General features: G+C 42.2%; 4 protein-coding genes across 8 annotated transcripts; 2 read left to right on the top strand and 2 right to left on the bottom strand.

Annotated features, from left to right (window-relative positions):
* Positions 1-7,885: 7,885 nt before the first annotated feature.
* adamts6 (ADAM metallopeptidase with thrombospondin type 1 motif, 6) lies at positions 7,886-65,306 on the bottom strand (the record flags this gene model as incomplete). Of its 4 annotated transcripts, none has more annotated exons than XM_083983099.1 (24): positions 7,886-7,995; positions 9,575-9,731; positions 12,220-12,396; positions 13,173-13,377; positions 15,831-15,960; positions 17,867-18,005; positions 20,036-20,199; positions 22,581-22,661; positions 23,462-23,585; positions 27,012-27,145; positions 29,471-29,573; positions 32,980-33,043; positions 35,231-35,376; positions 38,715-38,822; positions 43,672-43,813; positions 50,128-50,274; positions 53,730-53,835; positions 56,735-56,778; positions 60,061-60,206; positions 61,290-61,373; positions 61,923-62,154; positions 62,904-63,082; positions 64,718-65,088; positions 65,207-65,306. In XM_083983099.1, the coding sequence occupies 24 exons, from the start codon at positions 65,304-65,306 to the stop codon at positions 7,886-7,888; spliced, it is 3,393 nt and encodes a 1,130-aa protein (XP_083839225.1). The 4 variants fall into 4 exon arrangements, with proteins under 4 accessions (XP_083839225.1, XP_083839226.1, XP_083839227.1 ...); XM_083983100.1 differs by having other exon boundaries at positions 61,923-62,151; XM_083983101.1 differs by having other exon boundaries at positions 61,923-62,133.
* Positions 65,307-73,343: 8,037 nt separating this feature from the next.
* Positions 73,344-75,924, top strand: LOC310994368 (placenta-specific gene 8 protein-like). The gene is made up of 5 exons (XM_083983024.1): positions 73,344-73,385; positions 74,023-74,129; positions 74,248-74,372; positions 75,080-75,188; positions 75,664-75,924. Exons 2-4 carry the CDS (start codon positions 74,045-74,047, stop codon positions 75,182-75,184), a joined length of 315 nt encoding a protein of 104 aa, XP_083839150.1. The 5' UTR covers positions 73,344-73,385; positions 74,023-74,044; the 3' UTR covers positions 75,185-75,188; positions 75,664-75,924.
* A 3,527-nt stretch (positions 75,925-79,451) lies between these two features.
* cops4 (COP9 constitutive photomorphogenic homolog subunit 4 (Arabidopsis)) lies at positions 79,452-84,911 on the bottom strand. Of its 2 annotated transcripts, none has more exons than XM_083984239.1 (10): positions 84,782-84,911; positions 83,422-83,501; positions 83,159-83,310; positions 82,965-83,068; positions 82,719-82,872; positions 82,447-82,597; positions 82,139-82,333; positions 81,391-81,506; positions 81,176-81,260; positions 79,452-80,108 (listed from the first exon to the last, which is right to left on the bottom strand). In XM_083984239.1, the coding sequence occupies exons 1-10, from the start codon at positions 84,853-84,855 to the stop codon at positions 79,975-79,977; spliced, it is 1,245 nt and encodes a 414-aa protein (XP_083840365.1). In that variant the 5' UTR covers positions 84,856-84,911; the 3' UTR covers positions 79,452-79,974. The 2 variants fall into 2 exon arrangements, with proteins under 2 accessions (XP_083840365.1, XP_083840366.1); XM_083984240.1 differs by having other exon boundaries at positions 82,163-82,333.
* Positions 84,912-87,169: 2,258 nt separating this feature from the next.
* On the top strand, positions 87,170-98,852 carry lin54 (lin-54 DREAM MuvB core complex component). Its single transcript, XM_083982972.1, has 14 exons — positions 87,170-87,275; positions 90,169-90,929; positions 91,822-91,933; positions 92,113-92,243; positions 92,364-92,513; positions 93,688-93,889; positions 94,008-94,081; positions 95,259-95,456; positions 95,543-95,634; positions 95,946-96,017; positions 96,369-96,471; positions 96,558-96,695; positions 96,835-97,037; positions 97,593-98,852. The coding sequence occupies exons 2-14, from the start codon at positions 90,198-90,200 to the stop codon at positions 97,792-97,794; spliced, it is 2,409 nt and encodes an 802-aa protein (XP_083839098.1). The 5' UTR covers positions 87,170-87,275; positions 90,169-90,197; the 3' UTR covers positions 97,795-98,852.
* Positions 98,853-103,675: the final 4,823 nt, after the last annotated feature.

Here is a 103,675-nt window from a genome sequence, read left to right as displayed (position 1 = left end):
AGCTGGATGTCCTCCGCATGTCCATCTATTACACAAAGATTCACCTTTTCCTCGTCCACAGTGAAGGACATGTGGGCTATGAAACAGTGACAGAAGTGGCATTACAATGTTAGTGAACAGAGCCATGTACCTCTCTGTGCTGTGACTACGGCCCCCCATTATCATTTGTCCTCATTAGCTTCCTGTCATCTATCAGTTGTGGGCAGTTGGAGCAGAAGAGGCTAAATCACGACGTAATTCATTCTTGATGGATTTCATAATGTTCTCAAGTCCTTAAGTATGCAGCTCGTAGAATATGCCATTCGCCATCTATACCCAAATGATGACACACATACACACACAATATTATTCAGCCTCATCTACAACCAAGCGAAAGCTTTTGGCTTTACTCCATTGGCCTAAGTGATTGGCTATTGATTCTTCGTACATTTAATCCACTTACCTGACGTCTTTCCTGCTGACAGAGGACAGTAGCAGACACAAAGCAGCATCTTGTAAAGGTGACCCAGCTACCTGCTGAACCAAAGCACACATGGACCCTGCAGACCTCTTCTTACCTCCTTCTCCATTCTTCATGCAACTACATGCAACAGCATGAGGACCTTATTGGAGAGACTTTTCAAAAGACCGGACACTAGGATGTGCAGGTCTTTGGGATGCAGGTGCAACAGAATTGACTTCAACAAGACAGGAGTAAAAGAAAAGTAGGTTTTAAAAGTCACAACCTTTGACAAAAAGTTGAGTTGGGTGGTGAGTTCATGTGTCGAACAGGCAAAAAAACAGGTTACGATGCCAAACTTTTTTATGAGATTTGTAGTTTTTTTTTCTTTTGTTAGACTGATATAGTCAATAATATCTCTTCTAGTATTTTCTGTAGAGGATGCAGATAGAATAGAGGAATAGAGGAATCTATAACAAGGAAGTTTGTGTATTAGTGGCGTCCAGCAGCAAAAACACACAAATTGATATCTACATTCAGTTGAGGCCTAGTGTGTTTGGTTGACAGCAGAGAGGTGCAGATCTGAAGATCCAAGAACCGCTCAAGCACTTTTTTTTGGTCACATCTTTGAAGGTTTTTAAGAAAAAAAAACCATGTCGTGGTACATGGTATCTGTGGCTTTTGCCCTCTCCTCTGCCTGCCAGCGCCCTCCGGGGCTTTGATCTCGTCCACGGCAGTTCGATCTGGGCCTCAGCTGTGGGAAGAAGAAAAAAAAAAAAGCAGCAGTAGGGGCTTAACAGGACAGAGCCCAGTAGATAGCAGGTGCTGGAACCGTGACCTTCCCATCCCAGGCCGGCATTCCTGGCTGTCAGACCGGCCGAAGTCTGTGCATGCACTGTCTCCAGCCACACCATCTGGAGCTGTTTGTCCTGCTGCGCTGCGTTCAAATAGAAGAGCATCCGAAACGCTTCAAGCACTCATCGACGACACCGCAGTACCACAGCGGCTTTGATTAAGGGCGATAAAAGCCTTGAAGGGGCTGTGATGCTGGTTGCTATGCTCACACCTCCCAGCTGCAGAATAAATACACAGACAGACATCCCTCTGTCTTTGAGTTTAGAGCTACTGGACGTCCACAGGAGCTGCAGCCAAGGTGTTTGGAGACTCTGATTCTGGGCGGATGTGTACGATCAGCACCCAAGAGACTTTGAAGTTTGTATTTGAGCCATGACCACACTTTTGTGCATCGCTGGCAAATCTTGTGAGAGACATTTAATCGGCGATAAGCGACACCACAATGGCTTCTCTCACTGTCGTTTCCAGCTTGGAGTGCAGAATCCTGCAGAAGAGGAGAAATCTGTTCCCCATCCTCTCCACACCTCTTATCATAAGCAGCCCGGCCGTGAGCTTCACGTCTCAGCAGCCCCGACCGACGCACTGGGAAATCACCTTGTCACATATTCGGTCAAATGCACATGGTACATGTCAGGAAGACTGATGTTACCCAGTCGGCTAATAAAGTCAACATACGGGAATAAGAGAGTCAAACAGTACTTTTCCGTAGTCCTCGTTTAGCTGTAAACTGTCGTGCCGTAGACTGCATGGGCCCAGTTGTGCAGAACATCTAAAGTTCAGATTTTCCTGAATTATAAGATCCTCAGACTCCAGAACTTTGTTGACAGCTTGTCGATCCAACATGGCGGCGCTTTACCTTTTGATGTAGCGTTAGAAAGTGTTTGAAGTAGTTTAAACCGCAAGTTTATTTTGAAAAAAGAGCAACGTTTAGTGTTTTTCTCCTCATCGGATTTCTGCGCTTTACATACGTCATCAGGTATTGATTGATGCTATAAGCTACGTACAGATGCATTTGATAGACATTCGTAGCGCCCAATAAACAGCTCTGGGTCTTTATAAACCACGCCCCAAATACGAAAAATTAACGGGTGGTTCCCAGTTGTGTAGAACATCTAGAATTCAGATTTTCCTGAATCTTAAGATCCTCAGACTCCAGGGCGACGACGACGAGGGAACCGGAAGTGCACACATGCTAACAGATGTCATATGTTGTCATGAACTCGCTCTGACTTTTGCTTCATCATCTGGTCCACGTGTGCACACACATACACACACATACACACGCACACAGCATCCAGCTGCCAGTGTTGAGTTTCTGGAGAAAAGAGAAGAAAAAACTTGTGTTTGTGTGTTTAATAATGAGCTATCAACCACGTACGACATCCGCACATTATCGCGTGATGTGGGTCACCACCTCGGGGTGCAGATATGGGATCCCCTCGCTCGGCCTGAACTCCATCACCTTCCTCTTTTTTCCCTCCCTCTCTCGCTTTCCTTGTCGCCCTCAGCTCTGCAGGTTAGGACTAATGTAATCACAAACCCCCGCAGACGGGCCAGCGCGGGAGACAGAAGCCGGGCCAGACCTACAGGTATTCTAAACTGGTTACATTAGACCAAACAGGCCATCTGTCTCCCTCTGTAATTGGACACTGTGGATTAGAAGGAGACGGCAGCGTTTCCCAGCCAAGTGGGCTAGTTACTGTTTATTTGGAATTAATTACCAAGGAGAGTGGAAACCTCGCAGCTCCCTAAGAGTGAATCCAGACACTTGAGTTCCTGGGGATGAGAGAGAGAGAGAGAGAGAGAGAGAGAGAGGAAGGAAGGAGGAGAGTGCCATATCGGCGCTGACTGTGGCAACAAAGCCGGGGACAGTTGGGGGAGTGGAGGTGGAGAAGGTGTTTGACGCCACTCTGTCATATAAGAGCAGCTGATGTTTATTATGTTTGAATCTCAGATGATGATGGTGATGGTGATGATGATGTTGATGAGGAGGAGGTGGAGGTGGAGGATGCAGCTGGAAGAGGAAGGTGGAGGATGAGAACAAAAGCTTTTACAGGCCCTTCTCCGATTCGGCCACTGAGGCAGCGAATGAATGGATTTCTTCAGCGGCGGTAACGGGTATCCTGGTGTGATGCCATTAGCTGCTCTCATTGCCGTGGGTGCTTTCCAAGAGTTGAGTGAAAGGACAAGAGTATATATCTCTTAAGGCCTGTGAGAACGGAGCATCTAGCCTGGCACCAACACTTCTCATTTGATCCTTTTTGGCCCCCCCGACCCCCTATCCCTCCTCTCTCCCCCCCCCGTCTTTCACAGAAATCACTGTGTACACCACTGGAAATGCTGCACAGACTTGTTTTGATGTGTTTTGACAAGCAGGGAAATGAATGAATCCACAAAAAACACAGGCGTCTCTTTAAAAGCTGCTCTTTTTATTGTATCTACTTTAAAAAAAAAAAAAAAAAAAATGTTGGTGAAGGGGCTGTATCACTGCATTTTTTTCACTATGCTAAAAATTTCAGTTTGCATGCAGTGAAATAAATGTACAGGTGAGACAACGCAATAAATTAGCATATAATTTACATTTGAAAAAAAAAGAAAAAGAAATTAGTAACAGTGTACCAACATTAATACAAAGAATATAAAATATACGCAACTAATCACATGATGCTTTTTCATTTTCTCTTGCACTTTAGGTACAGGTAATAATAATAGCAATGTGACATTCAAACATCCAAGTTCACAGCAATGAGTACCAGTTTGATTGATTTCACTTCTCTTTTTTTTCTGGAGGCTCCACCTCTCCCGCAGCCAGTGGATGAGTAAGTCCAAGTGATCCCCTCCCCCTCCTCCTCCCCCCTCCCCTCCCCCTGACTGCCTCATTCAAGGTTTGGTAACCACTAAAATCTGCTTGACATTGTCATACTGAAGGTGGCTACAAAAAAGTAGCAGCAGCAAAATTAGAAATTAGTTGTTAACAGCTTCGATGAGATCCTTGCACACTCCTGCATTGTCTCTCAGATTTCTCCTCCTCCTCCTCCTCCTCCTCTCCCTCTTCCTCCTCCGTATAACGAGTGTGTGATGGAGATAGGTGTTCCCTTTCGTAAAACCCCATTACGCCAGCAGATATGTCACCTGGGTAAAAAGGGTTTCAGTTACAACTGGGCTGAGTGTCCATTGTGTTGGTAGCACAAAAAAAACAACAATAAATGAAAAAAAAAAAAAAAATTCCCAGTGTGAGGTATAAACAGATACACAAACAAAAACAATAACATGACCAGCATTTACCAACAGAGATATTGACAGGATATTATTTCATATTGTTTGGATCCAGCCTCACGTTTTTAAGCACTGAATGGAGAGAGGGCTGAATGGAAGCGACCACTTGATAGCACCAGAAGCCTGGGAAGGCTGTAACCCTCGGAGCAGAGCAGGAGAAAAGGAAGAGGTAAACACAGTACTCCATGGAAATAAAAAATAAAAATAAAAACAATAAAATAAAAAAGAAGGGAAAGCACCATTGAGTTGGCTGTTGTTGTTGTATTTTTTCTCCTTCTCTTTTTGCTGATGATGAGAAGGAAAGGAAACGAGGATGAGGGAGTAGAGTAACTTTATCTGAAGCCTGGATACGTGTTCTGGCAACTTATCCACAATCAGTGTGATGTGTGTGTATATTTAGCCCTGGCCCGTTATTTAAAGGAATAGTCAGACATTTATTCTTTGCAGAAGATTTAGATGAGAAGATCGATACCATTTTACACAGTGGTTGGCAGAATCTCTAGTCCTGGAGGTGTGTTGCATCTAATTTTAAAAAGTCTGATCTAATCTAATTTGATTCATGATGTTTTTCCACCACCAGAGACACCAAAAGGGCTGGCAGCTCTTTTCTGTACAGTAGGCTACCTTGTGTAGCTGGAAAAGATACGTTAACATCTCTTTGTTCCCACTTTTTGAATTACCTTGTTTCAACCATACAAAAAAAAAGTGTCAGATATTGAACGGAGGGTTTATTTGATGGACTATATCTTAGCTGGACCTCGCCGCCAGGAGAGAGCCAAAACGTTAAGGTAATAATAGCCACACAGGGTATTGAAACCTCTGTACTTCTTGCACATTGGGTCCAAAAAGCAGTTTTCCCATTGGAAATTGGACAGGGAGCAGCTGTGAGACGGTGAATTTATATTTATGCTTGGTCAAAGTTACATTTGGGAAATCCAGGAGAATCATGGTTGAACTATTTTTATCCCATTTACATGGCAGCGGGGAAGTCAGCTTCCTGAAAGACCATGAAATGATCATCATGTGATAGCCTAACAAAGAGCTATCACATTTACAGAAGGAGAAGGAGATGTAACGTGTTGAGCTGCTACATTAGCTGTTGTACGTTTTGCGAAGTAGCAAACATTAGGATTAAAGGGACAATGAGGAGTTTGTATTTGGTTATAAAAAAGTCTCATATTAATGTGGAAGAATCTACGTCAATTTTCGATAAATATATCATTTTGTCTAATCGTTATTTTGTTATTATTTGGTGGTTGGCTCACCCAGCATTTCCTACTTTCAGTTTTGCGGACGCTGCCCGGCGGGTCATGGGAATAACGCCGCCGAATCACCGTTTATGGTCGACGGTATCTGATCGTCTTCGAACCTCCAACTTTCATTCTTGATCAATGAAAACATTCTTGCCAAATGTTTTCGCTTTCGTCCGTCTTGCACCGGTCCAAGAATTTCACCGTGTGCACGGAGGCTCATGGGAAATGTAGTGTGAAAACACTTAGCTTTCCAAAACTCCTCGTTGTCCCTTTAACAGTTTAAATTCAGCATCCAACTTAATTCCTTTACTCACCAACAGGGTCTCCAGTGGTGTAAAACGAAAACAATTTTATTTTCAAGTTTCGTTCCTTTAACGTAATTTCTAGTCAGTTAGCAAGCAAAGTTAGCATGTTAACTAGCTAGCGGCGCCCTGTCTCCTCATTTTCCGATAGCTGTAGCGTCATAGCAACATAAATTTAAGAGCACTACAAACGTGCAAACCAGAGCTTAACTGTTTACATCTTGTTCCACTAAGTAACAAACTGCCACTAAGACGATAAAGGAGGCTAATTTAGGCTGTTTATGTTAGCATCGTAGCTAACCATTTTTTAAAAGTCGTTTCCCTCTGTTTCCAGTCTAAGCTAAGTTAACCGTCTCCTGGTTCTTGCATCACACAAATATAAGAGTGGTATCGATCTTCTCATCCAACTCGTGGCAAAAAAGCACCAATTTCTCCAAAATATTCCTTTTTTACTCGTACACACACACTTAAAACCTCTCTGCTCGCTGCTGCTAAGACACAAACAAACCGAAGAATATGAAATAGCGACTGCACTGTGGTTCCAGTGGACAAGCTGCTTTATGCTCCTTCAAAATGAATCCTTCAATAGTGAACTGAAAGCTCCTCAAGAGGATGTTTAGTTAAAAAAAAAGAAAAAAAAAAGGCCAGTTTGGTAACAGTGTTTTCATGTGGCCACGATATCTCCATAAACTCTGGACTGACACTGGGTGAACTATCATTGGAGTATCAGGAACTAAGGCACCCGTCTGGGGGAAAAGGAAAAGAAAATGACCTAAAACAAAAAACAAAAACAAAAAAAAACTCCTATAACCACGTGATATTTTCTGGTCCGGGATTAACACTATATATAATATACAAATCCTTACAGTATATAAGGGTTTAACGTATGTTACAGTATGTAATATTTTCATTCCAGCACAGAGACATTGAAGTTCAATCACATTACATTCCCTTCCATGACAGTAGACTACTATCTTGACAAAAACATGATGAGAGGACAATATCTCAGCTCTGTTTGGAATTGTACAATAAATATACAGTACACTGATGGGGTTTCTCTGTCGTATTTGAGCGGTAAATTGTAAATAATAGTATTTACATGAGGGGGGGAAAAAAGTGCACCGAAGCCAAGAGTCTTCCTGCCAATAGCACCATCACAGTTGTCCATAAGACAGGAGTCCGACACGTTCAACTCCCACCCCCCCCCCAACCGTATACCCACCCACCCACCCTCCTCTGGTGAGGAGTCCTCCCCTCCGTCTGTCCGTCTCCGGGGTGTACATCCTCTGTGAGTGATGTGTCCAGCACTTTGGATTCATAAAAACAACAAACACGGAGGAAGACTAACAATGATATCAATAATTATTATTATAATAAAAATAACATCACCAACAAATAATCTTCCAAGTTCCACTTCACAGAAGTGAAAATTAAAATAAAAAATAAACAGAAAAAAATAAAAGAGTTTGTGTCAGCGTTATGAGCTGAGCAGTGGTTTGGATGCCACCATGATGCAGGGCAGGAGGATCAACACATGTGACAAACAGGGAAATCCTTTCTTCTTCACCAGAAGATCTCTTTGTCCATCGTCCATTGGTCCAGAGTTTGGGGTTTCCAGACTGCCCTGTTTTCTTCTTTCAGTGCTGCTGTATCAGCCTCCCTCCATCTTTTCCTTGCCATTCTTTCATTTTCACTCTCTGTCTCTCTCTCTTCCCCTCTTTCTTTCTTTCTCACTGGGTCTCGCTCTTGTGCTCCAGAGGTCAGTGGCCCTGGCAGGTCTTGCAGCACATCTGTCTGAAGTACGCCCGGCTGCAGAACTTGAACTTCAGCACCAGCGGACAGTACGCCACTTTGTTTACATCTTTGCATTCTGGAGAAAGAAGAAAAGAGATTTAGGTTCATTTTAATATGTTTTAAATGAATTGTTTTTACGTTTTGTCACAAATGAGAGGGGGAAACTTTCTTTTCTTTTTCTAATTGTGCAGGCTGGAAACATCATAGGGAAAGTGAGTGTTTATTAATATAGTCAAGTAATATCTCTGTCTTTTATTTCTGGTCTTGTTTTGTTGTGTTACTGTATATGTGACTGTTGATGTGTGTTATTTATCAGGACACCGACGCTGCCATAGGCCCCAAACTCCCTGGTGTTTTAAATCTTCTTTATACCTGTTACCACGTTGAGTTTCACAGAATAAATTAAACATCCTCCATCCTCCTGCAGCACAATCCACATCAAAAACTACAGATTTAAGTTTATAGGTTTGTAATGACTCTTGACAGCCCGCAATCGGATACGAAAACATTTTATAACTAACTTTACTGCCAACAGTTTTTTTTTTTTTACTGAGGAAACTAAATTCAGTTTCTTAAATACTTTCCAAGACTGACAGACACTCTGCAGTATGTACAGATGTTTCGCTCTAATATAAAGTAATACCAAAAACATTTTTACTTGCATTTGACGAAAAAAGGAGCCAGAACATTTGTCTTTTCGCTTCCTTGATTAGGACGTACAGTTGGAACTTGGGAATATATTTTTTTTATTGTCCAATAAATGGAATATTTCTTCATCCTGTATGTATTTTTTTAGGGGGGGAAAATCGCGAGATGCTCAACACCGTGACGCAGATGTTTAATGATAATACCGCAGAGGCAAAAAAAACTAGAGGGTTAACCTGCTGCTTCGGGGCTGGTGCATCTCCCTCGGGCCTCTGACAGAGTAAAACACTGCAACTATACTTGGACACAGAGGCTAAGACTGAGACAGATCCTGGCCTCGTTCACTAACTGGGCTGTCTGCCATCCCTACGATGCAAACTCATACACTCACTCACACACACACACACACACACACACTCACACACTAACTTGCCTGCTGGATGCCGGACAGCCAGTGCTCTAAATGCCTTATCATGATCAGAGTGTCTTCCCTTATTAGGCTTTGGCCCCTGCCTCCACAGAGCCAAATGAAACGAGACATTGCCTCACTGCTGTCCGTAAAGGAACAATTAGCCTACAGCTAATCCCATTAGCCAGCCTGTAAACGCTGCTCACGTTTTCCATTCAGCCTAATCGAAAAGGCCCTTCTCTATGCATCTGAATAGCCATCCATCATGTGTAAGTGTATATGGAGGCTCGAGCTGTTTCGCTTTGACCAGGAGCCAACCTCACTGGAAAGATTAATGTAGCTGGCAAAGTGTAGAGGAGTGTGTCATCCAAGCGTGTTTAGGTCATAGTAGAACAGCGAAGATGAAGATAGAGACAGTTTATAACCTTTTCACTCGGGGCTTTGTGTGAAAGCAATGCACATGCAGCACAATAGGTTATTCACACAAAACCATCTGCCTCTGCGGGTTTGAACACATTTTCCCTCTGGAGCGTGATGACAACCGCGAGGAGACGACTCATCGAGCCAGAGAGCCGACGGCGGGGCGGCGGACTCGTCTTACCGTCGCCGTTGGAGATGGGGGTGGCGTCGCACTTGCTCTCGCACTGCTGCATGTTGGTGGGCCGGAGGGACTCTGCGCACTCGTTCGACGGCTGCCCGGTGTACGACAGACACTGGACCGTCCTCATCTGCTGACCCAGGCCGCACTGCGCCGAGCACTGTAACAGAAAACGTCAGGCGTCAGGCGTCTTCTCCAGTTGAACTGTGGCAAAGGTAAATGAGGACCATCTTTTTCTCTGACATCACATTCAGCCCACTTTTTGGAGTAATTCCTGCACATACATCACACGACTTGATCCAATCACGCAAAACCAATCAGCCAGAGTCACCGTCCCCTGACTGTGTTTCCCAGCTCGGAGGTAACCAAGGCAAGTTTCTCTCCCTGCACAAAGAGAGACTCACTTTTTTTGTGTATGTGTGAGAGAAAAAGAGAAACCTCTCGTTTCTCCTCAGGAATTCCTCTCTAATTCCTCGCAGACTAAGAGCTGAGCTGCAACCAGCTAGACATGACTGAAGGAGACGGGGGTAAATCATCTCAGATGAAGTAATAAGGCCACATCTATTAAGCGCTGCGAGCAGAAAAGGCCATTACTAGAAAGTGGCTAAAACCTGGAAACCCTTCAACTGATGATTGGATTGACATTATTTATAGCGTCTGTAGGATGGAAAGAATAACTGTCTTTGAAAATACGTCTCAGTCCGTCATCTGTTTAATGTGAATTTCTCGTTAAGGTTCACCCAAACTTTTTCAGTCGGTGTGCCAAGTTTTCTTTCCCTTCCTGTATTTTCATTTTATTTACTTATAATAAATAACACAAAAGCATTTTTAGCTTCAACTTGATTCGATTTGACCCACATAGCAAAAGTGAGAAAATGTTTTTTTTTTTTTTTTTTAACATGGAAAAGTTGTTGTGTGCCGAACTCAAAATGTGCACCTGCATATCTGATCTGTGTCTGACTTCTGTCCGCGTGCCAGTCGACATAAAAAGCTTAGGTTGGTTCTATGGGCGGCCGTTAAAACTCCCGCAGGAAGGTGCCAACACACCTCGGGCAAAACACAAGCCTCAAATAAATCTTCAAAATTAATCTACTTTGGAAGCACTGAGATATAACACACCTGCCAGCCGTCACACTGCCTATGTGTGTGTGTATTTGTGTGTGTGTGTGTGTGTGTGTGTGTGTGTGTGTGTGTGTGTGTGTGTGTGTGTGTGTGTGTGTGTGTGTGTGTGTGTGTGTGCCCATGTTCGAGTGTGTGATGTGAGTCCGAGAGAACTACCAGGCTTTCTGTCACCTCCACTGATCCTCTGTGGCCGCCTCAGATCAGTGAGCCCGCATGTCATCCCTTCCCAATTAGAGAGTCTTTATTAGGGCCCGCTGCCAGCCATGACAGATGGTGTACGTCAGTGGTGTGACTTAAGTGGGATTTGAACCGGTGACCTTTTGGCCCTGGAGACCAGGCGTTCGTTCTGTAGCTGGCTACAATCTCTCTCTCTCTCTCTCTCTCTCTCCTCTTCTTTTCTGACGCTCCGAGGGACGGAGTCGCTGTGAGGCCGAAGCTTATAATTACAGCCAAAAAAAGACAGAGGGAGAGGAGAGGACTGCACATGCACACACACACACACACACACACGCTGAAACACACTGAAACACACACACATACACCTCTGCAGTGCATGAGAAAGTGCTGCGTAAGAGCCGACTCCAGCTGTTGCTCTGCGAGGTATTAACCCCGACTCAGCGTGGCGAGGAGCCCGCTCTTTGATGGAGCGGAGCACCGAGGTTATCAGTCGGCTCTGCGTTGTTTACAACCCGTATTGGCTCCTCCGATTGATCTGTAAAAGCGTTACGTTTCTGATGTTCGTCGACAACGGCAACGAGGGACAGCTGTCTGACCCCAGACCTGCCTGCTGCTGACTGCTTGACCTTTCACCTCTGACCTCTGTGGACAACGCAGATGCTGTGACATCAGCGAGCGGTTGAGCGCCGTGTTGAGCCGTTCCCTCTAAACATCAGAGCAAAGTGTTTAAAAATTCCACTTTTACACCAAATTATTAACAAACGCCACGAAAATAACAAGCCGTACTTTTTTTTTTTTTTGTGGATACAGCTTTTCTTTCTGTGACGCACGTTTCTCTGGCGTCCGCTCACTAACATGAGTCAGCTGTGTTGTAGAGAGTGTTGCTGAGCGCACTAAGTCATGTCAGGGTGAACCCGGCGAGTGCCCCTCCTCCTCCTCCTCCTCCTCCTCGGCCTTCCTCTAAATCGTGTTCCTGGAAGTGATAGAGAGGCCTGGGCCGAGGCAGAGATAAACTTCAAACAGCCAGGAGGATATTACTGCCACTGATCACACACTCCAGGCCTGCTGGAGCACTTGGACCCACACACACACACACACACACACACACACACACACTGACATCACAGGCCTGAATGTCATGCAGGTGTAAATTATATTAACCATTCACCAACACATGGAACCTATCTGTGCATCTTTTGTCTTTTAAACATCGTGGCTGTCCTTTTAAAGGATTAACCGGCGCTCTCTGTTGTTTGGGGAGAAGAGAGACAGAGAGATCACTGAGATCAAGTGGTGCCGTTGTCATGCTGTCGTGTCGTCGTGTCGTCGTGCCGTGCGCCTGTTCCTACCTGTCCCCATTCGCCAGGGATCCAGCGTGGAGGAGGACAGCGCCCGAGGCTGCAGCGGATTCGGACCGGAGGTTTGTTGAGGCTCGGGCAGTGGGCGGGCGGGAAGGTCTTGGTCAGGTCGCTGCTCTTACACAAGGCGATACGGTGCTTGTAGCCGGGGCCACATTTAGGTGTGCACTGCAATAGAAAGAGGAGGTGTAAGAAGAAGGTAGGTAGGTAGGAAGGTAGGAAGGTAGGAAGATAGATAGATAGATAGATAGATAGATGGATGGATGGATGGATGGATGGATGGATGGATGGATGGATGGATGGATGGATGGATGGATGGATGGATGGATGGATGGATGGATGGATGGATGGATGGATGGATGGATGGATGGATGGATGGATGGATGGATGGATGGATGGATGGATGGATGGATGGATGGATGGATGGATGGATGGATGGATGGATGGATGGATGGATGGATGGATGGATGGATGGATGGATGGATGGATGGATAGATAGATAGATAGATAGATAGATAGATAGATAGATAGATAGATAGATAGATAGATAGATAGATAGATAGATAGATAGATAGATAGATAGATAGATAGATAGATAGATAGATAGATAGATAGATAGATAGATAGATACTTTATCTATCCCGAAAGAAATTCAATTTCTTAGCCACACAATAAACAATAAACATCATCATTCAACAGCAACCGGTCAGTTCATAAAATGAGTGCATAGAGAATAAATAATAAAAAGTGACAATAAATAGCCCATGGTAATAGTAAAAATGCAGGATTGCAGTGGAAAGTGCAAGTGCATACAGTACGTATGTGGGACATCATTCCCCTCGTTCTACAACTCCTCTCCCTCCCCCTCCCCAGTAAGAAGAAGATCTTCAAAAGAAAACAGCTTCAGGATATCATCATCATCGTCATCATCGTTGTCATCGTACCTCGGACCAGTCCAGGGTGACCCACTTGGGCGGGCAGGACTGGTTGTTGCAGGACTCGCGTTCGATGGGTCGGTGGGTCAGACAGTGCGTGTCCTCCAGCGTCTCCTCCTCAGCCGGGCCGATCTTCCTGATGCACAGGACCGTCCTCGTCCTCATCCCGCCGTCGCACGTCTTCCCACACTCCGACCAGTCGCCGATAAACCACCTGGAAGGAAAATCCAATAAGTCACCTTATTATTATATATGAAGGCAGTTTTTTTTCAGTCCAGACTGAAACATGTTCACACGACTGAGAATCAGATTTATAAACTTTACTTCTTTGATCCGACAGTTCATGATTTAAATTCAATTTGTTTTGAGTAATTTAATTGTGCGAAGTTCTTACATGGCTCAACTTATGAGAACTTTGATTAATTCTCTCAAAGAAAAAAACATTTTTCTTGAAGTAAAAAGAAAAATTTGAGCCTGAACGTTTGGTAAACGGCGCTAACAGGAGTCATTACTGACACAACCTGGCACCACAAAGGGCCCCAAATCCTCAGATGACCCCGAAAAAAAGCCCCAGGTCCACTTTATGTCAACAACACCTACCACTACAGCACGGCACATTATAAAATGGAAAAAAAGGCGCCAATGGTGTTTTTAGTTTTTCCCTCCCGGAGGTCTCCGACTGGTTTAATTTCCATATTTCTGGAAAGCCGTTTGCTGTCTTGACAAAAATTAGATGAGAAGTCTAACACCGCTTTCATGTCTGTACACAGTGTGAGTGTTTTCACGAAATGTCACGCCATCGTTTTATTAGCAGAGAAAAAGAGGAACCTCATTTACTGGTTGCTTTAATTGTTTAGTCTATGAAATGACAAACAGCAGAGAGGATGAGTGCAACGTGACGTCTTTAAATGTTGCGTCGACCAAAGATATTCAGATTATAGGGCAACTAGAGTGTTTGACTTTCTTCGCTTAAATAGTGACAGAGATAATTAATCAAAATCAAAAAAGAATAAAAGTTTTCCTGTTGATCGTTTCGGACCTAAACGCTTGGACGTGACCTGGCAGACAGGTGACCACCACGTTGTTGAGTGTCCACTGCTGGACCGGACCAAATCCAGAAGAATTAGACCCAGTGTTGTTCGACCCCCCTCCCCCTTGAATCATCTGGAAGAATGCATTCAGAATTAACAACGTGTTCAAACATCTGTGTTAGCTTTCATTACTCAAGCCCATAAAACTCTGGCTATTCTAAAACAATCGTGTTTACACGGTCTCTCCTTTAGTCGGCCTTTCCTCAGGGCTGCAGACTGAGGGGGTGTGTGTGTGTGGGGGGGGGGTGTTTGCCTCCCTCCCTCCCCCCACACACACACACACACTAATGCCATGTGTGCGCTGTAACTAAATACACACATACACACACACTCTGCCACAAGCCTTCAAGTATTAATCAAAACAAATGAGATACCACAGGTCTGCGTCCACTGAATACAGATGTGAAAACAAATAACCCAAGACTGAATGTATGAAAACAAATTACCACTTATACAGTAGATTTACGATACGATCGGGTTTTTCTGGCCGGGACGTCGCCGAAAGACACGGACGCTCGCTCTCATACGCAAATAATTGTCAAAGAGTCTGAAACTAATTAATGTGATGCATTTAATCCCTCTTTTTTTTCTTTTTTTTCTCTTTTTTTTTAACAGACATGATTGAAGTAGGTCTGGACACGCTTCCAGCTACGGCGCGGGGGGTTTACGGACATTTGGCCACCAAACACAAGTTCATATTCCACCTGTATACGTGTATATTACCCCTGGAGGATCGAGCGGAGAGGCCAAAACAATCAAACACAGGTGGTTATTTTCAGGGCTCTTATTTTTGGCACGAGGCAAACATTGAAAATAGTTAACATATGCCGTTATAAATCACTGCCGTTTTATTTCATTATTTTCTTCCAAACACATTTTTACAACCAGGGCTCATTGAAGGCAAATTAATATCACGAGTCAGCCTCGTTTTTATGGAGGCTTTTTCTTTTGAAGGCGTTAAACTTAAAGCTGCTACACTCAATATTTTTTTTATATGAACAATGGATCAGATGTCTGCGGGTAACGTGCAGGGTGTTGGTGTCGGTGTCGGTGGTGGTGACAAACCAAGCAGAGAGTTATCACCTGACACAGTTTCCCCTCACCTGCAGGTCTACGGAGCGTTTTAGCTTCTTAGAGCTCATTGTTTTGGTTTTACAGACTCCATATTCACTGGTTTGGTTTCGTTTTAATGCTTTAAATGGTAAATAAACTGCACTATTTTAGTCTTATTGACCATGCACAACTCATACACTAATGGAGCAGCCATCAGGGGCAATTTGAGCTTCAGTATTTTGCCCTAGGAGGAGCAGCACAGTCTGAACTAAAGTCTGATTAATGGATGGAATAACCGGTGGCAGTTAAAGTTTATTTATTCATCATTTAAGTCGTTTATCATCCTAAAAATCCTCCTTAAAATGAGACGAGCCGCTGTTTTTCTCGCTTCGGTATCATTGTGAATGAGGCGTTTGTGGACTTCGCACCGAAACGAGCTCTTTAGAGCTTGTTAGCGCGCTGATAAGTGACAGTTATAATAAAGGCCGACGGGGGAGTGGAGTGATACTAGTACTGTACGTACTCTGGGGGACACGGCTCAGTGTTGCAGTCCCTCTGGTTCTCCGGTGGTTTGCTGTCTGGGTCACAGTAGCTGTTCTGCACCACCGAGTTGTCGTCCAGCCTCTTACACACCACCTCCTGCTTCTGGGAACCTGCAGAGAGGGAGGGAGGGAAGGGGAGAGGAGAGGAGAGGAGAGGAGAGGGAGAGGAGGGTGGGAGCTGATCAATAAGGCTTCATAGAGCTCAGCTGATCTCGCACATTAAACCCCCGCAGAAACATGGAGGAAGCCCGGACGGCGTGTCGACGAGCGCTGTGTTTGAGCGGAGATGGTATCGCTTTCAGTCTGTAGTAAATCCAGACATGTAAATTCCTGATTCTTTGCAGGATATCTTGGCAAATCACTTTTACAGAGAGGAGAGCTCTTTACTTTGGCTTCTAATGGAGAGAGTGAGGGCTACCGTATCGGTGTCACACCTCCCACTGTGTGTGTGCGTGTGTTTTGTGTGCGTGCGTGCATGTGTGTGTGTGTGTGTGTGTGAATGTGTGTGCCATACAAACTCAGAAAGGGTCTGTTTGGACCCTCGTGGGACATATCCCACAGCAGACTTGTCTGGCAGCTGTAATGAGATATGGATGTGTGTGTGTGTGTGTGTGTGTGTGTGTGTGTGTGTGTGTGTAGTATAGAAAGCCTACCCATCTGTGCTTCAAGTAAAATACAGGGGTAAAAGAGTTTCAGTTGTAAGGCTGTCAAAAGGTGTTTTTCATGGATTTTATTAGCGTGGTGATATATTAAACAACGCTCCATGATTAGCTGAGCTAGCTGTATCGAATGGGTGAATGATTAAATAACATTTTTCTGATTTAAAGCTCCGTGCGGCTCCGAGACACACCGTGGACACAAATTAGATCATTTGGATCAACAATGCAAAGGCATGTTTATGACGCTGGAAAGGAACCGTGTGTGTGCTTCCCCCATCTAAAAAGGCAGAGCTTCAGAACTCCTGCTCCGGACTTGGAAATCCTTCCTCAGAAAAACCCACATGCTTATTCAGTCATGCTTTTACAAAATATTACAAACCCGTCCAGGCCACGCTTGACAACTGGGAAGAAACACTATTTATTGTTACATGAAACCCATTGCTTTTGGGCTAAAAGGTTTGGTTTAGTCATTCTTGAGGCCATGGTCAACATTTCGCTGCGGTTTCAAGATTTTGAATGTTTGACTTTGTAGGACAAGCGCTCTGGAAGAAGCGGCCGTATCTGTGTGCAGCCGCTCGGTAAACCAGAAGCTATGCAGAGCAGCTCATTCACAGAAATTACACCATATTCATTACTCTGGCTAAAATATGGAAAATATACATATTGAATTTATTAGAGGGCTGAATCTCCAGGCTATAAAGTAATGATTTTGGAAACCCAGCTCAAATTATGATACTGGGTTTCCACACACTGCTCTTCAGCATTTGTGGAATTATTGGTTGGGGAAGATTTACAGAATGACACACACACACACACACACACACACACACACACACACACACACACATGAAGATATGAAGTATTAAATATTTGAGAAGGTTAGAAATACTCAAGAAGAATTTAAACACCCACAGCGTGTTATGGTATTCAACACCAAAATGCTTCAGTGCTCTTTTTCAAAAGACAAAAAAAAAACTGGCCACCGGAGCTCAGCAGAAGGTCGAAGTTTCCTCTTCTCCCATAAGAAAATAAACATTGATAATGTGAACTTACACAACAGTTTTAGAAAATCATTGTTTATCAGGGGGGGGGGGGGACGTATTATATGTCACGTACCTGGCAGATTAAAGCTGCTCTGCTCAAAATAAAATCAGTATATTATGAGAACTGCTTGCAAAAAGATGATGAATGAGTGTTTTTGCATTTGGCACCTGACAGACACCTGACTGCAGGAGAGCAGGAATGATCCTGTGTTGACATGCAACTGCTTTTACGCGGAAAAAAATGTGTTTAAAAAAGTCAAACGAGGTGAAAAATGTGACACAACAGAAACTAGATCTCAGCGCCGACCGACTCACCTCCAGCGCAGGTAGCCGAGCATTCGGACCAAGGCAGGTGGTGCCAGGAGAAGCCCACCTCGTTGTCGCCGCTCCCTGTGCGCTGGATGGGCACGTTGAACTTGTAGCGTATTCCCATGTTCTGCTCCTGGAGGAGAACCTGTAGGGAGGAGCACAATGAAGAACAGGTGAGGATGGAGGGAGAGAGATACTGTAGGTAGTGTGGCTGCATAGGGATTATTTGCTATTCAAAAACACAAACCCATTCATAATTAGCCTATAAAATTGATATATCTAAGAGATATGTCCTTTATTCACTCTTATTAGCTCCATTTTTGTCTCCACCAGCTCCTTTAGAGAAATATCCGGCTCTTTCGCAGCTAAATTGTGTGTTTGAAAACACCCAAAAAACAATGAGTTATGCTAAACATCTCTGTGGAGCTGGAGTCTTTCACGTTACACATAGTAATGTGATCCATTGTTAACATGAACGCAGCGATCACAGGAACTTTAAATGCAGCCTGAGGAGTCCAGATCAGTGAAGCCCCGGGTGGGTTTATATCCGTCTGCTGGAGGCAGAGACTGAGGAAGTTCGGCAAAGCTTTGCAAGCCGCAGAGAAATGGCTAGTGGTCGAGTGGCCGGTCGCTGTTTTTTTTTTTGTTTTTTTTTATTCCAGTGGTGCTGTGTGGTCTGGTATGTTCAACATTCATGTCAAGGCAGAAACCACTGGATATTATGGCAAGGAACTGTACAGTTGCCTCACATAACAGACAATCATGTGCAGAACAGCATTAAAAAAAACAAAATAAAACAAAAAAGTGCATGACTGGTATTTAACGTGCACGCGCAGACTCCCCCATACAATGACATAAACACTCAATAAATCAAAGGACATTATGTTTCCACTCAGCCAAAACATTTTACTCTCAATATCTTCATAGAAATAGTTTTCAACCCCAAACCACTGGCTGAGGGTCATCTGAGGTCAGTGCCCAGATGTTTGGGTTTCAGTGGGACGGACACAGACCGACAACACGAACTCCCAGAAACACGTCAACACAGAGCTGCAGAGTGGGCGGGGCCAGTTCAGGTAAATCCTACTGACTTCCTGCATAGACAATGATACCGTTATTGTAGGTAAATGGTAAATTGACTTATGTAACGCTTTTCTACTCTCTACCACGCAAAGTGATTTACACTGTCATATTCACCCAATCACAGACATTCATTCAACGCTTCTGTAGCTACAGAGCTTGATAGCTCACCATTCACACATTCACACACAACAACGACACATCGGGGGGGCAAGTGTGAGCTCAGTATCTTGCTCAAGGACACTTGTGGACTGGAGAGACATCGAATCGCTGACCTTCTGGATAGTGAAAGACTCTTAACAGCTCAATAATTGATACAACAAATGAGCCTGAAGTTTAAAAATACAACTTTGATCAAAGTCCAAAATCAAATAAAAAATTGAAAGGTAGCGTGTGAAGGTATTGCTCATTGAACTGATCGACACTTTGTTTGTCTCTCACAGCAAATTGGAGCTGAAAGTTTCATTCTTTTCCTGTTCAAAAGGGATTTTTTTTAAATGTATGCTTGCCTTATGCAAATGCAACGATAAGAATAGAATATAGAATTATACATGAACCAAATATTATGACAAACCCTCAAAGGCTGCTCTGCAATATGCTCAGGCAAAAGCATGACGGCACCATGGTTACTGTTTGGTTTTGGACTGTGACCTGATTAACGGGTCAGGTCAGAGTCAAGCACATTAATTGAAAATTTTAAAAAGAACAGGTTGAGGTGTTTGCATTAACGTGCTGTTGTCATTATTATTGTGCCCTACTTTGTTTGCCTATCAGAAAGCACCACAACTGCAAACATCTAATCACCGATCCTAAAAATCTGCTGCACTGAGGAAGGAAAATGAAATATAAAAAGAATATATTTTGGAAAAAAACCTGATAAAAACATTCAGCGTCATAAATCAGATCACTGACAGAGACTCTGGGTCAGTTTGACCCTGTTTAGTTCCTGTTTTAGTGTTTCTGCCCAGCCGACGCCAAACTGATGTGATTTGTAAGAGGCAAAGTTGTGATAATTAATTTGTGTAAACATTAGATTATCCAGGAGACTCATGTTGTCTCTACTGTATGTTGATGGACACTGCGATGTTGTATTACCATGACCACCAGGTTTTCCGTGGTCGCTCCCAGCGCCTCTAACGACTCGGGTTCGTCAGCCGGTCTCTTGTAGTGGAAGGTCGTGCCCGCGATGTCGAACTTCCTGGGCCAGTCGATGGTCCACGCTCCGTTGATGTAGTAGTCGTCCTCTTCAGACTTCAGCGCTGCGACATCACAGAGACACAGAGAGAGAGAGAGAGAGAGATACTCTTAGAGAAAAACCGAAAACCAGAAGCAGACAACAGCAGGAAACGGTAGCTGACTGAGACAGCAGGTGGAGACAATCATTCGGCGTCATTCGTCTTCATCATCATCATCATCATCACCACCACCACCTGACCCCTGACAGACTTGAGCAGAAACACACCGTGAAGAGTGGAGACGAGTCACGTGCAGCAACACGTACATACGTCTAATTTGGGAAGAGAAAGAAAACACTCCTCAGGTGAAAGCCTGGACGAACCTCGTGAATACCACTCTGTCTGGTTGTCAAAACAAAAGCTGGTCTCCAAGCACAACAGATCTGAAAATATCCACTTTCTCTGCGTTGAAATGGGGCCAAATTGAGGAGAAATGATCCGAACCGCTGGCTATTCTGTCTCCCTGGCTCGCGCTTCTCCAGATTCCCCTCTGCTGTATTTACGCAGATTAGATGAACAACAGTTTACTCGACTATAACGCACCACAATCCTCTTCTCAATAAATTCATTCCCTGCACATCTGGCGCTCCCGCTGCGAGCACGGTGACTTTGTTATTACGAGCAGTGCAGTTTACACAAGTCTTCACAAGCACTATTTTTGAATTATCTCACTAAGTTTTTGCTTTAATAAGACTTTTTTTTTTTTTTTTAATGCAAACTTTGCTGACCTAAATAGGAAAGACCCAGACAATGCTACAAAAGCAAAATATTATCTTTATCACTGGGGTCACACATGAAATTCATAACAAAGTTACAAATTGCTTGGAAGGGAAAAATCTAGCCCCGACACAACAGCCAAAATTGCACTCTTTAAACTTTGATATATAGACATCATATCCTCCATAATCCTGGTGGACCAGGCAGCTGTCACCAAGGCCCTATAAATCTGATGCAGCTCTCCGGTTCAAAGTGTAACTTAAGCCCTCCATCAACACCATCCGCTATAAATTCAACACACTGTCACATGTCTTTCTCTAGTTAATGAAAAGACACAGAACTGGCTTAATTGAATCCGGTTGTTTGATTGTTATGGTTCTGACGCTGCCAGTGGTGCAAACAGTTTTTGTTTAGTCTGGAATAGAACGGATGAGTTCGGTGCCAAGACGACTATCACACACATGCACAGATCCACAGAGGGCTTTTTTTTTTTTTTTTTTTTTTAAACCCTCAAAAAACACAATGTTTCATAGCTTCACATTAGAGATTAAATGATGGCACCTTCTAATTTGCTCTTGACAAAGACACAAGGAAATCCCTGGATATGTGGTTGACAGAACAGAACACATAATATGAAACAGCCTCATGTCACAAATTGCCAATTCATAACACTGCACTGAATTACAGGGTCTGCTGAGACTGATGGATAGATAATGAAACAAGATAAACCGCCCGCAGACATGCAGCTCGCTGGAGCTCCGCGGAGCTGTGCTGTGCAGAGACACAGTGGTGTTCACTGGCGCTCGCTGCTAACTTCAGCTCATCAACCATAAAAACAAGTGAATGGGTATCGAAAGGAACAGTGTCATTAGGATTCATCCTCTGGGGAACATAAATGATGTTGCACCACTTAACTTCAATCCATCGAGTTGTTCGATTGGTGCAGACATCTAGATACTACCGGTAATATATTTGATCTGTTTGTGGTGCTAGAGGACACGTCAGGGAATCACTTAAACCATTAGGGTTCATCCTCTGGGAACCATGAATATTTGTATCAACATTTCATGATGATCCATTTTATAGTTGTTGAGATATTTACTTAAAAAAAAAAAACTATAAACACTATAAACTTACGACCAGTGTATGCCAAGGTGCAAAAAAAAGATCTGCACATTTGGATCTGATGCAAGTTTCAGTAAGGTGGCAATAGAAGAAATGTTAGAAAGTGAAGTCATTGTGGTTCATCCTGTGGGGACCATGAATGTCTCCAGCAATAATTATTGTACATGTGTTTTGTTCAAAAACTGTAATGTTATCATCATGGTGGTGCAAGAGGAAAAACTACAGGATCCCAAACGTTATTATTAGGGTTCATCCTCTGGGACAGTAGTCTGTGAACTAAGAACTCACCAAAAACAAAAATGTTAACCTGTTGGTGTTTCTAGATGAAAGGTCATGAGATTATCAAAGTCAGGAGACCATGCATGTGTGTACACAATAAATCCAACAGATATTTCAAGGGGCTGGACAGACAAACACTGACATCTTTGCAGCACCATCGTCAGTGCCGTGGTTAATAATAAGAAGCAAAAAAAAAGAAAAAGAAAGAAAGAAAAAAACCACAACAGTGCATTTTAGTCTAATTATCATGGTGACTCAGTCGTTCCAGGGCCGCCGTCACTCACCGATATAATTCTTGGACATGGCAACTTCTTTAATCTCGATGTGAACTGATCCTTTTGGGATCTGAACCACCTCCATGTAGCCTGGAAGACAGGGACACTCATCAGTAAAGGGGTATTTCTTCCCGTCAAACACCACCCCAACCCCCACCGTTACCCAACCCTCTCTCTCCAATCCGGACGTATTTCACATCACAGAGGAGACAGAAAGTTACACATCATGTAAGGTAGAAGGAGCACCTATAGAATAAACCCCAAATTGCCGAAAAAGGACAAAGCGGGAGGACAACACAATCCCCCTCCTTTTTTTTTTTTTTTTCCAGACACACATGCACACACTGTATTTTTAGATGGTTTACTTGCCATACCATAGAAGGAGAAATATGTTTTCTCTCTCCTTGTCTCTATAGACGACTTCAGGCTACAGCCAACGCCAAGCCCCCTATCTCTACGCCTGATTTCTTCCCTCCATGATGTAATTAATGGGAAAAATATTATGTTTTGATCCATATTCTGACAACATAATTCTAAACAGCCAAAAACATATGCTCTTGTCGGTGAGTGACAAAGGTGAAAGAGGCACATTTCCATGAAAGATTATCTTCCTGGCTTCAGGGATGTGTTGGATTTTGGACAAAAAGCTACTTTTGCCAAAAAGGACAGTGAGTTATGTTGTTTTCTTCACGGTCATCTCCGGTGACTCGAAGTTTGTCACATGTGGTCATCAAACCAAAACACACGCTCTGCTTCACACCAAGTGAATCAAAGAGGCCTGAAAGCTGCTGTAAAACACATCAGAGGAGATCTGATGGAAAGCCACCTAAGCCTCTCGTTCCCCTCCAAAAAAAAAAACAGCCGACGTGTTTTTTTTTTGTTTTTTTTACCTCCTCTGGGTAGAGACTCATTGAAGAGTCCCTCGGTGGCCTCGCAGGTGCTGCCGTCGCCTCCGCACACGCGGCATCGATCTTCTTTGGCGTCAGATCCCAGGATGTTGTCACAGCCCACGTGCTTGAGGGGGGAAAGAAAACAAGGAATGTTTTAATTGAAAACTGGAAACTGGATCAGTGTGTGTGCGTCTTAACGAAGCCCCATGAAAAGACGTCACGTCAGACAAATCCTTTAACACAACTCCACTGATACTAAAACTTAAAACTATAATTGCTCGCCATAAAAAATGATTGACTTGAGATGTTTTAACAAGCCAGTGCAACAGATATAAAAATCGCTGGCTGCAAATACGTTTAGATATGGAGGCCGTATGGAGATCATTAAATCTTTATCTGTGCTCAATTTGTAGTGATTGCTTCATCACTGCCTGATTGGTCATGTTTACACAGAGGTATTCGGTAGATTTTTTACTGAAGGCAAGATCGTCTTAATCATCACATCCCAGATCTGTGTTGTTGTTTTTTTGTTAAAGCATTTGCAACATGAACTCACTCGCCTGCAGCTTTCAATTTATGCTCACTTGGATGAATTAGTGCATTTTACATCAAAATTACAACATGTTTATCTATGTGCATTACTGAGTGCAGGAGTTAAACTTGTAATTGCCAGCTGGGAGTAGCAGTTAGCGCTGACTGATTGGCGACTAAATTGCCTTAAGTGTGTGAATGTGAGTGTGTGAATGTGAGTGTGTGCATTTGTTTCTATACTACGTCATATGTCGGCCCTGTGATTGACAGCCGACCTGTCTAGGTTTTACCCAACACTCTACTACAATGGATGGATGGTTTGGTTTGGTTTATTTAAGACCCCCATTAGCTTTTGTGAGGCAGCAGCTTTTCTTCCTGGGGTCTTTTCATTTTCATAAGTGACAAATGCAAACCATCTGCTAACGACACATATTTAATACATAAAAACAAAAATACATACAGAAGACACATACTTAATACATACACAAATAAAACACCCAAGACGAACACCAAACATAAACATTACCAGCTCCTACATTGAGTGAGGATGCCATGACCCAATTTACGTATTTACACTAATGGTCAAAATTATGATCCAAATAATAATCTCTTAGTTTCATTTTAAAACTAACCATGTTTCTTTGTTGTATAACATAATTTGGAAGGGCATTCCACTCCTTCATAGCTCTATATAATATAGATTAGATGGATTCACAAGTTCAACTATCTACATATCAGATGTAATAGTATTACATCTGATATTTAGACAGTTGAACTTTAATACATACTACATTTACACTTATGAGAGCTGCCACAATTAGTTTGATTGATCAATCAGTCTCCAAATATTATGATAAATCATTAATTATTGAAGCTATTTCCTGAGAAACAGGCCAAAATGTTTATGTGAGCTTCTCGTTGAACAAAATTAGACATTTGTAAAAAATCTGCAAAAGCTCCGATACTAGTAATTAATCAATTGATCCTCATTAGTTGCAGTTCTACACTGTGCAGAGCATTGAATCTGAGTGAAACGGCAACAGACGAGTGTCGTGTACAGTAGATATACAGACACAGCTCCGGCCTGAACTGTCCGATAACAACTTTATCACCTCAATAGTGTGTGACAATACAACTGTGTTACTGTTGTCACCCACACGTCCTCTCCTCCTCTGAACCTCCCCGCCTCTATCTCTCTCTCTCCCCGCCTCTCTCTCTCCCCGTCTTCGGCACATGTGCACAACATAGCAGTTTTGAGTGTTTCTGACGTCTTTCCAAGCAGACAGTGTTCCAGAGATTTATCATGGTGTGGCAGCGAACCCAGAGCGCCAGCCTCTGAAATAAAACAACGTGCTGCTCAGACTGGAAATAAACCTGTAATGCTCCTTTGGTGGAGAATATTCCACCTCTTAGCGCTCTCTTCCCATTAAAACACACACCATGTTGTGTTTTTATATTAGAATCAGAGTAATGTTGTGGGCACAGACACAACATTTTCATGCCAAACAGGAATCAAATTGTACGGTCAGGTGGAAGTCAAAGCAAATACTTAAAGCGAGGAACCAAAAAGTTATTTCAGCTGCATCTCACAATACACAAAAACCCTCATCTCCACACAAACACACACATATACACACACACACACACACACACACACACACACACACACACACACACACACACACACACACACACACACACTAACTATACAAAGTGATTTATGCTCAGAAAAATAGAGACGGCACCAACTGCCAACTCCTTTCAATAAAATGTTATTTTGCCTTGTTATTAAATCAGCCTTTTCAAATATATATAAATCATTATTCAATCAAAACAATGATTTTCGTGTTTTATTTATCACAAAACAATCCTGGTCGAGGCTGCGCCGCCCTGATAAGAGTCACAGACAGAGCGATGCCAGTCATTCGATCACAATCTGCCACAATCAGAGGCTCAAAGGTCCAATTGTTCTTCACTGGAGAATGGACGCGGTTCTGTGAGCGCTCGTGTTTACGGGGCACCGAGGCCGAGGAAACTCGTGTGGAGCTAAAATGTCACTGACAAAATATCTGTCACAAACAAGTTTCAAATTTCAGGGCAGGAGATGCATATTTTCTTATCTATTTTTATTGTATCTGACATGCAAATTGATCCTAATACTGGGTTCAGTTTGGCACGGTGCCAGTTACTGCATCAGTCTGTCGTTTCATAGGGATTTGCCTTCATTACACAGGACTGATCACTTAATTATGTCTGGAAAGAAGTCCTTACAGTATGATCTATGATGTGTTTTCACTGGCTTTTGTTCATGCATATTTAATATGTTGAGTATACGAATTAGTATATGAAGAGAGAATTAGCTTTCAATCATAATTAATACGATAAAAGTTATATCAGCTTCACCTGGTGAAGAAAAGTACAATTTGACTCAGCGGCTTTCAACCACATCTCAAAGGCTTCCTCATTGGACAGTTTGCTCTGTTGTCATCATGTGACCTGAATGTGAAAACGGCCTTATAATAACTTCCCACTCAGGAAGACCATGAGCAAGGCAATTGAAAGCGCCAGTGTTTATTACTAGATATCAGATATGATGATAACACTGAACAACAGACTAAAGGGCCAAGAAACACAAGCTTTCACACAGGTTGTAGACAAGCTAACGGTTTAGCCACATTATCTAAACACTATAGTAGGGAGCACAGCTAAGTTCTGTTTAGTCGTCGGCTCCTGTTACAATTTCTTAAAACCAAAAATCTTCAAAAATGTTGTTTTGTTCAAACTAGTTCAGTTTACCATCATAAAAAACAAAGAAAAGTGGAAATTATCCAAAATGAGAGGCTCAAACTAGGGAATAGTTACAGATAGCTGTTATAGATATATATTTATAGTTATATTAAACATAAATATATAAAAAAAAAAACTATAATCTTAGACTTTGGTATAAGAGAATCACACAGAAATATGTGAAAAACACAACTTTTCAGGCTTTTTAAAGGACCACATGTGACTGCCTTACCTTACACTCTCCATTGATGCAGATGTCCAGAGAGTCGGCCTGACACCGGGTGCCATCGATGACGGCAGGAGAGCGCTCTGTGTAGAAGTTGTAACCCTCTGCCAAGCAGTTCAGAGCGCAGGGCTTAACACCACCTGGTACACACACACACACACACACACACACACACACACATAGACAGACAGAGCTCACAGTTATCTGCAGTACAGCCAGCACACACACACAAAACAGACAACATGACCTAATAATACACCCCTATAACAATACATGGAGACCAGCAAACACTCCAGTGTTGTTCCAGGACTCGCAGCCAGCTCTGAAATCTCCTCTCGACTTGTTGACAATAATAATCATGTGGGGAGGTGGTGGTGTGGTGGTGGTGGTGGTGGTGGTGGGGGGAGTAAGTCAGCGCAGCTCAGATCTAAAAAACCCCGGAGCATGACGTCGCCGTTAAAAGCTGACAGCATCAGAGACAACGCTGGCAGGTTATCCGCTGTTTCTTTACATGACAGCTCCCAGCACCGCAGAGCGCCGTAAGAGTCAGGAGGTGATGGATTTGACAAAACAGGGCCGGTGTGATAAAGGAGGTGTAACTTAAGCTCTTCCATCTCCAAAAAGAAAATAAAAGCTGTGTTTACATGCTTCAAACTCTTATCACTTTTTTTTTTCTTTTTCTTTGAGCTATTTGTGTTTTTAGTTAAGTGGATATTTTCCATGATCTGCAGACACTAAGGGGAGAGCTCGGAGCAGGAGAAGAGGGAGGGGAGGGGAGGGGAGGGGAGGGGAGGGGAGAGGGGGGAGGACACAAGGCCCTCAGTCCTAAACTCCTGCCAATATCTGTGATAGTACAATAGCATTTCCACTCATTCTGGCTCGGTCAGATAAGTGCTGATCCAGAATAGACCAAAGAATGAGCTCCACTCCTTCTCCTGGGAGATTCTTGACATGAGCTGTGTCAGGACATCTGTCCAAAATGTAAAAATCTTCCAGGCCTGGACCAGAAGCAGCAGGTCGACCAGCCAGAAGCTGAGGGGTCTTCTTCTTCTTCTTCTTCGTCTTCGTCCTCGTCTTCGTCTTCTAACGCTAACACAAGTGCACAGGAATCTGAGGAATCCTTTACTCATCAAAGAGACCTTCCCACTGTCAGCGTTAACTACACCGAGGGGCGGCCGGCCTGCAGGCTGTCATTTGTGACGCAAAAAAAAAAGAAAAAACGATGACAGCAAAGTTTTTACAACTCGGCACTGAAAAACATAGCTAGATGAGAGTTTGGATGTTTGAAATATTTTGGAGCAAGAGCTTCAAACTTGTAGCAGTGGTGTTTCTTCGGTTTGTCTATTCATGCACACATCACCAGATTAAAGCTAGATGCACAACAGAAAGTAATAGAGGAAGAGGTTATAGCCGTAGCCTACACCCACTGACCTCCAATGATAGGATTGCTAACGGCGCTACTTTTTTTCAGTAACCAGTAATCAAAAAAGTTCCCCTGTTACAACGCCGTTACAGTTACAGATAAAATGCGCTGTTACTCGTCGTTACTTGACTCAAGAAGTCCCATCACAAATAATACACCCGTTTAAGTGTAAATACATTTTTTTCAGTCCATTAACTAGTCCGAAAAAAGCTGTTTATCTGAAATAGATCCATAAACGGGGTTAGGGATATGTAATTTGACACATTTGACCATTCTATAATGTGGTAACTCAGTTACTTTTTGGGGAAAGCCAACTAATTACTTTTTTTTTTAAGTGTAACATGCTCAACACTGCAGGTCAACTCCAGGTATTCAACAGTTGAGATGCTAAAGAAGCTAACTTTAGCTTTGTAGCATAGCTCTGTTAAAAGTAAAATACAGTAAATGAGAAATGTGGTGTAAATATCTGACCTGGCATAACCTAACTTAAGTTACTTAGGCTAAACTGTTATGCTAAATAAGGTCCGCGGTTACAATTAGCTAAATTAACTCTTATTAGATTAGCATAATTGGATAGTTCCCAGTCCTTTTAAATTACAATGAAGTAAAAAATTACAAACCACACCTCAAGTTACAAAATATAATGCTAATGCTATAATGCACACCGTACTTCAAGATGTTACGTATTTACAAGGTCAGACATGTTAGCTAAATAGCTTCTGTTAGGTTAGCATAATGAGGTATTCCCTTCCTTTAAAGTGCAATGGAGAAAAAATACAGCTAATAAGTTTAAGATACAGATTCACACCTACAGTACATGTAAATGATTTGATCATAGTTTCTGCTATAATTTAAATAATATGAACCTGATCTGGAACCAGCCAGATTAGTCACGGACCGGTGCTAGACTTTTTTTTCCTGGGAATCAATTTGCACATTACTGATGTCAATGTGCTGTTCAGATTTTAATGGTGCAAACTTGATTTAGTTCAGCTTCAAACAAATGCATTGGTTGATTTACAAGTTTCCATCTTGAACTCACCACCAGTGTACGGCTTCCAGTTGTAGTATTTCCCACGGAAAGGCATGCTGTCGAAATCGGCACACTGCTTCTCTCGAAAGTCTCGAGATCCTGCAGGGCAAGCCTGCAAAATGGGTAAAAGAAAAAGAGTTGAGAGTTATGTTTTTGTGCCACAGCAGCTAAAATGTTGTCTTCTTTAGCTGTTACTGTCATAAAAAAAATTTTCTTATCAAAAAAGTAAGGGGTCAAAAAGAAAAAACCAAGCTTCCTTTGCGTCATTGCTGCAGAGTAAAGAAATGCAGCAGCTTTTTGCTGACTGGATGTTGGGTGTGATGGATTACAAAGCTGAAAGAGCTAATTTATTTCTATTATCACACAGAAATCAGTGAAAGAATATGAAACAAATGGCTCGAAACACCAGGGAAATGTGATTTGTGTTAAAGCAGCTAAACCTTGCAAGTGCACTTATAGTCTTTTAAAATGCAGTGGTGATGCAGGCTAGCATGCTGTTACCATTTTGTATAAGTGAATTATCCGCTGAGACTTTTTCTTTATTCTGGGAAGTTTTTATTTGCACAGACAACATCATTATTAAGAACTGGACAAAGTCTGTCTGAAATGTCACATTTTATTTTCAGACACTAAAACAGACTTGTTTCTTGGAATTCCTAATTGAGACCAGTGTGTTTTGCATCTGGAGAGATTGCTTTGTTTTCATGTGTGGATTTATGATGGATAATGAAGCATTTCTTTGGCCGGGTAATTAGAAACATAAACTGAGCCAGAGAGGATCGGCAGGAGCCCATTGCAGCCAGCGCAGTGCAGCAGCAGCAGCAGCACAGGCTGGTGCGGACCTGAATCTGGCTCTGGTTCTGGACTTATCTGGGATGGGACTCGGCTGTGTGGATGTTGCTCCAGTACGAGGAGGTAAAAAGTGGAAAGAAGCACTTTATTGGTGTGAAAGGGTCCTTAGAAACCCCCAAAACACTCTCCCCCAGGACAAATAAAAGCTCTTAGGTCAAAGCTGTATTTCACATGCTGAAAGCGTTCCACGTTGGATCGGACCACAGGGAGGCCGAGCCACTTTCATTACCACTCGAGCGTTTTGCCAATATGGCAGCTTTAAAACCTGCACATCAAACATGCAGATTGAGTCAGAAGAGACAAAATAATATTATTACAAGTGTGTGTTGAAATGACAACAAAGGCTCAAATGAGATTTACATGTGCGAACACGTGTTTAACGGCAGAAAGAAAAACTCATAAGATCACATTAGAGGGGGGGCTGCAAGTGAGAAGTGTTTTCATTTTCAGTTAACCTATTGATTACTTTTTGATCAATAAAATGTAAAAATGTCTTTGAAACATTTGTCCAAGAAAAGAAAAAGAAAAAAGAAAAGCAGTAAGTTTTCACATTTGAACAGCTGGAACCAAAGCATAATGTGGTGTTTCTTCTCCATGAGTCATGACCGACTCAAGATTAATAGATTTTTAAAATTTTGATTTCTGATTATTTGATTGACTCATCAGCAATACAGATTATTATTGATATGGCGCATACTCCCTCTCTACTACTGCCTTAATCTTTTTCTTAATAATATGAACTTTACCTCACCCTCTGGTGCAGACTATTGGATGTATTGGCATGAAATTTGGTCAAGACGTTCATGGCACCCAGAGGATGAATCTCAATGAATCTGGTAATAGTTTGATTTTTCCTCTTGTGCAACCAGCAGGTCAATGCTTAGATGGTTTATTGATTATCTTTATTGTGTGAAGCCTTAACTAGCAACATGATCAGGGTGTGAATTATTCTAATTTGGAAACTACTTTGGTTTATCACCAAATATCAGAAGAACTACTGTAATCACAATGACGAACTAGTCTTTGTTAAACTTACAGAAGTAGAATACGTTATAATGGTCATAATAGTTATGAGTTCTGAGTTATGTGTCAAATGGGCTTACAGCCAATCAGAAGACGGCATCTTGACGTAAACCTTTATGATAATGGTAGCAGACTTTTCCTATAAAGAAACTTTCCACAGGGCAAAATGTAGTAGCAGTGAAGAGGAAGGGAGGGCGGCACCATTAGAAAATATCAGACCAATGATCAGTGTAAAAACAGCTGGGATATAAACATCAATCTATCTGTGTGTGTGTGTGTGTGTGCAAGACAGAATATGTGTCATTGTATCTACATCTGGTGCTCTCTCTCTCTCTCTCACACACACACACAAGCGCGCACACACACACAAGCACACACACACACACACACACACACACACACACACACACACACAAGCACACACACATTTCCCTGGACAAGGTGTGGTCAGTGTGATGAAATAGCGGTTAGGGGTGTTGTTTGTTTTCCAAAGAAAACACTCAGTGCTTGCTCTCAGCTGTTATTTTTAAGACTTGCGGTTAAATGTCCACCAGGGCCCTAACTATTTCAATTTTCACCTTGTGAAAAAACGGCCACCTAGAAATAGTTGAACAGAGATCTCGACTTGCAGCCATGTTAAATATTTGTTTAAAGCATTGCTCCAGACCTCAGAAGAAGAAAAAAAAAAAAAAGGTCTGCGAATTGCTTTTCATGAAATACACTCTGAAACGATCATCACCGTCGACTCGAGTGAAATGTCACAAACAATATATGAACTATAAAGTGAAGGCACAAAGACGAATCAACCCCCAGAGTCACCGGGGGGATATTGATTCGCAGCCTGTGCATTTTTATCATCGTCTGTCCCACGTTCCAGGAAGAAAGCACGTCGGACAGCTGAGAGGTGCCGCGACGCTGCTCGCACATTTCACTGTGAAGCCGTTTCTAACAGAACATGTTCTGCAGGGGGAAACATGGAGCTGTGAGGCCCAGTCCAGTCCCACGATACGATGTTACACTGAAGTCACAATGGGATAATTGTGATGTGATGTTAAACGTTTTGTTATATGCTGAGGTTAGCAATAACATTGTGAAACACTGTGATTTATTACATTATTGCCAGAAATTATGTCCCAGAAGTTAAACTTTGTCAACATCCATTTTATTTAATAAGATTAAAGTCTGTTTATCTGACTTCAATCATTTGTATTCTTGCAAAATGGGACAGACTGACCAACATAGACATAAAAAGTACCAGAAACTTAAATTCATATCTGCAAGTCACATGATAAAAGATCAATATCAGCCATCTGTTTATTGATATGATACAGCCAAACAATGGTTTTTCCTGCTACCTTTAGTTGCAGCAGTATGTTAGCTCTCTGTTTCTATGGTGAAAATAGCTCTGATGCTTAATTATCAGCATTATATTGCAGGTTGGTAAAGTAGGGTAGTCTGCATGTAGCCTGAGAGACAAGACCCAGGGCAAAGAAAGCAAAAAAAAGCACTTGAACAATGGTCAGAGAGGTTTAAGTGAGAAAAGTAAACATCCACAGAGGACACCAGGCTCATGTAGTTGCGTACGTTTCTTTAAATACCAAGCAGAGTAGGGCAAAAAGAAAAAAAGAAAAGAAAAAACTCACGTCGGTGTTACAGGATCTGTAGCGTTTCCTCTCTCCAAGACAGTACTTTCCTCCTCCAGACGGACTGAGAGACACAGGAGAATTGAATGAGCGGGGGGAAATTGTGAAAAGTGAGAGGACATGACATCTTCAGTGCATCACAGTGAACAGCATAAATTCACAGATCTCAGATTTTCCTCAAGGAAGTCATCATCTCTGGGATGTTAGTGAGTACTGTACATGAGGAAAGGTTTGGTGATTGCAGGTCGTGGAACAGGCCTTAAAAAAAGACGACTGCCAAAAGTCTGTCTGCGTTCGCTGCTTTGCTGAGCGTGCGCGCCAATGATTCATTCATGAAATCCAAGCTGAGCTGAGAGCTCTTGAGTGTGACATGACATTTAGATTTGGGAGGGAGACTAAAGTGTGTAAACCTCAGAGCGATTCTCCGCTCGCTGTGTAATTTTTTTTGTTTTTTTTCTCGTCTGCTCACACACACATACACACACATGTAGATTTGTTTTTCTGCTCTTATCATCTCTTGCCTTCTTCTCACCTTCATTAGCCTTCCCTTCCCTCCATCACTGTTTCCACTTCACTGCAAGAGACCCTCAGACAGGCTCTGTAATGAATGTGGTAAAGGCTGGTCTCACTGTTTTCTCTCCCTCCTCCTCCTCCTCCTCCTCCTCCTCCTCCTCCTCCTCCTCCTCCTCCTCCTCCTCCTCCTCCTCCTCTTTGCACTGATGCCTGAGCGGCAGCGATCACCTTACACAGGTGTTCCACATTATGCCGGTGCCTTCTCCCCCCCCACCCTCCACCCTCCTTCTTTTCTTTCCCCCCCTCTTCCCTCTGGTTCACCCTGGCTCTTTTCTCGTGTCTTCCCATGACGTGTTTCGCGTAATATCTAGCTTCCAAAACAAAGGAATGCAAAGACGAAGATGCACTGGACAGCGATCTGTCTGGTGCAGACACACGGGAGGCCTTAAAACAAAACTAGGCAGCTCTATAATCTGCAGTGGAGAGCGAGCTGTGTCGTCTTTAACTGACTGCACATGCTCCATCATGGAGTCCATCTCCAACTGCAGGAGGAAGAAGACTGAACCCATATTCATCCTAATATTGTTATAATGGCTCTAAATAACTTGTAGGTATATGATTTTATGGGGTGGTGCTTGCCTTGATTGACAGGTGCAACAGCGTATGACCACCTCAGGCTTCCTCCCCTTTGCTCAAATCTAGATTTCCCAGCTGTGGAAACTGATCCAGTCTTGTCTTGTCAGCTATAAATCCTTGCTTGACTCTGCAGATAATCACACTTTTACTTTAGATGATATGTACAATATGTACAATTTACACATCCAGACGTTGTAGAGTAACATTAATATCCATTAGGAGTCATATGTCAGCCCACCTGCCAAGGGAAAAGACCAATATTCCCGTCTCTTTTTGCTCTGTTTTTGGTCTCCACCTTCTTTCCTGAGGGAGATATCTGCCTCTTTCCTTTCCTGTCTGCTTGCTGTTTGCAGTGTTAGTGGACAGTAGGGTTTTTAGAGCTTTTTTCCTTAAAAAATAGTTCAACATTTTGGTAAATTGGCCCATTTCCATAGTCCCTATAGCCATAGCAGTAGGTTTGTTACCTTTAAATGTCGGTTTAAGATGTTTTTAGAACGGCGGAGCAGAGCCGTGAGCTGCTCAGAGCTACGCTATGGAGGCTAATGGGATTTCTCGGTTTCCCTCATCAAACTCATCAAATACACAATTCAACACCTCGAAAACGCTCTCGTGGACAAGTTGTGACCTGCAAATTCACCACGCTCACGTTCTAAAAATAGCTTACACCGACAAATAAAGGTAACAAACCTACTGCTATGACTATAGTGATTATGGCAATGGGCCAATTTGCCAAAAATGTTGAACTATCCCTTTAAAAACTGCAGCCGAAACTTGTGAACTGGATGAATAAACAATAAACATTCAAGTATTATGGAGTGTTAAGGCCATGAAAGAAAAAAAGTTAGAGAAGGAAGATCATTTTTCTGTATTTTTTCTATCATACACTTTGAGAAAAACATTGAAATTTCCACAAAAAAGGAAGATTTTTCCCCCACAGAAGGAGACGTCCACTGTCAACATGTCACTACTCTAATTATCTCTACTCCCACATCCACACAGCACAGCACACACATGTGCACACACACGCACACACAAACACACACCTGTAGGCAGGACCTGGATGTGTGTGTTCAGCTTGCTGTGGCTTACTTTGCCTACTTACGCTGGGCTGTCACAGTGCCTCATGGAGGAGGATACACCGCCCCCACAGGTCCTGCTGCACTCCCCCCACAGCGACCAGGGCCCCCAGCCTCCGTCCACACTCTGAGGCCAGGTACCAAACGCAACACACTCCCCCTGGTAGCACCACTGGCCGGGGAGAAGCACAGACAGACAGACAGACAGACATTTGGTTATTATATATATATATCATCGGCTCATTTCTTTACCTCAACACTGAGACATGCAGAAAACTTAGGTATCGGTTTTGCAGTCGTCCAGCAGTTATTATAAGCTCACTGTGAATTTATGTGCCTTTGTATATAATGAAATGAAGACTACGCACACACACACACAAAAAAAAAATCCTGCTGGACTGTTTTTCCCCTCAGTAACACGTTCCCTCTCCCTCCGTCTCTCTTTGGAAACACACACACACACAAGGAGTAAATTGTGATCACGCCGTTGTTACCCACCCTGTAATTTCATTTCCGCATTAGTCCTGTTATTTCTTCGCGCTCACCTGTCATTTTCCGTTTTCTTATTGCTGCCCTGGTTTCCTCCTCGTTGAGCTTTATTTTATTGTTGTGTGCAGTTTATATGACTCAATCCTGCTTATAGTTAAAGGAATAGGTTCATTTTGTAGCACTAGATGTAAGCATTAAGACAAATAACCTCTAAAAAATGAAAAGAAATAGAGTCGCAGGAGTTTTTCTGCCATTGCTTAAAAGGCCCTATAGTATAAAGTTATATATATCCATGTGTTTGATTATAGATCAGGTCTAAGTTCTGTATTAACACTGTAAAAGTATCAAATCCTTAGTCCTAGGAGATAAGCAGCACACAACCTGCATCAGAAACTGTGTCTTAAAACGAGCTGTCGGGACTTCTGTAACTTTGTGATGTCACAGCAAAGCAGTCACGGCTCTCACAGCCGACTTGACTCTGTCCTTTTGTTGGCAGTCAACTTCAATCTCTGGGTTTTGGACTTTTGGATAAGACCTCATCATCTTGGAGAGACTGAGATGAACAGTTTGATATGTTACATGATGCATTGCTCCTTTTATTCACTTAATTAAATAATGATGATTAAAAAAAAAAAAGCAAATAGGTTCATTTTAACAGAGCAACATTTCATCCTGATTTTGCATGTTTTTTTGTTCTCCTGTTTAATGTTTCCTGTGCTCTGTGGGGTGTTTTCAGAGGTAGGTGAGGGATGGAAAGCACTGTCCGGCACGGCATGTCAGGAATGTTTTAAGCCTCATGTTAAGCTGTCCAGAGATCCAGAGGGAAGAAGGGATCAGAGACAGCCCTTTGTCTCTCCAACTGTGTCAGTAGGTTAAGAACCCAGAGAGACTGGGACAGTCAAGGTGAGGGCTACGTTGGGCCACTGTCCTCTTTCGCTGAGTTACTCATTCACGTCCTGAGACGCTGTCTAAACAAGATTAACTGTGGGAGAGAGAGAGAGAGAGGAGAGAGGAGGCAGGAGAGATGGGAGAGAGGAGGGGAGGAGGAGGAGGGAGGAGGAAGACAACCTCTGCTCTCTGCAACAACCTCAGAGCACGAATCTTTTGAATCCATTTGAACACAGTGAAAACTTTAAGAAAACCGTCTCACTGTTGGTCAGTTTTCTGCCGCTCTCCCTCCTCCCTCTTTTCCCCCCTCCCTCCCTTTCTCCTCTCCTCTCCTCTCCTCTCTCTCCCTGCTCCTGTTGGAAGGGCCTCTCTCCATTACACGCTGGGTGAGAAATGGCTGACATTCATATTCCTTTGAAGCTGTCCCCGCCAGGGGCAGACAGGGTCCGCCACTGGCTCTCCTAAAGCTGTTCCAAAAGCTGGTCCAAAGCCCCCCAGGCTCAACCTGGGGCCCCCTGTGTTGTCCAGGACCCTGTCCGTGGGCCCCGGCCCTCAAAGGCTCCACTGAGCTAATGGTAATCACGGGTGACAGCTCGTGACACTCTCCTATTCTTCCCTTTTAGACCTCGGACCATCCAGTGACAATGGCTGCCATAATCCGTGTTAAAACTGTCTCTCCTAACCTGGCTGGCATCAACAGTGGGCCGATGACCTAAAGCCTGGCCTGCTTGCGTGTGTGTGTGTGTGTGTGTGTGTGTGTGTGTGTGTGTGTGTGTGTGTGTGTGTGTGTGTGTGTGTGTGTGTGTGTGTGTGTGTGTGGTAGCACCCACTGCATGAGTGCACACTCAGGGAACAGGATCCCCTTCCCAGAGTGGAACAGATGCGAGCTGAGGCAGTGAGGTATCACGACCGAAGAGACATCATTACACATCAACCAGGTGCTGCATCAGGTGTCTGAGCAACAGTTAAAGGCTCCTTCCACCCAAATCACACAATATCATAACTCTGGTTGGCATCAAGCCATTTAGATAAGGGTTTGTTTTATTTGCATTTATTGTAATTTAGCTTATTTGAATTTGAAGATTTCTACCTCCTTTCACTTTATACTTTCTGTTTTGATACAGTCTTGTATCTACTCTCTACTCTGAACTCCCTCTGGATGCCTGAGCTCCTAACCTTATCTATGAGGATGATCTCAACCACTCAGCTATGGAAACTGATCTCAGCTGCTCACTGTTTCGTTCACGACCCAAAAGGCAAAGATCAACCCCAAAACTCCCAGTGACCTACGAAGAATAAAGAGTTAGTTCACACTCAGGCTTTTCCTGCAGTTCAGCGATTGATCGTTACCATCTTTCCTGCAAGCAATAAGCCTTCCCAGGGCAGGTGAGCCACATGGTGAAAAAAATGTCCATAATCCAAGATGATGTCTTGTTTTGTCCAATTAAAACTCATAAACCTCAAAATATTCACTATATAATTGCACAGCTTCAATTCAAATGTGAAAAAATGTAATTTAACAGCAACAGAAACCACCCTATCTGCATTGTATATCTTAAAGGGATAGTTCAACATTTTTGGCAAATTGGCCCATTGCCACAATCCCTATAGTTTTAGCAGTAGGTTTGTTACCTTTAATTGTCAGTGCAAGCTATTTTTAGAACGGCGGAGCAGAGCCGCGAGCTGCTCAGAGCTACACTACGGAGGCTCATGGGATTTCTTGATTTCCCTCATCAAACTTGTCAAATACACAACACAACACCTCCAAAACGCTCTGGTGGACAAGTTGTGACCTGCACATTCACCACGCTATGAGATAATAACGGAACGTTTCGAGACAGAGTTGTTTTAGAGGTAAATGCAGAGACTGCTTGTTGAAAAACTGCATCCGATGGGAACGTAAATCAGCGGTTTTGCATGAATTTTGACGAAAACAACTCTGTCTCGTAACGTTCCATTATTATCTCATAGGGTCTTGCAAAATAGCTTGCACCGACAATTAAAGGTAACAAACCTACTCCTACAACTATAGGGATTTTAGCCAATGGGCCAATTTGCCAAAATGTTGAACTATCCATTCAAAACCATCACTTGAAGTAAGTTGGTAAGTTGTGTGAAGCTCCGGTGACTTACCCCCTTCTCGATGCTGCCGGTCTGACACAGCGTCCCCTCTGCAGCCGGGATACTGTTCGTTACACAGCGGTTGCTTTTGCTAAGGCACCAGAGCTCTCTACACACTTCCTAGGAAAGAAGGCAAAAGCAAGTTGGTCAGAATAAATCAATGATATATCAGTAACAGCGAAATGAAATTCAAATCAAATCAGAGGACGATGAAACCACATCAAGGTGGCGTCTGAATCTCAAGCGTCACCCATATGCTTTGGATCATAGAGCATCTTGAGCAATATGCAGAGGGTCAGTGGGCGCTATTAATGTTCTCTTATGAGAGATGAAGAGTCAGCTGGATCAACACCATGACTAACGTTTGCTCACGTTCACCTCGGGACCACACGGGACCGTGACATCAGTTCAAGAAATCCCATTCTTACTTCTTAGGGGAAATCAAGAGTGAGCAATCGGCCTCCCAAGTCTTAGATAAAGACGACCTGTAGGCCTTTTTACAAATATCTTTAGTATTACTGAGCGGTCTGAACAAACATCATATCTCTGTCTTCTTCTTCTCCTCCTCACCCCTCAGTCTGGGACATGAGGAGAATCCATTTAGATTAACTACAGGAATGGAGGGAGAGAGAGAGAGAGACGTAGGGGTAAAGACAGCACTAAGTTGCCCCCCAAATAAATAAAACCATAAAGTGAACACATGTTACAAGGACAGCTCTGCACAACCTTGCATTAGATTTCCCATTAAACCCGACTGGGTCGCCTTGTGTTTCGACTTCAAAGGCTTTTTTTTACAGGACAATTGTGTACGGCAGAAGAGCAGCCCCATGAAAAAGAGTTATGATCCCACGCATGGATTCTGACCCCGGGGGTCAGTAAATATGCCACGGCCCCGCAGCTCCCTGAGCCTATCCAGATTAAATAAAGCGGCAAACTGCCACTCTCTGGTTGCAGCGACTCCCCTCTTTACCAGCTGGTTTCAATAACCTGCCCCCCTCCGCCCCCCCCAACCCCAACCCCTCCTTCAACGCTGCGTTCACTATCTCAGCCCTGCTAAAAGGTCAGCAGTCAGCGGCCCGGGCCTTCTCCCAACATGGGACGTGGGGCTGCTTGATGGATTTACGCTAAGAGAGAACAAGCCGGCGATAAAATACTAAAAAAAAAAAAAAAAAAAAGACCAAGAAGGGCAGGGGCACTCAGCGAGGGAGCGCTGCTAATATACTCATCAAAGGTTGTTTGTTTTTCATACCTTCAGCTTCCAGTGTCGTTTCAGGTCTCAGAAAAAAAAAAAAAAAACACTCATAAAGTTCGCCAGGAAGCTTTGAGCGCAGGATTATCGTCTCACTGAGAAGAGGGAAGTCGTCACTAAAGAACAAATTATCGCTATAAATTACACTAATTTCCTCTTTTGATGTCCGTGTTACTTTTCCACCATCTCTCACACGGACTCACGCTGTGATTCACAGTTCTGCGATGCCGCCTGCGGTGAAAGGGAACTTTAAAGTCACTGGATTTATTTGAAGGGCCCTGAAGGCATCATGGGCCATATTCAGTGAAATGTTGCCCAGCAGTGCACGAGAGGTTCCCAGCCTCTTCTGTTTAATGACCCCTGATACAAAACAATGGATAATATAAATAATCTGGTTTGATTTGTGAGAGGTTCAATTGAGAAGTGGTTTATTTTTTTGATTATTCAGCTAGATTTGATCCCGTGTTTTGTGCCAGTTTTGAAAGAGATCAAACAGTTTTTTAAGTATTTGTTTTATTATAGGCTTTTATATTTGATAAGAAAAGTGGAACAGGGACAGGGAGCAGCAGGGCTAAAAGTAGTTTCAACTTATATTTAATAATTCAAAACGTTATTTTTATTTTGTTAGTCGACCTTTATCACTCCGCAGGCGCCGACTCATGAAAACTTAGTCTAACTTATCACTTGGGAAAACTCCCAGACGCTACAAAAGTTTTGTTTTATACAGATTTTTGATATTTAACTACTCAGCATTTTACAAGAATTACGCCATAATTAGAAAAAGATCCAGAGAAATCATTTAATAATGGGGAAAAAGAGAAAAAAAAAACCTGTTGCAGAGCAGAGAAACGCGGTAAATCTCCACCGCCGTCCTGAAGATGGATGAATACGATGGAGATTTGTGTCCAGAGCTTTCAGTTTGTTGTGGTCGAAACACAAAAAATGAGTGAACAAATCATGTTGTTATCTCACAGACTAAACCCGAGGAATGGGCGTCTTAAGCAACATGTTTGACCCGTGAAATATTAAAAACTACAATGTGACCGTTTGACATAATTTATAGATACATTAGAGATAAACTTTGATATATTCTGGCTCTGCCTTTCCCCCCCTCTTCGCTTTTTTTTTTTTTTTTTTGCTCTTTTACTGCAACTGAACGATTAGAAAACACAACCAAGTGCTCATGCGAATGTTGAAAAGTTCAATAGGTTACGGCTGCAGGAAACCAGACTCTTCCATTCATTAGACCTTTTATCCATTTCTGTGGTCACGCCTGTCCTGTGAGCCGTCGCAGAGGGCATCTCTTTCACAGATGGCTGCATGAAATAGATCTGATTGTCAGATGAAGAAACTCCGATCGAGCTCTGTTGAATCACTGCTGGAATCCAATCCGCTCATAAATCTCATAAATGTGTGTCTTTCATGCTGATCTGAAACCACAATTATGAGCTTAGGAGCCAAAATAACAGGGTTTGATTCTGGGTCTGTTATAATCTGCTGTCAGATATTTCTTTCAGTGAAATGAAATAACTATATGATCTCAGCTAATCTCTTTCTCCTTCTTTTCCCATCATGTGCCCAAATATTTATGCGACGCTAAACAATATCACGTTATTGTTCATTAAACCTCTCGAACCGCCCGCCCGCTCGTCCTCTTTTTTTAAGCACCAAAGGTTTTCTCATTACCGGCCTGGGCAAGAAGAGGGTGAATCATTATCATTATAGGTTAGAAAAAGGAAAAAACAAAAACAAAAAGACGACGAGTGTTGACTTCAATCCTTCATCTCTCTGTCTGGGACGTTTACAGACTAAAAAGAGGAATAAGTCGACGTGTGGAAAGACGCCCCCGAACCAGCTCTAATTGTCAGACAATAATAAAACAATTACCTTCCTCACATGTTTTACTTCCCCTTTAATCTCAGCGTGGAAATATAAACTCGAAGAAAGCTCTAATTATTACCTTATTACCCACCGAGGGGAGGGGCGGACGGGCTTTCATCACGGCTGATACCTCTAATCAGGATAAAGTCTATTAACGACCTGCGTTTCCTAAATGTGTTTAACCCACTGGGATCATTTGTATGTCACAGTGAAGTCAATTAACTGATTAGCAAACAGCTTTTTAGAATTGATGGTTAATCAGTGATGTCAAACATTTTTTCTTCCTGTTCCCAGATTCTCAAATGTGGGAATTAAGAAGAACCGTCTCTCGTTGTCCTCTGCGTCACACTGCATTTATAATCTTTAAGTGTCACTATGTTGTGTGCTCGTGTCACAGAAATATTTGTATTCAGATTTATACTGAATAAGCACACGCTGCCAGTAGCCTGCAATCATTTCTGTTTTCTAGCCTACTGCAAGATATACTCTATGCCTATAGACTCTTAGCTGTCCACAAGTTTACAAAGTAACGTTGTATTTTAACCATGAACAAATAACTTTTTCATATTTGAACCCTTAGAAAAAGTCTTAAGTTTGTGTAACGGCGCAGGTGGGAATAAATACTGGAGGCTGTTTTTATTCAAAAATTGAGGATTTCCATATAAAAGGAGGAAACTTGGATGAATAAATACAATTATGGAGGTCAGTGATACAAAAATAAGAAACCTGCTCAATATCTGACAAGCTCTGTAAGTGTTCTTTAGTCCACAGTTTAATTATGATCTGATTATCAGCTGAAATTTCCTTCATCAATGATTTTCTAGGCAGCAAATAACAACTTATTATCAGCTTATTTGACCAATATTTTCAAGATTAATCGTTAAAAATGAAGCAAACTGCTTGGTACCTCTACTTTGGTGCTTACTAAATGATTAATCACTTAATCAATCAGTCAACAAGTTGATTATCCAGGTAATCTGTTCTCACTCTAATGATTTACGAAACGTCTGATCTTGTTGGACACCACATCGCTCTGTGTGGGAGTTGGGCCGAGTCAGTTGTGTTTGTGTTTTTACTTTAAAGGGATAGTTCAACATTTTGGCAAATTGGCCCATTGCCATAATCCCTATAGTCATAGCAGTAGGTTCGTTACCTTTATTTGTCGGTGCAAGCTATTTTTAGAACGGCGGAGCTGCTCAGAGCTATGCTACGGAGGCTCATGGGATTTCTTGGTTTCCCTCATCAAACTCACCAAATACACAATCCAACAACTCCAAAACGCTCTGGTGGATAAGTTGTGACCTGCACATTCACCACACTATGAGATAATAAGGAAACGTTACGAGACGGAGTTGTTTTAGGGGTAAATTCATGCAAAACAGCTGATGCGCATTCCCATCGAGGGCAGTTTTTGGGCAAGCAGTCTCTGCATTTGCCTCTAAAACAACTCTGTCTCATAATGATCCGTTATTATTTCATAGTGTGGTGAATGTTCAGGTCACAGCTTGTCCACCAGAGCGTTTTGGAGTTGTTGGATTGTGTATTTGATGAGTTTGATGAGGGAAAGAAGAAATCCCATTACCCTCCGCAGCGTAGCTCTGAGCAGCTCACGGCTCTGCTCCGCCGTTCTAAAAATAGCTTGCACCGACAATTAAAGGTAATGAACCTACTGCTATGACTATAGGGATTATGGCAATGGGTCAATTTGCCAAAATGTTGAACTATCCCTTTAACAATAATAGACTGGTAGTTGCTTACACATGTGCGATCATGATCTGTGGTTGGTTTCTGTCGTTGTGAGGAGGAGAACAGGTGAAGTGAAAGATGCTGGTTTCTTACCCCATACTTGCACTGGCGCGAGGTGGCTCCGTACTGGAAGCGACACTGCTCGTCTGCATCGTACACCTGCCCCGGGGCCACTGTTGGGTACAGGAAGTCTCGTTTCAGAGGTTCATTGTCCAGACACGTCCCCCGACCTGAGCTGTCAAAAAAACAAACCTACAATAGGATTGTTTCTTACACAAAGGAGCCTTTCTGCACGATCACAGCCCCAGCAGCAGCAGAAGCAGCAGCAGCAGCAGCAGCAGCAGCCCCCCACTCCGCCCCTCTTCACTTTTAAACCTCAGCTGTGGTGTTGTTTGACTCATTTAATTTGACCAGACCCAAACTACCGCAGCAGGAAGCTTGTCAGAGATTCAAAATGACATGTAATTAATGTTGATATTACACATCAACACCTCCTCATCAAAGGGAGTGTTGAAGCACACGCAGAGACGTTTTTTTTTTTTACCAGAGGCGAAGAGGGCAGAGCTGTCGAGGCCGACCGACCCTGCCTGCCTGTCTGTCTGTCTGCCTGTCTTTAAAACACAAACCCTCTCTGATTATATGGCTCTGCGCTGCTGCTGCTCTGTATGTCACTGCTTATACTGAATCCCACAGAGGAGCCAATAAAATGACAGAGCAAGGAGGAGAAAAATCTGGAGTGAGCTATGGGTCATATGTCCAGGCCTACGATTATGTTTAGTCTGTTTTGTCAGATAGAAATATGTGCGCTCACAAAGGACTCACAGAGGAAAAACACACACACGCACACGCACACACACACACACACACACACACACACACACACAGCAGTTGTGTATTCCAGTAGCTCACAATCTTGTGTCTTTTGTTGGTTGCGTCTGTTTATCCTGGGCGATGCTGCCTGCAGCGTCTCAACAACACGTTCATGTTTTGGTGTTATTCCTTTGACCTTTCGACCTTTGTCATGTAAGAGGCTGAAATCATGCTAAAGACCAAGTGCCAATAATAAACAAACACAGATGTGTACTCCACTCTCTGCTCTCTCTCTCTCTCTCTCTGCTCCTGCCTCCTGAGTCAGAGGATTCACTCAAGGCAAAATATTACTACGAATATTTACTATAACACTGCGCTCTTTTCCAGCTGTGGCAGCTGCAACATGCAGTGGAATTCTTCCCATCCCTCGAAAGGAAAAGTGGGCCTGGTGACAACAATAACGTCGAGCGAGGCTTTTGTGTGATTGAGCAGAGTTAAACAAGGGAGGAGGAGATGGAAAACTGAAACTAAGAGTTAAAAACACTTATAAAACAAACATGTTTTTAGTCTTAAAGGCAGCGCTGACACTTCTCACCTCTGTATCTATACAATGTGAGTCAATGGAAATTAAGTAGTGGTGCTTACAGCTTTAAAAAAGCTACTACTGCTTTAAGAACAGGTCAGATGGTTAGAAAAAGTAGTTTTTTTAATATATTCTAATATATACATGCTTTAGCTATTATTTTTAATGTATTATTACAATGTAATTTGACTGAAATGATCCTTTTAGAGGACAAACGCCCACTCCCAGTCCAACTCAACAAGCCATAAATCTATTACTAAGACTATGTTCATCAAATTGTTTAAAACTACTGTTTTTTTTCTACATCCAGCAGCAGCAGCACAATTAAAGGAATAGTTACTTGGATAGATACGATGCGAAATGAAATGAAGACATTTTCACAGGTAGAAGAATAGAAAGTGTATTTGGATCAACTTGAATATGCAAAGTGTTCACTCCCCCCACCCTCTCTCTCTCTCTTCCTTCTTCCCTCCTCTCTCCGTTTTCTCATTTACAGAGTACAATAATCCCATTTCCTTGGCTCTCGTTCCTCGGAGGATCCTCTCATCACAGTGAGAGCCTCTGAGGCCGCCAAGACTCCCTGTGCAACCGAGGGCAAGCCTCACTATTTATTGGTTTGGAGAGAGACAAAATAGTCAAAGTTTAAACATAGAGGCTATTATTTGACATTGTCGCGGAGGCTTCCTGTCCAGCAGATTCAGCCAAATTCATTATGCTGAGCGGAAATATCCTTTAAAAAAAAAAACAGAGAGCATCGGAGACCCCTGAACTCTGACACCGACGACTCGTGTAGATGTTAACCATCGTGGTTAGATCAAAAACCAGCAGCAGCAGCAGCACGACTAAATCAGACTAAACCTAACAATTATCACAAGGCACAAGTCACACAAGTCTAATATCAAATTCAATAGAGCATGTGGTGCTGTGAGAGTTTAACAGACCCGAGCTGCCCGCCCTTTTATTATAACATTTATAGCAAACTGGCAGACTCTCTCGCAGGACTTGGGAGAATAAACTACGACTGAACTGTGAGTGCATTCATAAACCATTCCTAAAAAACCCAAACAAAGCGCCACATATTGCTCGAGCAAAGACAGTGAGTGAATCTAGGCCAACCACCACCACAGCCAAAGTTGTTTACTTGGCAGGGAGAAGCATGTGTGATATCCAAAACGCTTGATTGAGGGAGAGAAAGGGAGGATAATTGGAGTTTACAGACAGAACCGCTTTTGTAAGAAACATGAAAGCTAAATGCAATAAAACTAAAAATGAGAAGACTTAAACTCAACACACTGGTGCAGAATAGATGAAGCCGTGGTTTATGTTTTAGGGACAGAGTTTTGAACTTTTTTTTTTCAGCTTCAGTCTCTCTCTCTCTCTCTCTCTCTCTCTCTCCGGCCAGAAACAACGGACGACGGGAACCCGGCGGAGCAGCAGCAGCAGAGAAGCGGCTCTTTGTGTCCCAGTTGGACGCCGGCGTTATAATACTGTCATCTCTGTCACAAGTGCTGTTCACTAACCCTCCGCTCACAGCTTTCAGCCGGAAACATCATCTGACAACCACGGCCCCGCTATTATCCGCCTTCTTGGAGGGCCCTGCTAACTAAACATGAATACACAAACTGACACACACACACACACACACACACACACACACACACACAACACATCCAACCAACGCTTCACCGCGAAAGTTGCATATTAGCATTAGCGAAGCAGCGCTCAGGTTTTAGAGATGAGCTCAGCTAAAAGGAAGAAGGAAGGATTTGTTTGTGTGTCAGTGTGTCGTGTTTGACTACAAATTAAGATATCTGTCTGTCGCCCTCTTTGCTTCTTCTTCACAAGTTCAAGCTTAAAGGACAATTCCGGGCAAATTCAACTCGGGGCTGTATTTTCCTAACATTTTAGGTCTAAAAGAAGGAATCTGAAGATTTTCAGTTTAATTGCTCCTGTTTTGCGGTAGTTGTGTGTCTGTCCCCGCATCGCCACGGCAGCAATGAATGGGAGCGGATGGGAGTTCCGCTGCTTAGGCTGTTTACATCCCTCAAAGACGCAATTTTTTTCCACAGACAGCGCCAGATGGCTACTCAAACATGCACCAAGAAGTTTATTTACTTCAAGCAAGCTGACATACAAAATTAGATCTAATTCAAAGTTTCGCGGAGTCTCGCGCAAGACCCAAGTTGACGCGCTTGGTGTGTTCACGTGCAGTCGGAAGCTCCTGTTTGTGTCATAAACACAAGAATATCCACTCTTAACTTGCATGAAGTAAACAAACTTCTCGGTGCATGTTTGAGTAGCCATCTGACGCTGTCTTCGGAAAAACAGCCTAAGCAGCGGAACTTCCATCCGTTCCCATTCATCGCTGCCGTGGCGATGCAGGGACAGACACAACTACCGCAAAACAGGAGAAATTACACTGAAAATCTTCAGATTCCTTCTTTTAGACCTAAAATGTTAGGAAAATACAGCCCTGAGTTGAATTTGCCCAGAATTGTCCTTTAAATATATAGACTCAATTCCCCAGAATGCAATAAGAGACAACTCTCTCACAGAGGTGACGTGTTCTTCTTCATGCTGCTTTTCCACTGTAATCCAATCACACACGCACAGCCAGATACATGCAGGTTATTACTGGAAGATACACAACACTGCAGCGGTGACATTTGACCTCAGTCTGAGAAAGTTGGGATTCAGAGACAAAACGCATGCACATATTATTTCACAATTTCAACTTTTAACAGCCTTTCTCCTCCCGGTGCTTCACATTAAAAGCATTCCAGGGAGGCTTTTATTGTGAAGTTACAAACTGTCTTGTCGCCCGGGCGTTCGCAGTCCTTTTTCTGCACGATGGTGATAAATGGTGACGCTTTTTCGTTTTTCGAGGATCCGTTTCAAATGTTGCAGGGAGTCGGACTGTGGTTGCAATTACTTTTGACTGACATCTTTATTAAAACAATGTGATTTTTGTTTGGCTGCACTGTAAACAGAAACAGAGACACCAGCTGGTGCCTCCGCTCTCGGACTTAAGAGCTCGATGAAGAAGTGTTTGCTGTCGCATTAAACCGAGTCTCTCCAAATCAACCAGGACTGAAATCATCAGGTTTAAAGTTGTCGTTTTTTTTTTTAAAGGCAGCACAGTTAAATCAGGGAGGAACACCTGTTAAAGCAACACAAAGGCTCTTCTGTCAGTGTTAATGTCCTCATCTGAACCTATAAACAACCACATTAACACATTTTTTTATCCACTTAAGGAGGTTGGAAGAAACTATAAACACAATACTGACATATTATCACCTTAAAAGGTTAATACGGTGACCAATCAATCGCATATTTTCATATTTAAACAACATGTAGCATCATTAGCATTCATGTCTCTGGAATCTAAGTCCAATTTTCTCTCTTGCTTTCAAGTCTTGCTTTGTTCTCCACCAAAATTGTTTGTCCGTTTCGCCGCTAAACGCTTCCCCAACTCTGTCTGTCTTGTTTGTCCGGTGCCAAGCAAGTAGTGCTGCACAGTGGGTTTATCAGCTTTTTCCACTTAGGACAGCTGCAGTCTGCTGCGAGTAGAAACAACACAGATGAAGAGCGGCGATGCTGAACCAGAACAAAACCAAAACAATTAGCTGAAAGACACACAAATAATGGAATCGAGCTGCGGAGACTGAGAGAGAGTCTGTCCCCGTTTCACATCATAGCTACACGATCGTTTCATTTCCCCGGCATCGATCGGACACCATGACTCACCCACCCGGAGACACTGTGAGACATGTTTTCCTATATCTGTTGCACAACTTCTGTTGAGCAGAGTCAACGTGGCTCTCTGCGATAGTTTACAGTGATTCCCGCCATCGCTGCGAGCAAAGCAAAGCAAAGCAAAGCAAAGCAAAGCAAAGCAAAGCAAGCGATGCAATTTCAGAGAGAGCTGCTGAGGAATCCTTGACCTCATTCTCTGGTAGTTAAAGACGAATAACATGTTTCTCAGCTGAGGGGGAACAATGAACACAATGAAGCTGTTTCCCAACAGTGGCCCGAGCCCTCCCAGGAAAAAAAAAAACTACAATGCACTTTTCTAATTCACTCTGGATGGAGCAGCTCGGTCTGCATCTGCAGAAACAAACATTGCAAAAACTCAAATATCTTACCAAGAATATTTGTCTTATTTCTAGTCAAAACAAATCTCATTATACTTAAAATAAGACTCATCACATAAAAAGCAGCTTGTTTTTAGACACTTTTTTTTTTTTTTTTTTTTTACTTCTTTCAAGCATATTTTCATTTGAAATAAGTAGAAAAATCTGATAGTGGAGCAAGTTTTTCCTCCTTATTACGAGCACGAAAAACCTGCTTTCACTGGCAGATTTTTCTACTTATTTCAAGTGAAAATTTGTTTGAAACAAGTGAAAATTAACTAAAACAAGTACATTTTTAGGTGATGAGTCTTATTTTGAGTGGAAAGAGATTCATTTTGACTAGAAATTAGACATTTTGACAGTCCTTCAGTGTGTGCGAGCTGGAGGAGAGTTCATCTGGGAGCAGGTTGGTGGACGTTCATGCGTTGGTGCTGCTGTCACCGCCAGATCCTGAACTTCCAGATGTTTCGTCTGGGTTTTTAAAACCATGCCAGGTTGGGCAGGACTCAATCTGCCAAAATGTCACCGTGTCACTTTTTGTTTTTTTTTTGTTTATTTGCGTTCCTCCCAAGTTTGTGTCTCCTTTGACCTATCCCCGACGAAACAGTGGAGCGGCGGTCGGGAGCAGCTGGCCTACACATCACCGCGAAAGGACCACATGAGCTCTAACATCACCCGCCTTGTGGTGCGAGGGATGCAAGGGTGGACGGCACCCAGTTATCATACACGGCCACAAGGAGGTCTGGCAGGAGTCGCAGTGATGAAATGGATGTGAATAAGTGGGGAAGGACTTGCATACAAGGCAGCCTAGCGGGTCACCACAAGGGCCAGCCAGTGGCAGCGGGTTGTAAAGCGAGGCGGCTGCGAAGCGAGCAGGAAAACAGGCATGCACCTTTTTCTGTACTGCACACACACATACACACACACACACACACACACACACACACACATACACACACACACATGCAGGCAAATCCAAACACACTCAGACAGTCCCACAGGGAACAACCATCATCCACTTACTCGAGAAAGCTGGTGATGTAGTCTTTGCTGCAGGCGGACCAGGAGAACGGGTTGGTGTTGGCTGTTATGTGAGCGGCCATCAGCTTGGCCGTCTCGTGGCCTTTGGTACCACAGGAATTCCCGATCCCATCGTGGTTCATCCCAAAACTGAAACACACAAAATAAAAAAGAAGCTGAACATTAATGCAGCTGGGGGGAACGACAGCGACGAGGACGACGACGATGATGATGATGATGATGACCCTCTCTCTCTTCTCGCTACTTTGGAAAAGTTATAACGGCTTCATCAGGTTTGGATTTCACTTGACGACAAGAACAGAATTAATAAGATGATAAAGAGGGCTGGCTCAGTGATTGGTTTTAATCCAGACAAGCTTGAGGTAATAGTGGAGAAGAGAACAAGGACCAAGTTGAAAACAGTCCTTCTCTATGACAACCACCCACTCCACAATACATTTAAGGATCTTAAAAGCTCCTTCAGTGAGCGGTTAGTGATGCCTCAAATAGCGGTTGTCTGTTGTTGTTGTTGTTTTTATCTTCTGGATGTGTATATTTATTTATTTATCCTTGCATATATTAATATCAATTTAAATCACTTGCTTTGAGCAGCCTACTCTGTCGTATGAAGTATCCAATCATGTTGATACGTTTTGTGCAATGGTATGGAAATGTTTGTATTGTTTGTTAAGTGGATGTATGTGTTTTCATTGGGTGGCAAAGCAGTTTCCCCCTTGGGGATCAATAAAGTTTTCTAATCTAATCTAATCTAATTTGGATGGGAATGGGATCATGACGGCATGCAGCGCTGGAAAAGTCCAGGCTGCTGCTGCTGCTGCTGAAGCTGAACTCTGCTGACGTCTCTCTCTACCTCAGTGGCCCCTGGTTGTAAAGTTCAAGCTCTGTGGCTCTGGAAACAGCTGTGTGGAGGAGACCCGAGGGGTCGGGGGTCAAACCCTGTCTGGAGCTCGGCAGGAATGAAAAAAAGTTCTAATCACCACTCTGATGCCGGCCTGTCAATCACCGCCTGCAGGTCTGAGCAGGCCGCGAGGAGGAGGCGGAGTCAGGGAGGACTAGAGGGGGGGTTAGGGTCGGTGGTGTTGGGGGGGGGGGGGGGGGGGGGGGGCTTTTAGATCAATCGCTGCACCAGACACCAGAGAGAGAGAGTGAGAGTAGTGAGACCCAAAACCCAAACAACTCCCACCACCAACCTTTGTGGTCTGTTACGAAAAGCTGCTCGAGAATTTATCTCATGCTGAGCAGCTGAGAGTAAATCATTTTAACAATTCATTAAAAGCAAAAAAAAAAAAAAAAAAACCTTATCTGTCTGAACATCATGTGAGAGAAAATCTCACGTTACAGCAGGATGTCGAAGCTTTAACTTTTCCCTCCAGTCCAGGAGCACAAATCAGGTCTAATGTATATAACAAACCCAACCACATCGCACAGCCTGAACCTGTTTTTCTAAGGCTGGCGTTTATGACATTTTACCCTACTCTGGAAATAAATCAGGGCCCGGTTGAAACCCCGCTGCAGTGTGTGTTTTTTTTAAACATCCTCTAGAAGCAGAGACTATTTTTACAACTGCCCCACAACAGAAGCAGACACGAGACATAATAAAGGAAATCGCCATCTTGCTGAACTCTCTCGAGAGGGATACGTAGACTAATACATCATCATTATTTTGCTTTATATTCAGGAAGAAAGAGCCAGAGGTATGTGGACACTGACATTTGCATGAGGAAATATGTGGAGATACAGTTCAAGACGTCTGCTGAGGAGAGAGAGAGAGAGAGAGAGGGAGAGAAAAAGTGGGGGGAAGGGGGGTGGCTTCATACATGCAGGTCTGGCAAACCCCAAGTAGTAAGTGGTGTTTGTTTAAGAGCAATTATTAAAGGGCACGGTTGTGAAAGTGATAAAAGGTTTTACAGCGATCTGAAAGAAAAAGAATGAATCCCGGTCGCCGGAGGTGTGTGGACTCAAGTCGACAAAATCAAAGGCGTTTAAACTCGACCGTGACTTCAACACCGATGACTTCACTTTTCAGCCTTTTGACTTCCCAAAAGGTTGAAAAAAAATGAGTTGCAAAAAAGTGAGTCTGCAGCTCTGTGAGTGAAATGTCAACCTGAACTACAAAAAAAAAGTTACGCTACGTTTTTCAAGATATTTAACCGTAAAAACCATACATTTTAAGTCAAAAGATTCATCACAAGCTTTAAGACAAATGATTCAATGAAGGATTTATACTAATTTTGTGAGATTTCCATCAAATGCTGCCTGTTTGCTCTATTTGTGGTTAATTTTTCATTCATAAATAAAAGGCAACAATCAAAACTTCCACAAACAATTAAAAGAAGATCCTATCAACGCTGCACTCACTGATAGAGATAAAGACAAGTAGCGTGGGGTGAATATTAAACAGTGGGTGATGTTACACTGTCAGATATAAGAGAGGATGTTCCTGTGTGGACGGACGGAGCCTGAAAAACCCCGAGGCTGCTGCTCGGCTCGGCTCGGCTCTGCGCTGCCAAGATACAGAACGTCACACGAGGCCAAAGAAAACACAAAACTCTGGACGAGAGGCAGGAAAAGAGAAAACATCAAACCTCTCAGATGACAACACGAGGAACAGAAAGATAATTCTGCATTGGGATTGTTATACACTCACTGAGTTTTTATCGTAGCGACATGTTTACAGCTGCAGCTCATTCATTATGGATTAATCCGTCTCTGTTTCCTCAATTAAATCATTGAATCTAAATTATAAAACATCAGAAATGTCCATCACAGTCAGGTGACATCTTCGATTGACTTCGTTTGTTTTATCCAACAGTTCAAAACCCAAATATATACAGTTTGGTCATCTAAAAAAAGAAGGAAACTACATTTTTGATTATTGATCAGCTCTAGGCTCTATACCAATACTGTGAATGCATCAAAACTTCAGAGACACGCAGTCTGTATTCAGAAACTGAGCCGTCAGGACTTCCTGTAACTTTGTGATGTCACACCGCAAGCCCCGCCCACTTCGAGCCCTCCATCAAAGCCCTGCAGGATTTTATCTCTTCGACTGTTTTACCTGCAATCTGCTCTGTTTTAATTCAGTCAGCCAATCAGAGGAGACGCTCATAGCCTCCTCTCCTCTGATTGGTTCACCTAGAAACCTAAGAGAGGAGGTGTGAAACTACACTGAGACAACAAATAACATCTTTTTATGGATCAGCACCTGAGATTTAACTCAAGAAAATTCTAAAATAATTTTCTGTCGATGCATTAATTGATTGATCGACCATTTGTTGCAGCTGTAAACACATTTAAACTCCAAATTAATTCATTAAGTGAAAATAATTGTCCCCCTGTGGGCAGAGGCAGACTGTCTGTACACAGCTTATATGACAGATCATAAATCGCAAAGAGAAAATGCAGAAATATGAGAAAATTAGCGAATGTGACAAGATGTCTTAAATCTCCTCCACCTGATCTGCTCGTACGAGCGGCTCTCGCACGAAGCCTCGTTGGCTCCGGCCCACCTCTGCTATTTGCATCAGACAGTAATGTCAAATTTTATATTTTATATTAGGATCTTAAAAAGTCTTAAAACTCACTTGTGGCCGATCTCGTGAGCAATGGTGAAAGCAGAACTGAGGCCGATGTCTTCATTGATGCTGCAGCTCCTCTCCGGCTCACACATTCCAGCCACGGAGGCCAAGCCTAGACACAGAAACACACACATAGAGACACACACACACACACACAGGAGACAAACATACAAACACAGGGTCAAGATGTAGCATTCTCAGGAGTCATGGTCATAAAATCGAGACTGCACACATACGATGGGCCTGTTTACAGCGGCGCTGAAAGACAATCCGCTGCTATACGTAGATTCGCTTTGGGGGGCTGGGGAGTTGAGTTTAGCATCACCGGCTAGACAGCTTTCCTTTTTTTTCTCTTCTTTTTAACATTTTTCTTTTCTTTTTTTTTATTTCTTGCAAACTACAGCGAGCGAGTGCTGGAAAATGTCTAGACAAGGGTTAGATTTATACATTTCAATTCATGTAACAAGGGATCGGCTAAGACGCGAGCCAAGGACGGGGAATATAAGAACCCTCCTCACCAACGCTAGTGTAGTGTGCCCCACCAGAAACCTGTCAGGGAATATAGATGTTTTCCTCATTTTGGAGTGAGAGAGAGAGGGAGAGCAGAGGGTGTTTAAAGTTAAAACCTCTCTCTCTCTTTCTCTCTCCACAATCCAGGTGTCGCAAGTCCTTTTTTTTCTTTTTTTTCCTACAGCCTGACAGGTCAGATAGGGAGACAGGAGGCAATTCTTCACAGATTACATCTACAGGTGACTGCAGAGTGGATCATATGACAGCACAAAGCAGGTGTGTGTGTGTGTGTGTGTGTGTGCAAGAGCATTTGAATTGGCCTTAACAATGTGGTGATAATGTTAAAAGCACAGGGAATAAAAATGATTTACAAAACCTAAAGGGTCAGTACACCCAATTTACCAATATTCAAAAAGCAGATTTTCCCGTTAATCATTTGCTGCATTGAATCATACAGACAGACAGTCCAGGCTTCTCTTTGACGTCCGCATCCTCTCAGATAAAATATAAGTGGATGAAATTTTGGGGATTGGGGGGCTCACGATCGTTAAAAAAAAAAGGAAATCCAGAAAACATTTACCAGTAACATTTATAATCGTAACTCCAAAATAACCCCTAAATTGTTATAGTCGAGCATTAAGTACAAATTTAAACCACATTTTGTAGAAAAACAGCTCATTAAGGCACATTTTCCTCCACCGCTGTTACATGAATATCGGGGACTGGGTGCATCGTGTCAAAAACACTTCTCCACTTCTGCACGAGTATTGAAAATGTGCATTAAAAAGAGGTGGACGAAGCAGTCAACACTTTTTAAACTGGACAAATACAACCAAAACAGGTTTGAAAGACAAGAAGAAGGTGAAATATTAGATCAGATTAAAAGATGAGACATCATTAGAGGTAGTTATGTTGGATAAAATAATAAGAACAACTTTCAGTGACACCAAACTTTCTAAATATCTAAATATCGAACTCTTTTTTTTGCAAAGTGTGACACGGATCAAACTTTTCAGTGGTCAGCGCTGCCTCGAGACTTTTTCTCTGTATAGTTTTGCGTGAACTCCTCGTCGGCTCGCTGCTTAAAGTGGCATGGCTTTTGTATCCTCTTTACTAAGGAGCTAAACAAGAATAGACTCGCAAATCAGGAGGCCACTGAAACCATTACATTACAGGGGAAAGAGAAGAGAGGGAGCCTGAAGGTGAAGAAAGGAGGAGGAGGAGGAGGATAGGGAGGAGGAGGAGGGAAAGAAAGGAGGGTGGCTACTCTACGATTAGTTTAAGAATGTGTGTGTTAGAGGGAGAGGGAGAGTGTGTGTGTGCGTGAGCGACACACACACACAAATCTCATTGCAAGTGTTTTCTCTTAACACCCGGGTGGACTGTGTATTATCTCCAGCCCCGTGATTACTCAGCGACCCTAAAGGGCAGTGATCTGACCCGGGGAGAATGATCCCCGGGAGGCTGAGAGGAGGAGGAGAGAAGAGAAGGAGGAGGAGGAGGAGGAGGTGGAGGAGGTGGAGGAGGGGTCAGGGGAGTTAGACAACGAGGAAGCCCAAGCAGATGCCAGGGCAATTAAAGCGACCGGGGAATGTGACGAATGCGGTCAATCTGTCAAACCACCCCTGAAGTCACAATATTACCTCCAAGATATACTGTGGTGCCTGCAGGGCCTGCACGCAGATAAGATGAGCAGAGGAGAAGAGAAGAGGAGGAAGAAGAAGAGGGAGTGTGGGGAGGGGAAGGGGAAGAGGAGGTGAGGGGGGGGGGTCTCTGCCACTGCTTGCTGTCCCTTTCTCCACCCCCAGCACCAGCATATCACCCACTCTATCTCTCTCCCTCCTGCATACTCACACAACACTCCCTATAATTGTCCTTTTCCCCTTCCATTTTCCTTTCAACTCCTCCTCTCCTTCTTCTTTTCCATCTCCTCCTTCTGTCACTACTCTCCTCTTTATCCTTCAACCACCTTCCTCCACCCCTCCTCCCTCCTCCCTCCTCCTCCTCCTCCTTGACTTTCCAACACATACCTCTTCCTTTCTCCCTCTCAGCCCCCGGTGGAAGTGTAAACACCTTAGACAAACTGAGGGTTACAGAGACGGACGGAGGAGTTTTTTTATAAATGCAAGGCCGTGTGAGGAGGTGACCACAGCTCTCCCCCCCTTCTTCCTCCTCCTTCCTCCTCCTCCTCCTCCTCTTCCCTGTCCAGAGGCTCATCCAACAAGAAGAGGAGGAGGAGGAGAGAGCCACCGAGGAGCTGTAATAACACAAGTGAAAACATCCTTCTCATTATGTCTCGCAAGGAGCCGTCTGGTGCTCTCTCCTCTCCCTCTGAGGGGCGACGGCGAAGCGAGGAGGCTGCTAAATAAGGTTTGTCTGAGGACACGCAGAAGGAGGTGAAAACAAAAACCTCTCCACAGGAAAGGAGGAGGAAGAAGAGGAGGAGAATGAAGAGGAGCTAACGTTACCTATCTGGCAAGAAAACACATGTATGTACTCACCTAAAGTACCACAGGGTTTGTTCTTGTAGGTGCAGATGTCATACCTGAGGACAGAAAAGGGGGGAAAGAAAGAACACAAATAATTAAATTAACTCAACTTTTTTTTTTTTTTTTGTTAAACATGTAGACTACAGTTTTTTTTCTTCCATTGGCGCTTTGCCGCTCCATTCCTTCCATGTTTAATCACACAGTCTGCAGAGATATAATCTCAACCTTTAGCATAACAATGGCTCATAATGAAGTCGCGCGAACACCTGGTTCGTTCACGAGCTGTTAGCGCCGCGGCAACGTCATCCAGGCTAAAACACACGCACACACACACACACATAATAGCAGAATTAGGATACAGAGAGGAAGGCTTAGGTCATTTGCTGCGTGTCCCTACTGTTAACCCCCCGTCACTCGGGTACATACAGGTAATCCAATAGAGCAAAGAGCGAGTGAGGAGGGGGAGGAGGGGAGGAGGGGTAGAGAGGGGGCTGCACACTGCTGAGCCACAGTGCTTTAAGAACACATCATACATTTCAAATAAATGATCCAATCGTTCCTAAAGCTTTTAATCTATTAAAACCAAGGGCACAGCAAATTTAATTTCATTCCTCTCCCTCCTTCCCTCCCTCCTTTCCTTCCTCTCTCTCTCTCTCTCTCTCTCTCTCTCTCCCCATAAACTCCTCTTCCTTTTCTTTTTTTCGGCGGTGGAGCCGATCCAAACCAGTGAGGTACGATCATGACCTCCTTTAGGGACGTCTATTTGTTTTGATGTTTTTGCACAATTTCCATCAGGGTCTTTTTTTAGATCGTGACAGGCCGCACTCCAAACAAGGCAAATTGCAAACAAGCAAACAGAGTCACAGAGGTCGCTTTTTTTTTCTTTTTTTTTTCTCAATGATGATGTGGATGATGAGGAGGACGGAGGAGGACGGAGATGATGAAGACAGTGTGTGTGTGTGTGTGTGTGTGTGTCCTAAACCGTGACAGCTGTGGTCAGTCTCTATATTTATTAATAATTATATTTATTTGAGTGTCTGGATGAATTACAGGGTTTGGGATTAGTTTGATGTGTCGGACGCAAGGAGGCAAACAGAGGTTCACGGCGCTTCCAGCAAAACAGACAACACAATAAATAAGTCTTCGTAGTAGTAAATACACAATCAACTAGACCTCTAAATACTGACACGAGTCAAGTTTTGCCAAATGGGTATTGATATAAGTTGATCAATCTCCATTACTCCTGTGTTATTGATGGAGTAATGTACAGTAGCTGTTGGATGTAGGAAATAACAATAAGCAAGTTCCTTCACTTTAATGTATATAGTCGTCTCCTCCTATAGTCTGTTAGTATGTTGATGCAGAAACTGCAACTATCCAGGTTGTAAGCATGTGGGTTGAAGAGTTTAATGTGTGTAAATGTGCTAAACCTTTCATATTTAGTGGATTTTATACAAGGACATGTTTCCAGGAAAGTGAATATGGATGCTTATGAAGGGCCAGGAGGACTGTCCTGACTCTTGCTGCTCACCAGGAAGCATAAATGGTTGCATAAACTGAAAAGGACTATGAAAAATACCAATTTTCTATTTTTGTACTGTTGATTCTGATAGAAATTGACTTTTCCAAACAAAAAACATTGGCTTTAACAGTGACTCCTGTCTTGTCATGTCTAAGAGATAGTAATCAAATCCCACTGACTGAAAAATTGCAAGAAACGATCTGTTACATAATACTGAGGCCAAATCACAACAGATTATTTTAAAGTTTGGTTCTGAGGCGGAAACTTATACTGACACTTTCATCATAAAAAATCTGGTAAATATTAACTCAATGGACCGATTCATTCATGATTTGTAGTGTAAAATGTCAGAAAATGTATCCAAATCCAAAGGCTATTCAGCTTACAGTGCTATAAAACACTAACAAGCCCAAAACTCTGACAAGTGAGAAGCTGAAAACAGAAACTATTTGGTGTTTTAGCAAGAAAAAAAAAAAAAAAAACGATTCACACAATATTGAAATGAAATCCATCGATTAATCAGCCCTTGAGCTATTTTTGGTCACTAATTCAAAGACACGTCGCTCCACAGGAACAAATGAAATGTGTCCTTTGAGTTAACGCTTGTGGTTCAATCATCAGCCATCTTTAAATCACACTGGACCTTTTCGGGCACATTCCACCATCACCAGGAATGTCTGACTGCTCGGCCAGACGCGGTGGTTAATAAAGAGTTTCCTGGTGTGTGCCATCAGCTATTTATACGTTCTCCAATGTTAGCATCTCTGAGCTCAGCTGGAGCCGAAAAGCTGGTGCGTCGATCCGTCCTTCCTTTCCCACCACAGCTTATTATCTCATTATCTCTCGCCTACGCTTCGCCTCGGTTTTTAACTATTCACCAATACTATATTTACCCAAAACCATATGGAAGTCAAGTCGAAGCGCTGAGGTTAATCATGGGGCTTGGCCACCGATCAGCAAAGCGTCGACAAGCGCCATCTACAGGCGGTAATGAACTCACGCCTCTGCCACCTGCAGGCAACGAAAAGAAACTGCAAGCGTTTAACGAATTGAAAGTTTCGACTTGTGTCTTATCAAAGGCTTTAAAAACCACAAATGTGAACCTCATGTTGGCGCTAGAAGAAAAAGTCGAGGGATCGTTAAAGTTATTAGGACTCGTTGTCTTTGACCGCAGATCTTCACGGTAATCTTTCAAATGGTTGTTGAGCTATTTCAGTCTGAAGCGAAATGGTTTACAGCACTAGTGTGGCTAGAAATGACAAAAAAAGAGGGGGGTAGGTATATGATCTTCAATTACTAGTTTAAAACAGTCCTGGCAACAGTGAAGACAATTTCAGGTAATGACAGACGCACCATTGAAATAAACTGCAGTGTGACAGGTAGAGCTGGTTTTATTTTCAGAGCTCTGGTCTTAATTCCCATCAGATTTAACAGTTGCAGGTTAAGTGCGCGCGCAAGAATTGGACATTTTGGCGGTTTCAGTGCTGTAGCTGCTAGACCACCCCTATTAGAAAACACACACACACACATAGACACACACAAACACTATACGACTAGACTCTGAAGCTGAACCGTGACTGCTCAGCTCCCGTGAGCCAACGGAACAGAAAATAACCTGCAAACTATTTGCTCAAAATGAGAAAATTAGCGCTACTTACAAGGAAAGTAGCGACTGCAAAGAACAACTCTTGCTCTTTGAAGTGCAAAAAAAAAAAAAAAATCTGTGCCGGGTCATTAACGCCGGCGTGTGAGGGGGGGGGGGGGAATACTGTATACACCCAAAAACACACACATACATACACACATACACACTTACCGGGTGATTAGGACAGCGTTGTCGTGATGAGCCATCCCATTTTCGGGAATACTGTTGCCGTCACCGTGATGAGACAAGATGGACTTCTGCCACTTACAGAAACTGTCCAGAGACTTGTCGGCATGATGGTTGATCTCCAGGTTTGGCTGCAAAACACACAACAACAACAACAGCAACACATGCAAAAGGGTTTATGTTGTATTGATACTTTGTTTTAAATTATATGGCTTTAAAATACACGATCAATATCACATTTCCCATCTGTCTCCACTCTCTGCTGTCCCACAAAAGGCAAAAAAAAAAAAGTGACACTACTAACCACTGAGCCACTCTGACCAATGGAGTAATACAACTGTCTGGATGAATTATACAGAGAAGGACTGAGGTTGGAGAGCGAGACGTTTCTGGAACAGCTTTTTTTTGTATTTGATTGAAGCCTGGATTCGGCTCTAGTAAAGGTAAAGCTGTTTATAGCCGCAGCAGTTAGAAGAGGAGATACTGTATTTGAAAGGAGTCGGTGAAATTTTTTACAGGAGAAGCCGGGGGGAGAAAAAGAGGAGCAGCAGCAGGAAAAGCAGGACAGTTGTAGTGGAAGTCTGCAAAATGCATCTACTTCTATGAATGTAATAGGTTCAATTATAGCAGACCATTACGTTTCCAGCTGATGATGCAGCGCTGAACTCGGCTTACCCGCTGATTGATTACAGCACAATACTGAACGGCTCAAAAAAGCCCATGGGTGATTCACTTTGACCATAAAATGCATTTTCTAATCAGTTAATCTGAGTCCGGGGCAGATAGAGTAGGACTTCCTTTCCTTTTCAGATCAAAGTGTGGCTCCACTTAACATGAAAACGTGGTTTTTTTTTTGGGACCTGATGCTACATAAAGAGCCGCTATGACCCCTTTAGAAAAAGCAGATGCTGGGGAAGATACTCTGTTTCTCCCATCACACATACGTACACATGTACAGTGCATGTAAAAACCCTCAATCGAGGCTCCCTGAGGGACGATGCCTGAGCACATCTTTCATCTGAAGGGTGGCCATATGGTGAATAGTCTCTCTTCTCTCCCCGTCGGCCACGGCAATCACATAAAATACTGCAGCCCACTCACGCCAAGCGTATCAGTTATACACTCGCTACAGGTGAGGCTGCAGACAGTATATATATTAAAAAGTAGTGGTTGTAGTGGCTTAAAGTTAGTGAAAAAACTGGTTTATTTCTCACCTGGTCCTCAGTCAGAACAATCAGCCGGGTCACAATAATGTTCACAACATTTCCTAGACTGGCATCACGGTAAAGTTTGGCAACCTGACCTCCAGAAAAGAAGAAAAGACACAAAGTCAGACAAATTGTGTCCACGTCTAAGGGTTACTAGGGCTGGAACAATAGAAAATCTGCAACTACATCTGATGAGTGAATAGTAAGAAAAAGATGACCGATATTTCCATTTCTTTGTTGTAGATGACTCTATGTTGAATATTTTTGGGTTTAAGACATTACATTTGGTTGTTGGAAATTGTAATAGGCATTTTACACAGAAGAATTAATAAAGTGAGAATAAAATCTGCAGATGAGAGGATAAGATCTGAGCCCACTGTGCAATGTACAGTTTTGCTGGGTATTCTCCTATTGTGAAATATCCCTGTGCAAATCTGCATAATTACTCTGTTATCTGTTGTTTGCCTTTTTAACTTCCTTTTTAAACTGCACTGAACCTGAGTTTTACCTCAATTTCTTTGCACTTGCAGTTCTACACGTCACAAAACACGTCCACTGACTGAATTAATTAGAAACAGCAGATGTTCAGAGTGGGGGGGGGGGGTGAAAACAAAACAAAAAAATCAGGATCAAACTTACAATATTCATTACGGACAAGATGTAGTGCTCGATGTCTTTGCGTCCGTGGTAACCGACCATCATTTTGTCGGCGACCACGAGCGTCTCCACGAAGCGCTCGGTGCTGACGGAGCGCCTCTGCCTGTGGGTGCCGTTGTTGTTCAGCCGCTCGCTGTCGTTCAGGAGGGGGGCAGCGGGGGACGAGTGGACAGCGGGGGGAGGAGGAGGCGTGCTGGACTGGCAAGGTGCACTGCTTTTAATGAGGTCTGTGAGGGAACGGGCAGAAAAACGACACGGTGAAATAATAACAATCGACGTCAAATTTACGATGCACGATGATCTGCAGGGGAGGGAGAGAGAGAAGTGGTGGCGGTGGTGGTGGTGGTGGTTTCGGGGGAAGCTGGTTTGTGAATGGTAGATGCACATTGGGAATCTGCCCCTTTGAACCTTGTGGCTAAAGCCGGTGCTTTATGACCCAGATGCTCTGGGAAAAAAGCTATAAGATGATACATGTTAGGGCATGCTAGCTTCCTGGCGATGACAGCCTTTGCTGTTTCTTATAAGACCTTGGCCCAAATACCTAAATATCCACCTGGTTCTTTTTCCAATCCGTCATATCTCAGCAGCCAGAGTGTGTTATGTGTATGTGTGTGTGTGTTTTTTTGAAGGGGTGGGGGGCACTGAGCTGTCTAAATTTTTAAATCTGAACATGATTGCTGGTTCTATAAATAGGATTTGTGCTTCAATAAAAGCGAGAGCCAAGTTCTCTTTATGCACTGAAGGGCCCTTTTTATGAAAGCTGGAGCGAGAAGAACTTTTTCTCTTACAGGTTGAAAGGTGTCCAGGCCAGGAGGAGCAAACTATAGCACACACAAGAGGCCCGGTCATGTCTACCAGAACCTGGGCCTAGAACCAAACCAGCACTTCCTCTAACCTGCTATGTATAGTTATTCCTTTACGTCAGTTCCACCCACACAGAGTCCAACCCAGATGGAGGTTCACCAACCTGAAATGCCACAGCTGAACTCCTGGCTATGCTCTTGCGGTGAGGGAATGGCAGACATTTTATAAATAACATGTTGCTGTGCTTCTTCCAGGTTCCATTCACTGGAGGTGGTGGAGGATATGTTCTTTAATGGCTCTATTAAATACTGTTCTTCCTCTGTTGTTATAACTCCATGCTTGGGGAGAAAAAAAAAATCAATAGAGAGAAAACAGGTTACAAACACAAGCAAACTTTACAGTGCATGTTCTGTTTCACACATGAAGGTCAATCTGACACGATTACACATAATATGTCATATATATGTATTGATAAACTATCCAATATTGTTCTTCATTTCACATTTATTTCCTATAAGCCCTTGCTGTTCATGGGCTAAGCATGAAAACTCCATGAGTGCGTCGAGGGGTCACCGTTAGTTCAGACATGTCTGCAGCACAGTAAAGTAAATTAAAGGTGCGAGTTATGATGATGCAACGACACACGGTGCTGTGCTTGTAGTTTTTCATGGGGATCGGTGCTTAATGATTGTAAACAGCTGTGATAGTGAAGCAAACATTACAGAATATGGGAAGTAAAGTAAAGTAAAGTAAAGGTGAGACTTTGAGATCTGAACGAAGGGTTCTCACCGAATATTTGCCAGAATCCCAGTTAATAAATCTGGAGGTGCATTAGTCACTACTAGTCTGCAGAGTCGAACCCCAGATAATGATTATCCTCTGCCTCTCCGTCCAAAACAGACAGACAGAGAGAGAGAGAGAGAGAGAGAGAGGACTCTCTTCCTTTTTTTTAAAACGAGTGTGTGGAAAACACTGGTTAGACTCTGTGGAAGCCACAATGACAGCAATTAACCGCACATCACACTAGCGAACAGAAACATCCTCAATTTATGGTTTTAATGGCGTGTGATGTCAGGACCTCAAACTGCACAGACAGCTGATTACATTAAAGTACAGACACATTTTTGTCCATTTTTGGTCCTGTTTGAAAAAACAAAAAAAAAAAAAGAAAGGGGGAGGGAGGTGGTGGGTGGGAAAGGGGGGGGGGGGGGGGGGGGGCAAACACTAATTCAATTTATGATACTCGGCGCAGGTCTTGCCAACGCATTTGGCTACGTGTTTTCTCCACATGACTCCATTTGCCAATAAGAAGCAGAGCCCTTTTTTTTTTTTTTCTTTCTTCTCGTCGTTTTCTTTAGAGGTTTGTCTGAAGCAAGGAGGAGGGATAACAGCTATTAACATTTCTTCCAATTCCTTGATTAGCAAAAGAGAAGCTGGACAAGTCGCGGATAAAGTCTGGTGGATAAAAAGCCTGAGGACTAAAAGCTTAGACAGGACAATTAGACGCCTTGTTACCGCCGTTCAGTTCAGGAGTGGGGGGGGGGGGTAAATATCTACCAGTTAGACATGTTATTTCACAGATCACAAGCAGGATCGGCCAAAGAAATGTGATCTGAGCCGCTTTTTAAAAAAAAAAAGTGCATTAAAGTGTGATATTTAATGCACAGTCGAAGAGGGAGAAGAAAAAAAAAACACTATAACAGATCGCTGCGATGATGTGATACATGAGCATCACCTCACTACAAGCCGCCTGCAGAGTCGAGTCGTGCAGCGGCGTGCCAAGTGGAAGACGGCCAAGATTGTGTTAAGCAAACTACAATTGGTCTAATCCTGAAAGACTGGCTGACATGAGAGCAGCACAAGTTAGGTATACTCTGAGGTTAGTGTCTGGGGTTTGTTTGAGGTGAGAAGTCTTAGTCAAGAGAGAGTCTGAACTGGTCTTTTTTTTTTTTTTTTTTTTAATTCATACTCACCAGGCCTTTGCAGTTGCTGAGCGCCACTCTGGTCGTGCTGTGCTGATTTCGCAGGAATCCCACATAGTGACAGTTATCCACCATGTTGTGACGCCACTCCAGCCCTTCTTTGCCCCAATACTCCACTGTGAAATGTTTCGACACCAGGTGGGGGTTGAGTGTCAGGTTTAAGTGAAAGTGCTTCCCGTAGGCGGACAGTCTGTAGAACAGGTGGGACTCCGGAGGGTCCGGGTCCAAGGCGGGCTCCATCGCCCCCCGTCTCCGTCGGCCCGGCCGGTGGTGCTTCACAGTGTAGCTCAGGAACTCTCCGTTCTCGTCCACCCGCACCGGGACAGTCAACTGGTAGTGCTGCAGGTAGGACAGGAACTCCTCTTTTACAGGAGACAAGAAGAACGAGAAGAGGAAGAAGAAGATAAAGGAATAGAATATAAACACAACTGTTACAACCTGTCTACATCGTCATCATCGTTGTTGTTGTCGTCGTCATACCTTGGGAGTTGTGCGAAAGTCTGTTGACACTCTGAAACTCAGAAGCAGCCATCACCACCAGGCTCAGTGTCCAAGTCAGCGTCTTCCACAAAATTTCCATAATTCAGGGAAAGATGTGACATGGGGTGGGGAGGGCGGTCAGAGGTGTGTGCTACAAACGGGTTAAAAGCACGCGGTCGGTCCGATGCCACACCATAACAGGTCCATGGTTTGTCTCTCCTTCTCTGAAATGTTCTCGTCGTCCTCGTCGTCCTCGTCCTCGTCGTGCTCGAAGGCTCATCCGGTGTCTCAGATTTCTCCTGAAGGCGAGAACTTCCACATCCCACTGGCCTCTGAATTCATGTCAGCAGCTCGTAGAAAACACCGTAATCCATCAGACACACACAGCACAGCACAGCTCAGCTCAGTCAGTCAGCCACTCACTCTCAGGTGTAACTCCAAACAGGAAGCTCTATATTGGGAACTTGTCTTGACCGATCCATCTGCATTCCTGTGAAGGACATCAATCAGAGGTTAAAGACGACCCTTTATCTCCAGGAATTATCACTTGACTCAAGATCGTTGTCTGTTGCAGAGAAAAACCCACACCAGTCAATCAAATTAACATTAATGTGTGATTAATCGGTCATTTTCACAGTTTCCAGCAACATATATGTCAGGATTTGCTGCCACCAGTCTTTAAAAATAAAAAACAAGCAAAGTGAGGAGGTCATCTCAAGGTCTGGCAGGCTTTTTCCACTATTTTCTGCACCTTGACACCACATCTACATTCAAAAACCAATAGACACTCCATTCACAATGACACAAAGCAACAACAAGCAACAAATCTAGACGTTTTTATGTATAAACTTTTGGATTGTTTTTGCTTTGGACAATGAAAAAACAGTCAATCGTCCACAAAACATACTCATTATTAACCTACCTGCAGCTCTAGCTCTGCGGTAAATGAATGAAAACCTCTCTCAGAGTTCAGATATTATTATCTCTGAGTGGGGACTCAGCTAACTCAACACATCATTTAATTAAAACACGTTATTATGACACCTGAACAGAATGAGTCACCCGCTCTGCCAAGTGCCACTTCCTTTACTAATTAAATCTGGCTCTGCAGGAGATGACAGTTTAATGACTAATGGCGCAGTGTGATGATGATGATGATGATAATAATGATCATAAATATAAAACACAACAAGGCTTTGAGGTGCAAACTGAACCACATTAGAAGATAATGCATGAATGTGAGTGAGCATTTTGTGCAGGTTGTGTTGTTTTTTTTTACTCACTGCAGCATGTGCAAACTACACCGCTATAAACAAACGTCAGCAGCTCCAAAGTGATAGAGAGAGGATGATGATGATGCCCAATGAAAAGTGAACGGACTCCAAAACACGGATGACACACACACAGCCGGTAGTGTGTGCATATATGAGAGTGTGTGTGTGTGTATGTGTGCGTGAGTCTTGAGCTGTGTGTGGAGCTGCAGCAGCGGTCCAGGCAGACAGACAGTCAGACAGTCAGACAGACAGCGCTACCTACTTGGCCACTCTGACCCAGACAGTTGGCAGCCGGCCATTACACCGGTACCTCCGATAGACAGACAGACAGATAGCTACACAACCTCCACGGAGCTCGTGTACAAAAAAAAAGAAAGAAAACGAGCCGTGTGTTGGTTTGCAGAAGGTGTGAAGTTTGGTTTTTAAGTTAGTTGCAGCAGCAGCAGCAGCAGCAGCAGAAGCAGCGGACACGGACGCGGACGCGGACCGGTAAAAAAAAAAAAAAAGTGACACCCTGCAGAAGTAGATAGAAACGGTGCGTTCAAATGTTTCCACAAAAAAACCGACACTTTTTTTTTGTCTCCAACGCGAGTGAGTGAATCCCCTGAAGAAAACTCAAGTGTGAACTCTCGGTGCCAAAAGTTGAACTGGCTTTAAAAAATGCTGCTCTTGTAAACACTGTCCGCTTCTTCTTCTGCTTCTTCTGCTTCTGCTTCTGCTTCTTCTTCCCCCCTATAAGAGGATTTAAAACGCTCACACCGGAGTCTGCTGCTGCTCCTCCGACAAAAGCAGCCTGACAGACAGACACAGACACAGACAAGACAAGACAGACATCATCGTCCTATTCTCAGCAAGACGAGCCGCGTTATGAGTTGCTGCTGTTGCTGTTGTTGCTTTTGTTGCTGCTGTTGCTGCTGTTGTTGTTGTTATTGTTGATATATTTATTTACCATGCTCATCTTCTTCATGTCTGTCAGCTCCGGTCCGGGTGTGCAGCAAGTGGGGGGAGACAGCTCGGGACAAAAGAGTGTGAAGTTCCGCACGCAAACCTCCTCCTCAGCTCTCCTCTCCTTTTCATCTCCTCTTGGACTCTGCCATCCTTCTCTGAAACTGCTGCACTGAGATTCTCCCCTTCAGACCAGCAGCAGCAGCAGTAGTATCTCGGACCAGACACTGTCACACACACACACGCACGCACACACACGCACACACACGCACACACACACACACACACACACACACACTAAAAAAAAAAAAAAAAAAAAAAAGTCAGCCTTTCAAATTCTTGGATTTCTTCCAGCAGCAGAAGGATCTATTTCCAGCCTATCAGTCGTCTTTATGATCTAGACTTTTTGTGGTGTTGCTGCTGGTTCTGGTTCTGGATCTGGATCTGGTTCTGGATCTGGTGCTATATGCTGGTGGTGGTGGTGGAGGTAGTGGCTCAGAGTGGCTTAAAAAGTTAGTTGAGGTTGCAGAGGGTGATCTGCCACCTCACAAACCGCCACAGCAGCAGCAGCAGCAGCAGCAGCAGCAGCAGCAGACTTGCCTCAGAGAAAAGTGCATGCAAACACCAGCTCAGGAAAAAAAAAAAAAAAAAAAAAAACTTTGGCCTGGAGCTGCTCCTCCTCACTACATTGCAGGAACCGGGTATGTCCCAGTCCAGGACAGCTTCAAATTGGCAGCTTTTTTTTTTTTTTTGGATTGGGGGGGGGGGGGGGGGGGGTGATGGGGGGGTTGGTGGGTGACGTCAGTGCATATCTGCCCCCCCCCTGCCCCCCCTCCACCACCACCACCATCAGCTGTGCGCATGTGTATCAGTGCTGCTGCCCTGAAATAACATTGCAACTTCAGCCCTTAAGGAAAATACCCCTAAAATGAAAGTAAAAGGGGGGAGTAGGGGGGGGTCAGTCACATTGTTAACTGGGGTGGAAGCAGCAATATATCCATTATTTTAGAAGACATATTCCAAATTTCTTGCCTCGTCGTGACATCTGTTTGACACTTGCAGCTTTTTTTTTTTTTTTGCATAAAAGAGGGATAATAAGGGGTCTTTAATGTTGAATCATTGAAGTCCTTTGGTTTCTCAAATGTAAGGATCTGCTGCATTTCCTAAATATTATTAACTAACCCTAATCATTTTTGAGGGTTTGGGACAAAAATATTGTTTACGCATCTTTTTGATCTCAATTATTTGAGAAAAATAAGGAGTGAAATCAAAGCCATAATGAAAATAATCCTCAATTTCAGATCTACGTTAAATGGTTAAAAACAAACTCCACCTCAACAAAGTAGACGTACAACATTTAAACCCCGACGTTAAAAGACTGTTAGAGTAAAAGTACAGCAACAAAATCAGTGGCGGACAGTAACGTAAGTGAATTCATCAAGTCAATCAAGTACCTTCAGTACAATTTGTGGAACTTGTACTCTACGTCGTTTTAGAGGGTCGTATTGTTTTTTTTTTAAGATTTCCCATTAAAATCATATGAGATAAAACACATTGAATCGTTTCCTCTGTAAAAATACTACATTCAAAGTAAAAGTATGAACAGTAGCCTACTTAGAATAAGAAATGTGCCCAGTCAATGGTGGTGCATTAATATGTTCAACACTCAGTTCTGAGTTCTGTCGTTCTCTTTCCTATAAAAACCATTGTGTAGGATATGATATGATTTTGAATGGATGTCTTGACTATTTTTACATCCAATATTGACACTTTTCCATCTGTAAAAGATGAGAATACTTCTCTAAGATACTTCTTCTAAATTGTACTTGAGCAAATGTACTTAAGCAGCAGTGATATCCTGCAGTGTGAGTCTGGTGGTTGGTGATATGAGCGACGGCAGATGATCACCCAGCAACCACCAATATCAACAGAGAACAATATCAGGAGGGGAAATAAACCCAAAACCAACATATTCTGACATTAGTTTGGCACTCACGTTGAATTTAATGAATGAAGAAAAAAACTGATGTCATCGTGCAGAATAAAAACACACAGGTTGGACTGACATCACCTGGGTTTAACCGTGTCATCAGAGTATACACACATTTATTATACAGTATGGCATCGAGGGCTCTTCAGGCTTAGGGTTTAGATGTCTGAGTCAGTGGACGTTGTGTATCCACTCTGGGGAAAAGGTTGGAAGTATTTTTTTAAGAGCCTGCTGTATAGTGTACGCTAATGGCAGCCCCCGTGTATTTTGGTGTAATTTAGCCCAGGTCTATCTTTAGTCGGTCGGAAATTGAAAATCATGCCTATTCCTGAGCTGCATTTACAGCTGCTCATTATGTAGGAGCCTATATCATTACAGTCAGGTCGTCATTACGTGCTCTCTCCTGCCTGCACAGCCTGAGGTAGGTGGCAGCCACATGATGGGGGAGCAGCGCCACCGTGTGTCTGACAGGAGCACAGCAGCACTGTAGAGCTTATTATATGGTAATAAAGGTTTTTCAATTCTTCTTTTGTTTTGTTTTTGAAAGAAAAGTAATCTCCACATTATAACATTATATTTAACTGTGTGCACTCTGCTCTTTCACCAGTCTGATACAGTAATAACGTGCGCTCACTCTATTTATTCTTGACATTATTGCACTACTGATCTGCCACCTTTGCACAAGCCTTTTTTACTCCATTACCTCACCCAGTTGTAATTTATCCTTGTGTATTTTACCTTGCTCAGTTCATATGAACTGTAAACATTTACTTGTATTGAATGAGCTCAATTACTTTAACCCGCCAAAATAAAAGTGAATAAGAAAAACTGAAATGAAGAAAAAGAAGACTTTTTCTTTAATGTAAATGACAATATTTTACATTAATATTTTATTCCTGCCCACCCACACTGTGCATTATTATAATCAAGCAATATGTATATATAGTTTTTTCTCTATTTAAATATTTTTTTGTAAAGAGCAGTATGTATTTTTGTTTTACATGTTTATCCTTGTGTATTTTACCTTGAGGATTATTGAGGAAGGATTATGAGCGATACAGCCCTGAGTTCAGATAGGGTTAGGTTAGTTTATTGCATAATAAAACATTTTCCACTTCCCGTATTTGTTCAGCAGTGCAGGGAGTGTTCAGGTCCTATAGTAAAACTAGCAAAACTACTAACATGTGCATTCAAAAGTTTAGAGAAGGTCAAATTAAGTTAATCTGTAAAGGTTATAGCGCATTTTAGGTGCATTCTGAAATTTCATCCAAAAGCCAAATATCTCTAACTTTCTGTGATTTTAAATTAGTTGTTGAACATAATGTGAATACTCAAGTTATATAAAAAAAAAAATAATGTACCTCAGTCAGAATAGTTATTTTCCACCACTGCTCTTTTGAGTTGGGCTGAATGAGCTCAATTACTTTAACACACCAAAATAAAACGGAATAAGAAAAATTGAAATGAAGAGGAAGAAGACTTTTTCTTTGATGTAAATGACAATATTTTACATACATATTTTTAACTAATATTTAATGCTAAATAGCTTAGCATGGTTGTAAAAATGGATCTGCATGAACAGACTAATCAATCATTAATTAGCCTAACCCAAATTAAGGTGCTATCGTTAATCGTTGTTTATCGTAGACCTTTAACAGGAAAGTTCATCAACTAAACAATCCTTGTTGGGCACTGTACATCATGTAAGGTGTTATTTAATAAGCAAATAAGCAAAACTACTTTAATCTAGTTCACATTTGTCTGTTAAACATTTCCCAAAACGATAAAGTTATGAATGTGTTCCTGAAAACGCAGCAGCAGTTGTAATGAGAAGTTGTAGGCCTATGTGTTGCAGTGGGTTTATGGGTTGGCCATCGGTACAATTATGGTTTTCAGCAGGAACTTAAAGAGCGATAACATCTATTGTGCAATGGCTTTGATCAGTAAAGACTGATCATCCTTCCTGTTCCCATTTTGTCTTCTTGTAACCTCTGCTGCAGCTTCACCGACCTTCAACTCTTCAACTGTCTGGTAAGTACCACATTTTTATCTCCTAACAAGTTTAATGGGTGCACTTGTAAGAGATGTAAAACTGGATTTAAAACAAACTAACAAAAACACCTGTTGTGTTATTGGTGTTAGTGTGTTCATTTGTTTTGTTTGTTTTGTTTTTACTTTAGTGGCTAAATATTATTAACGGTCGTACTGTTATTTTGGAGTGTTACTGTGAGTGCTCTCTCCTGCCTGCACAGCCTGAGGTAGGTGGCAGCCACATGATGGGGGAGCAGCGCCACCGTGTGTCTGACAGGAGCACAGCAGCACTGTAGAGCTTATTATATGGTAATAAAGGTTTTTCAATTCTTCTTTTGTTTTGTTTTGTTTTTGAAAGAAAAATAATCTCCACATTATAACATTATATTTAACTGTGTGCACTCTGCTCTTTCACCAGTCTGATAGCCTACAGTAATAACCTGCGCTCACTCTATTTATTCTTGACATTATTGCACTACTGATCTGCCACCTTTGCACAAGCCTTTTTTTTTATTACACGCCATTACCTCACCCAGTTGTAATTTATCCTTGTGTATTTTACCTTGCTCAGTCCATATAAACTGTAAACATTTACTTGTATTGAATGAGCTCAATTACTTTAACCCGCCAAAATAAAAGTGAATAAGAAAAACTGAAATGAAGAAAAAGAAGACTTTGATGTAAATGACAATATTTTACATGTATATTTTATTCCTGCCCACCCACACTATGCATTATTATAATCAAGCAATATGTATATATTGTTTTTTCTCTATATTCTCTAAATATTTTTTTGTAAATAACAGTATAAATTTTTACACATAGTGAAGTCTTTATATTTTTATTCCTTACTTATTTGCTTATCCTGTACTTCTATGCGTGAATTTCCCACAAGTAAAAACAGTAAGATGTAAAAACATCATGTCCTTTATGTCTTTAACTTTCAGTTCAGGTGAAATTGTTGAGGACAAGCTTATGAGCGATACAGCCCTGAGTTCAGATAGGGTTAGGTTAGTTTATTGCGCACACAGAGTACCCTATAATAAAACATTTTCCACTCCCTGTATTTGTTCAGCAGTGCAGGGAGTGTTCAGGTCCTATAGTAAAACTAGCAAAACTACAAACATGTGCATTAAAAGTTTAGAGAAGGTTCACCTGTAAAGGTTATAGCCTAGCGCATTTTAGGTGCATTCTGAAATTTCATCCAAAAGCAAATATCTCTAACTTTATGTGATTTTAAATTAGTTGTTGAACATGTGAATACTCAAGTTATATAAAAAATAATGTACATAATGTCAGAATAGTTATTTTCCACCACTGCTCTTTTGAGTTGGGCTGAATGAGCTCAATTAGGCCTACTTTAACACACCAAAATGAAACTGAATAAGAAAAATTGAAATGAGGAAGAAGACTTTTTCTTTTATGTAAATGACAATATTTTACATGTATATTTTAACTAATATTTTATGCTAAATAGCTTAGCATGGTTCTAAAAATGGATCTGCATGAACAGAAATCAATCATTAATTAGCCTAACCCAAATTAAAGTGTTTATCGTTGTTTAGCCTATCGTAGACCTTTAACAGGAAAGTTCATCAACTAAACAATCCTTGTTGGGCACTGTACATTATGTAAGGTGTTATTTAGCAAAACTAATCTAGTTCACATTTGTCTGTTAAACATTTCCCAAAACAATAAAGTTATGAATGTGTTCCTGAAAACGCAGCAGCAGTTGTAACGAGAAGTTGTGTAGGCCTATGTTGCAGTGGGTTTATGGGTTGGGCATCGGTACAATTATGGTTTTCAGGAACATAAAGAGCGATAACATCTATTGTGCAATGGCTTTGATCGGTCAAGACTGATCATCCTTCCTGTTTCCATTTTGTCTTCTTGGAACCTCTGCTGCAGCTTCACCGACCTTCAACTCTTCAACTGTCTGGTAAGTACCACATTTTTTATCTCCTGACAAGTTGTAGGAGACGTAAAACTGGATTTAAAACAAACTTACAAAAACACCTGTTGTGTTATTGGTGTTAGTGTGTTCATTTGTTTTGTTTTTACTTTAGTGGCTAAATATTATTATTAACGGTCGTACTGTTAATTTGGAATTACTGTGAGGTTCTTGTGGGGCGCGAGGCAGTGTGGGCTTCTGTTACCATGGAGCTGTAACTTACAGCAGCGACATAACGTACATGAAGCAAGTTGTCCCGCTGTGTAATCTCCGCCCTATTACAGGTAAAAAAGAAAAGAAAAGAAAAAAAAGGATCAAAAGAGTACTGTTTGTTGTTTATCTTAGTTGTGTAACTTGTTAAATGTGTGCGGATGGTAGTCTTACCGTAAATTACTTGTTTTGAACCGTTGTTTTTTTTTTCCGTACGTGCGAGTGAAATTAATTAGCATAACGTTTAGGTTTAACCGTTATGCGGAGTTGCCGTTTATGTGTTTGTAATACATGTTACCATGGAGCTGTACAGCAGCGAGATACATGAAGCAAGTTGTCGTAAAACACTGACATGGCCTACTTATGTTTATAGTTATCTCAGCATAAATGTCAAGTGACACTTTTCATCCCACAGAGGAAAGTGTTTTATCCTGATCATGGCTGTGACAAGACAACCAGGCAGTTTCGCGCCCTCTGACTTCCAGACCGGTCTGTGTGATTTCTGCGACGACTGTGGGACCTGTGAGTGTCACCGTCTCCTCAAAGCTTTTGCAGAATCTTGTTGTTGTTTTTTAAAGACTGAACTTACATGTGTGAGTTTTCATCTTCGTGCGTTTCTCTCGCCTCTCTGCACCCCCAGGTTGCTATGGTTTCTTCTGCTACATGTGCATGGGATGCTCCATTGCCAATGCCATGGATGAGTGCTGCCTGTGTGGTTTGGGCATGCCCATCCGCAGCGTCTACCGGACCAAATACAACATCAAGGTAAGTTTTCAGGTTTTGCAGGGCGGACTCCCTGTTGATACTGTATTCACAAAACATAGGTGACATTTGCAGGTGAGTGCACTGGACTTTCGATTCAGTCCAGGCTAAAATACGTTGACAGCTGTGGGAAGGATTGGTAAGAAATTTTAGAGCATAAAATCCTAGTTAGTGAACCTCTGATTAGCATAATCGATCTGGCCAAAGATTTCTTATTTCAAATATGTATATTGGGAAACCAATCAATTAACAGAAAAATCATCAATCCACAGTTATTCCTTTCCTTTTTTGTTTTTTACAGAAAGTAAGAAAAAAAATCACAATTACATCCACTAACACCATCACTGACACAACAATGACAAATTACAAAAACAAATAGCAAATAAACAGGAACCTGGAACAACAGAGCAAATCAAACAAAAAGAACAGGGAAAAAAAGCGACAGTGATCTGGCCAAAGATTTAATCAGTGCAACTAGTTTATGACAAAATCCATTAAAGCAAATGTTAATATTGAAATAAGTCCTGCATTTGAATTGTGACATATAAAGCTCACAGTTGGTTTATAACGTCAGAAAGGGAAAAAATTATAATGAGCCATCTACACAGGAGTGCATACCGTAATTGTGTACGTGTCATGTGGCCTATTTTTATTGCCATCAATGCCATAGCAACAGACACCCTTCATAAACTTTTCCTTTTATTGTCTAGGGGTCAATGTGTAACGATTTCATTGCAACCATGTGTTGCCCCTTGTGTGCAACCTGCCAACTGAAGAGAGACATCGACCGCAGAAAGGAGCAGGGTGTTTTCTAGACCGGTAAGCATCTTGCAACAGCTCATACGCACTACTCAACAAAAAGTTACGGATATTTTACATATTTTTGCACCTAAAATCCACTATAACCTTTCCAGGCGAACTTAATTTGACCTTCTCTAAACTTTTGAACGTACATGTCCGACTGTTCAGTCTTTCAGTGCTTATAACATAACATGCTGTTCTCTAACAAAGTGATTAACTTATTGACGCAATGACATTTGTTGTTTTGTTGTATACCCACCACTGTTGTTAGCTTTTGTTTCAGTGAAGAAATTGCCGTGGCATACTTCTACCTAAATGCCCTACTTTCATGATATAATATCACTCTAGCATGAACATTTTACATTTTTTTCACCTGAAAGTGGAATAGCCCTAACTTTTTGTGAGTAGTGTGTATCAACAGGTAGTGACTTTATATGTTATAAAGATGTTGAAATAATGGGAAATCTCATGTTTGCTTTATGCCTCCCTCTAGATGCTGCGGTGACACAAGAAATGATGTAAATGCTGGATCATCATTTTCAGTTTATGGTTAAATGGTTTTTTAATCTGCAAATGTCTCTCTGTCTCTCTGTCACTCGCTCACTTTGGTCTATGTAATGTAATTCAATACATTTAAGATGATTCAAATTGTTCTACAAAAGTATATGCTTGTGTTCTTCTGTTCAATCCAAACTTAGTTTCAATTAAATATGGAATAGACTTGATATAAAATCATCTCTTCTTTTTAGCTGAGGAATAATGTAAATACGAATCCACATGATCATTAAGAGTACTGGTACAGAGTACAGTAATGGTCTTGCATTGGTTTGCTAACACTAGTTTTTAGTGGAATATTTCAACAACTTGTCTGAAAGATTGCCATGAAATTTGCAACACACAAAGTAAATCACTGTGGTGACTGATTAAATCAGATAACATTGAGCAACTCTTGAGAAAGAACTTGCTCACCACTGATTTAAGAGTGCTTTTGTGATGTGAACAGTGGAGTAACACACTCACTGCACCTGAGAGGGACTGTAGCCGCACGATCATAAAACCAATTACAACAGTACAAAGATAACCTGGGAAAGCATAATATTAAATGTGTAAACGCATGCCTGCTTTGACAGTATGGCATCTCTCTTGGCACTGGATCAGACTGGTTCACAGGAAAGACCTGCTCCACCACTAGGTCGGTTTCAAGTTTTCTTTTAGTCATAGGTCACGTACCCCATATTATGAAAAACTGTTTTTTTCTGGTCTCTACATACTACATAAACTGATCCTCCCTGAGCCTACCATCTCCTAGAATGAGGAAAGCAAACAGGTCCTGCATCAACTCTGCAGCCCACCGACTGGTAAAACGGTGCTCATACAGGCTGTTCAGACTCAGCTCCTGTGGTGATGTCACGACGGGAGTGAGGCCGGCCCCTCAGCGCGATAAAACGCCTACCACGTCTATTTCTATGGCTGCAGTGCACAGCAAGAAACTCCTGTGCTAAATTGATGAAATACCGACCAATTTTTAAGTCATAAAGTGGTAATAATATTTGCCGTGTACAGTAACCATGTTACTTAATTAAAGGTGCAGGCACAGAAACAGCTTGTTCTCAGTAGAGCTCATTTGAGCGACTTTTAGACAGCCGACATTCAGGACCACGGATCAGTTTGGGGCAATACATTTCGAATACAGTTTAGTTGGACGTCTGACAGCTGAGTGAAACTGAGTAAAAAGAGTATGGGATCTTTAATCTGTCTATCGAGCCAAATGTCTTTTAAGGACATATATACAGTATATATTACCATTATAAATTTCTGCTTCTGGGTGTGGAAATAATTATGCCTCCTGCATCTCTGACACATTAAAATCTGAAAGGCACTCCCCATGTGTCTCAGAGACGCACCTTTTCATGGAATTTCATCCTCCAGAAAAACCCACACACATGCAAACAGGTTGACAGCTCCTAAATGTCAGTATTGTTCATTTACATAGAGCAGGAAAAAAAGTGCATTTATGTGGTACAAACCGAAAGGAAGTATTTAAAAAACAATATTCAAACATTAAACACTTGAAAATTGTATGTTTTTTTCCCCCACTCAATAAAAAACTTAAATATTCAGCATTCCTGATAAATTGGATTTTTGCAAAGAAAATTGGGTGATTATTCAGAGCAGTGGTTGCCTCTTTTTTTATTTAAAGAGATTCTGCCACAAAAGTAATGTTCATAGAGAGAAATTATCACGTGTCTGTCTGTATTATACGTGACTGTTGATCTTAATGTCAAGGGTTTGATTAATAACGACAATAATAATAAAATATGACTAATTAAAACAGCATTCAATCATAAATCGTGTCATGTTGTGGCTCCTTAACCTCCCATGTTTCCATACCTGAATTGTCTGGAGAAATCTTCTCTCTTGGTTTGTCACACAGCCGTTTTCGTTCAATGCGCTGGTTTTCCAGTAGTTGGACTGAAGGTCACGGTGTCTGTCCCGGCCCGGTTCTCTGAAAAAACACCATGAAGCATCCATGAAGTAGCCAGCAATGATCCCTGCTGCATAGTTTGTTTTGTAGGTTTCAAGCCAAATCATCTTTAAAGTATTTTTGTTAGTTGTAAAGTCTCCTGTGTCAAAGTGAATAGTATATATTTATGTTATGTAACAGCACAGTAACAGCAAAACTAAAGCTGTGACATCTTCCATACTGTTTTATATAAAGGATTTCATTTAGGAACGAATAGAGTGATTTTTTTTTCATATTCTTTTAGTTGTGCATCCATTTAATCAGTGTCTGTTCACGCATAATAAACTATTTAGATTAGGAACTGAACAAACACACACAGGTGTTTCTCTAGACACTAATAATGGCTGCACTACATTAAGATCTGCAGTTTCACGCCGTGGGTTTTGTTTAGGCTGGTTCGTCAGTGCAGCGTGCTGGTACACCTAAATATCACTGAACCATGAGGAATTTGCCTGTGAAGTCAAGTGAGTGAATATGCTATACTTGTTTATTTATGTATGTGTACATATATTTATTATGTTTTATTATAAGGTTCATGGCGGTTCGCTGACTTTTAGGTTTGTGGATTATAATGATAACGCTGTGAGATTTTTCAAATATTTATATAATATTCCTATCAAGGATTTAATTTGAGAGCCGTTAGACTAGACAATATTAATCAATGAATTTAATCAGGGACATGATTTGCGCTTTCTAATTTTGCCAGTTTAGATTAGGGGCTAAACCTTTCACAGCACACACACACACACACACACACACAGGCATTTCTCTTGACATTTATAGTGGCTGCACCACATTTAGATGTCGCCTCAGGGCAGGGTTAGGCTGGTTCATCAGTGTAGCGTAAATATCACTGAACCATGAGGAAATTATGAGTAACTGCTTTTTCCTGACAAGTTAAGAGAGAGAAAGCAACATAAGACTCTACATTCTCCAGTGTACAAAAAGGGAAAAATAAGAGCATACACTGTCTTTGATATAACGCTTGTATTGTACTGATAAGTGACTGAATTCATGCAACATGTCTGTGTGAATTGCTGTGTTGAGCCAATGTGTTGTTGTTGTTGTGACACTTATATCTCAGTGACAACGGTTGCAATTTACAAAGGTTTTTTAATTGTAAAGGTGAATTGTACAACTACTCTCACTTACGTTTATTATTCTCCATCTGTATCATGCAGCACTCTGAGGAAAATGCTTCATCCTCGCCTCAGAGAAACAGCAACATCATCCTGACCTGGGAGCTAAAAGAGGATGTTGCTGTAAAAGCTGCTGAAAGAGAAACTCAGAGAAATGTAACGACTTATGACATAGAAAAGCAGATTTTTTTTTTCTTTTTTAAAGGTGCTTTTTGTAAGTTTTGATTTCTTGCCGAGATCAGCTGTGGTCGACTGTCACATCGGACATTTTTGCTCTTACAAGAGGTTATAAAACACCCCTACTTGGTGGTATCTTACGAGCAGACAGACTGGGGCTAGCTGGTTAGCATACTAACTTCACATGAGGAGAGAGTTGACATTGTTGTTTCTGATTTGCCGTATGTGTTAATGTTTAAATACCACTACGATGGGCAGATGCAATTTCATTGTATTCCAAACACAGTGACAATAAAGGCATTGTATGATACCGTACCGTATCATATGTTGTTGACCTCCACCTTCGACGGCAGCTCTGAGTGAGTAAACTTACAAATAGCTCCTTTAAAACATTTGACTGAAGGAAAACATAAACTTAAATAACACGACCATGATGCCAAACAATTTCTCTCAGCTGCGAATTTAATTCTTTTTGCAGAAATGTCATGAGGGAGAACCGAGAGGTGTACATGTCGCAAGAAAACAAAAAACCACAACAACTGTTTCGTTTCGAGAGCTGAAAAACACGAGAGCAAAAGTTTTAAACAAAACAATTGGTAAAACCTTTCACTTCTTTTTGACCCGATGACATGACACGACAACTATCTGAGGAATCGCATCCAGCGTTACACCCAAAGGTTACACCATTCCCCTCCTGTGATAACATCTATGCCAGACACAGATCTGAAATATTGAGAAATATTGAAGTATTATTCCCGTGGGGGACAGTTATAAAATGGTGCTCTCTGAAAATTTTAGCAAAGAAAGACAAACATCAAATGAGTGATGGTGGTACCAGAGGGTTCTCTCAAGTGTCAAGTGGTGACGTTGTTGAGGCAAAAGTTGGGATGGGATGAGGAAGCAGTTTAGGTTGTTTTGTCTTTTTTTTTTTTTGTCTTTTTTGGGTGGGGTCGGGTGGAGATGTTTACTGGGTCATCTGGGTTTCCATAGCTTGTGCGGCCCACTCTGGAGCAGCCGTGCGGATCTTTTCTAGGAGGTTGTTGACTTGGAAACACAGAGACTGGATCTGTTTGTCCCAGGTAGGAAGGGGTTCACGCGCTGTCGGAGATAGAAAAAGAGGAAATCAAACACGCATCCATGTCACAATCAACAAACCATGCGACTTAAATGAGGCTTTGCCTTCTCTGACTCAACACTGCACCTGTCAATAAGCAGGGATCTCTAATGTTTGAAGATGCTGCTCCCTACTGGCTGCACATAGACCTACAGTCAGTCAGCACATGACCCCTATCACATTCCTACTACAGATGTTATTAAAATGACAGAGTTCAACTCAACAGTAAAACAAACAAATGGTGAGTATTTGTGCATTTGTAATGGGATTTAATGGATTTTACCTGTCACTTTAAAGGGATAGTTCAACATTTTGGTAAATTGGCCCATTGCCATAATCCCTATAGTTTTAGGAAAAGGTTGTTTACCGATCGGTGCAAGCTATTTTCAGAACGGCAGAGCAGAGCCGCGAGCTGCTCAGAGCTACACTACGGAGGCTAATGGGATTTCTTGGTTTCCCTCAAACTTATCAAATACACAATCCAACAACTCCGAAATGCTCTGGTGGACAAGTTGTGACCTGCACATTCACCACGCTATGAGATAATAACAGAATGTTACGGGACGGAGTTGTTTTCTAGATAAATTCATGCAAAACCGCTGATGCGCTTTCCCGTCGGGGGCAGTTTTTTGGCAAGCAGTCTCTGCTTTTGCCTCGAAAACAACTCTGTCTCGTAACATTCTGTTATTATCTCATAGCGTGGTGAATGTGCAGGTCACAACTTGTCCACCAGAGCGTTTAGGAGTTGTTGGATTGTGTATTTGATGAGTTTGATGAGGGAAACCAAGAAATCCCATTAGCCTCCGTAGTGTAGCTCTGAGCAGCTCACGGCTCTGCTCCGCCGTTCTAAAAATAGCTTGCACCGACAATTAAAAGTAACGGACCTACTCCTAAAACTACTGTATAGGGATTATGGCAATGGCCCAGTTTGTCAAAATGTTGAACTACCCCTTTAAAATAAACAATTAACATTTTCTTTCTGGTTAATGGAAATATCATGACTGTACTGTTCTCTATGCAACATAGAAACACACTGGCTGTCATCACTCACTCTCAAAGTGTACGATGCCGTCTATCTGATCAATGAAGCCGTTCATGCGCCCCTCAGTGATCATCTGAGAAGCAATTTTCTCAGCCTAAAGACAGAAAAACAGACATTAGGATCTCCACGTACAACAGAAAATACATTTGTGTCAATTAAAAAAATATTCTGCAGCATCTGAATTCCTATTAGGAGCAGGAAACCAGCCTGGACGCACGTCTCACCTTCGCCGGAGGGATTTCCAACAAGGCTCCTAGTTCTTCAAATGTGATGTTGTTGTACAGTTTACTAGCAGACAGGAGGTTGTGTTCAATGACTGCTCTGTCAAGTATACTGGAGCCTGGGACAGAAGAGTGTGACGGACAGACAGACAGAAAGAAAATGTTTAAAACCAGAAAAACATTCAAAAAACATTAAATACCTACTGATAAACTCACAAAGTTTTTACTGAAACATAAGGGATTTTACAGAAAGAAAGAACACATTTGTACTTGTTACTATTTATTATTACTTATTCTATAGGCATGCTCATGTATCTGCTATTGCTATCTTGCTGCTCACATTCTGTATGTTTTATCACGTATGTCTTTTGTTTGTTCAAATGTGACTGTCAAATGTGTGTCTGCTGCAAACCAAACTGCCCTTCAAGGGACAAATTAGTAAAGTGAAGTGAAGTGACAATATCAACTCTGCTGTTTTTCTTTTGTTTGTCCTTTGATCCTCCAAACTTTGCAAAGGTTTGAGTCCAATAATTAACATAAACTCCATAAATATGTTTTGGAGAAGTACAGTTCAAGCTCACAACAGTAAATCTTATCAGCTACTTAGGCTGGTTGTGTCTATTTCAACATGAATACATTTAGGTTCTATAATGTAAAACATCTGGAGCCAACATGCGTTCAGATGTTTAAACCCAGTTGAGTTATTTGTACATTATTAACACAGATAGTGACCAAAAAAGGCGCCAATTACTTGTGAAGTCTTGTGTCCACTCACCATCCGCAGTGGTGGCCTTTTGGTGCGGCATCAGCATGGCAGCAAACTCCTGCAGCTGGTTTCCCCTGATAATTCGGTCCAGATACATCTTCTCTAGAATGCCATAGGCGGCCAGCTGCTGACAGCGCTCGTCCTTAAAGAGAGTGGCCAACATACGGGAACGCTGCTGGCCTGAAACAGAAGACACAGAATGGATTTGGCACAAGATATGTGGTAAAAACAACCATTAGTACAGTATTTTTATGAGAATGTGATCCTGATAACAACAGTCTTGGCGGCGGTACCTGCAGAAGCCAGTATGGTGCAGTTAAGGGCGTGTTTCAGGGCTTCCAGGCGTTCGCTCTCATGTACGATAGACTTGTAAGAGAGCTCGTTATATCTCTGCGCAGCTTCAATGAACTTCCTCCTGAAGTCTAGGACTCTTGCATAGCACACCTGAGAAGATAATCATCATAAGATAAACATCTAAATAACTTTGTGCATTATTTGCTGCAGGGTTTTATGTAAAGTTTGAGTCCAGCAGTTCTTTCCAAAGACACATGAAGGGATCGTGTACCTTATAGTGGATCTGCAGCTGTTCATTAGACGACTCATTCTGAAGCAACGAGGCTCTGTTGATGTACGCTTCTGCCTGCACTGGATCATCATCCTCCAAGTAAAGACGGGCAATTTTCAGATATGTATCCAATTTATAGTCGACATTGTATTGCCTAAAGAGACACACATAAAGGAGTTTAGACATCATGGGATTATCCGAAAACATAAAAAGATCAGACCGTATTTGTGCCAGCAGCTTATTTACTTTTGTCCTGTTTCCAGGGGAATACCAACTAAAACCTGGGCGGCGTTCCTCCAGTCTCCCTCCTTCTCATAAATGGTTGCTAAGTGCTGTCTGATTGAAGCTACCTGCAGAGCAGACGTACAAAAGCATTTAATTGACTGGATGATAAACAACAAATTCTCACAGTAGCTCCAACGGTGTGTCTGGGCATTTACCTGCTCCTCGAAAGAGATGACCCTCGGCTGAATCTTTTCCAAGGTGAAGTGATAGACTGCTTTGGCTGTGGCGTCGGGCAGGCTGGGTAGGTGCGTGCAGAAGTCGGTGAGCAGCTGTCTCGAGATGACAAGACTGACATTTTCATTGACCACTGCGAAAGACCAGATGGAAACATTTCATCAAGACAAACTGCTCACAACTGAATGCGACAACATGTGGACAATAATGATGATCACATTAAAAGATCAAAAGCACAGCATACTTGCTTCAACAAAAGCCTTCAAGGATTCCAGCTGATCTGCATCTGTAAAATGAATGGCCTTCTCCAAAATTTGTCGATATCTGCGAAAGATTTGACAGGTTAGAAACGACACTGCTTTTTTTCACCCAATAAATGGACATTAGCAGAGCTGAGGCTGTGAAAGTGTGATATGATATAATGTTGCAACACCTGAGACTTTAAATAATCCAATGCATTTGGAATATCACTTTTTTACAATAATCAGTTTGCAGTGTGAAGAGTAGACATGCTTATGTTTTTAGACTAGAAAGAAATCACCTGCACCTACTGGCATCTGACAGCAATTTGCAGCTGTAGCATACTATTGAAAACAGGTGCAGCGTCTATGACTACATATACAGTACATATATATAGATTTTAACCACTGCATATTTCTTGGATGGTGGATTGAAAGGTGGATTTAGTGAGTGGCACAAAAACAAACAATCTTCTTTAGAGCTATGGTGATGATGAGTTATAGTTATTATGTGAAATATATGTTACACATTGATGGCCTGAAGTTGAAGTTTTCTTGAGAAGTGGTTCATTTTTATTTGAACATTTTAACAGTGAACATTTTTTAATCTGAGTTCAGTGTCAGGGAGTTCTCAGGGAGTTAGGGTTGGGGTAGTTTTATCAGCAATGTATCACCAAAGAGAAATAGAATGAAAGCTTTACTTCCTTACCTTACTTCCTTACACTTCCACAGCTCTATTGACCCCTACTGCAGCTACATGGTATCTATTACTATCTACTATCTATCTATTTCCTTACTCTTACCTATGCTCATCATTGATCTGGCTCATCCATGTATTACTGGCAAATGACAGCAATTTGCAGCTGTAGCATACCATTGAAAACAGGTGCAGTGTCTATGACTATACAAATATATTTATATATTGTTTTTAACGGTTGCATATTTCTTTCCCAGCACCACTTTTGCATGTGCCGTTTGTTTTAAAGGTGGATTTGGTGTCTGGCACAAAAATAAACAAACAATCTCCTTCAGAGCTATGGTGAGTTAGCATCAACTGTTTAACCAGAAAGCCATACAAACAGTAGCTTCTAAACGCTAAAATGATTTAATCTAATACTATCATCAATGCCAGACTTCAAGTTTAATTCAATAACGTGTTTTTTGACGGACATTCACGGTTTGTTTCCACCGGTGTCACGTTAACCGATTAGCTAATGTAGCTAGGCTAACGTTAGCTTAGCTTAGTCCATCCTTGCTATCTCGCTGCTACTAACAGTAGCGCGAATATACCGGCGTTTAAATGAGGGAGTGGCTGTTGTTGAAAATAAAGAGTAAAATTATTACTGTACAATTAATGTTACATACTTGGCGGCGAGATCTTTATGAGATCCACTTGAGTTCATCAGCTGTGCAAGCTCCCCCCTCACTTCGGTCGCCATTGTTGCCTGTGAAGAGTCAACAACGGCAGCTTCCTCCGCCAAGAGCGGAGCGGCACTTCCGGTCGGTCTGTGTCCCTGAAGACTCGGTCCTCCAGCCGGGGACGGGGAGACCCAGCTCCTCCTGTTGCAGCAGCCACGGACGGTGGTATGCAGTAGACTACTCCCCTGCCTCTTCCCCCGCCCCCCGTTTGATTAAAAAAAAAAAAAAAACATTTTATTATTATAGATGCAGTATTACAGCCACTTAATGTGATGTGGGAAATGATCTCCAAATGGCATACATACATTTCAACATGAAACACTCTTGTGCAATATTTAAAGCAATATCAGTGTGTTACTTTTGTTTTCTACAACTTTCAAGTGAAAAGGGGAAACAAAGCAGCACCCTGCAAAAGAATGGGAAACCCCGGAGACTTGAGCTCTCAGATAATTTTGACCAAGGTATCAGACAAGATACAATTACAAGCTGTGATAGTTTCCAAAGAGGGGGCTACTAGGTACTAACTATGCAGGGGGGCCAAATCTTTGCTGCATGTCCTTTTCCTTTTCTGTTTGAAAATGTAAAGTGTTTAAAATGTAAAGGGAATGTGTCACCTGTAACTTTATGCCTTTTGAAGATCATTTCATCTTCTACTTGCTAAACTGTTCACATTAGCAGACGTTTTGACCAGGGGGGCCCACACTTTTTGCATGCCAAAATTCGGCATAGCCTCCAAAATGGTCATATACCAGGATCAACAAAAACTGAGCAATTAACTATCAAACACCAGATTAACCGGACATATAATGTGGAATATGAAATTAATTCACTCAAATCAGGCAAAAACACGTGTATGTTCTGAGGCTGTCCAGGTATCTCTTTTTAAAGCATACTGTACACCCTTGTCCACTGCACACCTGTGGATAAATTACAAGAAAGCAAGCATGCAGAGACTCCAGGTTACTTATAATGATGCCCTAAGAATATTATCAAAGCGAACTAGATGCCTCAGTGCAAACGTAATGTTTGTAAATGCACATGCTAAAGAAACCTGATGTATAGATTTATGTGTAGACTTGACGCCACAGAGAACAAACTCATTTTAAGTTTGACTACAGCACTATCAGATACCAGTAACTGTGCACAGATGCCTCTTTTTATCAGTTTAGTAATTATTATTTTATGAATGATATTAAATATGAACTTTTAGCTTTCATAATATTCTAGTATTGTGTTGTCTGTTTTAGTATTGTGTGTCTTGTATATGGAAAGAAAGTTTTACATGCATGACCAACCTGCGGGGACAAAGCCTCTCCAATGCTGCCCCCTCCCTTTTGAACTCTCTCCCCCAACACGTTCATGACTGCACAGACTTAAACACTTTCAAACCTTTGCTCAAAACCCACGTCTTCAGTCTTGCTTTTCACTCTCTAGTGTGACATGCTTTTAACTTACTGTGTCTCATTGCTCATTTGTTGTTCATTTCCATTGTGTTTATCTATCTTGTGCTGTACTATTTTACCATGTAAAGCGACTTTGAGTACTTTGAAAAGCGCTATACAAATAAAATGTAATATTATTGTTATTATTAACATAACATAGCATAACATATGAAACAGAATAAGTAAATATTTTCTTTTGTGTGATCAACTATTTATTGTTCTTTTCCATGTTAATAGAGGCAGACATGATGTGTTCAGGATGACCCAGTACAGAGAACAATGGCAACTGTATCTGCCCCAACCCTCCCCCCAACCCAGGTAGTAGGCTATTCCCAGAGCCATCGCTCTGGTCTTGGGCATAGCCAGAGCGATTGATATCTCTATGGCTCTGCCCAAGACAAGGCCTGCACAAATATCTACAAGACAGTAACAACAATTAGCCTACTTACAGCAACAGATGTAATAAGCTAATAATAAAGAGGAAACGAGTATTGAAAAAACAAAAACAAGCAAACAAAGCAAAATGAAGTTTTTTTAAATGAACATTATTGTTGATTATCGTTGTTTTCTGTTGTGTGCTTTGCTAAGTAATGCATTGCATTGCACTTATTGTACTGCCTGAGTTGTCAATGCTTGTCATGTTGTAGTATTGTGTGTTGGATGTTGTACGTACAGAGTGACAATCAATTTCCCTTCAGAGGGATTAATAAAGTAAAACAACCAACCAACAAAACAAAACAAAACAAAAAACATAAACATGTAGTAAATCTTACATAAACAAAACAAGGAGTTTCAAGGATTGATTTGACATTTTTAATAGGTTTTATTAGCTGCTCTGCGCCTTTAAACATGACGTAGCGGTGACGTAGCGCGCGGAGGGCGTGGCCGGCCTGTGAAATGTCAGGGAGGAATGGCGCTCGGCGCGGTATTTTGAACAATCGCCGTCTCCTTTTACTCGTTTTTTATCTGGAAACGTCGCCCAGCGAGAAAAAATTCTGGTAAGCTCGACTATCCGCTGTTTCTTTGCGGAGTCCACCGCGGTGTATCCGGCCGTAGTGAGCCCGAGCCACGCACTTTGATAATGTGTTGTAAGTGTTGAGGTAATAATGTTGTAGCTAGCTAGCTTCGGGTTAGCAAAGCTCAGCAAGTTTGCTAGTAGTACAGTTGTCCTGCCCGCTGGGCTCCTGGGCTTCATGAGGCTCAGGGGGATGATAATCAGGATGATAATGATGATAATGATGATGGTGAAGCTAAGGGTAGACGCCAGGGACGAGCACAAGGGGCCTGCTGTAAATAACACACACATATACACAACCCTAACCCGTATAAATACATATAATTTATCCAGTATTTATTATTTATCTCATTGCTCTATTAACTTATTGTTTGTATTGCACTACCAACCACTTTAGTTAATTATATTTCCTACTTGTGTATGTGTTCTCTGTTGTATTGTGTTATTGCTCAGTTGTTGCTGTATGTCTTTTTATATATAGCCTATATGTGTGGGTCAAATTACTTGTATGTCTAACTTACTCTGCAGTGCACATACTTGGCAAATAAATGTTATTTTGATTCTGATTGCGACTGTAATAATCGATCACCTTTAGTGTCTGTGCGTTGAGACAAAGTTTGGTGTGTAGCACTAAACTACTGAACTGCCCGTTCAGTGCAAAATGTAAAGTAAAAAAAAAGGCTAAGTTAGCTGTGAGCACTGACAGTTGTTTTGATGGGACAACTGCTTCGCGTTGGTTGGTGTGTGTGTGTCTGTATGTTTGCATGCTGTCAAAAAATAATTATAACAGCTCAATTCAGTCAGTAGTTACTTATTTACCTTCGTTGTTTCGCCATTTCTATGTGTTACTCAGCTACGAAGTTGTTGTCGTCGTGTCTGATCTGACGGATATCTGGTATCTCACCTGGATCAGACACTGGATTGGACTTGCACGACGTTTTACTAAGAAAAAAATAATATACATGTCATTTCTAACAGGCCAGGCCAATGCTAAATGTAAAAAAAAAAAAAAACATAGCCCATCATAGCATAAGCTGTATGTGTAATAATAATAATAAGTGTTGCGTTCAATGTTATCAGCAGGGTGGGTTATGTTAAGTGACAGGGAGGAGGAATTATTATTGAAGGGTTAGCATTGTTTTAAGGTTGTCAGACAGAGTTTGTTAGTTACAAGAAGCTCATTGTTAGCGGCAACTATTAATCTTCAATCTTCTCTCGTGTATGTAACTGCTCTGAGTCTGTTTTTCCTTACGGGTAAGTGTCGCTGCTTGGTGCAAATAATGAATAACAACACTAAACTGCAGCAGTGCAGCCTGCTGCTTCTTTATAATGTAGCTCAGCGTTAGCCGGGGCAGCTAACAGCTAACAGAGCTGATGACGAGGTAAAAATGGCGGATCTTTCGAAATCCAACCCCGGCCCTGAAATAGTAACGCAGACATACAGACACTCACACACAAAACCAAACAGTTTGTCGCTTTTTTACGCTACTGTTTAGTGTGTTTTTGTTTTGTTTTTGATTGTTTTTCTACATGAATGAGTGCAGCCCGGCATAGTGTGCGTATGTATGTACAGTATGCATGCTGGTGGTCGCTTTCATCATGAAAACAATGTGATCAGTTTAGCTGTGTTGAGTGTATATGCATGCATGTGTGTGTGTGTTTCACTGGTAAGGGTTCATATGTGTGCGTTTCGGTGGATTAATGTTAAGTGGAGACTGAGAGCAGCAGCAGCAGCAGCAGCAGCAGGACAAACAAAGACACCGCCTGAGATGATCGGTGGTGGTAGTATGGCCTAGATAAGCGACCAAGCATCAGCTGTCAGCTTCTGTCAAAATAACTGGAGGAAGTCACACGTGACACCAGCAAACCCCCACCCCCTATAGAATAAAATTTGACGTGATTACTGAAAAAAGCAGGTATCAAACCGAGCATATTTGTTGCAGTGAATACGGCTAAGTCATTAGCTAGTTTGTTTATTTTTCTTTCACAGCTTTTTGCAAAGCAGATTACATTTAATTCTAATAAATAGTTGCTATTAATTGTACAAACTGTGTGTGAACTAATCAATATATTGTCTTATATATCTGTATCAAGTACTCCTGTGCAGTAATAATGCATTATTGTCTGCCATGTTTACTGTTATGGTGCCTGTAATGTTGAGCTTTTTTTAGCCACTGTCACAGAAGCATTAATTAAATTGTACCATATGTTCTAACATGGAGTTTGACAGATATATCTATCTAACCACACGAGTTGATTGCAGATGTATTATTATGGGTGTCAAATGTCCGCTGATAAATGACATAAAATTGAAGTCCAACCCTTTAAAAATAAACACAGTTATCAGTGTCAATCAGGGTGTTGAGGCCAGAGCTCGTGATGGTGTTATTACTGGTCTACATTATACTGAGATGTCTTTTAAATATTCCACACTATACGGACAAAAAGTACAGTACAACACCACCTATAATGGAGATGTCAGTTGTAAAGATATAGTTGAATTTACATATTTACAACAGTGTCACCAAAAACTGTTCATGTAACTCAGTAAAGTGGTTGTTGAGTTGTATTATGTGCATGAATAGTGCATTTTCTATTGCAGTTTTTATTTCAATCCCTTCAACAGAACATAATACATAAACATAAATTGGATTACTATGTCAAGTAGGGCCGAAAAGGTATAGCTTAGTAAGTTGCACAACAGAGCAAGATAATGACATTTTAAACATTGATTTTTAACTAAACTGAGAGTAAATAAGAATTATCTAAGCAGGAGTGTTACAATTTATCAAGTTCATATACATATTCATATATACTTGATATCCGTAATGTGTTCAACAGTGACAAAATAAAAAATAATTGCATTGTTCTTTCAGGACTAACGGAGCAGTCAGAGTTTGCCAGCATGGATGTGGTGTCGCCAGAGCTCAACAGCCTCCTCCCTGATGAGATCATGGATACCGAGGCCATAGAGGACGTCCCTCCGTCCCAACCCGATGCCGCCTCGGTGGAGTCGGAGCCGATGGAAACGGATGCGCCCGCGGCTTCGGAAAACTCGAACCTGTGTTCAGGCGGCGGTGCAGCGGAGCCCGCTCGGGTTCAGACCACCTCCTCGACCACGGACTGTACGCTCAGCATCAGCTCAGGAAGTCAGATTCCTGTCTCCATTTCCAGTTCACCATCGCCCCTACTCACCCTCAAACCAGCCATGGCTACTTCCACAGCCACCACCAAAACTACAGACAGTGTGACGGCGACCGTCTCCACGAGCGGCTTACAGAAGCTAACGGCTCCGTTCACCATCTCTCCTGCAAACCACCAGATCATTCTCAACAAGGTGGCCTCATCTCAAGCCACAGAGGCAGCTAAGTCTGCAGGAACTCCCCCCCAGGTCATCAAGCAGGAAGGACAAAAACTCTTGGTCACAGCAATAGGGAAGTCGGGGCAGCCTATAGTGCTGCAGTTGCCCCACACGGGCAGCAAGGCTGGTGTTTCCCAGGCCTCAGGAGACACCAAGTCTCCAACTCCACAGTTTAAAGTGGTGACCATCGGTGGGAGGTCGGAGCTCAAGCCGGTGTTGGGCGGTGCTAGCAACCAGTTGACCGCTTTACAGGCCCAGCAGCTGAAGGCTGTACAGGTAATATTTAACACTCAAATATTAAGTTCAGGTCTGGCGTCTAAAATCCAGCATTGGCTGATCACCCAGAGGTTAGTTAAAGAGGAACTATGCAGCTTTGCTACGTTTTTACCTTAATTAAACCGCTTTGGAGTAATTGTGGTGGTTAAATGAATGACTTGTTACGAGGGAGAACGGAGGCTCTCTGCCTTCCTCGTAGCATCTCTTGGCTGAAAACCAACCCTGCCAGATCAGAGCCACTGCACTGACCCGTCGTCCAGCTCTAGTTTCACACAAATGAGCCCCGTAACCTGTTATCTCTTTTTTTTTAAGACAGATAAGACTAGGGCTGGGTATCACTACTGATTTACTGAATTGGTTCCGAGGTCCCAATTGATTCATTTAGAGATATTGCAGTTTTAATACCAATTGTCTTGGTTATGAGAGAGATTTTTTACAAAACTAATGTTAAAAATTGTACAAAGATGGAACTCTCTAACCTGGTGTATTATTAAAAAAAATTATCCAGAAGTAAACAATGCCACAGTGCAATGGCTACATTAAAATGTAAAATATGAATCGATATGAATCGGTGAAATCGATAAAAAAAAAAAACAACCCAGCCCTAGGTAAGACTACACAATTATACACATCGTAACATTGTACATGATATATAACGTTATCCACCGCTCCATTGATTGCTTTCTCACCAGCTTCGTCAAAAACAAATGCACATGGAGGTTAAAACAGCGGAAAAGCGACCAGACTTGCATAGTTCCCCTTTAAAGTCAATGTTGGGGGGAAAAGATAAATAAATAAATAATAATAATAATGCACATTTTAGATTCTGGTATGGTATTTTGTGAATGTGTTACCAGTGTGGACTTTTTATATTTTGTGACTCTCTCCACAGATTGCTAAGAAAACGCCAGTGTCCTCAGCTGCACCGATCAAGTTCATCATCACAAAAACTGTCAACAGCAAAGGCCTGAGTCCTCAGACATCAGTCCCTCCTGTTATCACTGGTACATTTATTTGAATAATTTGACTGTGACAGTTTGACACCATTGACTTTTGGTTAATGTGCTCAGTTATCAGGACCACTCATGTTTTTGTCATGTTTTTATTCCCATACAGTAGTCGGGTATTGAAACGCCAGCTTTTCCTCCTGTTTCACCATATATTTTGTGTTGTGTGTTCACAGGACGGGTTCTGACACAGAGTTCCCCAGTGATGCCCCCGAGGACCATTACGTTGTCCGAACCCCACAACGCCAGTATACAGACCCTCTCTGGGAAAAAGATAGCCATTTCACCTCTTAAGAGTCCCAGCAAGGTGAACGTTGCACACCGTTTCACCTTGTCTTAATAAAGGCTATTTAACTTCTGTGTTGTTGATAGATGGTGAATAGTTGGACTCATCATACTTTTCTTTTACTCTTTCTGTCTAAAACAGGTAACCGTGGTGTCTGTGGCTTCCCCGACCTCCAACACCTCCAAGTCAGTAGCTCTGCCCGTCAATGTAGCACTCGGCCAGCAGATCCTCACGGTCCAGCAGTCCACATCTGCATCCCCAGTCAAGGTCACCAGCCAAACCGCAGCACAGGTAAGACTGTTAAACTGTCAGCAGGAAAAAGAGGAGTTTAACGAAGAAGCACATGCACATGTATTTCTTTGCTGTTCTTTATAGTTGTTTAGTTGCAAGCAGAAAATTCAGGGGCGCACACTGTAAATCGATTTGCAAAGCAAATATTCACATTTATGTTTGCACATAAAAGATTTACTTGCACTGTGTCAAATTTCAGGGGCAAAATGCCCTAATTTAGGGGCACCCACAGCGAATCCACAAAACTGAGAAGCTTTAAAGGGATAGTTCAACATTTTGGCAAAATGGCCCATTGCCATAATCCCTATAGTCATAGCAGTAGGTTCGTTACCTTTAATTGTTGGTGCAAGCTATTTTTAGAACGGAGGAGCGGAGCGTCTGGCTGCTCAGAGCTACGCTACGGAGGCTAATGGGATTTCTTGGTTTCCCTCATCAAACTCATCAAATACAAAATCCCAAAACTCCAAAACGCTTTCGTGGACAAGTTGTGACCTGCACAACCACCACGCTATGAGATAATAATGGAACGTTACGAAACGGAGCCGTTTTCGAGGTAAATACAGGGTAAATACAGAGACTGCTTGCTGAAAAACTGTCCCTGAACGCAACGCGCATCAGCGGTTTTGCATGAATTTACCTCTAAAACAACTCCGTCTCGTAACGTTCCGTTATTATCTCATAGCGTGGTGATTGTGCAGCTCACAACTTGTCCACGACAGCCTTTTGGAGTTGTTGGGTTGTGTATTTGATGAGTTTGATGAGGAAAACCAAGAAATTCCCTTAGCCTCCATAGCGTAGCCCTGAGCAGCCTTCTGCTCCGCTCCTCCGTTCTAAGAATAGCTTACACTGACAATTAAAGGTAACGAACCTACTGCTATGACTATAGCGATTATGGCAATAGGCCAATTTGCCAAAATGTTGAACTATCCCTTTAAACGGAGAATAAACATTTGCAAGTTGATTTTCTATTGGTCAGTGTTTGCTGAAACACCAGTTGTTCTTTTTAGTCACTTTGTAAGAAAAATATTCACTTGTTCCTGCCAATTGGAGCTTTTCTCTGTTTTCTAACTGAATATTGTCGGGCCTCTGACCGAGCTGTTTGCCTACATGAGAACAGTTGGAGGTAAAAGTGTTTTGAAGGTTTTCTCTCTTTTTATCATCTGAACCTTTTCAGAATCTTAAACCAGGGCAGTCTGTGGCTGTGGGAGGCGTCGCTGGGTCCCAGTTCAAGACCATCATCCCTCTGGCCACGCAGCCAAACGTGCAACAGATTCAGGTGCCAGGAAGCAGGTTTCACTACGTCCGCCTCGTCACGGCGACCACGGCGAGCAGCACGGGCCAGCCCAGTGGGCCCAGCACCAGCTCCATACAGACAGGTGACCTATGAACAGACCATTCCTGAGTTTATCCGTCGACAAACCAACATGGCACTTATTGTTTAGCAAAGATGTGAAAGCTCCTCTGTGGCAACTTATTATGATGAACATCCCACAGCTAAACCTATGGTGGTCAGTACGGGAGCAGTGAGGATGTCGGTCCCGATCGTCCCAGCACAGACCATAAAGCAGGTACCTGTTTGGTTTTTTCTCTACTTCCAGTGTTTGTTCATGCAGAGCTTTCTACATGGTATCCGTGGCGTCTTGAAAAGTATTAAAAGGTGAAATCAATTTTGGGAAAATTAAAACCCTTAAAAGGTATTAAACAAGTCTTTTCACGACTTAATAAAGTCTTAAATTTTGAAGGTATTTCTTCTGAATTAGCTGTCCAAGAGTTTGAGTCCTAAAAAACATTGTAAAAGTGTGTGAATTTATTCATTTTATTAAAAAACAAAGATGAACCGGTACACGAAAAAGAAAAGAAGATTGTTATATAAACTTTGCCTTTGATTTATTATCCTAGCCTATTTTGAATTCCGTTGTATCATAGTGGTCTATATAGTCTTTATCACAAATTCAAACTGTTAAAGGAGCATTATCGCAAATACAGCAGTAATAACATAAAATAAGCTGAAATATGCAAAAGATGGGTCGGGGGGAGCCATAACTAAATTTAGAAAAAAAATCACCAACAGTATAGTGTCCGTGGGGCAAATGCAGAATTTGTCTTTGTTATGATCCAAGCCGGCCCGGCGCTTGCTGCGTTCAATTGCACTCGGAACTCGCAAATCCGACCTCCGAACCGGAAAAATGCAACAGTAAATAGTAATGTAGCAGTGTCAGGCTGCTCACAGTCACTGCATCGCTGGTAGAACACTTTGTCTCCACGTCCCGTGTCTTTCTTCAGATGTCCTCTCAGCGTTATTAAGGAGGAGGAAGTTGCAGAACTGTTGTTGTCGTTGTTGTGGTTGTGCGCGACGTAGAGCTGCCGCTTCCACTAGCGAGTTTTCTTTTTCCCGCGATTGCACGTTCATTCAGCCTGGTGAGGGAAGAGGAGGGGGGAGGAGGGGGGGGACTAAACGAGGCTGCTCTCTCTCTCTGACAGCTGCCCACTTGTTTATATCTGATAAGCTCTGCCTGGCTCCATCTAGTGGCCCGAATTAAGAATTTGGATTTGCGATAATGCTCCTTTAAGTTAAAAGTGTCACTGATGTAAACGGTTACAGCTTGAAGTGGCGGTGAGGTATTGGAAAAATATTGAGAAGGTCTTGAAAAAGTCTTAAAAAGGTATTAGAATTAACTTCAAGATTCCTGTATTTACCCTGTTCTATGAATGAAAAGCCTAATTCATGGAGTGTCTTCTCTGCAGGTGGCGCCCAAGCCCTTGACATCAGCAGCACAAGTCGTCACCACCACTCAGACCCAGCAACGCCTGATCATGCCCGCAACGCCGCTGCCCCAGATCCAGCCCAACTTCACCAACCTCCCTCCAGGCACCGTCCTGGCACCAGCTCCCGGAGGCGGGAACGTGGGTTACGCGGTCGTGCCGGCGCAATACGTAACACAGGTGAGCGGTGTTCTTTTACAGACACTTCTACTAAGATACGGGGTTCACGTGTTGTTGATCGTGTGTTGCTCTCTGCTCTCCTGTAGCTCCAGCAGTCACCCTTTGTGACCCTCGCCAGCAGCTCTGGTTTCGCTGCACCGACTGGTATCCAGACTCAGGCCAGACTGCCGCTCAATGGGTACGAGGAGATGTTTGTTTTCTTATGTATTATTGTCTGGACAGACCAACTAGATGATGATTACAGGACTAGTTTTAATTTACATTGATGGTGTATTTTGCAAAACCTTAACACACCTTGCTAAAATATGTGGCCTGATCAAGTTTAGGCTGTATTTGAGAAATTGTAAATATAATTATACAAGATTAATATTCTAAAGAATGACTACATTTGGTGCATTATGGTGGCTTAACCATAAATAATTTACAGTATTTAAAGATCAAAACTAATCAACTAATCTAATTGTGACAATATTTTTCATGGGCTTACAGCTTGTCAACAGCAGAAACGACCTCAAGACCAAGAAAACCGTGCAACTGCACCAAGTCACAGTGTTTGAAACTGTAAGTATGATGGTCACTGAGATGATATGTTGTACCTGATCTCTTAATTAGCATTTCTAATTTCTAAAGCTGAAACAATTAGTTAATGGATATGAAATTGATCTTATCTTACTCATATATGCCTGGATCACCTGGAATAGCTGATGTTATCAGCTAATGGAATAAACAAACAAATATATGCCTGGATCAAGAATATATATGTATCTGGGGGAAAAGAATCTAACTTTTTAGAGACCAAAATATTTCCCTAATCTAAAAAAGTAATTAATAATTCCCAACACTTTAAGGAATAATCTTGTACATGATCTTCAGGATGATATTAACTCACTGTCTCTGTTTCTCCGCCTCTAGATACTGCGACTGTTTTGCAAATGGAGAGTTCTGTAATAACTGTAACTGCAATAACTGCTTCAATAACCTGGAACATGAAACAGAACGTCTCAAAGCTATAAAGGTAAAAAACAAACAGAAGAAGGAGTTATTTGATTGGAGTAGCTTTGTGTGAAACATATGAACGAAGATGAAAATGTGTTTTCACAGACGTGTCTCGACCGAAATCCAGAGGCCTTCAAACCCAAAATTGGTAAAGGTAAAGAGGGAGAGTCAGACCGTCGACACAGCAAAGGCTGCAACTGCAAACGCTCAGGCTGCCTGAAGAACTACTGCGAGTGCTACGAGGTGGGTTTCCCTCTTATTGTGCTGTTCACAGGAGCTGTTAAATGCAACTTTATGTTGCCTTTCACAACTCGTATTGGTCAAGTCAACTGTTGTTTACATCCGCACATACTGTGTATATATATTTCCTTCCGTCCCAAAGGCGAAGATCATGTGCTCGTCCATCTGTAAATGCATCGGCTGCAAGAACTTTGAGGAGAGCCCGGAGAGGAAGACGCTGATGCACTTGGCCGACGCAGCAGAAGTGAGAGTGCAGCAGCAGACGGCGGCCAAGACCAAGCTGTCCTCGCAGATCTCAGACCTGCTCATGAGGACGACACCTGTTATTTCCAGTGGAAGCGGGAGGTACCGTAACACTTTGGGGGAGAAATGACCTCCAGTTTTATTATAACAGATCCAATTGTTCCTGTCAGCAGCAAGTAAATTGAACATGTTTTAGCTCAGGTTTGTTTACGTTTTGGAAAGTGAAGTGAACTCAATTCACAATTTAAAATTTCTGGCACATAATTAAAATAGCATAATCCCTGTACTACTGACCTGTGGACATTTATTTTATATTAATTACTGTTTTGGAGATACCTGCCCAGATGGGCCCAGGTGTTACAATGTAGAAGATGTTAAATTTTGCCATTGCAATTCATACATTCATACACAAGACAAACCCTTTATTTTTGATTGGTGTTATTAGATTACTGCTGTTTAACTGAACTCCAGTATAGTGAGCTAATTTTTAACTAAAGAGAGACGGCTGACCAGTCCAACAAAGATATTTTTCTTTTTTCGTGAGACACAAGTGTATAACTTCCAGCCATGTGGTGACAACAAGTCGCCACCTCTGCTAACTGACCATAGTGGCTGATGACATGAATGATGATGGTGTGTTTTCCTTTTCCCCCGCAGGCTCCCATACACGTTTGTGACAAAGGAGGTGCTCGAGGCGACGTGCGAGTGTCTGCTGGAACAGGCCAAAAAAGCGGAACAGACTCACCAGCCTCAGGCTGAAGCGGAGAGGGTGATCCTGGAGGAGTTCGGACACTGCCTCATGAGGATAATCAGTTCTGCTGGGAAAGCCAAAGCAGACTGTGCCTCCATCAACTGCTAGGCTGAACTCCGTATAGGCCCCTCCGTTCTCTAACATGGATTATTGGTCACTATGTCTCGGACCCCCTGGGGCTTCTCTCCTGCAGGGAAACAGGTTGCCTCCTCATCAGATGGCAGAACAATGGCCTGAGAGAGGACAGATTCCCCTGCCTCCAGGCCAGCTGGAATAATAAACATGGAACAGTTGTTTGCACTGTTTATCTGCAAACTGAAGGACAAATGGACAGAGCAAACTGCCTCTGAAGGATCTGCCTTCAAAACTGTTATCACACTTGTACACCTGGCTCTGATGGACAGGAATGACGGAGCAAGGAAACAGTGAACAGGAATTTAAACGTCTCCACACTTTATTTTCCCTACAAGGCCTGTCCATGTTCTCCAGACATTTGTTCTTCCATTTTTACTCAGTTCTCCTTTCTTTCTTCCCCATTTTGAGCTTTTTTCAAAAAAAATGCCTGTAATTTTTATGTAATCAGTACATTTGTGCTTACATTAGACAAACAGAACATGTATCTTTTGATATTTATTTTGACAAGTATTTGTAATAATTGTGAGCGCTAATATTGTGTGGCTTCTAGTGCTGCAAACTATTGATCATTAACCATGGCTAGGCTAAATTCTTCAATGAAATGAGTAGAGTCTTTTAGGTTTAATCCTAAATGCAGTTGTAAGATGATTGCACACACATAATGCATTATACACACACACACACACACACACACACACACACACACACACACACACATACACAGACCTGTACTTCTATCTCTGTGACATTAACATGACCTCTAACAGTCCTAAACCTGAAACATTTGAGAGTCTGTCAGGCCATTAAATGTCCTGTATTTCTAAAATTGTGTTCAAGTCTAAACCTCAAACCTTGTTCTCATAAAGATAGAAGTATACACACACACACACACACTGCTCAGAATAGATGGCTAGATCGGCAGACATGCACATTTCCTCTGGTGCTGTTTTCTGTTTAATTAGTCACATGCTTACTGTACATTAAAAACACAGAGAATTGAAAAAAAAAATTGAGAATGAGTGTGTTCCTAAGTCCAGCAAGAATAAAGAGAAATTTACTGTCAGCTGATCAGTCTGAGGCTGGACTGATAAGCACATGAATAAATATCAGTATGGGAAAAGCACAGGGGTAAATAATATTAAAAGTTTGTTTTTCAGTCATTCAGAATAACGTTTTTGTCCTGGCAAAACTCATCATGCATCCAGCTCCTCTCTTGACTGTCCTGAAAGTAAGTGGCAATCTTGAATTTGGTTTGGTTAATTGACAAGACAGTTTTCTGTATTTGTGTGTGTTGTCTGTGCTCTGGCAGCTGTCAATCAAATCAAACCACATTTATAGTCCAGACCAGATTAGAGAAGCAGATTATCTTCATTCACGTGTTGTCAATAAATGAGTACGACTGGTTTTACTCCAGACTTAAATAATGGATTGTTGCTAATGTAGTCATCAATCAATAATGTAAGCAGTTGAAGAAAAAAGCCAACTGTTTACTCTCATAACTCATAACAAACGTCATAAACGTGTTGTAAACGGTCTCAGTTTTTGGCTGCGTAGCTAAATAGAAAGAAAACAAACATTTGTGGGTGCGTAAATGTATAGCTTTAATCGCGCTGATCGGCGTTAGTGGTTGTTATTATTTTTTTGCTACATTTTTACCTTTCGTGCCGCGCTCGGCTTCCGTGACTTGCGTCATCGCGCAGCAACGTATCGTGACGCACCGGCGTATGTTGCATTTTCCGTCCAGTCCACAGACTGGCAAAAAAGTACGCTTCGCCTTTCGCCTAGCAACGGTTGCTAAGCTACACTCGTACTTGCACAGCCCCGTGGAATGCCAGGATGTAGGAATGACGCCATCGATTACGTCATGTATTTCCTTTCAAGTTGCCGTCCTTTGATGTGTGCATGACGTAACAATGTAAGTATATAGGCATTCCAAATACACAAGTGTTCATTCGTGATCGGATTTCAAAGGACAGACCTGCGCTAAAGAAATCTCCTGAGAAAGTGTGTTAAATTTACAAATTAATTTGTTAAAACAAAAACAAATTGTTTGTAAAAACACAAACATCGCCATGGATAAACAAGTGATACCACTAATTGAGGCAGCGACTCTTCGCCCACAAATTGACTCCTTCTTGACCAAGTTTCCACCAAACGCCTGGGCGGCGATACTGAGTGGAGACACCGACGAGGAAACAAAAACTATTTTGGCAGAGTTTCTCGTTGACCTGATCACATTGATCGCAACAATCGTGTTCAATGCTGTTCAGTCAACTTCAACGGTGTGCGAGGCAGATATCCAGACCGGACTAGGTAACGCTCTCTATCTTGGATTTGTTGAAGCTCTGAACGTCAAGGACGACGGCGCCAAGTGCATCAGCTCACAGCAATTGACAAACCTGGTGGTTGCTGAGGTGGCAGAAAACGTCAGATCTGCTCTCTCCAAATCCGCGGAGTCATCTCCAGAAAATGTCTTCTGTTCCCCCAGAAGACTTAGCATCATGGTTGACCGCGCCTGTGAAATGTTGAGAACATTTGCCGCAAAATTGCTGAAACCACAACCGTTCAAGGCCAGGATGAAAACCAAGCACATGACTAAGTCCAAGACCAAGACCAAGACACCCTCATTAGAGAAACAAGTCCAGGACCAAATTGAAGACCTAGTAGAGAAGACAATCAAGATCAAGACCATGACGCCTTCACCACCAAGGACAGCCTCCTCAGACCAAAACCCAAAACACTTTGAAGTTTTGAAAGGTATTCAAAGAGAACTGAATGAAATCCTCCAGCCGTTTTTTAGGAAAACCCCTTCCTCGGTCCTGGAGGATCTGCGGTCCGAATCTTCTCTGGAGATCCTGATTGTTGCCAATGAAATCGCACAATCCGAACAGTCAAAACCGAACAGCAGAACTTTAGCTCCGAAAAGCAGAACTTCAGCTCCAAACAGCAGAACTTCGCCTCCAGACACCAAAAAAGTGAAGGCAAAGCTTGGAAACATTTTCACCAAGACCTTTATGCACGGATTCATTCATAACATTATAGCACAGGTGCGGGAGAAGTTCGAACTAGACTCCAAAGCTGAGAGCGAGGAGTCGGTCAAGTCCCTCATGTCCTGTGTCGACGCCCTGTTCCTCACAGAAGTACCAGAAGACGGAACAACTCAAGACGTGTACTTCCCTTCTCTGGACAGCGGAAGCTCAATATCACCCCAGGTGATGAAGGAAATGGCAGATCGGATGTTTTATCACATCACCAGCACCAATGTAAAACCGTTGGAATTCATCTCCACGGGATTAACATCTGACGAGATGTACGAAGACCTTCAGGACAGCGTCACGTCCTTCATCGAGGTGATGGACTGGTGGTTGACCTCTGGGCAAGCTGAAGAGCACAGCGGCAGGATGACGTCCACTCTGATGCAAATACTCGCAAGGCCATCCGTCTCCGAGGAGCCAACGCTGACATCCAAAGAGAAGATGTTAACCAGGATCATGGTGGAGAAACTCGTCGCGCGCATTTTCAGAAAGGCCAGAACAAGCGTGCCCAAGAATGTAGCGGCCATCACCGACCGTCTGCTTACACTCGTGTGGAACAAATGCCAAAACTCCAAATTTATCATCACCACGGACAACCTTTGCCACCTTGACAAAACCATTTACGACGAAATGCTGAAGTCCATTGGCTCCGCAAGGCACGTGCTGAGCCTCCTGCAGTCGGAGAGCGACCTCCTCGACGGTTTCGTCATGTGCGGCTTCCAGACACACTTGACCGTCCAACGTAGTGTCATCAGCAGATTCTTCTCCTCCATCGCTTCAATGTTCAGACGCTCTTCTCGCGTTGGTGTCCATTAGATGACACCTTGTATTTATCTTAGGAGAAACAAAAACTAACAATATGGTCAATTTATACCTAGGACATTGGGTTTTCTCCAGGCGCTCTGGTTTGCCCACACAACAACAACAACAAACTTAAAAAAAAAAAAAAAAAAAAAAGTAAAAATTAGGGCTTGATTGACCCAACACAACAACAAAAAAACAAAACAATAAAGGGGGTCGCTCCTCTCGCGTTAGTGTCATTTCGATGTGACACCTTATATTCATCTTACGAGAAAAAAACTAACAGCTCAATTTTTCTCTAAAAGAAGAATATAGTTAATATCCACCGTTTCCCCCAAGTCACAGGTCTCCCCTCGCAAGGGACGCACAATTTGGTCAATTTATACCTAGGATATTGGGTTTTCTCCAGGCGCTCTGGTTTGCCCACACAACAACAAACTAAAAAAAAAAAAAATTAGTAAAGGGGGTCACTCCTCTTGCGTTAGTGTCATTTAGATGTGACATCTTATATTCATTTTATGAGAAAAAAAAACTAACATCTCATTTATTTCTCTAAAAGAAGAATATAGTTAATATCCACCATTTCCTCCAAAGTATAAATTGACCAAGTCATGCCTCACAACCACGCCTCCCCCTGCAAGTAACGCACAATTTGGTCCGTTTATACCTAGGACATTGGGTTTTCTCCGGGTGCTCCGGTTTGCCCACACGACAACAACAAACTTAAAAAAAAAAAAAACAGTAAAGGGGCTTGATTCCATCGCCAGCCCTTTGCTGCATGTCACTCCCCTTCTCTTTGTCTCTTCCTCTCTCTCTATTTTCAGTTTCGTCCAACGTAGTGTCATCAGCAGATTTTTCTCCTCCATCGCTTCAATGTTCAGACGCTCTTCTCACGTTGGTGTCCATTAGATGGCACCTTGTATTTATCTTAGGAGAAACAAAAACTAACAATTTGGTCAATTTATACCTAGGACATTGGGTTTTCTCCAGGCGCTCTGGTTTGCCCACACAACAACAACAACAAACTTTAAAAAAAAAAAAAAAATTAGTAAAATTAGGGCTTGATTGACCCAACACAACAACAAAAAAACAAAACAATAAAGGGGGTCGCTCCTCTCGCGTTAGTGTCATTTCGATGTGACACCTTATATTCATCTTACGAGAAAAAAACTAACAGCTCAATTTTTCTCTAAAAGAAGAATATAGTTAATATCCACCGTTTCCCCCAAGTCACAGGTCTCCCCTCGCAAGGGGAAATACATAAATAAAACACAGAGAATTGAAAAAAAAATTGAGATTGAGTGTGTTCCTAAGTCCAGCAAGAATAAAGAGAAATTTACTGTCAGCTGATCAGTCTGAGGCTGGACTGATAAACACATGAATAAATATCAGTATGGGAAAAGCACAGGGGTAAATAATATTAAAAGTTTGTTTTTCGGTCATTCAGAATAACGTTTTTGTCCTGGCAAAACTCATCATGCATCCAGCTCCTCTCTTGACTGTCCTGAAAGTAAGTGGTAATCTTGAATTTGGTTTGGTTAATTGACAAGACAGTTTTCTGTATTTGTGTGTGTTGTCTGTGCTCTGGCAGCTGTCAATCAAATCAAACCACATTTATAGTCCAGACCAGATTAGAGAAGCAGATTATCTTCATTCAAGTGTTGTCAATAAATGATTACGACTGGTTTTACTCCAGACTTAAATATGGATTGTTGCTAATGTAGTCATCAACTCTAAGCAGTTGAAGAAAAAAGCCAACTGTTTACTCTCATAACTCATAACAAACGTCATAAACGTGTTGTAAACGGTCTCAGTTTTTGGCTGCGTAGCTAAATAGAAAGAAAACAAACATTTGTGGGTGCGTTTTTTTTTTTTTTTTTTTTCAAACTTTATTTAAAAGTTCCAATCACAGTCAGAACATTGACCGTGGACAATACAAAACAGTCAGGCATCAAGGAATTAAATAAACAATACAGTATGAGACATAAAGTGGATGAAGTGCATAAGTCATTACATAG

This window comes from Trachurus trachurus (assembly GCF_905171665.1).
Source record: "Trachurus trachurus genome assembly, chromosome: 12".
Classification (NCBI taxonomy): Eukaryota; Metazoa; Chordata; class Actinopteri; order Carangiformes; family Carangidae; genus Trachurus; species Trachurus trachurus.
This window is presented reverse-complemented; position numbering and strand designations above follow the sequence as displayed.

Coding starts and splice junctions, on each gene's coding strand:
- cops4 (XM_083984239.1), bottom strand. CDS start 84,855: ATGGCGACCGAAGTGAGGGGGGAGCTTGCACAGCTGATGAACTCAAGT. Junction 83,502..84,781: donor CATAAAGATCTCGCCGCCAA/GTATGTAACATT, acceptor AATCTTTCGCAG/ATATCGACAAATTTTGGAGA. Junction 80,109..81,175: donor CGGCATCGTACACTTTGAGA/GTGAGTGATGAC, acceptor TATCTCCGACAG/CGCGTGAACCCCTTCCTACC.
- lin54 (XM_083982972.1), top strand. CDS start 90,198: ATGGATGTGGTGTCGCCAGAGCTCAACAGCCTCCTCCCTGATGAGATC. Junction 91,934..92,112: donor AGTCCCTCCTGTTATCACTG/GTACATTTATTT, acceptor GTGTGTTCACAG/GACGGGTTCTGACACAGAGT. Junction 97,038..97,592: donor ATTTCCAGTGGAAGCGGGAG/GTACCGTAACAC, acceptor TTTCCCCCGCAG/GCTCCCATACACGTTTGTGA.
- LOC310994368 (XM_083983024.1), top strand. CDS start 74,045: ATGGCTGTGACAAGACAACCAGGCAGTTTCGCGCCCTCTGACTTCCAG. Junction 74,130..74,247: donor CTGCGACGACTGTGGGACCT/GTGAGTGTCACC, acceptor CTGCACCCCCAG/GTTGCTATGGTTTCTTCTGC. Junction 74,373..75,079: donor GGACCAAATACAACATCAAG/GTAAGTTTTCAG, acceptor TTTATTGTCTAG/GGGTCAATGTGTAACGATTT.